We start from the raw sequence: 139,430 nt of genomic DNA on the forward strand, positions 1-139,430 counted from the left end.
AAGGATTCTGCCAAATACATTATTATTATTATTATTATTATTATTATTATTTATTATTATTATTATTATTATTATTATTATTATAATAATAATATGTTGTTGACCAGAGTGAAAATAAAGTAGAAGAAAATGATAGCCTTGGTAATTACAACATTCCCGTCTGAAGTGTTTTATTTGTATTTTTTTTTTTTCAATTAAATTCAGCACATGTTAATCAACATAGCAGCAGCACTTGACCTACTGAATATGGCGTGTGTGTGTGTGTGTGTGTGTGTGTGTGTGTGTGTGTGTGTGTGTCCTGCTTTTGACCTTCTCATCATGGGGGAACTCATGCCACCACACGTTCTACATGACGTCAGGCCGAGTCGAGGTTTTCTCGCCCTTGGTATTTGTGCGCCTGCGCGGATTGCCTGGCGTGTTGCACGAAACTCTGTGAGACTCGAGAGGAGAAGGGAGAGACGGTGCGTCTCGCTGTTTGAAACGTTTCGATCAGTTGGTACAATATATTCACCTAGTTATCGTTTTAAAACCATAACTACAAGACATGACGGAGCCGCAGTCCGCGCTGTTACTGAGGAGACAACTGGCAGGTAAATTTAAGCACTGATAAGACAAACAAAATGTGTTTTTACAGCTAACTATTGCAGTTGGCCCATTTTTGTGACGTAATCTCTCCAATATATATATATATATATATATATATATATATATATATATATATATATATATATATATATATATATATATTTTAAAGTAAAGTTTTTAACGTGTTAACGGAAGAAGGGGTATAGAAATATCCCGCTGTTTCAACTTCTCGTCCGTCCACAGTGTAGTAGCGGATATTTTGACGGGAGTGTTTGGGCCTGTATTAGAACATGCTTTTTTTTTTTTTTTTTTTTTTTTTTTTCTATTTTAGTATCACTATAAACTGTTCTAAGTATTATTCATTTAAAGTGACAGGCTGCTGGTGCTCTCTTATATTATTCTGTTTCTATATTCAGCATGGTAGGGTTATGTAAGACGTTTCTGCAGCAGTTGGTGTAAAATGTTAATATCTGTTTTTTTTTTAAAGTATTTTCATAGCTGTAATTTCGTCCTTTGTTTACTGTCTACAGTGTGTCACCTAAGTTGTAGTGGCCAGCGAGCTGTGCAGTGAGCGGTGCGGGGTGATGCTTCTAGGGGTAATAACACACAAGCGGGTGTCGTTTTTTTTTGTTTAGAGCAGTACTGTCGTGTGCGGTGTGTTCGTGGTGTTATTTCTGCTTTATAGAAAATGTCGTGGGATCTCAGTCCTGGCTTCTTTGTCCCTCTTCTGAGCAGGGCAGCTGAGTGACAGCCAGGAGGATCCGGCTCGGTTTGACGCGGCCCAGCTTCATCGAGCATGCGCACTGTGGTGTTTAAACTCCCATGTGCTGCACTGCTCCAAGTGCGGAGCCCCTCGAAACGGGCTTTGCATTTGCTTTAAAATGTTGTGCATGGCTCATGGCTTCCTAGGACCTTGGCAGACACCTCGGAGAGCCTGCGTTGCTCGTATTCCATTGTGTTTACAGTGGGTTTCGTTTGGACATTAGTGGCTTAGTGAAAACGAAAACCTTTTTTTGTAATTACTGATTCATAATTAACATAGCCATAAGCGCTCTGTCAAGTTGACACCGTTATGTGTGTGGCCAAAAAGTCCCTTTATAAAAATATGAATTCACGATTTCAATATCAGTAGTTCAACCAGTCCACTTTGCTAGATTTACACTGTAATACATAGTAGTACAGTATCAGTATAAAAACGAGATATATATATAAATATGTATATATAATATGTATGTATGTATGACAACTCCTAATCCTAACCACAAAGTGAATCGTGTTATTTTTGCAGTCACAGTGCATATTTTCCATATTATTTTAGGCCATCAGTGCAAGTATAGGCATCTTGAGTTAATCAACAGCCTTGCATGTACTTGAAGTGGCTGAAATTGAACTGACGTTTTATGTTAAGGTACAGGATACAAAGACTATCATTTTGACCTGATAATGAATGACAAGCTGTCCTTTTATTTAATTTATTTTAATATAAAGTGGCACCAAAAATTTGTATTTATTGCAGCTTTCATTGGGTGTTTTTGTTGGCATAAAATCTCTTTTTGCTCAGAAGAGCCAACTGTTCAATATTATAAGGATGTAGAGATAGAGCTAGATATATAAGATTAGTAGGTGTAGTTACAGTGCACGGAAGGTGTTTTGTGTGACACTATGACGTGAGTCTCTTCATTGCTTAGGTTAGCATGAATAGTGACAGTGCCATGGTTACCTAACACTATATGCTGGTCATAGGTAGGTCTGTTTAAAACTGCAAATTAACATTTTTCAGATTGGATAGCAATTTTATTGTAGTGAGGTGCATATATAACTTGCGCTTTGTTACAGCAAATGTTTTGAGTCTAGATTGTCATGGATTTATTGCCACTGTTGTCTGGCTGATGTCCCGTGGTAAACCACAGTGAAACATTCTCTGTTGGAACAAATCGATTGTTACATGGCGCTCGCAGGCTGAATTGTCAAGCTGTGATGAAGTGGCTAATAGGTTAAAATTCTTAAGGACCGTCAAATATTTGAACAATACCGTTTGGCCCTGCATAGACTAGACATATTGCACCCCCGGAGTCTTTCTACATATGTCTAAAAAAGAAATATAAGTGAATACTCCTGTTTTGAGCACCTTTTCTAGTGCCTTATCGAAGTGGTTGAATAATGTGTAGATTATTGCTGAGAGATTATTCGTTAACAAATGCAGTCTGTCTGTATTATTGTGCGGTTATCCATCACATATATCCGATTGCAGTAGGAGCAGTCAAGGCGGATGAATGAATCCTGTTTTAAATTACGTTACACAGCTGTAACAATTACTGTATTCACACACTTATTGTTTTGAGATTCAGGTTTTGTTAGGGAGCTCCCCTAAACCCATTGTTTCGAAAGATCCAGGGTATCAATGCTTGTGACAGAGTAGCCTTCTGCCTTGTGGGTGCGTGCATTCGCTGCTGAGTGACAGGCCGGAGATGGAGACGGAGGTTGAAGTTGATAAGCCCTGCAGGATTTATTTACATATCAACACAATGAACCGCTCACGTGACACTACCAGCAATGGTAGTGCACAGAGCACATACAACACAGTGTACGAAAACTAGTCTTCTCTATTCAATAATAAACTAACATTGCTGAAGAGCTTGATCGTGGTGGATAAATGGTTAGGACGGATGGATACACGACAGATTACTGTATAGTGTTCTGTCTACCCCACAGTGTTTCTTTGTTGTATCTTTGTTTATAGTTCTACTACGACATTATTTACTGGTGACGAGGATTTAGTATACACATTCTATACCTCTGAAACTTGGTGACGACTGTACAATGCTACAGAAAGTGTTGTAGACAAGCATTGAATTTTTTAAAACATTTTATGAAAGGCATATAGTTTCCCAGACAATCTTCTAGAAATGACATTTCTCAAGCCAGCCACCGTACACTTCCTTTCAACAGGTATGGATTTTTGATTTGAAAGGAAGTTTTAAGTTCGGATGAGGCATAAAACCGAGGTCCTATTGTGAGTGTTTCTACGGTAGCAATTGTTGATTCATTGTTCACCCCCTCGTCTCTAAGTTGCTTTGGATAAAAGCGTCTGCTAAATTACTAATTTGTTAAATGTGCTTTTGTACACCAACTTGTGATTGAAGAATTTACATCTTTTTTTAAAATCTGAAATACCATAAATAAACAATTATTTTTTTTTTTGGTCAATCTGAACTTTTCAACTAGCGCTGTGTCAACAAATGAAGATGGGAGAACAATTAAGAGCAGGCAGAGATTTGATTACACTTTAGAAAACCAAACCTCCTAGGTTTGCACTGTATCGGATAGAAAGACACTCAGACACTGCAGTATCATACCCGTCTGTTTGGTCATTTTCCAGTTGTATTGCCTCATTCACTGAAGCAACTGAATTTAAGCTACTTAAAATTTAGCTAATTCAGATAAACTCAATTAAGAGAGAAAAAACGGTAAAACGTTTGCGTTGCATATCCAGTACAGTAGCAGGCCGTTTTAATAGTTGTAGTAGCAACTGGCTGAAATAAATGGCACGCTAGGGATTTCGTTCCATTCCTAACCAGTTGATGCATTCATAGTTGAAATTGGTAATTCATACTTCGGTTATTTTTTGAAGTAGTTTTGTAACTTGCTGAGTTGCATATTGATGAGCAAAGACTTTGCCAATCTGGATGTGTGGTGACATGAGTGGGTTTGAGTTTGCGAATGCTTCAGTGATGCAGTGCTGTGCGTTTCACTGCATTGACACGGAGTGGCTCGCACGGACGTGCTGAATAATGAAACACGGATTGTGTGTCTGAAACTCAGTACTTGGGCATTTTGAGTTCAGTCAGTTTGGCTTTGTTAATTCTAACTCACAAACCAGGCTGCATTTAAAACCCACAAAGCCAGAACTGTTTATTTTATTTAAACTTTTTTTGGGGTACCCGACCCCTAAAAATGTGTGAACCTGGAGTTCTGTTTAGTGATTCTGGGGTTTAAATTGATTAGCCCAATTGGTCCTGTATTTTATTTCGGGTGAATTTAGGTTATTCTTGACCAAGTGATTTAACAATTTTAACTTTAATATTGAGCTGTTGTTTATTCTGATCACCGTTGCTTTCACTACTATGAAGAATTTTTTAAACAGAACTGGAAATTGTGGCAGAATGTAAAAATATGCCTAAATACACAAAAACAGAAGCCTTAGGGATGGGTCATATTCGAGTACACGAAGAAGACTTATTAGCTACTAGTAGAAGCAAACGTGTCTTTTTAAATTTAAATGCTGCCGCTTGACATGTGCTCAGAATCGGTGTTACACCCTGCGCATTCATGTGAATGAGATTGGCATATTAAACGTAAGGACCCTAAATAAACGTGCAATGCTTGGAACAGCAAAATTCTACAGTAAACATATTCTGTTTTAAATAGTTTTCAATTTTGTTGCCTTGTTTTCAGCTAATGTTAACAGACCCCTGTTTGATTTCCCCTGTAATGACTGCACACAGGCGCTGTTGCTAGGCAGATGTGAAGCATGGCTCCGGCTAACTTTAAATTTGTAATCAAATGGATATAGCAAGTGCTGAAAAGGAAGCCTAACTTTAGTAACATTGAATTAGAATGCTAATTTAGCTTTATGTTGAAATATAAAGACATACTAAATGCTAAAAAGAACGAGAAAACAGCATGGAAGTAGTTTTATTTTAACTGGACTTCAGTACAATGTGAAACATCTACTGTTGAATGGATGGAGTAATGTCAACATTTACACTGACCATTAAAAGTACAATCAGGTACGTTCCTTGTTTTGAATTATTTACACGTTCTTGAATAAACCAAGTAAATTGAACAAAGAAATCTCATCTTGGACGTTGTTTGTACACTTCGTGAACCCTGCCGGTTCCTCCGAAGAGTGAACTTAAACTTTATCGGCTTACACTTTGTGTGCTGTCTGCTGTAGTACACATACGTATTTGCCTTTTATTTAAGTTCGTTTTGGAAAATGTATCCTGGTTTAATGAAGGACTCTGCACTCTAACGCTAGCTGAAATTCAAAGCTGATTTTTCTTTTTGTTCCAGCAGTTTGGCCATAAGTAGAGTGCTAATGGGAGCTGTTTGTTTTGTGCAGCAGATTGTGCAGTAGGTTTAAGTGTGGCTTGGAGGGGGGGGGGGGTTGAAAAGTTCAGATGGTGAACATATCTGTGAAGCAAACAGAGACAGCTCCATCTGCCTTGTCAGAGGTTTTTGGGAGGGGTTACTGGGACCAGAAATGAACATAAGAACAGTAAACTGTCATGCTGGCCTTTTCATCGTTTTCATTCTATATTTTAATCAGGAACGATGTCTCCATATGGGAGTCGGTATAAGAAGCAACAGTCCTATTGAATGTGAACATGCTGTTTCTGACTGACACTTTGTGACTCAGCCAAATGCAGATATCCAAGTTGTGGAGCAAACCCGCCTCTTACTGTTTGTACATTAATGGAATTGATTCTGAGTCACTCACTGACTCATGTGCTTTGGGAAGTTGAGATTCCAGGTTTATGAGTCTAAACATTTCAAGACCAATACCTGCTTTCATTTCCTCTGTAGCAGCCCACTCCCTACCCTCCCTATCGCAGCCCTCCAATACAAACTGCATCACGAGCTCTGCATGGTATCCGGTTCTCTTCACCTTTGACCTTACTGTTGGGCAGCACTCTGTTCAGCCTTCCGGGCTCGGATTACAGTTTGGTTATTTATAGTGAAGTGAAAAACACAAAACAAAAGTAAACTGCTCAGTATAATTTTACCTGCTTTAACCCCTTTACTGCTGGAAAATGTGACACGCCCAGTGCTGTAATAGGATGCATCTGTTTCTGATGCTGTTAGATTGTGTGGTACAGACCACACACTTTGTTCAAATATAAGTTTAACTTAATGTAACACATACTTACGCAAACAGAATCTGTTGTGTATGTGTGCGTTTGAGTTAATATCTTTTAACATTTCAAGTTGTGTGTCTTTTTCTTTCCTTTTCATTTCAGAACTGAACAAAAATCCTGTAGAAGGTTTCTCGGCAGGGTTAATAGATGACAACGATCTTTACCGATGGGAAGTTCTCATTATTGGCCCTCCTGACACCCTATAGTGAGTATTTCTATTGCATTGTTACAGGCGAAGATGCTAAGGTGGTGTTATGGCATTACAATGTATTTAGGACAGAAGACTTGCTGCCTTCAAGTGCTTCAGTGTTTGAGTAAATTATAACCTGACTAAACTGGAATATAGTGTTTTACAAACAAGTTTGAAGCTGATCTGTGGTATAGCGAAGGGAATGTGAAGTTGTTGTAATTCCGGTAAGTGGAGATTTAGCAAACTCATTGACAGAAATGATTATAAATAACAGTGTCATTGCTCTTGTTCTGTACTAATAGCCATGGTGTGGGATATGTATTGTACTGAAATACTTGGCTCTCTTACAGTGAAGGTGGTGTGTTCAAGGCTCATCTCACGTTCCCCAAAGACTATCCACTCAGGCCTCCAAAGATGAAATTCATTACAGAGATCTGGCATCCGAACGGTGAGATTGCCTTTAGTTTTGATGACATTTTGAATGATCGGCCTTCTCTTCACTAATGCAGTAAACTGATTGCATTTGTTGCTCATGAAATAAGCTGTTCCTTGTAATGTGGGATGGAATGTGGATGCTTTTTTTTTTTTTTTTTTTTTTTTTAATGGTTCTAAAATATTCCACCTGCAAAACCTGAATCTCAAAAGGGATGGTCCTTACACTTATCCCTGGCAATGAGCAGTGCTAGTCATTTTACTCAGTGACTGGTCACACTCATTTCAGAATTGGTCTTTCCTCCTGCAGCTACTGTAGTAGGGAAGGTAGCACTGTTAATGTCACTACAAGTAACTGCATTGTCTTTTATATGTGTTGTGTTTTTTTTTTTTTTTTCAGTTGACAAGAACGGCGATGTATGTATTTCCATTCTGCACGAACCCGGTGAAGATAAATATGGTTACGAGAAGCCAGAAGAACGCTGGCTTCCTATTCACACAGTGGAAACCATCATGATTAGTGTCATTTCTATGCTGGCAGATCCCAATGGAGACTCCCCTGCAAATGTAGATGCAGCGGTAAGAACCTAATCTGTGTTTACTGACTAGACCCATGCAAGCTGAGTGAAAGCAACAGCTTTTTAAAGACACATCTTTAAAATGATTGAACAGGGTGTCTGTTTTAAAATACATTGTTATGTATTTATTCATGTTATTGAAAGCGAAACATTTTGTGTTCATAATAAATCTATTTGTCAACTCAAATTTTATTGGATATATATATATATATATATATATATATATATATATATATATATATATATATATATATATATATATATATATAGTTGAATGATGTACAGTACCAGTCCAAAGTTTGAGTACACTTGCTGGAAACAAGGTTTTTTTCATAACTGACAATGATTTATGTCGTATACGTTTCTGTAAATACTTGAAAATGTAAACACATGTTACAATATACAAAACGTAAGGAGTATCAAAGCAATGTTCAAGAAAATTGAAAATTGTCTCTAAATCTTGGATTTCTCAAAATAGCCACCCTTTGCCTTAATAACAGCCTCACAAACACAAGGCATTCAGTTAGCAAGTTTCAGCAGGAAATCACCCGACATGCGTTCCCAGCTCTTCTGCAGCAATTCCCAGAGATGCAGGGCACTTGTGGGTAGCTTTGCTTTGACTCTTCTGTCCAGTTTGTCCCATACAGGTTTTATGGGATTGAGGTCTGGAGACTGGGCAGGCCAGGTCATTAGATTTAGTTGTACTTCACTTTCCTTCTTCGCCAGATAGTTCTTGCACAACTTTGAGGTGTGTTTTGGGTCATTATCTTACTGAAGATTGAAGGACTGCCCAACTAGCCGTAATCCTGATGGAATGGCATGCCTCTGAAGTATGCTATGATAGCCATGCTGGTTGAGCTTGCCATGGACTAGCAAAGCACCCCCAGACCATGACACTGCCTCCTCCATGCTTGACAGTGGGAACTACACATGCAGAACTCATGCGCTCACAAATACTCGGCAGTTCGACCCAAATATTTCCAATTTTGACTCATCGGTCCATAAGACCGACTTCCACTCCTCAAACGTCCATTTTCTGTGTTTTTCGGCCCAGGCAAGTCTCTTCCTCTTATTCTGCACTCTTAACAATGGTTTCTTTGCAGCAACTCTTCTAGTTAGGCCAGCTTCACGCAATCTCCTCTGAACAGTTGATGTTGAAACATCTAGACTTCTAGTAGCATTTAGCTGAGCTTGTATTTCAGGTGCAGTTAATTTCTGGTTTTGCAGACTTGTGAATCAAATGAACGTGTTCTCTGATTCTGAGGTCACCCTTGGCCTGGTTGACCTTGTTCGGTCCTCATGAGTGCCAGTTTTTTCAAATCATTTGATGGTCTTGGCCACTGCAGTTACAGACACTTGCAAAGTTCTTGCGATTTGTCTTCAAGATTGACCTTCATTTCTTAAAGTAATTACAGACTGTCTCGTCTCTTTGTTTAGCTGAGCGTATTTTGCCATTTTTTGCTCCCTTACATTCAGGAATGACAAACTTGTGCCTATGCTACCTATATTTATAGTAATCATGGACCCTCACCTGTTAACAATAATTGGTGACAAAAGGTTATTTAGGTAACATGCTAGTTAATTCAGTGAACATCTAACCAAGACACTTTTATACTTAGACCAGTGTTCTAACACCGTGTTATACACATTTCAGACTTTTAACTGACGGGCTTCAGACTGAAATCCTCTTGCTTTGGGTGACCATTCCATTGACAAGATTTACAATTTAATTTAAAAATTTAAATTTTTGAATGCAGTTCACTTATGATTAGCTTAGTGTTTAATATAATTAAATATTAAGTGTTTATAGACAATTTGTGTTTTATAGTTAAAAGCATAGATAATCATGAAAAACCTGATTTCAAGCAGGTGTACTCAAACTTTTGACTGGTACTGTACATTGCAGTTCTTCCAGAGTACTGAATTAATATTAGTAAACTGTTACCAAGTACTGTACATTGTGTGATTGAGTTTTTAAAGCTCTAGATTAATTGTAATTATTTGAAATTGATCTTGCAGAAGGAATGGAGGGAAGACCGCAATGGAGAATTCAAAAGGAAAGTTGCTCGCTGTGTAAGAAAAAGCCAAGAGACTGCCTTTGAGTGACATTTACCCAACAGCTAGTAGCTTCACTTTTTTCAGGGTAGGTAAAAATAGACGGTGACCCCTATAATCCTGGGTCTTGTGACTGGGACCAGGCCTCCACTGAAAAGATTATGCAGCCTAGTGGACATTGAGAAGGGCTCTTGTACTTCAGGAAGCCTAAGAAGCTTGGCTCTAATTTGACTGGAGGTTTGTAATCTAATTGAGAGTGTCTTTATTTGCATAGTGGTTTTTGTATAGTTAGTGGATAATATGATTTATAGATCTATTATAGGAAACATTCAGTATGCTTACAGGAACTCGGTGTTCTGCATACTACAGCATGCCTTGTATTGAATAAGTGTTCTGCATATTTTGTTTGTGATGTGGAACATTCTATCTTCGTAGAATTCTGAGCACTAGTAATTTATGTGCATTGGCGTAAACCCCACGTAAACAAATGAAGTTTGGTGTGGATGTCTGGATGGCCTGGTAGTATTCCACCAGTATGCTTCATACTGCAAAAGTGACTTTTAGAATTCTGCATGCTGCTGGTATGAGGAACACCATTTAATCACAATTTAAAATGCATGTAAAGCTGCTGATTTGTGCACTTGTACAGTATTTGCTAGTAATGTAACTGGATCATGATGTTAAATGTATTGAGATTGTTTTTACCTAAGAACTTAATAGCTTGGCTCATATACTGTATGTATGTGTTTCTTCATCACAAACTTGGGGTCTCTTTTTGATGCAGGTCTCCAATTGAGAAGCAACGTGGCACTGTTTTCCTGCACTCTACCCACCTATTGCCAGGCTTGTCCTTACTAAAAGTTGGCAAACACAGACTGGCTGCAATAGAACGCAAAGCCAGTCACCAATGATGTCAAGAGCCTAGCAAGTGCCAACTTAAAGATTTTCCAATTTTTTGATGTTCTATGAACTGCTTCAACCTTCAGGAAGAATTGTAAAGACCTGTACATAGCACAAACGTGAACCGGATAATATATAAACTGTGCATAGACATCCAGAGACACACATAGTAGCAAATGAAAAGGCGCTTCTGTATAGAATAAGAATCATGTAAATTCCAAGATTTTAGTCAAATTGTTTCCCTCCTTTTTTGTGCGTTTGGTTCTATTAAAGGTTACTTTAAAAGCAAGCCTTGTAAGAGGATGTTAGCTGAAAATTGACAGAATCCATCTAAGCATACAATTGTATTAAGGCAATGAAAAAAAAGATTCACCTGGCTTGAACTATGATTTTTAAAATTGCCTTTGTGGGTAGAGATATAAGCTTATATATAAGCTTGCCGTAGTTAAGCCTCCCAAATTTAAATGTAAAAGTCAATAAGAAAGCTTTTTAGTGTTTGTGTTTTAAGCGCACGGTGCTCATGTTATGACATAGGGTTTACCAACTCCATACTCTGGATTACGCCTCGAGTAGCCGCTGGGAGAATTCAGAGCTGCTCTTTGGGGATCAGATCAGTGGTGCTGCTGCGTAAGAGCTGTGTTTTTTTTTTAATATTTTCAGAAGTGCCTCCTGTTGAATTGCATGGTAATTCACTCTGCATAAAACAAAAATGGACATACAAAAGCCCATAGAAATTGCTACACATCCTTTTTTTTTTTTTTCCTCACAAGAAAACAGGTAATTAAAGATGTTGGATGTAGCAATAATGTTATTTTTCTTTCTTATTTTTTTTCCTTCCTGCGATGCATCATTTGCATCTGTTAATTTTAATTGTCTGTGAATTAAGGGCTCTCGGGAGCCCATCCAGCTGCTGAAGCAAAATGATTTCTCCGAGCTTGTTTTTGTGGTGTTCTAGGTAGGGTTGTAAAGCATGCTCTAACTAGGTTTTCATTTGGGTTATTTCTGGGTTTGGGATTGCAAATGCTGGGTGTGTGTGTGTGTGTGTGTGTGTGTGTGTGTGTGTGTGTGTGTGTTTTTTTTCCCCCTTTTTTTTTTTTTGGCTCTGATGGACTACTGCAGTTTTCTTGCCTAATGTACAAAGACAAAATACTGATGTATATTTTTCATGTAATGGAAATTGTCACCTTCTGTAGTGAGTTCTTCCAAAATACATTTTTTTTTCCAATAATTGCTTGGTGTACTCCTGTAAGATGGTGTGTGTCACAAAGTTCAGTGTTACTGCTCCCAAGAACTGGACAGTGCATGGAATTGTCACAGCCTGGTCATTTTAAATGCTACAAAAAAACGCGTGTGATGGTGGGTCCAAAGTATGCCAATTAAACTGTTCCTCTGGCCCAACATGAATCAACAAATTATAAAACAATGAGGAAGCACTGTCCTTATTTAATGATCATCTTTAAAATCTGGTACGGACTGTTACCCACCCCTGCCTTAACACAATCAATCAGTTCCACGTTACACTAGAGACAAGCTGTAGCAAAGCTTCCCAAGGCTTGGTTAGTCTCTGTGGCACCCAGGTGTTTTTCATTGACTTAAACATGTAAAACTTTGGTCCATCTCTTCTTTCTCTTGTCCCTTCAAATCTCTTGTGGACTGGGCAGAGGGAACTGTTTACTGCTTACTTTAATGTCAAGTTGAAGCAAGGATAAAACCTTTACCTGTTTCAGGTACCAGGGGAAGTTTTACCTGGGTTCTTCAGTGATACACCTAGCTCTGAAGTTTTGCTACCGCTCCAGTATCCAGTCAACTGATATAAAACATAACCCGCCACCCATTCTAAATTGGTGTTAAAATAAAAAAATAAAAAAGGAAAAGGCTGCAATTATATAGTGTATTTATGATTTAAAAGACAAATGACATATGGAAGACATTCCTTCTTGGTGAATTACTCCCCAGTGTCAGTGAGTAATACTGTGCTTTTGAGCTGTCTCTTGAGTAGATTGGGTGCATCTTATGTACATCTGAATGAGCTGCTACACCTCCTGCAAAGTATGTGACGTTCCTGTTGCTGCTCCTGGGAAAAGCAAGCACAAAGAGGCTTTTTGGATGGATCAATTTCATAGAAGCAATGATAAAGGAAAAGCAATTGCAACTACATGTGAGACAGACCTCCATCAGCACTACTGCTTGGTGTTCTGTTTCAATCTGGAGCATCCTTCTGCTTTCTGGAGGAGCTGGTGTACGGGGAGGATCAACTGATCATTTAAAAGTCAAACCTACAGGCATCGGTTCTCAATCTATTGCACAGCGAAGGGGAGCCATGTGATCTCATAAACAGCTGCGCTGTCCTGTTTTCCTTCGCTCCTACAATTTCCATACTCTGAGACTTGACCACATGTCTGCTTTGTCTTTAATGCGTTCAAGTACAATCTTAACGATGAAAGAAAACAGCCCCTGTGCCAGTTGCACCACTTTTATAGGCATACGAGTGTGTTCAGTTATACCTGTACCTAACGGTCTGTTTATCAACTTTTTTTGTTATACACAAATTAATTTTTGGGGGAGTTAAGAAGTGATATTGTTCTGGTTATTGAATTATCTTCTGTACAATAAAACCAGACATTTCTGAGTAGTTCCAGTCCTTGGGGACCTGTAACAGGTTTTTATTTATATATGTGCCCTTCAGTACTCAGATACCCTGTGACTTTGGAATAACTAGTTCCAGACTATTATATGTGTACAGTTGAAAAGCTGAAATAAAAAACAAGACTGGCCCCAAGGACTGGAGGTGAACCCTTTCCCCTCTGAAATGTATGATATTTATGTAATGATAATGGTTGTTTACTGCTAAATGTTTTAAGATCACACTATAAAATACTTTTATAACCCTACTCCCCAGTCGTGCCGGATGATAGGTTATTGCTGTTCTTCTGTGTTTTCCCAAGATTCCACTGTTTAATGTGACAATAACATCGATGAAACGCAAAGCATGGTACAACATACTTTATGAAACTGATCTTTTCCAATTTTAACCAACATTGGGGCTGCCAAGCCACAGACGCCTGCAATGTATCTGAAAAGTATTTGGTCCAGATAAGGCAGTTGATTTTTTACACAAAAACTAAAATCATTGGCGCCTGAACGTTAACTTCACCTGCTCCCATTAAATGCGTTCCTGCAGCATTACAAATTGCGTGTTCAACCAACTTTTTATGGCCAAGAATTCATATTTTCATTATGCTGCTATTTTTTAAATGGTTGGGTTCACAGCACACATCAATTAAGCAGTGCATTATACGGATTACATACAAAGTTGTCGACTCTAGTGGAACCATCTAGTTGTGGGATAGGGCAATGACAGGACACTGGATAAACTGCTCAGGCAGGAGATTGTGGCGTGTGTACTCAGTTCCAACTCAGAATTCATTACGTCTGATAGGTCGAATATGTACGTAAGGCGATCTCTATGACAATAGTGGAAAAGTTCATTTTTAAGTGCATGAAATGAAAATGAAGGAACAAGACATCCGTCCAGTATTATTGCTTGTAACAACATGAAGCACCAGGGGGCGCAATAACCCCGCCTCCCACTGCTGTGTGCACAAACCGAGAGTAGAGCAGGTTTCTGTTTATCATACCCAAGAATGACACAATGTGGGAAAGCTGAAGTCTCTTTTACGTATAGAGCACTATTCCGAAATGATGTCTTAAAAAAGGAAAAACAATTATTCAAAACGTGCATGATTTTTTCCTTCTGAAACTGAAAAGAAAATACAGTAATATTGTAACTATGCACAACAGGGTTGAATTCATTAACTTTGTGAAATTGTTTTGGGGAAAAAAAAAAACTGATTCTCTTGCGCATTTCTTTTTTTTTTTACAATAAAACATATCCTGCTGACGAATGACAATGTACATCAATGCTGATGATTGCTGTCTGATGCAATATACAACTAGGGACAGTGAGGACGCGTTTGTACTGTTGCCAGGCTGTGGGTGTTGTGCCAGCCCCGGTTATCCGGCAGTCAGCACCCCGCTGGCGCCGCCCTGCCTCTCCCCCTCCCTCGCCTCATCGTCCCCGCCGGTGCGCAGCTCCGGCTCTCGCGATAGAGATAGCGAACAGGCTGGTCCCGACATGGCGGAAGGTACAGTAGACGTTCCCTTGGAAATTCACAGCCGTCTGTTTTCTGCAGCGCCGTTGCGAGCGATACTCTTTTAGGGGAATGTATAAAGCTCCACCTGTAAAGTGGACAGTTTGTGTGTGTTTTGTAAGGGAGTCGGGCGAGTGTCGGGTCTGTTATTTTCGTGTTTAGGGGGCTGGGTGCTCCTGGAGAGAATGGTGAGGGAATAACCTGTTTGTGCCTTTTTTTTTTTTTTTTTTTTTTTCTGGTAGCGCAATACCGAACATATTGCTAATTATTTAATGCAAACGAGGCGTGGTTTATGTAAGCAAGTCTTTTGTAATGTCGCCTTCAAAAATATTATGTTTAACAGTAGGGCGGGGTCTGTTTAAATTGAAGTTCACAATGGGAGTATTTCTGAATGGAAGAATAAATACACGCACTGTGCGTACGGTTTGTCGTTGTTGTGGTGTGTGTGTGTTTTTTTTTTAACTCTGTAGTTGTCAAAATGCAGAAGTTAATTATAAGGAGAATTCCAAACGGTTTCGGTTAAGTCGTGATGTTGAGCAGGGGCGGATTTAACCCCACAGTAAACCGGTTCAGAAATTGCCCCCGAATGCCCTCGGTATGAAGCGCTCCAGTCTCTCCCCAGCTTTTACTTATGATTTTAGTCATGGTACGCATTGAATGTTAGTGGGATGGGGCGTGCTTGTAAAACAGGCAGCTGATGACACATTGACAGTGAAAGTAAGGCGACCCCCCTGCAAACTGAGAAGATCAGGTTGAAAATAACTGTTTACGAGCCACATTGGCAGGTTTCATAGTACTAATCTTGTTATCGGTGTGGGGTTTGCGAAACTAGTGCCCAGTGCAGGAAATGTTTGGCAAGCTACAGAGTTAGCTTGTTGGCACTTGTGAACTGTTGTTCTGTAGTCTGGTTTAAGCAGCAGTGAAGACTAACATGGGATAACTGTCTTTGTTTCACCATAAGTCTGTGCAGAGATTGCACCTGGTTAGAAAAAACAACTCCTGGTTACTTATTTATCCCCGTTTGCGGCTGATCTTAGCCAGCTGCACTTGTGAAACAGTGTCCCTAAATATATAAGTAGCCACACAGTTACTGTATACTGCATGGCTGTTGTAAATCTGATGACACAAGGGTGGAAATAAGACTCCCATTGCATAGCAGTTTAATCCATTCCTGGTTTTACTGTGAGTTTAATAAAACTCACCTGAGCTTGTTACCAGTACACTGATGCTAATTAAGCATGTAGTAAAACATTTGTGAAACTGCTATGCAATAGGGAGTCTGATTTCCGTCCCTGCTTGCACTCCTTTGGAATGGCTGTCACGTGACCTGAGTAATGGTCCCGTGACTCTTGTGGCTTTCTTACCACCTGTTGGTCAAAGCAAGGTGTTGAATTTTGCATGCATGTTGGGGAGGACAAAGTTCAAACCTTTTGTTAAACTACAGCTATGGCCAAAAGTTTAGCATCACCTAGAATTTTCACATTGTAAACTACAAAATGATGTCACAAAAGTCTGCCAGAAGCCATATAAGTAGTACAGTATTTCAGGTTAGAATTTCAAAATTTTTCAATTTGTCTGTTTTTCGTTAACAAAGCAGTATGTAATTCAATATGTTAACTTCAGCAGGTTTCATTTGACTTTATGAAGGAAAAATAGTTCATTTTATAGGGTGATGCAAAACCTTTGGCCATAGCTGTATCTTACCCATAACTAAAAAAAACTGTCAGTGGTGGTACACAGTATATGTTACAATACAAAGATATTATGACAAAACTTTCTCAATGTATTGAGGACATTCAGAATAACTTGCATCTTGTTTTTACATATTTAAGAAAGTTGTTTACCAGGAGAAAGGTAATGGGGGTCGAGGGAACAGCATTTCTAGGCCTTTTAAACATTTTAAAAAGCCTGTTGGTTTCAGTCAGTGTTTATTTTCGCTGTGCTGTGGATTTTCTGGGCAGGGTGAATGGTTTCCCGCTGTGTTGAAAAAGCTGCAGGAACTGTTTTCTACCGGTATGGTCTTTGCTGAGTAACTGCTGCTTCAGCATTTTACTGTATATAGAAAATGAAACTCCGGCCAGCCAAGAAAGGGAAACAGGGAAATCTGTCTCGACCACGTGCAAATTAGTATTGTCTGGTGTGAAAGCTTAGTGTCCCATCCTCCAGTTTTTGAAGCCTTGCTTTTACTAGGTCAGGAAACATGTCATCAGTAAGCAAGACTAGATCTGCAAGTATTGTGTGTGATTTGACTTGAGTAGTCCTTTATAGAGATACAAAGTGTATTTTTTTTTTTTTTGGTACCTTTTATTGAATAGGCATATCTGTGCCACAGCTGTATTTCTGTGTTTTATGTTTGTTTTTTCATAGCTGCAATCTTAATAGTCCCTGTACACTGGAACAGTTTTTTTTTATATATTTGGGTGTTTGTTCCCCGTTGAATGGTTTAAAGTCATTGCTTCTGGACGACACACACACATTTTTATTGGAATAGAGAATTCTAATGGCAAAATGATCCACTAATTGTATTCTCATTCAATGCAAGCAAAATCATGGTTTTCCTTTTCCAAAAAAATACATTTATAAACAGATGGAGACCCCAAATGATGGGTGAGAATATTCTACAACTGCCACTGTAGTTCTTTCAAAATTAAAATAAATATTCAAATATGTATCATTTTGAAATACCAGGAAAACAATTTGTACCATATTACAGTAAAAAAAAAAAAAAAACTTCCTACAGTAGACTGTGTGTTAATTGACTTCATTTATTTATTGATTTCCCCTGCACAATGTCTTTGTGATACAGTTATTTATAAATCCTGTTAGTAAGAAAGTGTTTTGTGCCACAAAGTCCAGCTTGAGGGTGCAATATGAGTCTAGGGGTGCCATATTAAAGCAGCACAGACATAGCAAGCGGTGGCTATGGTACTAAGAGCAGACGAGGGGTTGAAAATGGATTTTAAAACACAGACCACTTCCCTGTAAAGTGGATTGCTGGCGTGGTCCTTCAGGCTTTAGCTGTAGTGCTGTAGCAAGGACGTTTTGGAGTGATTTCAAATGGAAAGTGACCATCGGGTGTTCTTGTGTGCAGCCTGCACTGCGTTCTTTGTGTGGGGTACGGATATGCAGAGATTAGATGTTCTGTTTACAAGACTTTTCTGTGTGCATTCATTAAACTAGTTCCTTCAGACTTCCTGGTGGATGATAATATGAGCTTGGCTTAGAATGGTTCCAGATGATGTGTGTTTCTGGGCTACTATAGTCTGAGGACTAGTACGAAGACCCTGAGGACCACAGTTCTGACTCGCTGATTAGTGATGAGTCACCATGCCACATCCTGTAAACTTGTAATGGTAAATATATGAACTAAGTTACCTATTAATGATGTCTGTTTAAGAAACGTGACACACTTTAAACAAGGTCCAGTATGATACTTGTGTTGCTTCGGCCCTATAAGAATGAATGGTTTCACCAGTTGTCTTCATATTTCATTCAAAGCAGTCGTGTGGTTACAAAACTGAGTAGTCAACCAATGAAAGCCCTGGTCATATATCTGTATAATTGTGCAGTTAACTTGGTTATAGCTGCCAATATAATTCCAAATAACACATCTGTTGTTATTTAGAATTATATAATTCTAGTCACTGTAAAAAATGTTAAAAAAACATGCAGTTTGGAAGGAAACGTGATATTTCAACATGTATTTTCATTTTAAACATGAGGCTCTCCTCTTGTTAAAGAAAGCTATCGGTTTACTTGCCTTATTTGCAGGAAATATGTTATTGTTTCACTTCCCGGGTCGTTCCACCTCAGCAGTGTCTCTGAGGTGCAAACATGGTACTGGCTGCAAAGAATGTCGGCTAATGACAGGAAAGAAAGTGTCGAAGGATTGGAGATAGTTCCACTTTCCAGGTTAATGGACTGCTGGGTCAGCCTTGCAAACAGAGACTACTTTAATCTAGTGTAATAGCAGATATGCTGTTTTAAAAGGAAAATACAATTTCGCTTCAACATGTGTGCCGCAACGACACTGCACCTTTCAGACATATGTAGAGAACAGATGTGCAAGATTTCTGGCATTATTCTATTAGCGGCAACCACTTTAAGGACATGTTGTACACCAGGGCTTCCCAAACCTGGTCCTGGGGACCCCGTGCCTGGATTTTATTCCAACTGAGCTCTCAATTACTTAACCAAAGCCTTAATTGAACTGATAATTTGCTTAATCAGACCCTTTTAATTGTTCTCAGCTTCTAAAAAGTTGTAGATTTCAAGTTCATGTTATAGTTAACTTGAAATCTCCCAAGTGTTTAATAAGAAATGTAAAAGGTCTAATTAACCAAATTATTAGTTCAACAAAGGTTTCAGTGGGGACAAAAATCAGAAGACACTGTGGTCCCTGAGGACTGGGTTCGGGAAGCCCTGCTGTACATGTTTGTGAACAGCGTGCAACAAACGCTTAGTTACCAGTGCAATGAGCCCTGTGTGTTTCCCTGCAAGCTTACAGACGGGTTGTTCTTGTCGCTCTGCAGAGGAGGTGGCCAAGCTGCAGAAGCACCTGGCTCTGCTGCGGCAGGAGTACGTGAAAATGCAACAGAGGCTGGTGGAGACGGAGAGGAAGTGCGCCATGCTGGCAGTGCAGGCCAAACAAGAGAACGCCAGCGAGTCCTTCATCAGCCGCCTGCTCGCCATCGTGGCAGATCTGTACCAGCAGGACCAGTACAGGTAAGAGCACACCAAGGCTGCCTCCAGTACCTGGGTTACCATTCGCTTTGAGAGCCACACAAATGAATGGCTTCTTACATGGCATAAATAAGACTACTAGCAAAACCAAGAGTTTTTGATGATCGCACATCAGGACAGTCGCCACAAAGACTTTCAGGTAATTATTAATGATAACATTTTCAGTAGTAAAGCTTCCGGTTTATTGGTCTTGATGAGAAGTGATTTTATGTTGTGTAAAGTGTTCCCTCTCATTTAATCGTTCTTTCTTTATTTCTTTGTCAGTGACTTGAAGGTTAAGGTGGGGGATGAACAGCTCAGCGCTCACAAGTTTGTCTTGGCAGCACACACTGAGAGCTGGAGCCTGGCTAATCTGGCAGCCACCACAGAACTAGACCTTTCAGGTGAAGCACCATGCACTTTTATATCACATTTATACAGTGCCTGTATCGAAAACAATACAAAGCACATTTTATCCTCGCTCAGTGTAACTGTATTTCTCTCTTTCTCTCTCTCTCTCTCTACCAGATGCCAAGCCGGAGGTTGCCATGGCGATGCTGCGCTGGGTGTACACAGACAACTTGGAGCTGAAAGAAGATGATGTGTTCCTGACTGATCTCATGAAGCTGGCCAATCGCTTTCAGCTGCATCTCCTCAGGGAAAGGTGAGCTCCATTAGGGACACTGAACTAAAGTTCTGCACTGGCTAGGGTAGTTCTGTAGGGTAATTGATGCTTTAAAAAAACACTCCACCCACATGAAGGCAAATAATGGTGAAGCATTAAAAGGGGTTTAAGGGTGCCCAGCTTTTGTACTGCGAACACGACACCTACCCTGGAACTATGTTCTTCATCGCAACGGGTTCGTGCATCATCAGAATGATCCAGGTATATTTTAAAGTGCATCCTGTAGTTCATTTATCATTTTCAGTGAAGGTGTAGATCTTGGTGCCCTTCAGTTTTATTTGTGAACACTTTGATTTATTTGTTTGTTTCTGTCTTGACGACTGTAATGAAGTGCCCCTCATTGGCAGGTGTGAGAAAGGGGTGATGTCGCTGGTCAATGTCCGGAACTGCATTCGCTTCTACCAGACAGCCGAGGAGCTCTGTGCCAGCACTCTGCTGAATTACTGTGCGGAGATCATTGCCAGTCACTGGGTATGTAGCCTGACTCGGCGAACAAAAAAAAACAACACCTGTGGCAAGATAGAAGACGAGGGCCAGTTGAAGGTGTAGGACCCAATATATTTAAAAAACACTCTGCGTGCTGGTACTATTTGACAGGTGCAAAATGCTGTAAAGTGTAGGATGTCAATCATAACTGTTAAATGGAATGGTGCAAAATTTAGAAGAATTGCAAACAGCAGCTAATACTATAAGACTCTCTTCACCCTCTCTGTCCCCTCGACAGGACGACCTTCGCAAGGATGATTTCAGCAGCATGAGTGCCCAGCTGCTGTACAAGATGATCAAATCCAAGACGGAATTCCCACTGCACAAAGCTATCAGACTGGAGAGGGAAGACGTGGTGTTCCTCTACCTCATTGAGATGGATTCCCAGGTGTGAGAGCAGTGCTGCGTCATCTAGTGTGGGAGCATTGGGGGTACAGAATACCAACAGTTAGCTTAGCGGCTGGTGACCAGTGTAGTCATTGGTGTAAAAAAGCAATTCTTGGTATTGTAGTTGTGAGAGAGAAATATCATGTCCCTGGTGGTACTGTCCCAAGTGCCCTTAACCCTTTGCAGGCGTGCCGTTATAATTTAAATCAGGTGAGTGTGTTGTTTTTTAGCATGAAGTCAAGTCATGTCAGTGGGACCTCAGAAAGGTAGAATTTTTACAGTTTAGAGAGTTAGGAAATAAGTGCTGAAAATGCTCATGAAAGGAGAAGTAAACTAGAGAGTAGCAAGGGACGAGTCTAGCTTATAACTAGAAAAAAAACATGGAGAAATTAATTATGTTTCTTTTAGTATTTCTAAATTTACCACTAGTGAGTATTTTCCTAGCTTTTAAGAGTATCCCCCCCTGTCTAGTTACCTGGGAAAGTGAATGAACTGGACAGCAATGGAGATCTAGCCCTGGACCTGGCTCTCTCGCGCCGGCTGGACAGCATTGCCTCCACCCTCGTCAATAGCAAAGCTGACGTGGACATGGTTGACCAGCATGGCTGTAGTCTGCTTCACAAGGCTATCCAGAGAGGTAAGAAGGCCTTCCAACACCCGCGGAATTTGCAGTTATTTTCTGGGCTCCAATCTCAATGCTTACGACAAGAATAAAATACAGTTTGATATTCAAGACAACTGTTGAGTTCATTAACAACAGACTCACTCCATTAATAAATTAAACTACAGCCTCTTACAGTGCTCTGAAAATCCAGTGTTAATTAACCCTGAAGACATTCAGACTTCTGTTCGGAAGTGATTTTGTTAGGTTTCCTTTGGTATTCATATCTTTAAATAACTCACAAGTGAAAGCTGTCAGTATTGGGTCCCTGTATGTAAAGCAGGGAGTTTTCTTCAGTGGCATCACAGAAATCCACTAATAGCCAGGTCTCGGAGACTGAAGTGCCCTCTTCCTCTTTGTTCACGTGCTGTTCCAGGGGATGAGTTTGCCTCCACATTCCTGATCCGCCACTCTGCCCAGGTGAACGCGGCGACCGTGCCCGCTGTGGAGACCCCTCTGCACCTCGTCTGCTCCTACAGCCCCAAGAAGCACTCCGCCGAGGTGATGGCAGGTGTGGCCCGCATCGCAGAGGCCCTGCTGAAGGCCGGCGCCAACCCCAACATGCAGGACAGCAAAGGGAGGCGAGTACCCAGCCAGCGAGACAGAGCTTGGAGCACAGGTGTCCCTGGAGCTCCTTTTACAGCGTGATTGCTTTACAGAACACAACTGTTAAGCCCATTCCATCAATATGGTATTAAAATGGTAACCCGTCCATACTAGTCTAATCGTAACTGAATGTTTTTCTGGAGGGGGGTGGTCTGTCCTGATACACATATGTTTTATCATCAAAAAGTGAGAGTGCCACTAGTCTGAAATTGAGGACTTGCCCAATGTAACAAATGTTATCTTTTCATGACATTTTCATAGCTTCTGTAATAATCTTTAACCTTCACTCTGGAAGGAAGTCAGGATGCCAGCCTATCAACATAATCATGATTTGGGAAATAGACTTTGAGAAGCCAAATACTTTGTCAACAGTGGGAATCAAACCGTTCTATACAGTTCTGTCATATTTTTTTCAGTTTTGTTAGTTGAATAATATATTGCCTCTCTTTTTTTGTGTGGTTTTGACCTTGTGTTTCTCTTCTTCCACAGGACGCCTCTACATGCAGCAGTGCTTTCAGGAAATGAACCTGTGTTTAACCAGCTACTGCAGTGCAAACAGTAAGTGCAGCAGATTAGCTACAACCGTCCTTTTTTCATGGGGAGTGGGGGTCAGGCGCTGCTGAGAGGGCAGTAGTGGTGCAATCTGCACTGAATAGTATTGATAAAAACCTGGAGCAACGGAGTTAAGTGTTAACAAAGTACCAGAGCCAGAAATCATTGCTTTGTCAGGTGCAGTATACAGCTAATGGTTTTAGACTTTTGGCTTGCATGGAAAGCAGAATCAATGCTCGTCTATGTAATGACAAATTCGGTCTGACTGGCTTTGCCTAAAGTTAATAAGTGACCTGTTGCACAAACGGCACTCTTGTTATAAAAGGCCGTGGCGCTAACTCTAGCCACTCGATCGTTACAGACCTTTTAAAAGTGAGGGAGACAATTAGTTGACAATGAAATTTAAGCCTGGCGTGTGTAGTGTATGTATAATGCAGGGTTCACAATAGAAAAGGATTTGTAAAATGGAATTTTAGCAGGTGGTGGATGAAGATCATGCTTTTTTGTTTGTGTTTTCAAGTCATGAAAAATAGTCTTTATGATGATCCTGTTGTTTGGCAACAAATGGCACTAATACTGGTTACTGATAGTAGTTGCCTAAATAAAAAATGAATTGGCTAATCTCCTCCGGGCTTCAGAAATGCTTCAGTTGCCAGTTTCACTGTAAACCAGCTGATACTGTATGTGACATTTTTTTCATTGTTTTAATATAATGATTTTTGGCCACGTTTAACAAAATGTAACTCATTATGCTCTTGGAAATGTCCCATTGAAGTCCCATGAAAGGGATATTGATGACCTTATGACCCGTCTTGCGGTGGGTAGAAGTGTCCTCATTGAACCTGGAACCATCTGACCAGGAAATGTGCACCCCACCCCTACCCCCCCAATAGAAGAGGAGTCCAACAGTGATTATTGCGGATCTTGTTTCCAGGCTAGATCTGGAGCTGAGAGACCAGGAGGGGAGCACAGCGCTGTGGCTGACCCTGCAGTACATCACTGTCTCCTCGGACCAGTCTGTGAACCCCTTCCATGACGTCCCGGTGGAAAACGGCACCTCCTTCGATGAGAACAGCTTTGCAGCCAGGCTGATCCAGAGAGGCAGCAACCCGGATGCTCCAGACACCTCCACAGGTAAAACAGTGCCAAGGTGGAAAGAGCTTGGGGGCCTTGCTCTGGAGCAAAGTGTAGCTTAGAAAGTAGTCTTAGAGCAGCGATGTAGCTGCTCCTTCCTGGTATACTGTTACAGTAACGCTGGCCAGTCACTGTAATGAATACTCTGTGTTCTCTGTCGCTTTAAATCAAGGGATACTAAAATGCGTGTGTGTTTTTTTTTGTTTTTTTTAAATTTTAAAGGAAAACCTAAGAAAATAAATAATAATATTATTACTGGCTATTTATGTGTGTGCTGAGAATCTTTAGTTTCACTTGTTTAAGTTAATTCAGGAAATTCAAATATCTCATACAAAGTGTGATTTGTTCCGATGCTTTGTTTCAGGAAACTGCCTCCTGCAAAGAGCAGCCATGGCAGGGAACGAGGCTGCCACCCTCTTCCTAGCCACACACGGGGCGAAAGTCAACCACACCAACAAATGGGTATGTTTCTACCAGAGCAACTGGACTTGGCTTAACAATCACAGTGATTGCTATTGCTGTGCTTAACTGGTGCTCCTTCTCTGCTTGTTTTTGTAAGGGTGAGACCCCTCTCCACACGGCTTGTCGAAACGGGCTGGCGAACCTCACAGCAGAGTTACTGCAGCAGGGGGCCAACCCCAACCTCCAGACCGAGCAGCCACTGCCAGGGGACAGCGGGGCGTCTCCAGAGCAAGGGCAGGGTGTCTACCTGCAGAGCCCTCTGCACATGGCCATTGTTTACAACCACCCCGACGTCGTGTCAGTCATACTGGAACAAAAAGGTCAGGGCTGCAGCCTGTTCACATTAACCCGTTGTGGGTGTTCTGTAAGCCCTGTCCTACCCAACTCAGCTCTTGGAGCTGTATCTACTTGTTAAGAAATCCTGGAACAGCTAAAATGTATGGGCTTGCATGTGCTTATCAGTATTGTTACAGGTGGAACACATTCTTAGCAATAACTTTAAAACTTGTTCTATTGAATAGAATGGATTTTGTTTCTTTTTTTGCAGCTAATGCACTTCATGCCACTAATAACCTGCAGATCATCCCAGACTTCAGTCTGAAAGACTCCATGGACCAGACTGTCTTGGGCCTTGCACTCTGGACAGGTATGGAAACAGAGTCCTCCATGGATTTCTCTTCACCTCTTTATTTCAGTTCAGGACTTACTGTTTCAGGAGTGAGCTGTTACAGATGAAGAAATGCAGATGATAAAATAAATATTTAAAAATGTCACCCATGGTGGCTCGCCTGGTAAAAGCACGTCTGCGTGGTGTGCAGGGTGAGCCATACAGTCGGGAGAACCGGTGGGAGTGTCGCGTTGGCAACTCAGTTTCTCTATTGGCTTGTATTGCAATGAAACAGGCAGCTGAAGAACACATTTCTAAAGCAGTAGTGAAGAAGTTTTTCAAAATCGTTTTAGCCTCTATCCTAAGCAATCGTCTATTTTTCCCAAGTAACTACCACACCAAGTTAAAAACATACATGACCGCTGCCTGAGTAATGCTATTCCAGGTAAATAAGTGTAATATTGGTCATTTTATAACGGGTATAATTCAAATTCACAGTATAGAAAATTAACTTTGAATTATTATTTTTTTCTTTAAGGGATGCACACAATTGCAGCTCAGCTGCTCGGCTCTGGCGCTTCCATCAATGACACCATGTCTAATGGACAGACTCTGCTGCACATGGCTATCCAGAGGCAGGACAGCAAGAGTGCTCTCTTCCTGCTGGAGCACCAGGCTGACATCAATGTCAGGTGAGTCCCAGGACGGCAGGACGCACCAGAGAGGAAGGGTGCAGTGTTTCGTTTAAACGCTATTTCAAGTAGGGGTGTTTTCATATCCTAACCATTTTAAACTTTAATATACACTTTGAAAATTTCAAGTACAATGCAGAATTCAGATTTACAACTGAAGTAACCAACAATCAATGTGTTTTTAATCTAATATGATGAATATAAGAATTGGTAATTGCCAAATCCCAAGTTCAGACTCATTTGGTCACCAATATACAATAGTTAATTGTGCTATAAACACTGATTCATAATAAACAACCACTGAACAGTTTATTATTTATTTATTTTAGTCAGGTGCTTGGTTTATTTTTAAAGGAGGGGACAGATTTAGGATTACCTCAGAACACCCACTGGAAACACAACCTTTTCATCATTGCTAATTAAAAGTAAATTAAGATTTTACACGGGCTGCATAGCTTAAAATTGTCATTTTCAATTTAACAAAATCAGCTGTGAATTAGTGAAGTACCCATGTAAAGCATCGTCTGTTCCTGCGTCTGCACTCACAGGACCAGCGACAGGGAGACGGCCCTGCAGCTGGCCATCAGTAACCAGCTCCCCCTAGTGGTGGATGCGATCTGTACACGGGGCGCTGACATGTCTGTGCTGGATGAGAAAGGGAACCCTGCCCTCTGGCTAGCTCTGGAGAAGGGGCTGGAGGACATTGCATCTACTCTGGTAAGGAAGGAAGCGTGCTGAGAGGTGGCAGAGTGCAAACCTTCATAAAGAATAAAACCTGCTGAACAATGTTCCGTTAACATGTTGAATTAAATACCTCTTTGTAGTTTTCCATATACTTACCGAAAAACTGACAAAAAACATTTAATTATATATAACGAGAGAGAAGTGAAATTCCTGAAATTGTGTGATGAGCAAGATAAACCTACTTTTGGTTAACTAAAATACATATTTAAATTCTTATTACTAGAACAAGCTGTTGAGTGTACTTTAATTGTGTGTGTCTAATGTCTAAAGCTATTTTTTCATTTGTTAAAAAAAAAAAAAAATCTCCATGCAAATAAGAACCCAACTGCCGTAGCCACTGTAAAAAATCCCCCATAGCCTAGGGAGAAAGCTTTCAGTATAAACCCATAGGCTGTATAATTGTCTTCTCTATAAGGTGAGGCATGGCTGTGACGCCACCTGCTGGAGTCCTGGCCCTGGTGGGTGTCTGCAGACTCTCTTGCATCGAGCCATTGATGAAAACAACGAGAGCATGGCCTGCTTCCTCATTCGCAGGTAAAAAGCGCCAACTAAGGGTTTCAGATCCATCTGCTTACCTCTTATTAGCTCAAGCGATATTGTCAGCGCCCCCCTTTTTCTTCCCTCAGTGTCCATACCATTTACAGTGGTGCTGCAGTTGCTTTTTTAAGGATTTGATCCTAATCAATTCATGTCATGCATCTTACCCCATCAGCACTGTGGGATCGGTGTTATGTTTCATATCAATGGTAGAAATAGCTAGGACCAAATCAACTGGGGTCTTCCGTTTACTGTGAACCAGCTAGATATATATATATATATATATATATATATATATATATATATATATATATATATATATATATATATATATATATATAAAACCTGTGTGCCTCTTTCTGGAGAGAAAAAGCGTGCCACCACTGCAAAGCATCCATCCTGCTTTTGAGATTGTGAGTTACTGCGTGTACCTAAGCTGACCTGTTTGTAACCCATGCTCTCTTACCCCTGCTCAGTGGCTGTGATGTGAACAGCCCCAGGAGGCCTGGTCCCAATGGAGAGGGGGACGAGGAGGCCCATGATGGGCAGACCCCGCTGCACCTGGCTGGGAGCTGGGGCCTGGAGGAGGTGGTGCAGTGCCTCCTGGAGTTCGGAGCCAACGTCAATGCACAGGTGAGCCTTCTTAACAGGGGAGCCACCTCCAGCACACTGGTATCATTTCAATTGACCTTCATACAGGGATGCTGAGATGAGAGTTAAATAACAGCATGCTTTTTATAGTTTGAATAGATCTTACACGCTTGTATATAATATACTGTACATTAACATGAAAAAAGGAAGTGTCCTTTTTGTTGCAAGGCACTGGATGTAATTGTGACGTTGAGGTTTATCTCTGTAGGATGCTGAAGGCAGAGCCCCAGTCCATGTTGCCATTAGCAACCAACACAATGTGATCATCCAGCTCCTGATCTCTCACCCGGATATCAGGCTCAACATGCGGGACCGGCAGGGAATGACCCCCTTTGCCTGCGCCATGACCTTCAAGAACAATAAGGCTGCAGAGGCCATTCTCAAACGAGAGGCTGGAGCGGCAGAGCAGGTACTGGAATCCAGGGGCTCCCAGCCCCTGAGGTATGAGACATCCTGACTGAGGATCCCCACCCAGATATGGGCAATGTCCTTACAAGCATGCCCTTTATTGCTGTATGATAGTTTATACTGTTATCACAGGCATTGGAAATCAATATTGTACGGTAGAGCAGATGTCAAGGGTAGTACATGCACTTGATATAACCACAAACAGCGTCTCTTCATGTAAATAAATGGATCCCCCCAGCCTGGGGAACATTGCTGTGTCAGGATCTTATGGGAAACCATCTCTGAGCCCACAGCTTGGGAACCACTGCTGTAAACCTTACGCATTCACTGGTGTACAGAGCAGGGGGCTTGCTGCCTGGGTATAATCTAAATGGCACCCTGAAGGTCCAGGCAGGGTAGTAAATGATCGGTTGGTCTTTCCACAGGTGGACAATAAGGGGCGGAACTTCCTCCACGTGGCGGTGCAGAACTCTGACATCGAGAGCGTGCTTTTCCTGATAAGCGTCCAGGCCAACGTGAACTCCCGAGTGCAGGACGCTGCAAAGCAGACCCCCCTCCACCTGGCAGTTCAGGCCGGCTCGGAGATCATCGTCAGAAACCTGGTAGGGCCTGACTGCGACACACTGAGGGGAGGAGTGCGGTTCAGTCAGACAGGAAGAGCATCACCCAAGGGTTTTCAAAGTACATTAGAATAGCGAGATTTTTATACTATGGCTAAAGGTTTTGCATCACCTAGAATTTTAGGATTTAGACATTTTTAAAAAAAAAAAAAAAAACAAAAAAAAAAAAAACAGTATTTCCTGTTAATTTCAAAATGTCAAATTTTTCAATTGGCAGTTTTTTGTTAAGTACTATGGAAAATTGCAAAGCGGTATCTAATTCAATATGTTAACGCAACATTATTCAACAGGTTTCGTTAAATTTTGTGAAGCAAAATGTGTTAATTTTATAGGAAAATGCAAAACTTTTGGCCATAGTTGTAGATTATTTGAGGTGGTTGAGATTGGATGATAAGCATTTTACTTTCCTGTCCTGAAAGAAAAACTGTAAGAAACCAAAGTTTCAACTAAATTGTCTTTTTCAAATCGCTCATGAAAAATATGTGCTTACTTGGTGGTAACCTGTAAGAGTGTGGTTGGTAAAGCAGGAGGTGGGAGTAAGCGATCCTCTGTTTAAAAGCTATGTGGCTACAGTGATCGCCTGTGAATAGTGCGAATGGATCGCGGTGCAGTTAGTACCTGTCTGCTGTTGCAGCTCCTGGCCGGTGCCAAGGTGACGGAGTTGACGAAGCACCGGCAGACAGCACTGCACCTGGCAGCCCAGCAGGACCTGCCCACCATCTGCTCCGTGCTGCTGGAGAACGCAGTCGACTTTGCAGCGGTGGACGAGAACGGAAACAACGGTACGAACGATTGTGACACTACAGCTGCCTGGAAATGGGTCGACAGTTTAGGTCGGCCAGGGTGTCCTCGGCTCACCAGGCACCAGCGACCCCTGTAGTCTGGCTGGGCGCCTGCGGGCTTGCCTGTAAGCTGCCCAGAGCTGCGTGGTCTTCCGACACTGTAGCTACGAGGTGGCTGCATGGTGGGCCTGCAGTGTGTAAAAGAAGCAGTCGGCTGACGGCACACGCTACGGAGGACGGCGTGTGTTCGCCTTTGCCGCTCCCGAGTCAGCGTGGGGGTGGTAGCAGTGAGCTGAGCCTAAAAATAATTGGCTATTCCAAATTGGGGAGAAAATGGTAAAAACAATTGCTGACTACTAACAAGTAAATAAATAATAATACGTGAATTATTACTGTTAAAAACAAAAAACACATCCTTAACTATCGTAAAACATTGAGTGGACTGTATTTTCTCTCTTCAGCCCTGCACCTGGCAGTGATGCATGGCCGTCTGAACAACGTGAGGTCACTCCTGACAGAGTCCAACATCAACGCAGAGGCTTTCAATCTCAGGTACGCTCTTAAAGGGACTTCATAATGTGTGTGCTGTTATTAAGCAGTGGGCCCCAAAGAGAAGGGATTTACCGTCTGGTAAGGCTCTGGCATTTCACATAACGAGAAGAACTTCAACTTCTGAAGGGTCTATTGTAATAAACAACGACAGGCGGTTTTTGTGGTTGTTTTTTGTGGTTTTTATGCAGTTTTTGTTGGTAATGAATACAAACGTTTCGCTCAATATTCCCTCAGTAATGTGGTTTGCTCAGAATTCCATATGTGGTCTGGAAGCCTTTAGGCTTCAGTATCCCAGTAATGGACGATGTTGCTTTGTGGGTATTTCCAAAAGCCTAAATAAAAACTCTGTACTAAAAAAAATCTTCAGATCAGGAACCTGGTACACAAAAGAGAACAGTTTTTTTTTTTTTTTTTTTTTTTTTTTTAATTCAGATTTCAGTTCAGTCTGTATCTAGTTGTTTGATTTCTACATCTTTTCATTCAAACCTGCTATTGCCTTTGTGGTTACTGTTTTGCTGCTGACATCTAACACCTTAAAGATAAACACTCTTAGAAAAGACATGTAGTTTTAATACGTTATTTTATTCGGATGTTTGCTTCTGTGAAAGCTTGTAGCTCTTGTAATTGGAGAATGACTTGTTGTATTCATTTGAAAATGTGTACATGGCTTCACAGTGGGGAAATGTAGATTTGTTATTTAAAAAAAAGGGTTCCCCAAAACCTTCAAAAACACAGCGGAAACACCCGTCTAGATTTCAAATAAAAACAATGTTGTTCTTTAGTAATTGCTGCACTGCAAATACAGTAGTTTGTTAGTTTGTTTCGCTGCCCTCAAACAAACTATCTTGATGGTATAGAAATTCCACCACTGCGTGATTTCTGATAGCAGCACAGAGCCTGTTGATTTTTCTGATTTGGAAACGTGTTCTGCTGCAGGGGTCAGTCACCGATGCACATCCTGGGACAGTACGGGAAGGAGAATGCAGCTGCCATATTCGAGCTGTTCCTGGAATGCATGCAGGAGTACCCCCTGGATAAACAGGACAACGAGGGGAACACAGGTACAGGGACACTGATACCTACTCACTTTACACTGTGCTAGCAGGATTACCTTGACTAGATGGGACTGGCTCCTTAGTGTTATTCAATGGGGTCTAAGCAATCCAATCAGGAGATGTGACTGTGCTGGGAAACGCTTACAGTAGTGACTTTAAGGTTCAGTTTGTTTTCTTGCCCTTGTTTTTAAATTACCTATTTTGAAGTGGTTTCTTTCTTAATAGGCTACAGTTGTTAGCACTGTAACAAAAAACACATTTGGTTGTGGTGAACTAAAAAGCAAACCGCATTTTAGTCTTTATTTAAAATATTTATTTTAAATCTGCACATGCCTTTCAGCACTGCTGTTTGTTGGCTAGCGATTTAATAAGTTTCATGGATGCTTTTCTTAGTGCTAGTTTCCTGTAAGGCGGCACCTCTGTGTATTGGCTGCTCACTGCCTCTTGCCTCATCTCGTGCAGTGCTCTTGCTGGCGTACATGAAAGGAAACGCTAACCTGTGCCGTGCCATTGTGAGGGCCGGGGCTCGACTTGGCATCAACAATAACCAGGGAATCAACATCTTCAACTACCAGGTGGCCACCAAGCAGCTGCTTTTCAGACTCCTGGGTAAGAGGTCTCTGGCAGGCTAGTGCTCAGTGGTGGTGGGCGATCAGTCCTTTGTGCAGGGATGCTTGATTTCTTCCGTTTCTCTTGGTAGATATGCTGTCTAAAGAACCCCCATGGTGTGACGGGTCCTACTGTTATGAGTGTCTCGCAAAGTTTGGAGTTACCACAAGGAAACATCACTGGTAAGTGTTTCTCCCTCGGTAATGGTGTGACTCAGCTTCCATAGGAATGAGCCACAGCTCTGAGCCTCTTCAAAACTGACACACATTTTAATAGACTGGTAGGCCACATAACAAGACTTCAAACCTGTATTGAAGTCGTTATTAAGAAGTCTGATAGAGACGACTCCAAAATGTGCTTGTATGTGTTGTAGACGTTAAGGTTTCAGTGAGTATGCCTGTCATGTTGGGGTAGTCTCTATGTTCTTTCTGGTTTAGCAAACAGTTTCATTTATGTATCTTTGTTGCAATGGACCAGTTCACAAGCTAGTCAGTGTGCAAGGTAAACCCGTGTGTATTTGCAATATAAAATGTAACCCACCCTGTGTTACATTGCAATTGTTATACTGGACATTTGATAGGGGCTGCAAATGGGGTACAGTTTATAATAAGGTGCAGTTATTTCATTTTCATTTTCATCACCTTTTTTTCCCCTTTCAGTACAGTAATAATTCATTTATTTTGCCCAATATGTATACAGAAGGTGCTGAAAATGTAGTTCCTTATTTTGCTTGTTCTTCTGGTTTTGCAGTGATTAACATGCATGTTCTTTCTCCCTCAGCCGGCACTGCGGTCGTCTGCTCTGTCACAAGTGCTCCGTGAAGGAGATTCCCATCATCAAGTTCGATCTGAACAAGCCGGTGCGGGTGTGTGACATCTGCTTCGACGTGCTGACCCTGGGGGGGGTGTCGTAGTGCCGGCCCCTTCGCCGTGGAGCACTGGCCAGCGAGCGCCCTTCCAACATCCTTCCAACACCCAGGCAAAAACTAGGACCACATTTCAATGGTATTCCAGTCTAGACTTTATAATTAAACTACATTATAAATGTGTTAGCGGACTTCCAGTAGAATTGAAATAGCGATTAATTCATTAAAAGACAAAAAAGGGTCAGGGCCCTTGGAAGCCCAGAACAGGGTTGTCAGGGTGGAGTTAATTGGCACCCGATCTTATTAATTAACAGTAATTAGCAATCATGAAATCTGTAAGTAATCGTAACCCTGGTGGCATGACCTGGCTAAAGCCTTAAAGCATTCCTGCTGACGATTCTTGGGTAACTCTCGCCAATACAAATCTGTAGTTCCATTGAGGAGCTGATTTCCTAGACTGTAGAATCAAAAGCTGGGACTGCTGGTCTGCTTTAATAATTTACACAAGAAGTAGCTGCCGATGCAAGGGAATGGGAATGTTTGAGCTACCGGTTTAGAGATCCTTACCTTACTCTGTGCGTGTTTTTACAAGGTATTCTGCTCATTGCTTACACATGTATAAGATCTATGTTAATTAGCCTACGCCAATTTGCGATGTGGCTTGCCCAGTGTATCCATGCAACTGTTTTAATTGCCAAAATTATGAATAACTATAGTTACAAAACTTTCTTTCCATTGCTAACTATAGGTGTTTCAGGCAAATTCATGGTTCAGCATGGTATACTTACAAAAGGGATTTTAATGCTAAGTTGCCTTTTTACAAGGGGGTTTTACAGGTTTTAAGGAGAGACACAGGTATGCCAGGGGAAAATGACCCTTTGGGGGGAGGGATGTCATGGTTTGCACCTTGCATTACAGAGAGTGCCACAGAGTGCATTTCTGATCACATTGAACACCTATAGGCTTGCTGTGACTGTGCCCATTACACTGCATGGCTCCAGCCACGCCGCCCTCTTCTACGGGGTCTACTGGAGCCAAGTTGTTTAAATGCGGATCTGTTTCCCGTCATATCCAGGAACAAGTCAAGCAAGTTAACTGACTTACTTTTGCAGTAATAATACTATAATAATTATACAATTAACTTAGCTGACGTAGGAAAATGTGTCTCTGGTGTTTTTCTCATCTGATCGTCCTGTACAACTTTGTTTTCCAAATTGTGTCCAACTTGGCTGAAGTGACATTCGTAGCAGGGACCGTGTTTTATAGGCAGCATGCACTCTTGTATTGTATCTGGTACCACTGCACAGAGCTGTCCTAAGCTTTAAGTACAAGAGACTCTCTCTGCTCAGTGCTGATGGAAGAGTGTTTCCCCTATAGCAATTCAGCAGTTGTAACAATTGTAAGATCTATGGAGATTGGGCTTCAGATTTTAGTTACAGCACAACCCTATACAGCTAACTTTAATCTACTGACGGTATATTGTGTAAACTGTTATGGATTTCTCACTTTATAGGACTAATTAACAAGGGCACTGTAGTAATTATGGATATGACACTAGGTGCTCTGTAGATTGTTTTATGGGGGGGGGGGGGGGGGTTGGCACTAGATATTGTTAAATTGTACAGATAAATGTAAAATATTTTTTCGACCACTACAGCTGTTTTGTACTTTTAATGCAGTTTGTGTCTGATATTATTTTTTTTTTTGCAACTGTGACAAACCTTAATCTTGCATCTGTTGCTCTTTTATGCACATTGTAACGCCTGCTGCTTCCATTAAAAGGCATAATGGATACGATTTTTGAAATGTAGCTTCCTTGTTGATGGAACCCATAACTTTACATAAAGAAAGATTTAAAAAAAAAAAAAAAACTGTTCCTAGTCCTTTTGTTTATAGGTTCAAAAAACCAAAAGAAAAGGTGTATGCGACCTGCACACAGTACAATAGCTAATACAGTCCAGCTGGGAAACGGACACGGTTTACATTGCAGTAGTAGTACTACCACACTGTAAATGTGTTGTCTAAACTTTTGATGTTTCAGATACTCTCCCAACTATTTGTTCACAAATCCTTAATCCTTAAGAAGTTTGGCTTTTGGCTATTGGAGTCTGCTGTCCAGTATGTGGACCAGACACACTCACACACACACACCCACATGCACATGCATGCACACAGACAGACAGACACACACACACTCATTTCAGTACTTTTGTGTATGATGGTCTGAATAAATGTGATGTTTGCTAAATTTGCATTAGCTGATGGGCAGATTAATGTTTCAGAAGTTCAGTTGTTTGTTTGTTTGTTTGTTTATTATTATTATTTTTAACATTTCCCCCTGGCTTCAAACACTTTGGCAATACTGAATTTACAACATTTTATCAATGAACACTAAAAAAAAAAAAAAAAGGGTTGGGCTGATTGAAATGTAAGAAACAGAAACCGTTTTCACTGCTCACTAGAAACTTGACATTCATTATTACTTTGTAATTTTTTGCTCTTCTGCACATTAGTATTTAAGGAACTCACTTGTTTTTTTAGTGTGGATAGACAGCATTTTGCTTATGAGCAACAGTCAAAAACAAGTTGAGTCATTTGTAGGTCCACAGAAGGTTAATATATTTGATGGTGTTGGTATTAAGATCTGCTCTTTAGAGAACAGACCCCATTGTTGTGATTTTGGGGGCTTTCAGGTACAGCAGCTAGAAACCGGGGTAATGTAGATATATACTGTACGTACAAGAATTACACAAACATGTTTTTAAAAGGAAATACATGTGGGGCTCTGCAATTGCTGCATTTTATTTTAAAATATATATGTTGATCAATAAAGGGAAAGGGAATGTTTGAGATTTTCTGCAAAGCCCTCGTGAGCCAGTTGTTTGAGGGGAAGCTCTCATGATGCCTGCTGACACTGTGCCAGCTCCCTCTCATCATGGGAAGGGCTAATTATACAGCGGGAGATGATGACGCACTGTATTTCTCGAGACATGAAACAGAAACTTAAGGAATAGAAACCATTCTGACTGTGCGCTGCTGAAGTGAAATGATTGCAAAACCAGAAACATGACAACCTTTTTTTTTTTTTTTTTAATTCTGAAAAAGTAATATTTGTGTTCCACAATCAAGTTTACATTTGCATTTAGAGACTGGTCGCTACATTCTTCCCTAATTGTTGACTGACCACTTTAATTCGATTTCCCAATAGTTTGTTTTAGGGACACAAACTTTCTTTATAATTTAAATTTACTTGCCACTATGTCACCCTCCCAAGGCTGCAAGTCATATTTTAAACGTAATGATTTCCTCTAGTAGCATGATGGTAAAATAACCCTTAATCAACCATCGCGTCTTGGTAATATCTAATATAAGAACATAAGAACATAAGAAAGTTTACAAACGAGAGGAGGCCATTCGGCCCATCTTGCTCGTTTGGTTGTTAGTAGCTTATTGATCCCAAAATCTCATCAAGCAGCTTCTTGAAGGATCCCAGGGTGTCAGCTTCAACAACATTTGTCAGCTTCAACAACATTATGTTCATGATACATTCTTTTTAATAGATCTTTCAACTAAAATAAACATGTAAATAGCAAATTTTAATAAAATGTAAAATGTTTTAGAAAAAAAAGCATGTTTTTAATATTTAGCACATATATGCATCTGCATAATATGAATTTCTAAAGCAAAAATGAGAGCCACAGTGAGTACTAAAAAGTCCTCAGAAATCATATTGACTGATGTTGTGTAGCACACCCTTGACAAGTTCCTCTTTTGAAGGTTGGCCATCAAGCGTGTTGTTCTCTCCAACCAAGTAGGACAAAAGCACCTCCCTCGTTATAGATCTTCGTTGCAGAAGCCATTCCATGGAGGGCAGAGACTTCACAATGTCGTCTTGTAGGCTGCGAGTCATGGTCTTTTCATGGTTTGTCTTAAGCTTTTTCCAGATTTCCACAATAGTAGATTCCTCTAGATGTAGAAGTATTTTTCTGCATTCCCTCTGTTCGTGGTCTCTAAGCCTGTAACCTGGCAGACCCTGTGTATTCCAATACTTCAATATTTCCTCAGCGATTTTAGCTCTGGTTTGTGAAAAGTTAACACTCATAGCTCTGCCACGTGCAAACTTGTAGAGGATGTTTTTGGTGAGCGCTGTGCGTGACAACAGTTCCTTAGAGCTGAGCGTGTTCTTCACCACACTGCTGATCATTATGGATCTGTTAGGACATCTTTTAGAATCTGGTTTAGTGACTTTAAATATTTTTTTCAAGACTTCTGTCTCAAGTCTTTCCAGGAGTTCCTTCCATAAGTGATCGTAGGTTTCCATACTCCTGGCGTCTCTGGTTTTGTTTTTCTTCCCCTTTACAAACAGGTGATAATAAAGTGTCAGGCTGGCTGGATCCTGAAAGTGGTGGGAATCTGTGTTGCTGCAGTTCTGGATATTGAAAGAATGAGCTCATGTTCGTCACTTTGTAAAGCTCCACCACGTAGGCGGATCTTAATTCAGTGATTCACAGGAACTGTGTGTGCCAGAGGAGTAACCAAATCGAAGCTCTGCTACCTCTCCCAGTTCTACTTGAATATTTACATGCTACTTTTGATAACAAACATGCTTTATTATTCTTATTGACACAAGCTGTCAGAAAAGAAACATGCCTGTGTTACATTGATTATATATTGTTTATTATATTTGATGCTGATTTTGGATATGTAGTGTGATGTTACTTCTAATCAGGTTAGCATGCAAGTACCTCTGTTGGGACTTGTTTTCGTTGTAGGAGGCATTCCTACAATTTGTTCAATAACATCTGACGTCAGACGTACAAGTATCTTTGCGCACTCCGTCTGGAAACATCTCAGTCTTGTCACGTAGTGTAAACCACAGGCTAAGCAAACATTGTTGTAATGCTTAAGGAGGGTTACCCTCCCATAAAAAGGAGAATACAGAACTATTAACTGGTTTTTACAATGAATATAGAATGGTGCTCCACAAAAGTTAGTTTGATAAAGACAGGCAGTGCCTGGTTGCTGTTGTCAGTCTGTGAGCAGACAGGACTCTGCCAATGAGGGGCAGCCCTGGTACTCCTGCAGGTTGGGGTTGTCCAGGTCTCCCCGGTCACTGAGCTGCTGGCTAGCCTGGGCCTGGCTGGAAGTGGGCCTGCTGCTCTGCACACACACACAGCGCTGGCTGCTGGAGCCTGGCTTGAACAGCTTCCTGGGCACGCCAACCCAGTCCCTCTGAACACCTCCACTGCAGAGACAAACTGTGGATCAGTGACACTGTACCAGGACAGCAAGAGTGCTGAGCGAAGAACCCTCTTCAGAGAGGTCTGCTGGTGAAATATATACCTACTTAATTGCATTGCCAAAGTACAGTCTGCAACAGCTCTGTGTCATTACTGTGAAAAAGTAGGTAACCTTGACCAGCTCACTCTGTATGCTGAATAATCTGTTACAAACGCCCATGGAACGATTATTCAAACCAGGACAAGCAGTTTCTATACCGCTGTGAAATGGTAGCTAAATTTATAAGATATTGCAATAAATTCCCATGCAAAGTTTCTTTGGGTGTGCAGTCCTGAAGATCAAGCCTTTATTGCCAAATCAAACTGGAGGATCAGTTCTCAAAATAAAAAACAGGTAAAAATGTACTTGTGACAAACATACAGTACGTGATTACAGATGCAGGGGTATATATGCATTGCAGTATAATAGGAATAAGGCCCTTCATAGTGGGAATTACTAGCAATCATTCTGCAAGGCCTGGTGGCGCCCTGCTTTGTTGTACGGTGCAGGTCCTGTGTGTGTGAATGTCAGGAGCATGTTACTGTACCTCTGTGTGGAGCACCACACCCTGCCCCCCTTGCCTGCGCTCCACTCAGAGTTGCAGGGAGGGAAGCGCTGCTTGTCAGCTTCAGCCTGCGCCCTGAGCTCCAGTCCCTCCACCATGGCAGACTCAACCTGCTTCAGAGCCTCTGTGGGCTCCCCCGTCTCACTGTAGTACCTCCCCACCAGCCTGCCTTCAAAACAAAGCCATTGACTTTGAGTTAGTCCACTGACCAGGGAATGTTAACTCCTGCCAAACGCTTCAGCTAATGCACATTATCCAGGAATGCCTTACTAGTGTGTGTCTACTTGGTGTACTAGTACCGAGTTTAGTGGCTCATATACTGTTTTTTTACTCGGTTCTCAATTGGTTTCCCTGAATTCTTGCCTTTACTCTTAATAACCTGTATTGTAAAGACTTGAGAACCAGTTCAAATAATGGGGTTCAGTCTGTGCCCTCTAGTACTTTGCATAGCCTGTTTCAAGATAAAGTATTAGACAGTAAATGCTGCATTTGAAAACACCTTTCATATGTTTGTTTACTGGTCCGTCGCCGAGTTTCAATGCACTCTAAAGAGAGGGTATGTGCTGTACCTACCAACAAGTACATAATCTTTATTGTAGAAGGAAAGCCATTCAGAGAGGGACAGGATTTGACCAGGTGAGAGCCCTGAGACGTCATCCACAAGGCCGGCTTCTGTGAAATCCCCCGTCACGAAGGCTCGGGACGCATCTCTGCCTAAAACGAAAATTCACTGGAAATAACACGCTTTGTATGCCTCTATTTAAACACACTCCTTTCTGCCTCATATTATGCTATTGCCTTTTAACACTGAACCCCCAATTAATTCAGGTCAACAACTCCGTTTTTATTCTGAAATGCACAGTGCCGTAGTACCAGAAAAAAATAGTTTACAGGTTTTGTGTTCCATTAAAAAGCAGAGACTACAGCACCTGATGAGTGTGTGCCTCTATCACGTGTATGTGACATCGCAATGTACTGCCCAAATACTAGACCACAAATTTACCTGCAAAGAAATGGTAGGACCCCCCGGGTCCATAATGTTTGTGTCCCTTCCCCACATCAAACACCTGTCCCAGAATGGAAAGGTACACGCCGGGGCTGCCTTGCTGTCCATTATACCGGGATAGCTCCTGCAAATCAAGCAGCCGAACCGTGTCCCGAGCGGCGTCACTCTGCCCTGTGTCTGTGATGATGCACGATTTCACCATGTCCCACCCGGGGATCAAATCCAATACATTACCAATCTCGGGACCGATTAGGACCGCCACTGCAAGGCATAGTACCAAGAGCAGATGCCTAATCATCGCAGAAAAGGTCAGGTGTCTTTCATGAAGTTACTTGGAGGGTAAACCAAGTGTTTTGTTTTGCAAAAGGTGTTACAGCCATTTCCGTGTTTTTATGGCCTGTGCACAAAGCGCATGCGTCAATTCCTATTGTAATACTAGAAGACAAAACATAATAATAATCCTGGTTTGGTTTAGCACCAGCAGCTGAAACGTACACAGTATGACAGACTGAAAGCTATAGCGATGTCACAAAAGACTCAGATGCACAAAAAATCCGCAGTTCCCCGCATGATCAACGTGCCTTATTTTTGCGCAGTTATAAAACACAATATAATCGGTAGTATAATCCTAAATGTAAAAATGAGTAGGCTAGGAACCCTGCTCCTGTTCCGGAGGACTGAATTTGCAGTGACACCGGAGATCCAATTTCCTGAATTGATGACCTAGTTTTTTAAAGGGTAGACCTTTGAAATAGATTTAAATTAAAACAACATATTTATTTGGAATATGAGTTTACTTTTTTTTTTTTTTTTTTTTTAACCAATTATGCAATGGCAAAAGAAATTCTTGCATAGTAAATTACAGATTTAATTAACTATAAAATCAGTTATGGGGGCAAATCCAAAATGTACAAATTATTAGATACGTGTATTTGATAAATATCAATTTAAATACATAATAACCCCCTTTCGGATTGTGTACCCCATGTAAAAATGAAATTACACTGTTTTTCCTGTATTATCGGTTCTGCTCCAATTGTGATGGACGGAATAAGATTTGACTCTAGGAACATACAATATAAATATATATTTTTGAATTTTTTATTATTATTATTTTGCATTCTCAATTCTTTTTCATATTTAGATCTTCAATTTCCCAATTAGACCGTTTTATCTTGATTGGGGATTGCATAATATTCTGCTGTTTTAAAAAGTGATTTGATATCAAGAGTGCTTAGTAATGTATTGAATAAGATCATTCGAATGCATTTAGGTCAGACGGTACTGGTAATCCATAGTTTAACTGTAAATGAACACACAACGATACACTGTAAACTGCCTCTGTTCTTATTTCTGCTTTCATTACCGTTTGATTTTTATTTCCAGCAGAAGAAACACCTGCCGGGGCTGCTTGAAGAAGTTCAGCTCAAGTTTCACCCTTCCAAGTTTCCAGCCAATTACAATGACGACGTGGTGACGTTTTGTAGCACGTCGATGCGGTAGTGAGAGCAGACTCATGAAGCGGAGTTGGGGGGAGCGAAACAGAGGTTCCAGCAGCCGAGTATTTCACAAAACACCCCCGTTCCCCTCGCAATCCGGGCTGCTGGACTGTGGGATAGCCCGAGGCCGCTGACCAACATGGGGAACGCAGATAGCGGCTGCGCAGGGGCGAGCGGCGATGAGGAGGAGATGGAGGCCGGCAGTTCCAGCTTTGTGGGAGCCAGCCCGGCCTCTGGGAGCCCCGGTGCTGGCAGTGGCTCCGGGGGAGTGGGAGTGGGAGTGGGAGGGAGAACGCATTCTTACCTGGGACCAGGTAGTGGGCTCCCTCCCCCCGAGGCCCTGCTCGAGCAGGTGAAGCTGAGGGACGCGGCAGTCCGTATGAGAGACTCCGGGGCCGCCGTGTCCGAGTCGGTGCTTGCCCGGAACGAGAGCGCCCTGGTGCGCTGGCTGGAGGAGAGGCTGAGCCGCGGTGAGGAGTCCGTCACACTGGAGCAGTTTTGCGAGATGCTGGAAGGCCGACCTGCGGCTAGAGACGAGTGCGAGGAGGTATGCAGTCCAATAAGTCGTTTGATTTGACAGTTGTCTCAAACTCCATTAACAGCGGTGATAGGAATGGCTGTTGTACTTCGTGATGTGACAGTTCCGAGTGTGCAAGCTGGACGACTGTCACTATTTTCTGGCTGATGGAAGGTACACATGCATAGGCGTTTGGTGTGTCTTGGCTTCTAATGAATATGGATATCGAATTTACAGGTGAATAAGCCACAGTTTAAAAGGAATTAGTTAGAGTTTTGAAGACGTGTAGCAGTAGTGTGTGGGCTTGTGTCGGGCAAAGTTCCTTAGCAGACACTGTAGTACTTTTGCACTGCCTTTGGTGTAACCTGCAGTGAGATGGGAGTGGCTTACAATATGTTGTGTACATTTTAAACAAACAGATCTTAGTATCCAATGAAAATAACCATTTATTAAAACACACACACACACACACACACTAAGTTATTTTTAGTGGAGCCCCGCAATTTCAGTAGTGACATGAATACCAAAAAAAGCCTTCATTTTCTTTTTCATTTTTAAGTCTCTCTTTTGCACATTTAAAGTTGCATGATTTGTTTTGTCAGGTGCCTTTTTTGCTATAGTTCAATGGCTGTTTGAAATGTGCTTTCTTTCTTTGTAGTGAAACCAGAAAAAGCAAATGGGCATCAGGCAGGCAGGCTTTACAATGCCATTGTAACTGTAGTTGAACCTTGGCACACCTGTGTAATTGCATTTGTAATTGTAGTAGCCATACAGTTCAATTACACAAGCTTAATCATGCACAGTTCCATGTTGTGTTTTACACAGAGCGAAGATTCTTGTATTTTCAACCACTTTTAGTGATCCCCCCCCTTTTGTTTGAAAAATCGTTAGAGTATGTTTCTGTATTTGTTCCAGTGATTACTGCTTGGTAGTATAAATGAAGTAAATGTGTTCATGTGTGGTTGTTTGTCACGTTTTAGTGTAATTGTAAAATTGCAATTACTGCAGCATCATTGTAGCTGTGATTGAACTAAACAGTAATTCTAAGTTTGAGCAAACAGTTATGCTGCAATTGTTGTTATAGCTATAATTGATGCCAGGTCTGCCCAGAAATGTAAAACAATGTTGCTGTTTAATTGAGGCTTGCCCTTCTGCTTTTTCAGGCGTTTGGCCAGTTTGACGCTGAGGGTGATGGTGTTGCTGATGTTGAGAACATGCTGATGGCGCTCAAGAACTCCAATGGAGCCAATCTGCAGGGGGAGCTCAGCCATGTAATCAGGCAGCTGCAGGCCTGTTCGCTCACTCCAGGTAAAGCCGTAGGCGAAACCGTTTAAATGGGCGCGATAGTTAGAACGTTAAACCTAGATTTACAACTTTAGGTTGTTCAATAGGGCTTACAGAGATGATTGTTGTGTACCTGTCTTTCAGGGTTTGTTGATATATTTTCCAAGTCAAAAGATCGCCTGGCGTTGCACAACACTAAAATCCTGAGGTTTCTCCATCGGAACAGAATCCCCAGCAATGCCATCCCATTCCCAGTGCTGGAAGGCTACAATAATATTTGCACAATGAGATCATCAGTAGTGCAGGACTTCTTGGATTTCCTTCTGCAAAAAGAAAACGGTACAGCACCTCCTCTGTTTCCTTTGCATGCAAGTCAAGTAAAATATGTTTTATATAATTGTCTTTACCTGTTGATCCTAAGTGCTGCTCATGTCAGATCTAGAATATAAAAACAGAAATAATTGATCATATTCGTAATTTTTTTTTTTCAATCTCTGTAGATTTGAATATTGAGAACACAGGGGAGCTGATCTGCGACCCTGAGCTGGACAAAGTGAAAATTGTCACAAAGTGTTACAGCGTCATAGAAACGTCATCCAACTCTGCTGATATTGACAAAATGACCAATGGGGAGACTGTGTCTTTCTGGCAGTCGGATGGTAATGCCCGCTCACACTGGTTAAGGTAAGGCCAACACAAAACCACAACAAAGAATTAAGAAAAGAACCGCTATGGAACACATGGCATTGCTGTCTAGTATAAAAAAATAAAACAAAACATACTGCAGGAAAATACATTTTAAGACCTATATGATTGTGAAATGGAGGTTTGGAGATCGCTTTCACAGTATTTTATATTTGGTTGACCATATGTAGGATCTTGATGCTAGTTTTATTTTTTTAAGCGATGCTAAAGATCGGTTTAAGTGGTAGCCTGATCATCTCTGAAATCTGTTGTAAAGCAGGTGAATGTTGTGACACTGCATGAAACTTCTGGTCCTTACTCTTATTGAATTCTCTTCTCTTACTTGTTTTTTCAGGTTAAGGTTGAAACCTGATGTGGTTTTGAGACGCTTAATGATTGCAGTGGCAGCTAATGACCAGAGTTACATGCCCCAGCAGGTGACTGTAGCTGTTGGGAGAAATCCTAGAAGCCTACAGGAAATCCGGGATGTCCACATTCCCAGCAACGTCACAGGATATGTAACTCTCCTGGAAAACGCTAACGTTAGCGCCCCCTGTTCGTAAAACTTAAGAATTCTCTTTTCTGTCATTTAATATTTAATTGTTCCAGCTTAGTATTCCATGCATAATTAATAAAGTAAATAATAACAATTTTAAAATGATTAATATAAGGGTGTCTTGAGGCACTGACTCAAGCCGTGTCAGTTAAAATTTGTCACGCATACCAATAATAGTACAAAGAAAAATCTTACTGTGACGTTTTATAGAACCAGCAGGACTTCATGATAAATGTATGGTATTGCCATAGCAGTTTTATTTCCTGTGGCTGCACAGAGATGATAGTTACACCAAGAACCTGTTCTGTTTTAACTACTGGCACAGTCCATCACGCTGCAAATGTTTTTCTTGATTTCAACAAAGTGGAAGTTGAACTGATGCTTGATTTTTATTCATTCCTTATAATTCGTGCCTCTCCTCCTCTTTCCCTCCCAGTTGTTCAGATTAACATCAAGCGTTGCCTCAGCGATGGATGTGATACCAGGATCCATGGGCTCAGGACTGTGGGGTATCAGATAATGAAAAACAAGGGCGTGTCTGTGTCTGATGCCTCTGCTATCTGGTACCTGTCTTTACTGACCTCGCTGGTGACTGTATCCATGGAGTCCAACCCTGTGCTGGTACAGACTGTGCTGCAGAACACGCAGTAAGAATCGCTGCTCCCTACTTGTCATTGTGTTAAATGTGCTGCTCTTGTTACAGCTGAATGTGAAGGTCTGCTTCACTGGGCACAATCCTCCCATTCATGCTGTTCAGTTAGGCCTGTGTGCATGTATGCTACTACGCGCTGGCTCTGTACGTGCTACACATGTACTTGCTCTTTCAGTTTGGATCGTAGAGTATTGCATAACATCAGACTCTGAATTTGCTGAATCTGCTTGCTCAGGTCAAGGGTTCTGCTATAAATGTGCTGGCTATAGAAAAGTAAACCAAGTTAAGTAATTGGTGTAGGATTGCTGAGGATTATCTATCTACCTCTCAGTCCCCAAAACAGTGATTTGCCTAGTGGTGTAGCTTATGGGTTCCAACCACAGCATAAATTAGTTAATTGAACCAGTTAAAGAGGAAGTACGAGGTTCTGAAAAAGACAGCGTTATACGTCCCCACGTGTTGCTACAACTGTTTAAATAACATACCTGTATATTGTTATTTTCATTGTTGGCAAAGTCTGTTTCAAAGCTCTTTAAACAATGTCTGCTCTAGTGCACTGGGGTTTGAGATTGTCCTCAATCACTGCAGGAAGAGCGATTTAAAAATATATATAGTAGTGCTCTGGCTTTTCTGTTCTGTACTGCAGCATGAATCGTTATTGCTGTGTTACCTGTTTGACAGTGTGGGCAATAATCCTTATGCTGTCTGTGCACTAGAGCAGACATTTTGAAAAGAGCTTTGAAACAGAATATAAAGTTATAAGTGTAAAAAGTTGTCGTCATGTTGACAGTGAAAAGTTACAGGTACGTTATTTTAACAGTTGTAGCAATTCTTGGGGATGTGTAAGTATATTTTTCAGAACCCTGCTACGTACTCTTTAACCCTTTGTATTGTATTGTATAGTTCATTATTTAATGATCACCAGTTAAAATTTGGAATAGATTACCACACAAGAGCCTTAGTTGTGCACACCTGGTCGTAAAAAGCAACAGACTTGTGTCTGTTTTTTATATAAATAAACATAGCTTGTTAATGATAGTTTGTTTAATCCCAGAAATATATATGTGGTATGTTTTTTGGTGTCATTTTCTGCTCCTGGTAATAATCCCCCATTTCGGGTGCCTAATCATAAAAGCCAAATAAAATGCATCAGGCTGTAGTGAGTCCTGGACATTCTATGATGTGTCTTTCCTTTTGAATCTTCCAGGAAGGCTTTGCAGCACATGCCCCCGCTCTCCTTGACTCCAGGATCTACGGAGTTTCCCAAATTCCTTTCACCTAACGTTCTGGAGGAAGTGGATGCGTTTCTTATGAGGATTGCAGAGTAAAAAAAAAAAATAATAATAATTTTTTTTTTTTGAATACAAGAATTTGATGAACAAACAATTTTGCATGAGAGGAATTGCATTTGAATTGCGTTAAAACGTGCAGCTTCTTTTGAGTGGCACTTTATTAGTGGCAAATTCAGAAATTTCCCTGCGTTTGTACAACTGGCTATAAATGTATAATGTTGTTTTTTTTTTTTTTTCTATCAGCTGCTGTGTCACTCCTGAAGCAGAGCTGACGTTGCTGGCCTTTTCCCTGGCCAGAGGGAGCGTTGCCAAAGTAATAACATCCCTGTCCAGCATCACTGACCACCTTGATACGGAGTACAAGGCCTCCACTCTGCTTGCTTCAATGGCATTAGTGAGACTCAAACTTCTGTATAAATACGGTGAATAGTCTTACTTTTTTCTTATGGCAAATATCCCCACTTGTTTTGCAGCATTTTTAATAAAAATATGTGAGAAACCATTTAAATGCACAAATGCACATCTCGGTCAGTCTGGCCTCCATACCCGACTACTAGAATTTACCAGTGGAAAATTTCCCAGTGGCACTGTCCAAACACTGTACAGCTAAGTGAAAAACCGATGCATGTTCCAATTCAATTTGTCATTATTTTTCTCCCACAGGAAAGGCCATACAACTGCAGCTGCAAGCATGTGATGTGAAGGGGAAGGAGGAGAAATCAGGGCCTGAAAACATACTGGTGGAGCCCTGCACTGGGGACGGTAGGGGCATCAGACACAGACAGAGGGGTTAACAGTGATGTGAAAACTTCTTCAAATGATACCTGGCAGGGGAGGCACCAGATGAAGGGAAATGAGTTTCAAACTATTTAATGGTTTAAAAAAAGGATTGAAGCCCTCCTTGAGTAGTGGCCTTAGCTTACACAATTCATCATAGTGGTAGTCCTAGACTCTCAAATATTCATTTTGTGTGATCCTGCTACATGCCAGCAGTGGTTTTCAAATTCTTCGTAACAGGTATAATTCTAACGAGAGACTGAATAAACGCACTTGAGGTACTGTCAAAGGGAAGTTAATGTAGTCATGGGTGAAAATTCATCCCTCTTCATTAAATCTTACTGAATTGAGTTCTATTTGTGTTTTTCTGTCTAGGTTTTCTTACTGAAACTGGAAAGACAAGAGCCAGCATTATCTTGTCAACGGGAAATGAAATGAGCTTACAGGTCACCCAGATTAGGATCAAAGTGAGTTACTGTCTTATTACTATACTGGAGTTGAGTGACTGTCATGGGCAAGGACTGCCAACCCCTGGGCTAAAAATGATCTGTGTTTCTGTCTTGCTGAAGTTGTTCCTCTGTTTCCCCTCCAGGTCCGTAAAGGACCAATTGGTGCCAAGTGCGGGCTAGTGTTTGCATATAACGATAGAGCTGGAAAATTTGATGCAGAACAGCACTTTAAGAGATTTGAAAAGTATGACACCTGGGGTCTTCATGAGTATAGACAATTTTTAAAAAACAGGTAAGAAGTGATGTATTCTGTACAGAACTGGAAAGAGTTTCGTTCCTTCAATTTAAAATTGCATTGTTGGTCCATTTCTAAAAAGCATTTTTAAAGCCAGTGAATGGATACAGTGAAGCACCTCAACCTGTACATTTACCTGCTTGAAAATGCTTTATGAATGCAGCTAGCGTAATTTACAGCCTTTAAACTATGTTTAAAAATGGTGTTGCATTTGCAGTTCATCATGTAAGCAGTTCGGTGGCTTCTGATGCACATTTTGTCATTAGTTGTGACAAAAGTAGAAGAAAAACTTTGCTGGATGACATAGTTTGACAATAATAAACTGACAACTTTTTATTTCTGTTTGCTCCCAAAGCAGTGGCCAGAGCTCAGAACTGGGTGAGGATGACCCTGTTAGTTGGTTTGAGTTAGATGACGAATGCAATGATGTGGAGATCAAACTGCATCAGTGTCGTACCACGAAGGTAATACACATCTTTATCTTGCACATATCACAGGTTGGTTCCCTTGCCATGCAGAGGTCTGCTTGCTGGCTATGCACAACACTAACCTGGAACACATTCTGCAAGTTAAGTAGCTGGAGAAGACTTTATGCAAACCATCGATATCCTTGCTTTTCTATGGCTTTCTCTATTCTCCTAGAGATTGCTATGAGCACTGGGGAACAGACTTGTGTGGAAGCAAGGTTAACAGTCCCTGAACATCAGGCTGGTCAATCCAGACATGACTGGAACTCTTGGCTTTTCTTTAATTCAGTTAAAACTCCTGCAACAGGAAGTCAAAGGGTCACACTTTATGTTAAGGGCCACCTATTAACTGTTGACAGCCAGCTTATAAACATGTTAATATTCATGATTCATTTTTCTGTTAATTGTTAGTTAATATATAAAAGATCAGCTAAATCTGCAGACCTCAGAGCCCTGTGGATTAGCAATTCTGCAATCGATCATATATTTGAAATCGGTTCAAATTGTTACTGTAGTAATGTTTAGCAAATTAAATCAGGTTTTTATTAGCTGGTGTCTTCACCACAATGCAGAAGAGCCAGGCTGCTCTGCATTCATGGTTTCAAAGTTTTTAACATCATCTCACCGACGAGGAACAGAATCCGTGACGCAGTGCATCACACAACACTGCCCGTTACATTAGTTTAGAAAGATCTTAATGTATGAACTTAGCTCAAAATGAACAGCGTTTGTTAACAGTTAAACTAAAATTGGCCTTTAAAATAAAGCGTGACTGGATCTAGTAGCAGCTCTCAGAATTAGAAAAAATAAAATAAAATACAATGCATCCAAAATCTCTTCTGTACCCAACACAAATGAGCATAATGTGCTGTGGTGAACTAAATATGCTTTGGCACTATCTATACTGACTTCCCAAGGGCTTCTCTCTTCTCTACAGTACGTGATGGTGAAGTTTTTATGCGCCAGGCAAGATACAGCAGAGCGTCTGGGGGTCCAGCAGCTGAGTGCCAGTGGCTACTTGCGGGAAGTTGCAGACAGTGAAGACAGCGAGGCTCTGACCCTGATGGGGGATAAGGCAGAGGGGGTCCTCGTGAGTGGGGTGACACTCCTCCAGAAGACACTCTACTTCATTCAGCAGCTTGCGCAGGACATGGTGTGTGAAGCTGTTTTAAGTAATAAATAGTTCTGCTGTGTTAGTGTATTGTTTGCAAGGGGCTTTGACTGGTAGGAGAGGTTCAAACCAGTGAAGACGCATATGGGGAGATCCTCATAATGTAAAAATGTGTATAGAATCAACTATTCCTTGGAATAAACCCAAATGCAATCTGAAAACTCATGCTGGGAGCTATGATATAAGTTAAGATTCAAGGTAGTTATTGTGCTTCTCATTTGGAATGTGCCTGATGGATAGACAGACAGACAGGATTGTTGCATAAGGTTCCACATTTCGAATGTTGTCATTGGGTGTTCTACTATAATCGCCTATTCCCAAGTATTTAAAATTTTTTTTTTTTTTTTGCATTTCATTTTTTACCACGCTAACCATTCAGCAGTCATAAATGCTTCTCTCGTCAAAGGCACAGAAGAGGTTAAGCACAAGGAACCCACTACAGCGTTGACCTTGTTTAAATTCAGATACCATACCAGATGTTTCAGTATGATATAATTTTTTCCACTTGCTCCAGGACAATTCCATTCCAATTCTTGGTAATGTGGCTGGTATTGAAATGAACTGAATGTGTTTATGAATCTCTAGGCACTGCAGAAAGAGACCATGTTTAAGCAGAGGCTACTTCTGGATTTCAGTGACCTCAACCTGCAGCTGTTCTGGAGCTTTTACAATAAACTAAGAAAGAAGTAAGTAGCATGGATAGGAGAAGACGACGTTCAGTTTTACATATGAATTCCTTTTGTGTCTTTTTACTATATCCTTCCATAAAACATACTTGGTTGACAGCCCAGTTTGTGTGCATTAAAACATAGTAACTCTTGCCTGCCTGTGAGCCAATAAGACCTTCTGCAATTTATAATGTGTCTGTATAAGACAATCGGAATTGTACAGGAGTCTAGATAGAGAGGATACTATGTGATTGTTCGTGGTATTCGGTTTTATTCACCGCTGGAGGATTTCCCGGTAAATCATGAGCCCCAACAGGGTTTATGTAAGGATATCTCCTAAGGGCAATATAACCGTATACCACAATCATTCAGTATTCTCATGCCACAAGTATATATTTAAAATAACTAGCAATAAAATATCTACATTTTCTATATTAAATCAATTAATTCTGGGATTATTAATTATAAGTCAGACGCAGGCAGATAGGTAACTGGCATTTCTTGTCTAAACTCGTTCTTAAGGAAATGGGAGTCCAAATCAAAACAACAGAAATTTGAAGTTATTTCAGACATTTTAAAGTTGTTATAAAACACATATAGTTGTCAGTGTAGTTTGAATACCGACACGCAGCGCCGTCCTGAATTTCAGCAGCACACCGCTGGATTGGATTGTAAACAAAGACGCATTCTAAACTAGTCCTGGTAAGCATGTTACTCCACTCAAGTGAGATAACAAAAATATATCCCATGCTAGATATATTCACTCTTGTGAGATGTATAATCTCACAACTTGAAGCACGTTTTTACATGACCTCATTGCATTGGTTTGATTATGATGTGTTTATTTCTGTTTGTCTTTGTTTGTTTAGCTTGGGGGAAGAGGCTGTTAAGGCACAGGTGTTACTGCTGCAGCTCCTGCAGAACTGTTTCCCAGTGCTGTCAACTTCTGAATTGCATGTGAAACAGCAAAACTCAAACAACAAGGGGACTGGCCAAATGGAGGCAGTGCAGGAACTCTACAGACACCTCTGCGAGGGTAAAGATCTGTGTCACAAAGGAGAGAACGTTGCATCTGTACCATTCCACGGCTCCAGCGGTCTGACCAAAAATTCCTATTGAACAAACCAAAGCAGTCATCATCTATAATACAGATTAAACAGTATTACAATGTCATGATGGAGTGTAGCAATGTGACTTCATGTCATCAGTAAGTTGCAGCTTGCAAGGATAATGCAGTTTATTAATTTGTTTTAGAAAATCATCTTGGAGCTCCTGTTACAAGTCTATACTTTAACCCATCAGTCTACATATAAAGCAGCTCTCTGTTTCTACTGCACTCATTTTAACTTGCTACTGATTTCTATTTTTTCCTTTCCCTGGAGCAGTAGTGGATGGTCCAGAAGGGGACTCCGCTGTTATGAAATATCTAAAGAAAGAAGCCATTACTACAGTCCTGAACGGAGCAGCCATCTTCTTCCCAGACCGGCAGACCAGGAGGAATCAGCTCTTTGCTATGATGGTAAAGTCTTTAACAATCAACAATGTAAATGGGATTATGAGATTTTGCACTTTTGCAGATTGTAAGAGGAACATATTCCCTTTTTTTTTTTTTTTTTTTTCTCCTTTTAGAAAAATATCACCGAGCAGGATCAGCCAGAGTCTGTCACGCTGACTTTTGAGTCCCTGTGCAATTACTTCAGGTGAGTGTGTCAACCAGTAATTTAGACAGATGCAGAGAAACTCGGTGCTGAGGGATGTTAAGGGTGTGAAGTTATTAAACACATACGGGCTATAGAGTACAGGAACATTTTAAATGTGTAAATATTGCCCTGTGTTTTGTTCTCACAGTGATCAAGACCCCACTGGGTTGTTGCTGTTGCCTCCCAAGGGCGCTCCTTCTGGTTTTGAGATCTCTCAGATTCTGACAGTCATGGACACCTTGCTATTGGTAGCAACTCGAGAGGTAAGAGGAAAGAGTGCTGAGCGCGACCGCAATCTGGACTTGTGGGAACAAACGCTGTTTTGGTAACTATTATTTGTTCTAAGCTGTAGATCAGGAGGGCATAAATAGAAGCTGAGTAAAAGAAAGTTTAGGACAAAAGGCAGATTCTGTCTAATTTTTTAGATAAATAAATAAATACATAATACATTGCCTTAGTAAGGGCAAATGGTGTGCTGAGACAGGACAAAATTTGATGTGATTTACACCATCGCTGTCCAGTGTGTTCTGATATTGGTCTGTATTCTGCGATGTTGTTTCAGTGTGAGATGATGATGATGGTGGAAGTCTCCCGGGGGGAGAGTCGAAAGGTCCTGTTCTCCCTGTTCTGGGCTCTGCAGGGCAGTCTTCTCTCCTGGTGCTACCTGCAGCTCAAAGGAGGGTTTCCTACCTCAGCGTCTCTCGCCAATGAAATCCTTGTGAAATGTAGGTTCAGGTCAGCTAGGCGGTGCTATTGGCTGTTTTATTCAGTGTCTCTGCCCAGTTTCCCCTTGTGTTGACATTAACAGTATTTGTAAAGCACTTCTTATTGTACATGATATCTGCTTTAATCTTCCCTATAGCTCCCACTGGGGATGCATATCATTGCATCTGTATGTCACACTTTTACATTTGTACACATTAATACGGTTGACGTAGGTTATATTGATCTGTTTTTTCATGATACTGACGGCCCTTGGTTTGTGTTTACAGATGTGGAGGGGGATTTATGTTAACTTTTTTGTATGTGTTTTTTAAAAACATTGTAATTGCAAAGATGTTTTGAATAGATTTAGTTGCAAAGTGTTTGTATATATTTGCAGCATTTAATAATGTTTTAATTTTCTTCCCCTAGATGTCGAGCAGTTCCTGTCCAGCTCCCACTCCACCTTGGCTTCCCTGCTAGCGAAGCACAGTGGGAAGGAGATCGTGGAGAGACTGAACAACTCTGTTCTGGCCATGGCGACAAGGCAGCTGGTACTGGAGATAATCAAATATGTCACATTGAAGTTCTTTTTAGAAAAGGATTTCAATAAAGACAACTGCTGACAATTTAGTTGTAAAAAACATGTTTGTTATAAATCGTGATCATATGTTTACTGCAGTTTTTTTTCACCTTGTTCCAGGTAATCTTTCTGCTGGAGTTTTGTTCCTTAGATATCCCTCACTGCAACCTCCTGAGAACATCTGCCTCCTTCATAGAATTATTCAAGCGCCTGTGCAGTGAAACTGAAGACAGTTTTACCAAGGTACAAGCAACTACTCTATTATCTACTCTATACTCATGTGTTCTTATTTATTGTGTTCTTGTTATTAATTCATATAAATGTAGAGGTAAAAAAAAAACATTTTAAGTGTCTGGTGGCAAATCTTGTCACAGTTCCCTGGAACAAGTAAACGTTAGAGATCAGTGTAGGGGAATCATTTGAAAGTTGGGAACAATAGCTCAGGTGTCTGTTCTGCTTGTTGCCTGGCCAGTGGCAGGTCTTGAATCAGTCTCTTCCTGATTCTTCAGTCATATATTTTACCCTTCCCTGAAACGCTAAGTTGTTGAAATTATTAGTTTTAAGGCGTAGAGGATTTAATTGTTAGGAGTGGCAGATTTCTGCCTCAAACCATCTAAAACACCCTAGCTTTGGCTACTGATTTTAAAATGTGTTGTCTTTTTCTGTTCAGATGAATTGTAGAGAATTGTCAGCAATCTCTGCAGCCTGATTTTAAAATCTGTTGTCTTTTCTGTTCAGATGGATGTGGAGAATTGCCAGCAGCCTCAGAAGCCTGTGCTGCTCCGTACCTGGAATCTGGAATCTCCTCACAACTATGAGAACAACAGACACGAAACCACCACTTTCCTGTGTCCTGGAGCTACCTCTTTCGAGGTGGAGTTTGATGAAAGATGTGAAACAGAAAAGAGGTAATGTGAAGCAGCCTTTATTTTTTACCATATATTTGTTTCTGTTTACCATAATATTCTTTCTGGTGTTTGGAGATGGGGCATGTGCAGTGGTAAGTTAATATAAATTCATGTTAATTTATGGCATTGAATAAATATTTATTTTGCTGGTTACAGTTGTAGTTTAAAAAATATATATATATACAATAAGGAAAAAAGGAACACGTTGTAATTTTAAATACTTAACCTGAATTGTAAATCAAATAGATTTTCTTGCTGCATATAATAATTGTGTTTGTTGCTTTCAGGTATGACTACTTGGAGTTCACAGATTCCAGAGGAGGAAAAATCCGCTATGACATGAAGGTTGGCACAGAGAAGTGGCCCAAGGTAGGGTGATCCTATATACCGTGTGCTGGGCTACAGGAGTCTGATATCAACTGTTATACGCGTTAATTGTTAGAAACCTTGTGCTTCTAAGCAACTTTAAACTACTTTTTGGTCATCACAGTGTACAGCAGGGTTTACTTTTCCATATATGCTTTAAAGTCTTGACAAATATGTATTTTGATGTTTCTTGCTGTATTTCTGAAAACTACCCGGAAAGCCAGCAAATCAGGTAGAATTCGTATCTGTGGGTTAGCAATGCCCAGATGCCACATGAATGAAGGTCCTGTCTCAAATCAATCCCCTGTATAACGAAATGTAATACAACCTGGTTTAAAGATATACTTCTAATAAAGATTTGAATCTGGGCACAGATATAGAAGTGTCCCACTGCAGTCTAGCTTACTCAATTTTCCAAAGCATTGGTGATATCTGGAACCATCATAAAAAAGCACCTAGCAAACTGTTTCTCATGTTTTTGTGGTTTGTTTTAACCCACAGAAAGTGACCTACAAGGCAGGTCCTCGCCTGCAGTTTCTGTTCCACTCTGATAGCAGTAACAATGAGTGGGGCTACAAGTTCACAGTGACTGCTTACGGCCTGCCTGACATCACGATGTCCTGGGCCTCCGATTTACAGCTGCTTGTTTCCAGGCTCATGGGTCGCCTGGCTTCTCGCACAATGGCCCTGAAATCCCCTTATGGTAAGACTGTGTGTGCATTGCTCATCCTGATGCACTGCAAGCTATCATGAAGGGAAAATATACACTGTTAATCCACAATGATGCACTAGTTCTTCTTTTGTGTCTTGCATTATACATATAATTACATTTACGTAAAATAATTGAAAGGGTTAAAACAGGATATATATATATATATATATAATAAATAAATAAAATAAATCTGGCTGGCAAATTATATTCCTATTGGAATATCTGAATAGTTTGTAAGTTGCTAGTCCAGTTGTAAAGTTTACATGTAAGGAATACTAAATGATGGTGTGATTGTCTTGTTTTTTTTTCCAGAGATCAGGTGTGTCAAAGAGCTACCCCCTGGAAAATCTGCCCTTGTTCTGAACTCCCCACTGTGGAAAACTGTCTTTAAGCACGGGCTGTGCACAGATGTCAGCGCCTCAGAAGCTGTGATAAATGACAAGATCTCACAAACAGTAGACACAGCAAAGGTACTTCTACTCAAATGTATGAAATGATGCAGCCATGTACTAAAGCAGTGATTCGTTTTTACCTGTACATTCAGTTACTACAGATGCTTAGCTTGTGCAGTAATGTGCTACTGATAGTATTAAAAGAGCAATGTTAAAAAAAAATTTAAAAAATCTGTAATCCTCTTTCTGTTTTTAGGTGCATGCCTCTCCTGGTGACGAGCTCAAATGTTTTCTTATCGAATTTGCCAGATGGGATCCTTCCCAGGATGCCTCTGATCCCAGGACAGAGCTCATGAAATGGCTCATGCAAGCCTGCAAGAAGCAGCCGCCCAGGAATGAGATAGCTGGAGGGTTAAAGGTCGACCAGGCTGTCAATGCCATCTTTGCCTCAATGGTGTATCACACCCCTGCCCTGCACAGAGCACTGATGAACTATGGTAAGGTCCTGACCCAGTGTTTCTAACCTGCCTAAACCAACGCTGATGCATACAGTGCGGTAAACATCTTTATTGAAGGAGCACTGAATATATTCTAAGGTCTGTCTGTTTTTTCCTTTTCAGTGCCTTTTGTTTTATATGGTCTGATTGAATGAGCTGCAAAGCTAACTGCTCATTCTAGGACCTTTTTAAAACTCACCCCTTTTGGGGGCGGTGGGTGTGGTTCCGGTGATATTAATACAGAGTTGAAGGGTGGCAGTATTAATGTCCCTCACTATTTTTAGATCATTAAAATTGAGCCACGCATGTGTTTTTTTTTTTTTTGCAGTTTCTTGCGGGGGTCAGGCTGCTCTCAGTGAGGAGTTTGTACAGGTGTATGCGCTGGCTGAGGGCTTCAGAACCTGGATGGTGAGTTGTTGTTGCTGTGTTGTTTTTATTTTAGATTATCCTGCACTTTTATATTGCTGTATTGTGATAGCAATTTGGGATAAATTGTAAACTCCTACCAAAATTGTTCAAAACAGATCCTAAACTTTTTGCACTTGGCGTTCCTTATTTTCTCTATCCTTATGCTAGGCACTGGAGAATGGAGTTGCCTGTTCCATAGCATAGCTATTAATGCATGCAAGCAAAGTGCTCTATTGTTTTTCCAATGTGTTTTACTCCCTGCACTGATTTTAAATCTATATCTATGTTTTAATGTAGGAATAGTGTTTCTGTGCATTATTCATTATACTGTGGTATTTTCTACCTGCCCTACAATACCCCAGCTGATGCATTTGCTGTACTCATTGTAAGTACAGAATTGTGTGCCTGATATTTCAGATTTTAAATGCATCTACATTTTTTTTTTCTGTAGCTTGAAATGAAGCAAAAGTACCTGGTTGGAAAAATTAATAAAACTGATAAGCAAGAGGTAGATCCCAGCGAGGTGAACATGGAATCCCTTGGTAAGTGAATTGCAGCGTTCTTTACTTGGCTGCTAGTTATTATTTTGTGTACTGCTTGCATGTAACCTCCCACACCTGAGTAATTGCATTTTCTTTTCTGCTTCTCTTTCATTTTGTAGCTCTCACTTGCATTGAAAAGAGCCTTCTCCTTTTTAAATTCAACCACAGTGGAACTCTGAAACAACATGACAAAGTCAAGAATGAAGCCCTGGACTCCAGAGATGAAAGAAACGGAAGAGCTGTGCTTACGCGCCAGAGATCAGTCTCCATATCCGAGGGGGATTTCCAGGCTAGCCCTTCTGCATCATCACTTCCAGCTGAGGCAGCTGTCAGGGACCCTGAAGCAAGACAGCAAAGCCAATCGAAAGAGCCCAGCGCCACGTCAAAGCCTCTGACTGCAGATCCCAGCCAAGGAGTGGCATCTGCAGTCCCTCTCATCACAGCCTCCTCAGACAGCGCTCTGCCTCAGCAAGGGGATCCATCCTCTCCTTCCACGCCAACCCGCAAATTACCTTTCAGCAGGGGGCGCCTGAGACTGCTGTCCTTCAGATCCATGGAGGAGGCGAGGGTAGTCCCTTCCATCAAGGAGAAGTACCCCATCTTGAAGCACATCAGTGACTTTATGAAGGATCAAGCAATCTGCCAGTCAAAGTAAGCCCACAGTGCTTGGTGGAACAGAAAGCTATAAGCACACAACATGTGGACTGGTCTGAGAGATTTTATATATGACAACAGGTGTCAGATCCTGCTGCAAAGTTTGAACTGTCAAAAAATGACCCCTTATGGGAAACTTGTATATCCATAAGAATTTATTTTACAGGTTTCCTGTCTAGACCCTTATAAAAGTTTACCATAGTAATAAAGCATAGTGAAAGCATTGGTAACCATTGTAATATATAGCAAGCTATGGTAAAGCATATTAATAAACCTAGCAAACCTGGCTAAACTAGGTAAATGCATTGCATAACAAAGGGGAAATCATGGTAAAAGCACAAAAATGATATGCAAAAATACAGCGATAAACTTTTTCTTTTAAAAGGGGAGCCTGGGTAAATCATTACTGATTAGAAGACTGGTGTGACCTGATTGCTTCACAGGCATTTGGTAAAAATGACCTGTCTGTTATTTATTCATGAGTGTCCAGCAGAGTGAGGAGGGTCAGGAGATTTGGTTGTGCATGTTCTACTGAAGAGGGGAAGTTGTATTTAAACCTGTAGACCTATATAAAGCTTTTTAACAGATGCATTAAATTTTTGTTTGCAGTGTTCTACAAGTTCTTGAGCTGAAGAAAACGCAGGCACAGAGTGTGTGTGAGGTGCTGAGGATGGTGTGCCAGTGTTTGGATTCCCTTGGAAGACCTCACCTTTTTCAGGCCCCCTGCATTCTATTCTTGCAGGAGCTCCTAGCATGTCAGAAGGACTTCACGAGGTATGAGAAAGTACGATAATATATAAAGATAACCCAATTAATGTGCAATGGTTTTCTTTGATTAGCACTCTTAATTCTCTCAGATGAGTTCAAGATCATATAGATGATAATTGGCAATAAAATATGAAACACTGTTAATCTCTTAATGAATTTGATCAGGTATACTGTACAAAAATAGAAAAGGAAATTAGTACCAATATTAGCACTAGTCAGTATATTAATCTCAGCAAGCAGTAATATTCAGATAATATCTCCAGCTTCAGTGTAAAGATCAATTACGTTTAAAAGCAAGCATTCTAGTTGTCTATAATTTGCCTTTTATATAAAAGCTAAATACTGTTGTCAATGAATGCAGGCAGGATAGCTGTTTGAGTGAGTATGAGTCCGTAAATATCACAATAAAATCCAAATGAATTGTAATTAATAGGATATTACAAAATCATAATTTAATTGGTTATAAATAAATATATATATATAATATATCCTTCAATTAGAATTCATAGCTACAACACCCGTTCATTTATTCTTAAAAACAACTCCAGCACCTGTTATTCAATTCCGTGGATCACTTTAATTCTTCAAACTGTTTATCTGGTAAATTACTTTCATGAAATATTAAAATTAGCCCTTTTGTTATGGAGCAATGTATGAAACACCCATTTTACATTTCACAACATCAGGCTTTCTGCAAATGCACATTCGTTGCATCTTCCCAGTGTAGTTTACTGTAATTCTCTATTCTTTAGTTCAGTTAGAGCAATACTTTACTTGTGTCCACAGTGTTGATACAGCGTGTGACTCGGCAGGGTGTGTCCTTTCAGGATTTTATTAATAAAAGCCAGTATTCTTCCAGTGAAACTGACCGCTCTGGTAGGATAGCAGAGACTCTTAATTCATTAATTGTTAACTTTCCCTTTCTTCAGTGGTGATTCCAGGTAATGGAGATCATTTTTAAGCCATTTAAACAATATTTAAGTTCTCTTCCAAGTTTATTTGTTTTGGGGTGTTTTTCTGGATATTCTTACAGCTGGCTGTTCCAGTTGTTGTTCTCTGCTCATCATTTCTCTGGCTGGCTAGACAAAAAAAAAAAAAAAAAAAAAAAAATCAGAACAAAGAAAAGCACTTTTTACCTTGTACCCTTGACTTGTTTTCCTTGAACTTGCAACTCGTTACTAGAGTTACCAAATTGAGCTTCAGCAGTTAGCAGAAAAGACAGTGGTTTTATCATTGGTTGCTATGGAGATGAGGCCAGCTCTTCTTCTAATTTCTTTGTCACAAATTGCAGGTGCTGGAGTTTTTTTTTTTTTTTTTAATTATAAAGATGACCCTTCACTAACTTTTATAGTTCTACAAAAGCATCCTACACATTTTGCACAAAAAAGAACATGCAGAAAAAAATATAACTCAAGTGCTTGGAGAAAAAGCGTATTAAAATTGTACAGCAGTTTCATTCTTCTATTTCTTTTGTTTCTGCAGTTATTTTAGACACCTGGATGGTTGTGGAAAGCAGTTGCGGGAGGAGGTGAGGCAGTCCTTCTACCAGCTTGTGCTGCTGCTGTTGAATGCGGTGCAGACCTTCAACAACCTGCATGACAAGTAAGAACCTGTTTGCAGTATTTAAATCATCCGTAAGTCCTGTTTGTTAAATTTAGACCCATTGGGACAAAACAGAAAAAGCCATGAGGGCTTAAGAGCCCTTGAATTATATAATTGGATGTTTTGATTCTTAGTTCAGTGAAAGTAACAGTTAAGGCTTTGAAAATACTCCCAGTTGTGTTGAGACAGTCTAATGCTCTTTTGTTGCTTCTCCACCTGCAGGACTTTGCTTCCTGCTCTGTCCTGTGTGCAAACCTGCCTGCTGCACCTCTTAGATATGAGTTGGGAAGTGCAGGATCTCTCCTTGTTCATTGATATTAAACTGCCAGACCTCCTCCTGACCATGTCCCAGGAGAACATCAGCGTCCACGACATTGCAATCAGGTACAAATCAAAGCCTTATTGGTGAATTACTGTTTTAACATTGCACTGTGTCGTTTAATATGCAGGATGCTGCCCTGTTCATGACACACATTGTACACTGATGTGTGGAGACTAGTTGGAGATTAAGGGTTAGTAAACTGCTAATAACACTAGTATTCTGCTTCACTGGTGACTATGCCATTCCTTTTGGAGGCTGTGTGGTCCAGTGGTTAAAGAAACAGGCTTGTAACCAGGAGGTACCCGGTTCAAATCCCAGCTCAGCCACTGACTCATTGTGTGGCCCGAGCAAGTCACTTTGTGTTCCATTTTTTGGGTGAGACGTTCTTGTAAGTGACTCTGCAATTGATGGATAGTTCACACACCCTAGTCTTGTATCTTGTAAAGCACTTTGTGATGATGGTTCACTATGAAAGGCACTATATAAAAATAAAGATGATGATTATTATTATTGTTGTTTCCCAGCCAGTGGACGGAAGATGATGAGATTGCGGACTATGAGCGCAACATGGAGTGGATGGAGGAATGTCAGGATGGGATGTTTGAGAGGTGGTACGACAAGATTACTCAGGCAGCCCCAGAAGACAAAAGAAAGGTAGGTAGTATTCAAATACAATTTCAGTAACTGTGCTGTCAACCTTTGTGTACACAGCCTATATACTTTTTATGTTCTTGGTAATACTGTATGTGAAAAAGTAGCAGAAAAGAAAACTAAAGTTAACAAGCGATACACAGCTCTCCATTCAACCCAGTCTGCCAGTCCCTGTCAATATGAAGCACTGCTTTCTGGTCCCTAGTTGTAGGAGAGGGCTCTCACTGTACTTCTGTATTTTGATCCCGTTTCTTTCCGTGTTTCCTGGCTTCAGATGCACATGTTTATTGCACGATACTGTGACCTGTTGAATGTTGAGATCTCGTGTGACGGATGTGACAAGATCGCTCCCTGGCATCGCTTCCGCTGTCTGCAGTGTATGGACATGGACCTGTGCAAAACCTGCTTTTTAAGTATGTGACTTACTTCTAGTCTTACTTTCTAGTCATTGGCTAGAGAAATAGCAAGTGCTGGTAGGGAAAACTGAATTAACAAAGCATTACTGAATACTGGATTTAAAAAAATGTAATAAAAAAAAAAAATAGTATATTAGATATAGGCACTAATATCTATGTTTTGATATGATATCGATAGTAACTTTTTTTTAATTTTGCGTGATCAATAACTTTGACAGAACTTGGGAGCGTTTGGTGAGATAAACATGTTGTATCTAACTACTGAGCTAAACATCAATTTTCATTTCACACTGTGGAAATTACTGAAAATTCTCATATGGAAAGCTTGCAGAGACATGCTTTTTGCTTTGTGAAAATACTACTGTAAGTATCAAACAATCAAATGAATTTTATATTGATACAATAAACCCTGTACACACCTTGTTTTATGAAACAAAGGACTGACTTTGTATCAAAATACAAAGTATCAAATTACAAAAAATCACATTACAAAATCTAAAAACACATGCACAATATCCACCAATATATAGATTATTTTTAATTTTTTTTTCTGTTCTTTTCAAAAAGCACAAGGTATTGTTTGGGAATCCCGTTTCATTTTAGCATCTTAAAAGAAAGCATTGCATTAAGAGACATCCAAAGCAGTCATTGTTTAGCATAATGATGTGAATTTCCTTTTATTCTTCTTATGCTAGGTGGTGCCAAACCTGAAGGGCATGAGGATGACCATGAAATGGTTAACATGGAATATGCGTGCGACCATTGCCAGGGGCTGATTGTGGGCAGTAGGATCAACTGTAATGTCTGTGATGATTTCGATCTTTGCTTTGGGTGCTATAATGCAAAGAAATACCCAGACTGGTAAGTAATACCCTGCCTGGTTTGTTTAACAGTGTTTTATGTATTATTATTATTCATTTTATTTATTTTGCAGTATTTTACTCTTTGTTTACACTCTTCTTACCACAGCCATTTGCCAACCCACCGAATCAAAGTGTTTCCAATGGTTACTATTCGGATCAGTGACCGTCACAGACTCATTCAGCCCTACATCCATAACTACTCCTGGCTGCTGTTTTCTGCCCTGGCCCTTTACACATCAGACCTAGCCAGCGAGGGAGAAGTGGAAGGAGAAAGGCTGGACTCCAGTACTCTTGCTAGTGCCACAAACCTGCAAACCCGCTGCACGGAGCTCATTGCAGACTGCCTGCTTAAAGGGCAAAATGGAAAAAGTAAGTCCTATTTTTCAGACACTGGAACTGTTTGATTTACTGGGCTAGCTTCCATTTGCTTATCTTATCTATGGCTGAAAAGGATTTGCCTGTAATGTGTCAATATCCTCTGTTTGTCTGTTGTTTTTTTTAAAGCTATCCCTTTTAATCTGTCAAAGCACATGTTTAAAAATCCGGTAGAGACACAATGCAGCTGTTTTTTTTTTTCCTTTGAAATAGGAACCTGATTATTGACCATTGCATGTGTTCCAGGTCTGAGGGCCTCGGCACTCCTGTCTCTGCTCTCTCCCAACGAGCCGGTGTCCAAGAGTGATGTGTGTCCTGTGAGCACCACCATAGTGGAGAGCAGTCAGGAGCTGAGCACCAGCGACACCTCCGCTCCTCCAGGGGGCAGCAGTACTCCTGTGAATTCACTACCACTGTCAAAAGAGGTATGTTCAGCAGTATTTGTTTGTAATTTGGAAGTTAGGATAGATTTATCCTGAGTGTTTCTGGATATAAATTGTATCAGGAATGATCCCGAAATAGCTGAATTTGACAAAGACAAATGTATGAAAAACAAATAAACACACTTTTTTTGTATTTAGAATGGCTACATGTCATTTTGGAAGCATTTGCTTTCTTCCAAGTTCTACATGCCCCCTGTGTGTTCTCAGAATTTACTGCATGCACATCTCTCTGTTCAATCTATCTGTTATATGTAGTGTATAGTAGAAATACATTATGTATTAAGTAACTCGCAGTTTTAATGTTTTATTAAATGTGTAATGATCCCACAAGCTTTAGTTTAACATTGCATTATATTTATGTCTTCTAACTAAAATATTTTCCTTAAGGAGACATGCAGAGTCGGTGCTCGTGTCCTGAAGGCAGGTTCAGGGTCTGAGGGCTCCAGCAATGACATCATCAAGCAGAAAGCACTGGTTCCACAGGATACTCTGGATTCCAAGAGCTTCAGTCAAACCCCCTCTGTGTCTAATGAAGAGGCAGCATCCCCAACCATGAGAGGTACAGTATGCTTGGAAAAGAACATCTGAAAGGGACCGCATGGCTGTGCGCATGGACACTAGATTATGAAGACTTGGGGTCCCTGATTAAAATGTATTGTGCAGGTTAGCCTTATTTAGGCTGGCTGGATGCAACTGTAGAATGAATTAAAATAGAAAATGATGCAGTTCATTAACTGATATAATTCATTCTTCAACTTGCTTGTTGGATCCAGTTCCAAACAAAATTGGAAAAGCATTTTTCAAGTGATTTGAGTGAAATTTTCTTGGAAATCTCTGACTTTAAAAATGGCGGTGGTTAAACCTTTGCTTAAGAAACCAAACCTAGACCATACTGCTTTTAAACATTTATAGCCCTATTTCAAATCTGCCATTTCTAGCTAAGGTTCTAGCAAAAGTAATAGCAAACTAGCTGAATTCATTTGTTGAGAATAACAAAGTGCTTGAATTTCAGCTGGGTTTCTGTTCTGCCACAGTACAGAGGCTGCGCTCGTCAGAGTGGTGAATGATCTGCTGTTAAGTGCAGACTCTAGTTGTGTATCTATTCTTGTTCTTTTAGATTTAAGTGCTGCTTTTGATACAGTGGACCACTCTGCTTTATTTGATGGATGAATTGTCTGGTAGTCTGAAAATGGTTCAAGTCATATCTCGACAGCAATTTGTTTCTTTAGGAACCTGTGTCTGGATTTTCATCAGTTGCCTGTGGCAACCTTGCTAACGTTAGGTCGCATTTCTCTCTTTGTCTGATGCTGAGAAACAGATTCATGCTTTTGTGTCTTCCTGACTTGACTATTGCAATGCTCTATTCACTGGGCTTCTGGGTCCCGTCATAAATCACCTGCAGCTGATCCAGAATGCAGCTGCAAGGCTTCTCAGCAGAATGGAAGAGAGACTATATAACACCTGTACTGGCTGCACTGCACTGGCTCCCAGTGAAGTTTAGAGTTGATTTTAAAATGGTACTTCTAGCTTATAAAGCACTTAAAGGTCTGGCACCAGATTATATCAAGGAGTTTCTAGTCACGTATGTACATTCTGGTGATTTAAGATCAGCTGGTGAAGGCCTTCTGTGCCTCCCACAAGTGTGCATAAAAAGGAAGGGAGAGATCTTTGTCACTGAGCTCCCAGATTGTGAAATGCACAGTGCCCTCTCATATCAGAAGTGCTACACAGTTGACGATGAAGTAAAAAAAAAAAAAATCTTTTTTTTTTAGATTATCTTTTAAACTGAATTCTAAACTTAGTTTCTGTACACATGCATTGTATTTTCTTGTGTTTTGTCCTGTACAGCACTTTGATATACTTTTTGTATGAAAGGTGCTATATAAATAAAATAGTGATTGATTGATTGATAATGAACTGTGTGTGTTTTCTTTTTCCCCTCTAGTTTCTGATTCTAGCCCTGAAGAAGCTGCTACAGATTCATCCCAGGGCATTTCCCTAAAGCAGGAGGACAGGGCGACCAGGGTCCCTCTTCAGGAACATGTGTTTGCGGAGTGCTCAAGAGAGAGGATCCTGGGTCTGCTGGCTGCTATGTTACCTCCAGCTAAACCGGTATGAGTTATACAGGGTCTTTAAATCTTGCAGGGTTTACATTAGAAATTTATTTTTATGGAAGTTCAGAAGGCGACTTTTCTGTATTCATTGAGATGCAGCAGTAACAGGCTGTGAAGTTGTTGCCTTGGTTTGTCTTGTGCTGTCTTCACTCGCATTAATCCTGTAGCGTTGGAGCTGTTGTTCCCTGTTTTTTTATCAGTTTTATTAAGTGACCTGAACTCGGTCAAAATGCATATCTGATGACTCTAGGATTAAAAAAAAAAAATAGTGATTAAGACTGGCCAGTGTTAATCACTAGAACTGTTTTTTTGTTTTCTTTTATGTTAAAATTTGAAAACGAATACATCTGAACAATTAGGTTGATATGTATTTTGTTTTCAGGCATTTGCCATGGGTGAATCGCATCAACTGCTGATCATTTGAAGCATTGATTTTATTTTATTTTTTTCTTTCTTTCTTGTTTCAGGGCTCCACCATCTCTGTGTTCAACCTGAGGCAGACCCTCCCCTTGCTGTTTCAGGTGGTGATCTCCAACGCAGGCTGCCTGAACGAGACCTATCACCTGACCCTGGGGCTGCTGGGCCAGCTTCTGCTGCGGATCACGCCTGCAGATGCAGACCGCGCCGTCACCGAGGCGCTTGCTGACAAATACTCGCTGCTGGCCCTGGGAGAGGGGACTCCTGACACACAGGGCTGGAAGACCACGCAGCTCCTATTCAGTCTGGGGGCAGTGTGCCTCGATAGGTGGGTCTCTGTACTTCTAATAACCTAATCACAGCCTCTGTAATGAGAGTTGCCAAGCAGGTTTTCTTTAGACTGACAACGAGAAGACAGATCTTTTAAAGATTCAGGGTACCCTCTTTTCAAATCCTGAAGTTGTTTTTTAAGAAATAAGGCATCCATGCATTAAAAGTACTAGTTACATTAAGATAAAACATCAAAACTAGTGCATTCATCAGTGTGGTTTCTTTTAATTTTGACCCTTTTAGGAAGTGATGCTTGTACTGTATCTCTTAGTCTTTGCCACTGCCTGTGTGCAATATTGTAACACCAACAGTGTTTATTCCTCTGGGTTTCAGCCGGATTGGTTTGGACTGGGCATGCTCTGTGGCTGATATTCTCCGGGATTTGAATGCCTGCCCTCAGTGGTGCAACGTGATTTCAGCCTTCACTGATCACTGTGTGAAGCAGTTACCCCTTCAGCTCAAACGCACCAACCTCTTCACTCTGCTGGTTCTCGTTGGATTCCCAGAGGTCAGCCCCTATGTCTTACTACATAGTTTTCAATTTGTCGAGAGAACCGCTTGTCATATTGTGATTAAAACTTGGTTAGGACATTCTTTAGCACAAGTAATTAGAAGAATCTGACCCTGGGCTACAAAGAGGTGGCTGTCTTTTTTAATGTCTGTACCCTACTGAAACAGAATGCTAAATATATCACCAAATCAGAAAATATCAATATCTGAACTTTTTCTTAATTCAAGCCGTCTGTTGCTGTTTCTGTGGTTTGATTCGTTCATCTTATTGATCTGCAGGTGTTGTGCATGGGAACACACTCCGTCTTCATTGATAACGCCAATGAGCCTCACAACATGACCATACTCAAGCACTTTACTGAGAAAAACCGGGCTGCAGTGGTGGACGTCAAAACTCGCAAGAGGAGGACAGGTCAGTGAATCCATAGCCATTCAGCTGCAGTTTATGGAGGGCTGCTAGATGTGCTTTCCTTGATCTGTAGTGTCTCCCTGTATCCTTCCACAGTGAAGGACTACCAGCTAGTACAACTCCATGGGCATGGACAGCCAGAGCCTCAGTCCCTGCAGCAAGCTCCAGCCCAGTCTCACGTCAACCACTACTTCCAGAACTTTGTGTCCATCACCAGCCAGCTCCTGCAGACCAGCCTGGACAGCAGTAGCACGGAGGCTGTGGAGGCAAGCTGGGTCCTGGCCCTGGCCCTGAAGGGCCTCTACAACACATTGAAGGTTAGTTTTATTATTTAGAATTCGTTTGTCTGGGACTGCCTGATTTACGGTGCGGCATCTTCTCTCTACTGAGGTCTGTTTTCAGGTTAACCTTAGGTTTCGAACTTGGGATATAATGGTAGTCACATTAAACTTTTTATTATGGCCACCTATACTGTCATCTTTTACGACCAACTGTGTTACAGCAATACTTTTTTTTTTTTTCTTCTTTTCCGCAGTTCAGACACAAAAGACTTTGAGAAAGATTTCTAGTCAATGTTTTTTTAGTTACATTTTAAAAACATTAATTAAATTATAAAATAAATTAAAAAAAAACAGGCTGGAACTTGGTAGAAAGTTATGTCAAAGAAAGTTGGGTGCAAGATTTAGTTTTAAAAATGTGACGATTTTCCAGTTTTTGTACTTTGACCCCATGTGTCATGTTTTAGAATGATTTCTTTCTCTTCCCCTCATAACAGAAGCATGGTGTACAGGAAGCCCAGGCAGCTGTACTGCGGTCCGGACTGATTAAACTTCTGGTGCGAAAATGCAGCAAAGGCACAGGCTTCAGTAAGATGTGGCTTCTGCGGGACCTGGAAGTGAGTCTGAGTCGCCTACCAGCACAGCAGCACCAGTCGGTTCTGGTATTAGCTTTATTGTAATGTTTATCCTTGTTTGGTTTTTTGTAGATTCTGTCTATAATGCTGTACTCCTCCAAGAAAGAAATCAACTCGATGGTGGAGGAGGACACAGAGAATGAGGAGAAGGAGCGGGAGCTGGACTCGGATCACTCCAGCAGCTGTATGGATGAGCAGGACCAGAACAAGCCTGATCCCCTGGAGGGACTGGATGAAGAAACCAAAATCTGCTTCCAGGTGCAGCCTTTAAGAAAGATCAGCTGGCAAGGGTGTAATGTGTCGGTGTATATTTATAACCTCATGAAATAGTGTCAAAGAATGGTTAGTGTCAAAAACATCCGAGCGAGATTATAAAAGCAGTTTTCTGTTCTGTTATTTATTTTTTTTTTTTTAAATGATCAGGCTTTTTGTAGTTGGCCAAAAATCAGTGTTTTGTTTTGGGACTTTTCATTTTTTATATTGTCCGATAAGTGAATTGACTTTTTTTCAGCTATTGACAAAAGCTATTTGGTTTCTTAGTTTTATAAATATATTATGAATGAATGTTTGGACAACAATTTGTTATACAGCATCCCAGTCACGGCAAAATTCTGTTATGGTATTCATAATTAAAAGGCCTGTTTTATCCTATTTTCTTATATCTAGGTGGATGATGTATTGTCTAGGCTGGGTAAGCAACCTCCTCACAATGAAATGTGCTCACGGTGCAACACAATTACTGTAGCTTGGATGAGCAATGCAGATAAAAGCCTCTCTTTTCAGAGACCCCTTTGTTTCATTTCAGATCACTCACGATGCCCTCAATGCCCCTCTGCACATCCTGCGCGCCATGTACGAGCTGCAGATGAAGAGAACAGACTCCTTCTTCCTGGAAGTGCAGAAGCGGTATGTGAGGTTCAGTAAAACGTGATTTAATCATTATCCCTGGCTGTACTCAGTACTGCCTGCAGAACTAGCATGGCAAGCCAGCAAGTTCTGGGGTTCGGAAATGTAATTATAAACACTAACCACGGTAAAGTGATACAAAGGGTGTAAGAATCAAAATAACATTGTTTTTGTTAAATGTAAACGTCATGTGTACAATGCATTCTGTTCCGTCTTCATTTTACCTATTGATATAAAAAATGAAAGGCAGTTTAATCCCATCAGATTATATAGAGAGGCCCCAACCTTCACCCCAGAAAGCTTTTCATAATCATACAGAAGCGCCTCGCTAAATCTGACATGTTTGTCCAACATAAGGAGGTGTTGGGTGTAGGTAGGTGTTTTCATATAAATAAATAAATAAAACGTGTGTTTTTGTTACTGTGAATTTATCTGTTGGAATATTTTTGGGTGAAATGTCCCGTCTCTTCATGCACAGGAAATGAATGAAAGCGTACTGTTGAATTGTACCGTGCTGAAGCTGAGCATGATGAGACACGGCTGTGATCACTGCAGTCTCCTTCTCCTCGTTCATGTTTACATGCTTTTGTAGTTGTGCCAGTAAAATAAAAAAAAGATTTTGTAATCGTCCAATACAGCAAAGGAAAAGGTGTGAACAGGATTTCAAATAAATGGCTCGTTCACCTGAAATTGAGACTCCGCTGTCCTGAAATGAGACGTCACTCGGTGCAAGTAGCAAGTGTAGTGGTTAAATAATGCTTTAGTGTGTGGTGTTTGCCTATGAGACTGATCATGATTGGTATGTATAGGGTTTGTTGTATAGTAATATAAAATAAACTTGATTTATACTGAGTTTGTATTTTTAGTAGTATTAGCAACAAAAAGTCTCTGAGATTTACTTTTTTTTTTTTTTTTTTTTTTAAATCCCACAATATTTGCGATATGGAAATTATTATCGATATCTATCAACATCATAACAAAATATCAGCCCCTGTGCCCATCCCGACTATAAACTGTCTGCTGTCGTCCATCTGTTCCATAAATATTTTTTGAATTTTGGGGAGGGTATCTCGGTTTCAAAGAATATGAATGTTTGTGATTGCTTTTGCATAAATTAGGGGTGTCAATTCTGTCTGATTTATATATGCGTATATTTGGTTTTGATTGAAATGCTTGTATTTCCCTTCAAACTGTTGCTGATGAGTTTAATTCTGCCTTTAATATTCTAACTGCAACACATGAAGATGAATGTAATGAATTAAATGTAACAGGCAGACAGTATTGTCCGGTTCTGATCACCTGCATTTCTTGCCTGTTTTTAAGATTTGACGGGGATGTGATTACAACAGACGAGACAATCCGTAACCTGGCGCAGAAGTGGCAGCCAGGCAAGTGCCCCCGCTCAGAGGAGAGGAGCACCAAGGCTGTGGACACTGACATGATTGTTGTCCCTTGTCAGGTAGGAATTGGTTTCTTCACAATTCTAATTAACTTAAAGTATAATTAAGATCACTGTTAAAGATATAGAAAAATTAATGAATTTTGTATTCTTGTTATTAGTTGTTACATTTCGATAATGTATTTACTCAATGCATTTGAAGCATAATGCAGTACTAGGTTATATCTTATATTTGATAAAACTCACAAACTTCATGCTCTCCGATCTTTCTTGCAAAACAGTCCAAACCAAGCCGCTGTGAAAACGCTACTGAAGAGACCAACCTTCTGAGCCAGAAGCTGATCACCAGCACAGAGAGTGACCTGCAGCTCAGCTATGCCAAGCAGCGACGCACCAAGAGCTCCACGCTGCTACACAAGGAACTGGACGCCCGCAGCAACAAGTCTGTGCGGCAGTACCTGTTCAAGGTGAATGAGGCCATCGGCATCCTGTACGCACGCCACGTGCTGGCTTCCCTGCTGTCAGAGTGGCCGAGCGACGTGGCCGTCACAGAGGACGTCCTGGAGCTCAGCGGAGCCTCGCACATGGCTTACATCCTGGACATGCTGATGCAGCTGGAGGAGAAGCAGCTCTGGGAGAAGGTAAGGGCTTTAAACAGTAACACTAGAGATGCACGGACCCATGATTCCTTTATTCGTTTTGAGCTCTCCACAGAAACCAGGTGCTGACATTCAGGTGAGGGTCACTGGTCTAATTTACCATTCAAAGTGAAACCACTGAAGAAGCAGCTGTGTGGATCGCTGTTCTCCACACAATCTAAGAAAAGCAGCAATGATCACAAATCCAAGTAGCTGTTTCTTCACTCGTTTCACTTTGAATAGTGAATCGACACCAATGAACATCAGTGACTCGCACCTGATTTCTGATTTAGAGCTAAATTCAAATAATCGGCTTGCGCTGCTCTAATGGTAAGGGATTTAAACATTGCCACATCTCACCCCAGCTTTCCCTGTACATGTGTTCCGCCCTATAAACAAACATCAGACTTGTTATCAAGATAAACTTCATTACACATTGCCATCAAAAGCTGTGGCCATAAAACGTTGAGAGTTTTCTTTTAAAACAGCCCTGTAATATGCGTAGATGCATATACAGAATGAACACCTTAGGCATTGCAATGAATTAATACATTTTAAACAAGAAAACATTTAACGATTACCTACTGGCCTGCAAGTGATGGATGGATCTTTAAAAATCTGTATTTATAAAGTTTACAAACATAGATATGAAGGTTTAGATTTGTTATGAAGTCGAGTAAGTGATTGCCGTAGGGATATTGATGTTTCTGTGCTGTCATGTGTTACTAGATCTTGCAGAAGGTGCTGCAGGGCTGCAGTGAGAGTATGCTGGACAGCCTGTCTCTCACAGCCTGTCAGTTCATGGAGGAGCCTGGGATGGCTGTGCAGGTCAGGGAGTCCAAACACCCATATGACAACAACACCACCTTTGAGGTAGGCATCTCATTTAGGCAATTGGGCATGCCCCTATTTGGTCCTATTGTTTTGCGCTACTTATATTACTGTGGCCAGATAGAAAGCATATACTAACAAAGTAAAGCTGAAACTGGATCATTATTTGTATTTTATTTCTTTTTTACCAGAAGTTGGCAGCATTTGTGTGATTTAATACAGCAATACCATCTCTTAAACTAAATATCATTTGGGTAGCAAGAAAGCATTTAATTCACAAAAAAAAACAAATTCCAAATGAAATGCTAGCCACCATTGTGTGCCAACTGATAATGACAGATTTCTGGTAGTCTAAACACTCTCATTGTCTTTTAATTAGGACAAGGTCCACATCCCCAGTGCAGTTTACCTGTCCATAAAGTTTGACTCTCGGAGTCACACAGAGGAGGGCTGCGATGAGCTGCTGATGTCCAGTAGCAGTGATTTCCTACAAGATCATCACAACTTCAGCGGATCCTCCCAAAAATGGACAGATTTTGAAATCCCAGGTAAATAAAAAGGGCTTCAGCATCGTAAGTACTGATACAAAGTTTTAAACTGGCAAGGAGATGTTTTAGTCAATGTCTTCAGTAATCTCTGTCCGTTTGGAACTCTGGGTTTCCAGTGATCAGCTTTGACTTATTTACTGCACACTTCAAGATTTAAAAAGACTCTTCTAGTTGGTTTTCATCCAGTGTTTTGCTTTGATCAATAAAGCTCATACAAGCCAGACCTGTTTTATCATTTAACAGATTGAAATGCAAATGCTATTTGTATTTTGGTTTTGTGTTCATACAGGAGACACGCTGTATTACAAATTTACCTCAGACATGAGCAATACAGAGTGGGGATACAAGTTTACCGTAACAGGGGGTCATCGAGGAAGATTTCAGACAGGTGAGTTCACATTTCTAATCGACTGGGAGAAATGCTCACACTGGTATAACGTAACATCCATTACTGTGAAACACTCATTCAGTTGCTTTGGTAGCATAGCTGCAAATTCAGTTCCCATCTGTTGTACAAAGTGAATAGTTTTAACACATTTTGCTTCATGGAGTTGAATGAAACCTACTGAATAATGTTATGTTAACATGCTTAATTACTTGCTGCTTTGTATAATATTTGTATTTATTTTAGTTGTACATTAATCAACTCAGTTTCCCAGAGAATGAATGCACCTCTAAGTGTGCCTGCTTACCCCTCGTTAACGCACCCTTTTTTCTTGTGTCCAGGGTTTGAGATTTTGAAACTGATGTTAGCGGATGAGCGAGCAGTCCTCCACCTGCCTTTGGCTGACATCTGGGAGTGGCAGGTGGGCGTGGCCTGCAGGCAGACCGGAAACCTGCGACTGAAAGCCATTCATTTACTGCTGAGAATACTGATGTGCAAATCTGATGGGTATGCATGCACTGGACGTTATAAAACAGATATTACATGGTGGTTTTGTTCATGAGTGATTTTTAAAAAAAATAAAAAATATTATTATTATTATAGAGAACTCCCTGAATAAACATTTTAAAAACCTTTTAAAGTGCTGCACCTTTCTAAGAGCTGATTCTTGTGCAGATGAAGTATAATGCTATTACTGCTTTAAAGATAAAGTTGCCACTCACTCACCCACCCAAAACTGATAGCACAAGACACATCCAATACATCCAATCTGAAACCAAATGGTACAGTGAAGCTTCGCTCTCCTGTCAATTATTGAAGCACGTCCAAATGCAGTACTTATGTTTTTATCTTGTGCAGTAACTTGTTGTCTGCTGTAAGGCGTGCCCTATCTAAACAGAACACGCTTGTTCTATTTATCTCCAGAGTAAATTGTTTTAGAAAGAGGTACACCAGACTTTTGTTTGTACTGAATTGGAGTGCATACGCAAATCCAGCTTTAAGGTCCAGGCTGTTGGCATATTTTACATTGCAGCATTTGCATGTTTTCCAGCTGATGTGTGTGTGTGTTTTTTTTTCCTCATTTGTTTAGTGGCTGTGACCTGACCTTGCTGAGGCCGTTGTGGCAGCTCTTTACCACCATGGAGAGCAGCCTGTGCCAGGATCCCACCAGTATTGGCGTTCTCCTTCCTCTGCACCGGGCACTGACGGAGCTCTTCTTCACTGCAGAGAGCAGGGCCATGGTGAGTGCAGCATGCAAGGGGGCGTGTATAGATTAGTGTATTATCTGCTCTGTGCACACCACCTTTTAATAACCTGTTTAAGACACTGCAGTGCTGTAGGTAGCTGCCACACTGATTGCTTTAACCTATCCTACCAATCCTTTTAACTCTTGCACAAACACTTTTAGCTTTTTCTAAGCGCCATTTTCTAGTATACTGCAGGCCAAGTAACATTACCTTGAGGAGCCTATATAAATTGTAACTAAAACGTTATGAATGCCAATTCCAAACCACCCCTCCATGTAACATATTGTCTAGAGATTCCAAGAAACGAGCTTTGTAGTATACCAATCAAGAAATACTTCAATCAAAATCCAATCGAGAAAAGCATGGTCTGCTTGATAATTGACTGTGGTGTGCAAGACAGCAATACTTGACAGAAGTGCCCCAGATCAATCATCTAGCCTGAAAGTGCTGCTGCTCTGGTGTATAATAGCTGGACTATAACACAGTGATATAATGGTTTGCTTTAACCTGTCCTACCAGTCAGTTTAACTCTTGCACAAATACTTCTGATTTTTGTTAATGTGTTTTTCATTACAATTAAAGAAATCGTGTGCAGGCAGTTTCTCCAGTGTAGTTTCAGTACTTGCACCAGAAAGAGAAAGCAGATGTGATAATATCCATACCAGTAACTCTTACTGAATGGTAGCAAGGAGAAAAAAAAAAAAAAACTTCTACCTGGTTTTCTTTAGAAAGCAAGGTTGACCAACAATTTGTTAAGCCTTATTTATTTTTTTAACAATACTGTGTATGAGTGATTATTTTAAATGACATATTTTGTCAAGTAGGACCAACCCCCACGTGTTTCCCTGATTGCTTATTGCTCATTGCAGAAACCAGGCATCTGTGAGTACAGTGAGCTGCTTGAGTATTACAATTAGCTGGTTGATTCATATTTTAGTGGGTGTGTGTCTGGCCACCCACTTTATGTCTTCATAAAAAACGGTTTAATGAATGAGTAGGGAAAAGCATTAAAGTGAAACAGTGAAAAGATAAAAGCTGGGTAAGAGCTGTGTTAGGTCGTTCTCACTGGGTCGTTACAGGGAAGTTTGTCAAAGCCACGCTCTTCCTACATCCTTTTTACTCATGAAACGTGAAGCATCGTAGGAAGCTGTGCAGCTGGAGGTGTTTCGAATTTCTTGGCCCACACTTAATTGATTTCTGCTCTTCAGTTTAGGAATTCCTGTGGTGGTCCTTCAGTCAGTGCTTGGCTGTGTCAGTGGTGTTTGTGGACACAGGCTATGTCAGTGGTGTTAGGGGGCACAATCGGGCAGCAGACAAACTAGTCAGTACATTGATGAAAGGGTTAGCCCACATGTTTATCTACTTCACTTTCTGATTGTGTGTGAAGCTTGTGAACACAGTTATGATTGAGAGCAGGCTACTGCAAATGCACTGAAAATCAGCCACTTTATTTAATGAAGTCAGTACTGTTTGTAGATGTTGCATTGTAGTATATACACACAATTGAAATCAAGCTGGATACATTTTAAGATATAGTTTGATAATGTTTGTAGTATTTTTTTTTTTATTTTTATTATGGCTCTTTACAGCCTGTCCTGTACTGGAATGCTGTAAAGAAATGAATGACCTTGGTTTGCCGGTGTTACTATTCTTACTGATGTAATAATAAGAACACAAATTAGAATACATAAGCAATGCATTAAAATTGCACTGTAGTTTTCCTAAGGTTCACATAAAGAGGAATCCTTTTTTTATATTTAAGTATTAACAGAAGTACTGACATAGCTTTGAGCAACAGCACATGCTTAGTACACTAGCTATGAATATCTTGCTTTTTTACTAGGGAACAGAAGGTGGCGCTGTAATTCCATTAGGGAGCACACTGGGGGTACGGCATACACACACTGCAGCAGATAATCATCTTTCAAAGCCTGGTAATGTGCATAGACCATGTCTGCTATGGACAGTGGCATGCTACATGCACTGTAGTTCTTGCCATATTTTTATTCTAAAGCACTGGAGTATTGCTTTTCAGGGGATGCAGGCATCACAAAGTGATGGGGGTTAGAAAAAGTGATTTTGATGTGTATGTCTCTTAGATTTGAACTGCCACCACAGCAGCAATTGTTTCTGATGCAGGGACATCACTTCCTCTGTATGCTTCAAAAGTTTCTGCAGTATGTCAGTCTTTTTTGTAATTTTTTTTTCTTCCTGGAAATGTAGAATAGTCACTTATCTGTGCAAGGACTGAGATCTCAAAACTCTAAATCTGATCAATATGGACCCTCAGTTAGTGTAGTGTTACAATATGATCAATTAAATATTAACACACAGCCAGCAGTATCAGGTATTTCTAAGGCAGTATTATTATTGTTAAAAGTGTACAACGGTATTTGAATTTAAGTCTACACATCACACCTCTACTTTTTTAATATATAGACCTATATTGAAACGCTGTCTGCACTTGTAGAACCTGTGGAATTAGCCTGTTCCAATTCTGCAGTATTAAATATTTTCCCTGATGGAGTGCAGGATGCGCTCTGTCGCCTGCAGCTTGCCAGTTCGGGTCCAGGATATTCCATTGCTGACCGTGGACTGGAGCTCCCAGGGAGCGGCGCACCATTTTTCCCTGAGCAAAAAAATTAAATACAGTTTTTAAAATTGCAGTTGGCTGTTTGTGCTACTAATGCTGTCATACTGATGATACTTTTTAAGGTTCAAATAAAACATTTCTCAGTGTTATATAAAATGTTACCTATTTTGAGATTGTTTCCCAAGCATTAAGTTCTAGTTTGGTTTTCAAACTAAACAGCTGTGAACAGGAAGCCAGGCTGCAGGTGTGCATGTTCATGTGTTTGTAACAACCGTTTGAGGTGTTGCCTTCAAATGGGCTTCCCCCCTTTTTCAGAGTCTCTCTCTCTCTCTCTCTTCGAATTTTATACTTTGTTTTCAGGATGTGGTTTTGACTCTTATTCGTGTAATCTCTGAAAACAGCCATCGATTTTATAACCAGCTAACCAAGGCACTGTCATCCGCTTTGGGCAGTGCGCTTGCTGGTGTGGGTTTTTAGTATCCAGTACAAAGTCGTCAATGTTGGTAAACCAAAAGATACAAATATAAAATGTGAGGGCTTGTCCTGTGCTGAAGAATTTCTTCCAGCACATTTCAAATCCTTGTTATCTGTAGCATTGTTCCAATTACGAATACTGCAGGAGATAAAAACGTTTAGGCATCCTGGTGATTTAATTCAACAACTATTGGTTTCCCCATTCTCCATTTTGAGGGAATCCGGACGTTCTCAACTCTGTATTTCTGCTGCAGACATTTTCAGTTCACCATATTATGAAATTAAACGGGCTCTGCGTTTTCTTGCTGTTCATTTTAGCTTGTTCTGTTGGTTTTCGATTTGACACGTAGCTGGATTAATTTATTTTATATTTATTTCCTGTAATTTGTAAAGTACTGCTATTTAGAACATGCAGGTATCTCAAAGACAAATCAAAAGTTCCCTCTGTTTCCTGGTAACTAACCACTTTCATTTTTTGTTTTGTTTAGTTCAGACTCACTACAACCAGAGCATGTGCCCTTAACATTTAAACCTTTCATGCCAAAGCCTTTGTGTTTATATTTTCTTGCACTTGTGAAGTACTGCTCTGTTGAGGAGTGCTTTTACATTTATAAAGCATGGCTGGTATGCTGGAATCCCATTAAGTGGCAGCCTGGGGAACTCTTTTGAGAATATGTGCAGAGGATGCATCTTGTCAAGGTGACACACAGAGTTAGCTGAGCGTTTCTTGCCAGTGTGTAAATGTTGATAAATACAGCCATACCTACCTCTGATTTAAAAAGAAAATGGGTGCTGTGCTGTAAGAAATGTGGAGACCCTTGATTGATGGCAGTGTTGTATGTCAAAGCTGGAAGTCATATCTCTTTGCCCCTATCTGAGGAACAAAAAAGCAGAGCGACCCAGCATTAGGAATCACCAGGAATTTATTCTGTCATTATTTCAATGATGTACTAATCATTCCCTGAACTTGGCTATTAACACCCACCACAAGGCTTAATGATTTTGATTTACTGTGACGAATCTCCAGTTGTTTCCTGCAGTATCTAATGGAGATTGAAAAAAAAAAAAAAAAAAAAAAAATGATGTCACATTCAGACAGAGTTGCCTCCAGCTGGAAGGGTCTTATCTTTAACCACCCACTGTACTTTGTCATTTCATTGTGTGGGTTGTGTATATTTAATTGTTTTAAATAAACCAAATTAATAACCGATAGTATGTAGCAGTTAACAGAAGCATCTCAAGGCAATTTAACTAGTAAAGCATTTTTTGTATTAATAAATGTGCGTAGAATAAGGAGATTAATGTTCCTGTCTGATATTAAACTCTGCTCTAAAGTGCTACAGTTACAATACCTGGATTACACATTGTGCATTTTAGATGTCTATAGATATGCACACAGCAAGTTCAAATCAATAGTAATATATATTTAAAATGCTTATCTGTGTTTGCAGTTTGTGAAGGTGTCATAGGTAGATCATGCTTAACAAACTAATAGGTATAACAACTATCTAGATTAGGTTAAATGAGTAAAGGTGACTTCTTAAAGGAGGGTGTTTCTCCAGTGATGGAAGTAAGACTCCCATTACATAGCAGTTTGATCCATTTCTGGTTTTACTAGGAGTTTAATATGACACACCTAAACTTGTTATCTATACACTGTGGCTAATCAAGCTTGTATTAAAACCTGGAGTGGATGAAACTGCTATGCACTAGGAGTCTTACTTCCACCCCTGGTCTCTGTAAAATGGTCTGCAGAAACACCGGCAGTAGGGAGTTGAGCCGCCATGGGCAGTCAAGGCTCTAGTAATCCGTCACCTGAGTGAAGGCCAGTTTACACAAAAGCATGTGCTTCACGTCAAAGGTGTTCTTATAGTGTTTGGTTCAAACCGGTTTAATATCTGTGCGAGTTCGACCCAAGCTCTGACTAACATGTGTTCTTGTTGTCTGAGCAGCAGCAGGGCATCCTCCAGGAGTACCTGGTAGCGTTGACCACGGATCAGCAACTCCATGTCCACACAGTGCAGGTATGGACTCCACATCAAATGAACTGCTGCCTCTCAGTCAGGCTGTATTTTTTTAATGGATTTTTCTGCAGATCTCTGGAAAATCCTGATGTAAATTCTAGCAAATCCCTCCAAGGGGGAAACAAAATGTTTTGCATGTTTTTAAATATGCAGTTTGTGAGGATTTGTGTATTTAAGTCCTGCTTCCCTATGTCACATGACTCGGTGTCTCTCTTTTTTTTCCTAGCCATTTGCCTTTGTTTGCAACTGCTTGTTTATGGAACAAATACTAACCGCAGCACAGGGACAGGAAATATGGAAATGATTCAGATCTGCCGCTGTCAGAGCACGCTCCGAGCGCTTGGATTTCTTTTATTATAATAGATTTTTTATTTAGATTTTTGTTATGCTGGCAGATAATTCTGTTTTAGGAGCTGCTGGTCAATATGTAATTCAGTGTAGTCATTGTAATCATTTGCACTAGTTTCGCTTGTGTTTAATGATTAGGATGAGCAATAAGTGATCCTATATAATAAGACTACAGTACTTCCAATCATCCCCTAGGCTTTTACTTGATAAAGATCCCTTACTATTCTCTGTTGGGTTTCTGGTCATTATAACTCCTTCTTTATCTGTGCTATTTAAAGACTTCTCAAGCATCCGGTGACTTTTATAGCATTCTCCTTTCTTATTTCTGCATGTGTGCAATGTATAGGTGCACTTCTCTTTTTACACAATTGCAGTTTAACTCCACTGTGCCCACCACTTGTACCATGTCCAGAGAACACACTGAAACCTTTTTAAACCTACTGAAATGTTGCTAAAACAGTCCAGCTGTGCACCTTCAGACCGTCTGCCTGAGTGCACCCTCACTTGGCAGTAAATACATTAAACTGATGAAGTTTAAAAAAAGGAAATTGCTTTATGGAGAAGGCAAGCTTATATAATCCTTTGCACCTTTTCTTACATTGACATTGAAGTTCACGTCGTACAGCAGATTTACATTATTATCTTTTGACCTAAATAAAGAATGATAGATTCTGCTCCTTGGTTCTAGTTGCACCAGAGTACTCTCTTGTGGCATTACGGTGTCAGCTGTGATACAGTATACTAAAAATAGAAATCTACCAGGGCTTATTTCAAATTCACTAGCTTAACACCTCCCACTCCCAAACTGTGGGCCTGTTTTTTTATGTCACGACTTGCCAGCATATATTTTTCAATGTGCGATGAAACTGATGTGATGGATAGATAAGATGCCTGCTATCCATAATACCAACGTAAAAACCTCTTTTACTTTTCAGGCACTGAAGAACATCGCTGCCATTAGCCTCGCCATCAATTACCCAAATAAATCAACAAAACTGTTGAGTGTGTCACCTTAACTTGAGAACATCTGCAGAGCTTCGTGGAGGACTCAAAGGGCCTGGGAAATGATGCACCCTTGACTGTCTGTCTTCCAGCAAAGCTGACCTTGAAAGAGGGAGACAGTGTCCTGTCTGTGTGGAGCGGTGCATTTCATGCTGAAATGAATCAGCAACGTACTCCTGGAAAACGGGATTAAAACAGAAGAGCTCTAGAATTGAAATCATTTCCTTTCTTTTCATACTTGAAGAAGGTGTTTTGTTTTTTTTAACCCTTTTGCAGAGCCAGAACCATAATGTGGCTTATTAATCATTTGCAGTTCCTCAATAATCCAACTTTATATGCCAAATATAATTTTATCATGATTTTCCTTTTCATTTTAGGTCATTTTATTAAGTAGATCAGGTTAAATCTTTTTTTCTCTCTTTTTTTTTTTTTTTTTTTTTTTTTACACCCTGAAGATAGTCTAATCACCTGAACAACAATTATAGCACAGACCAGAAAAAAAAAAAAAAAAAAAAAAAAATATATATATATATATATATATATATATATATATATATATATTTTTTTTTTTTTAATTTTTTTTTTTTAATGTTTTAACAGTGTTTGTGTTGGACGTTTTCTGTTGGGGATATGAAGATAGTTTTAATCTTGAAGTAAATTCCAACTTACTAGTTATTGCCTAGCCATTTAAGATTCTTGTTATTATTGCTTGCAAATGCAGAAATATTCTGTTTATGTAATGTAAAAAAAGCGCTCTGAATGGTTTTGGATTGTAGCCCAAGCGTGGTCAGTCCCCTGCAGACTCGTTCAGCTTGCCTAGTCTAACAGCCATGGTATGCTTCTGGTGAATGAACCCACAGCCAAAAGAACAGCAGTTTTCCTGGCATGTCTTGGTTTCCACCTTGGAGTAGTTGCTGTGATAGTTCTGCGAGGGATCTTTAGTGGATTAGAACATGTTTTCCTGAAGTGGTAGCACTGAGTATGCTCGCTACAGTGTGTTTGTACTGTTCTGGGTATGGTATAACGGTAACACGAACTACACTCTTTTTCTTGTAGATTTGGTAATAACAAATAACGATAGTGTTCTATAACAATACATCACATGAGATTTCTACATTATTGAAAAGTAGAGATCAAACCCACCCCACCCACTACAGGAATGTTATTTGGTTTATTTAAAATTGGCTATTTCTGAAGCAATCTTGAGGGCAATTCCTTCTGTAAGCTGCGTTGCCAGTTTAAATAAAACCATCTTTTTAGAGGATTCCAACTTTTATAAACACAGGGACTGATCTAAAGAAATGCTTCAGGCGCACACCGGGCTGTACTTGAAAGAAGATTTAGAGGCACTTCCATGTTAACCAAAAATGTGTTTTTGTTTGTTTGAACTATGGTGGAAGGTGGGGTTTCTCAAAACTGCTATGAAGTACACCGCCAAGGAAGCCATTCCAACCACACTTTGTTTATATAGATGTATATTCTGTTGAGGATTCCTGTCTTTTCCCCAGAGCGCCTGAAGATATTATGCTCTGCATCGCTGTCAGAACAAGTATCAGCACCTCAATCATTTAAAATGTGCCTATCGCTATACCAAGCAATCCCAATTACATTTTCATATCATACTTTATAAAAGAATTAGCGTTTATCCAGATTTTCTTTTTTTTAATGAAGTGTAATACTGTTTTGGGTTCTAATGGTTTTTTTATTTTTTGTTTTAATAAGTTTATACGGCTAGTTTTTGTTTGAAAATCGCCATAAGGTTTTGAGTGTATGTTATATAGCTGTAAATTATTGTGCAATGCAGGAATGAATTATGCAGATTTAAAAAAAGATAAATATTATGTCTTCTCATACTTCAGGATAGAACACCATATTGTAATAATGATATTCATTTTTTTTTTTTTTTTTTTTAAATGGACCTGTTAAACAATATACTTGTATGACCTGTAATAATCTTTGCTTTTGTATGTGAAAGAGTCACATTAAAAAGAAATGCTGCAAATGTGGTCGATAGTTGTTTCAGTTTAATTTGCTTCAAAACGCTGTTTGTTTTTAAATCTGTTCTTCGGCAGACCATCTAACATCTTAGAGGCTGTGGTTAGTCTTCTTGGGACGAGAACCTGGGTAAAACAAGAACCTGTTTATGGCGTTCAGTTCTGATCCTGTCCGATACTGGGATCTAACCCTAGCTGAGCCTGCTGTGCTTTGATGGGAGTCCTCAAATGAACATCAGATGCTCTGTGAAGTGCTGTCTCTTCTAGATTGCCCTGGTCCTGCTTTATCAGACAGTAGATTGCCAACAAAATAATTCCATAAATCTTACCTGCACTGCACTTCTGTTTTCATGTATAAACTGCTCCGGTATCCAGCACCTTATCGGTTATAGAAGCCGCTCAGTTTTCATGCCACGCTTCCAGGTGAAGTCTGTGACATTTGTGTTTCTTTGGTCATTTCACCTGGAGAGTAAAATTATCTCCACCCCATTAAAGCATTCTTTCCTGTCATTAACTAACCAGCTGCTTCCCTCTAAAGACTGACGTGCTTTGCATAGTACAGTAACATGCCATTATTGTAAATAATGATGCACTTAAAACTGCACAGTGAGGGAAAAACAGCAAATGCAAGAGCATGACTTGTAAGATTTGAATTATTTCACTACAGGACATTAATGGGTTCCTGTACAGTCTCCCGTAACCTGGGCTAAATTCACAAAAAATAATGTTTGAAATTTTCTGCTGTTCTGTTTCATGCGGTTCAAGCTACAGATATGAAAAAAAAGATCTATAACTGATGACTCAATTTAGCCCCCTCATCTAGCTGACTCAGCCTGCCTTTTTTGCAAAGTAACCAGCCAAACTGAAGGATTTTAAATGCTGTGAAAAAAAAAAATTGTAGGTGCGGGGTTATGACTTTAGTTTAACTCTCCTGCATACTGGATTTGTTAGTCCTACCTGTCCAGCCCCCACAGATGAAAAATTAAAGTAAAATCAGATTTACAGATGTGTCATTCGGTAAATGAATCAATATCCCCAAAAATTGCTATAAAAATGTAACATTTATAATTTTAATAATTGAAAATACGAATACAGCGCTCCCCCTTCATATCGCTGTAGTCGGGAGCCATAGTTGAGAGGCTGTGCATATTTGTGTTCCACCTTCTAACCAAAATGAAAGTCCTAATGAGGTGTCTTTAGGGGGAACTAGGAGCCATGACCATGTCTCCTTCAAACTGGTTCTTCAAGGGTCCATCTTATAAAAGGGAGCATTGTATGTAGGTAATCTATTCCTGTTTCTGTTCTATAACTGTTCCTTCACGCCCATAAGTATTGTCACTCTCTGTTGACGTCATTATCATTCCCCTGAACAGCAAGCAATTCATGCTGATTGTGATCGAATGTTCTAACGCTGGGGTTCTTGGTCCTTAGCCCAGATTCTTTCCAGTTCCTAATACAGTTGATCGTTCGCTGAATCGTGTTGAAGGTCATATGCATTTTTTATTGTGTGCAGGACGAGTGGATTTTACTGTCCTTGAAATAGACAAATAGTGTTCTTGTTCTAAGCTCCCAGTGGAATCCTCAGTGAAGGTCAGCAACCTGTACTCCCTGACTGCATGACTCTCCTGCTCACCATGCCGCTGTCCCTTTACCAGGTCGGCACCTGCAGACCAGCAGCGTCTAGTTTAGACAATTCAAAGTGTTGTCTGTGGACACTCCTGCATGGTGCAAGCTGATGAAATAACATGGGTCACATGCTCTAGCTGGGATCAGGAACTGTTTGGAGCAAAACTAGAGGGCATTCTGTTGCAGAAACTCTCAGCATTGCATCACTGCAAGTCAGCACTCCTCACTATATAACCTTTTTCATAACCTTACATAAGCTATATAACAATTTCCAGCACTCCTCGTTACACGATAGCACAAGCCAAACGTTTGTCTACTTGACTTTCTTAATGTTTTGAAGTTATGGATGATCATTGGAACCTAGAATGAGTGACGCCTCCACTTTAAGTGTATTGTAGACTTAAATTGAGAAATACTAAAAGTAACTTCATAAATTCAATGACAAACATTTTAGACTAGAAGTCTTTCTCTGTGTCAATTTCTTTTAGGGTTTCCAAATTTAGTACTGTTGAGTATTTAATAGTTATTGATGAACTGAAATATGTAAAAATATATATATTTAACAGAGATACGTAAAGTTGTTATACCACTTATTATTTTGCATTACGTTGAGGTTTTTTTTTCTTTTGTTTGTTAATTATTGAGCAGGTGAATGCTCAGGGGGCAAACAACATGAAAAGAATCTCAATGCTGTTTTACTGTCAGCTACAGAAGGCTGCTGATGCTGTTAATGTAAGCAACTTGAAAAACAACCTCCCATTTCTACAATTTCCCACTAACACTTTCTCATGAACCCTCCCTACCCCGAGCCAGGAAAGAGACCTGGCAAACAAGGCACCTCCAAGGCACACAGCAGGGGGGCCAGCAGGAAGCTTGTACCTGCGGACAGTGTCTCCACCTGTCAGCAGGATTCCCCTGCCATTGGGAGCCCTGCTTAGTCATGTCAGATAAAGAATGAATTATCACTCCAGGGGGGTTCCGTGCAGGGAGATCCGGTTCATCTCGGGCTCCGATAGTGAAAGAAATCTTTTGAAGCAACCCCAGCATTAAAACCCTCCAGAAGGATGTTCTCTTTCATTGCCTGAAAAGTAACAGATGGATGAGGGAGGGAGGAGGGGATCAGGGGTGGTGTTCACATTTGATAAAGACGCTGCTGTTGAGAGTGCATTTGCTTGATTGTTGATCTGAAGCTCAGCCTCCCTACCTCTCTCTGGCTGAGACCTTGTGTATTTGGAAGAGCTCCACACACACACACACCCCCCGTTACTGCCAGGCGGCAGCAGATCAGCTAACGACTCACTGAATTCTCAAACGCAATTGAAAACCCAAACAGCCCATCTATAGTCATCATATTAACATGAGCTGACTGCAGATCTTGGGTGTTTAATACAGGGTGTTTAAACATCAGATCCCAGGCTGGGTTTAATACAGTGTGTAACTGAATAAGGTTGGTAAGGGTATCCACAGCCAATTTTTGTGTAACGTCACTTGGGCAGCAGACATAGAACTGTGGTGTTAGGGTATTAGACTACTCCAAGCTGGATTTGGGGCACCTGCCTAGTTAGACTCTTAATGCCATCATATGAAAGGAGTTTTTAAAAAGCAGTACTTACACTGGAGGATTAAATTATCTTCAGCCTGTGCTACACTTGACCCGGTCTCCCAGCCCAGTACATTGTGGGCAGGAGATTTGTGAAATTGGTTCTATTAGCAATTTGACAAGTGCAGCAGCAGTTTAATGTGTAAAGGCGTCTTGCATATTCAGCAGAGCTGGTGTTCTGCATCTCAATCGCGTCCTTCAAAATTGCAGGCAGGCACTGAGGCTGCAGCAGTTTCATAAAGAGTGAAGGGCTGAGTCACGCAGCCCGCTCTGAGTCACCGCTCTGCGAGAGAGAGGGCATGCCATGCCATCATCGGAGAAAAAGAAATTGAAGAGCTCCAGCGAGTGGGATTACAGCTGAATGTTCAAAATGACAGTGAAGTCAGTCGCTGTTCTATCACAACCTGCCAGGTAACCCCCAGAGCCCAGTCGAAACCCCCAGTGCGTGGGCGCCTCGGAGCCCCAGGGATTGAAACGCAGAGACGCACATGCAAATCTTCTGTGCCTGCAGTAGAAGGTTTCGAAAGATAGCAGGGCTGCTGGAAGCAGCTACATGGTATTCAGATGGGTGCATTTCATCAGCATTGCGGTATTTGGAAGCACACATTTCCTGCTTGATCCACAAATACATACAAATAAATCCGGCAAAGAGCTGGCTTTGCTTCCTTATTACATCCATTCCCAAGACAGAAACCACCTTTCTGTCACAGGATTCACTCACAGACCGTTTACACAAAGATACAGTGAGAAACACTTTATAGAATCACCGCATATTGTCATGAAAAATCAGCCTTTATAAGACTAGCCCTTAATATGTTGTTTTTTTGTATTTATTAATTCACATTTTATCTTGGTGTGGTTTGGGGGTGGTGCATTGACTATGGAAGTCTGTTACAGATGTAAGTCGTAGCACTGGGGTTCACAGCCCTTGCTTGTATTAATACTGTTCTCATAATGTTTGTGCAGAGGTACTGTGAACATATACAATGATTAACTTTTCTAATGATCTTTCTGCTGGTTTATCAGATTCAAAGCAAGGCTGTGTTACCGGGTAGACGAAGGACGTATTGCCGTAATTAGATCAGATTCCTGCATAGGGACCCTGGGGCACAGCCTATAGAGGATACCAATAATTGCATGGCTATAATTATCGAGATGAGTCGGTGCTGTTAACCCCACTATTTTTATGCAATTCCACCGAGTGCAGTGCGGGCAATTGGTCTCTGTTTTAAAGATTCAGCTCAGCAGGGCGATTCTATTGAATAAAAATGATATGCAATGGACTACCAGTGTAGAATGGATCATCCCATTGGTTTGTTAAAATAGGTTAGCTGGCCTTATTCTACAATTGCCCCTAAGAGCAAGGGGATGATGAATGCCACTACTCATATCATATCCAAACTATCAGCTAACTGCTCTGGTCCTTGTATATGGTACAGTCTGCAGTCATTCTATACATTTTTTAACAGATTTGTAATGTATCCTCTGTAAGAATCTACACTGAACAAAAATATAAACGCAACATGCAACAATTTCTAAGATTTTACTGAGTTACAGTTCATATAAGGAAATCAGTCAATTTTGAAATAAATTCATTAGGTCCTAATCTATGGATTTCACATGACTGGGAATACAGATATGCATCTGTTGGTCACAGATACCTTAAAAAAAAAAAGGGTAGGGGCGTGGATCAGAAAACCAGTCAGTATCTGGTGTGACCACCATTTGCCTCATGCAGCGCGACACATCTCCTTCGCATAGAGTTGATCAGGCTGTTGATTGTGGCCTGTGGAATGTTGTCCCACTCCTCTTCAATGGCTGTGCGAAATTGCTGGATATTGGCGGGAACTGGAACATGTTGTCGTACACGTCGTTCCACAGCATCTCAGACATGCTCAATGGGTGACATGTCTGGTGAGTATGCAGGCCATGGAAGAACTGGGACATTTTCAGCTTCCAGGAATTGTGTACAGATCCTTGTGACATGGGGCCGTGCATTATCATGCTGAAACATGAGGTGATGGCGGCAGATGAATGGCACGACAATGGGCCTCAGGATCTCGTCACGGTATCTCTGCATTCAAATTGCCATCGATAAAATGCAATTGTGTTCGTTGTCTGTAGCTTATGCCTGCCCATACCATAACCCCACCGCCACCATGGGGCATTCTGTTCACAACGTTGACATCAGCAAACCACTCGCCCACACGACACCATACATGCTGTCTGCCATCTGCCTGGTACAGTTGAAACCGGGATTCATCCATGAAGAGCACACTTCTCCAGAGTGCCAGTGGCCATCGAGGGTGAGCATTTGCCCACTGAAGTCGGTTACGATGCCGAACTGCAGTCAGGTCAAGACCCTGGTGAGGACGACGAGCACGCAGATGAGCTTCCCTGAGATGGTTTCTGACAGTTTGTGCAGAAATTCTTCAGTTGTGCAAACCCACAGTTTCATCAGCTGTCCAGGTGGCTGGTCTCAGACGATCTCGCATGTAAAGAAGCCGGGTGTGGAGGTCCTGGGCTGGCATGGTTATACGTGGTCTGCGGTTGTGAGGCTGTTTGGACGTACTGCCAAATTCACTAAAACGACGATGGAGGCGGCTTATGGTAGAGAAATGAACATTCAATTCTCTGGCAACAGCTCTGGTGGACATTCCTGCAGTCAGCATGCCAATTGCACGCTCCCTCAAAACTTGAGACATCTGTGGCATTGTGTTGTGTGACAAAACTGCACATTTTAGAGTGGCCTTTTACTGTCCCCAGCACAAGGTGCACCTGTGTAATGATCATGCTGTTTAATCAGCTTCTTGATATGCCACACCTGTCAGGTGGATGGATTAGCTTGGCAAAGGAGAAATGCTCACTAACAGGGATGTAAACAAATTTGTGCACAAAATTTGAGAGAAATAAGCTTCTTGTGCGTATGGAAAATTTCTAAGATCTTTTATTTCAGCTCATGTAACATGGGACCAACACTTTACATGTTACGCTTATATAATAGACTATTTAAAACAGAATGCAAAATACATTTACCACTAATATTACACACACACACACACACACACACACACACACACACACACACAGAGTTCTTTTTGTTTAAAGTAAGAGGGTGATGAAAAAAGAACAAGAACTTTTTCAAGTGTTGTTTTACTTCCTGCTCTGTTGTTTCACTAAGATCTTAGTCTTATCGTTGAGCTCCATGGGGGACGACACACAGTGATCGTCTGTGCTGCTGGCATGGGAAACACTCTCCCGAACGCAGCACCTACATGCATATTCCTTCATAAACCACCTAGCATTGTTCACCCATGGGAGCGCTCTATAAAACTGATTTAGAATGGCATTCATGGATCACAAAAGCCAGCTAATTAAAGTGGGGAAAAAAATCTAGTTTAATGGTCACTATAGCTCTTGAAATACAACCAGTCATCAAAATAGCCTTTGATGAAGCAGAGGGTGTTGCCCTTATGAACTGCATTGAAATGTTCTGTAAAGTAATGTAATAACTAAGAGTGAATCGACAGTTCCATGATCCTGGTTCAGCAAGGCATGAATGAGAGAATAACGACAACTGAGCTGCTGCAATATTGAGCATTAATCATGTATCCCCTTCGCTGTCTCCTATAACTAGCTTTCAGCTGAATGCACTGCTGGCTTTGAGATGCTGGCTGCCTGAAAACTTTGTTTTCCCTCTTAATTCCAAAAGATCAAGAGATGATGCAACCATACCAGTAGCATTGCAACCCTGATCCCTGTACCAACAGTCCAGTTTTTTTTTTCCTACCAGCAACTCAATATTGTTTTAAACATGCATTGTTTGCAATATGGTCGTAGACTATCGATCTGTAATTTAATTGTAAAAAACAGACTTTGCATGACCTCAGGCCCTACATTTTAGAGTGACTGTGGTAGAAAATGAAAGCTGCTGCAATGTGTCGCCACAGTCTAGCTGTAGTATAAGCATCTTCCCAGTGCCTCCATGATGCAGTGCCCAGCGGACTCCGCTGCAAGGTGAACACAGGGGAGCTCAGCTGGGAATCAGATCTGCACAGTCCAGAGCAATGGATCAGACAGTGTGAGAACTTGAGTGAAAACCTCGACTGCAACAGCACATCAACACCATTTACTCTAGTACCGGTGCAGTTACCTGGGTGTCCAAAGAGCTTGGGAGCGGTAGTTGATTTTAAAACTTGCTAATCCAATAGAACTATTAATGACTGTATTATTATTATTGTCATTACTATATTTTGCTGGGGTCAGGTGTCCATACACACATTTTCAAAAGCGCTTGTCCAAGTTTCATAAGAAGAGTACCTGAAGGAAGGTTTTAATGGAAAACCTGCTGAACGCTACCAATCGAAACGCAATGGAGAAACACATCTTTGGGGGATGAAACTAACGGCTCATCGCGTACTCAATGATTGCATAGCGTATAAACACAATACGTGGGCAGGCTGTATTGGTGCACAATGTATTCAGTCGTGTGCAAAGTTATTAGAACACCCCATTGCCTCTGTAGTTTTGATTTGTTGTGCAGATGAAATCAAACCACTGGAACTGAAAATCTTGGAAAATTGTCAAAATATGCAAATTATTGATTGTCTGATTTAATTGATGGCTATAGTAGGCCACGTGCAATTCATTTAAAATAGTAAGAGAAAAGGAACACATTGACGCAAGTGGTAAAATGCATGAGACTTTTTAGAAGTTGTTTAAAAGTCTAATTAAAGCACAAAGTGGGCTAGCATTTACACACATAATAATTTTTATATAGCACCTTTCATAGTGGACCACAATCACAGCACTTTACAAGATGCAAGACTAGGGTGTATGAACAGTGCATCGGCTGCAAAGTCACTTACCACAGCATCTCACCCCAAAGATGAAGCACAAGGAAGTTAAATGACTTGCTCAGGGTCACACAATGAGTCAATGACTCAGCTGTAATTTGAACCAGGTACCTACTGGCTACAAGCCTGTTTCTTTAACCACTGGACCACACATGAGTGCCTATTGTTTTGCTGATAATTGACCAAAAATTGAATTTTTCAAAGGATTTCAAAGGATATAATGACACATCTTGAGGTGTTCTGATAAACTTGCACACTGCTGTGTAAGTGGATCTTCAATAAAGAGAAGCAGAACCATTTTGGATATCTGTAGTTACAGTATTAACTTAACCTTGATATTCCATGCAGTCCCTTCCTTGGAGTCCTGACAGATCTGGAGTTGTGACCCTGGAGCTCCTGTTGAAGGGCAGGCTGCCAAAGCCAGCTGGCCTGCCTTGTGGTGAAGGGGCCCCTCTCTGCCACTCCCACCTGTGCGCAGCTCCACTCGCGCTCTCTATAGCTGGCAGAGGGTCCTTCAAGAATGCTGCTCCTGTTTCTCTTCCTGCTGACTGATCACAAATAAGGCTTGGTTTCTGATAAACAATTTAGCAAATAAAGTCAAGTATAGACTCTGTCCATACAGAGGAAGGCAAGAACCCGAACATGGCTGACTGATTTAGTTTGTCGACCTCTGGGAGGCGAACGTATGTCAACAATTTTCTTTTTTTAATTCATTCCCTTTTTGGGACATCCTTGTCGATGGGGAAATAATGGAGCTGGCCACACTAGATTTTTAAAGATAACCGATTGTGATGAAAGTCTGTCTGTGCGTCCGCCTGTACGTATGTTATGTCTACGTTTTACATTATTATTTGTTTAATTAGCAGACGCCAGATGCAGGTCAGAGGGATTATACATTTCCATGTCACTGATCACTCCAAACTGTATCTTAAGCTGTGACGGGGGGGGGGTGAATGTCACTAACAAACATGTTATTACTTGTATTATGTGGCTAATAACAACTGCTAGTCCTGTTGAGAGTCGACTGCTGCCCTTTTATTTATCGCACTTGCTCTCGTGCTGTATGTCTTTTTATTACATCCCAGTGATTCAGCATTAACAAAGTGGCGAGGTAACCCATTCTATACCCTCTGGGGCTCCTAAAAAAAATCAACAAACAGAAGAGTTGTCATCACTTCTTGTAAAAGAACAACACAGTGACTGTGCAAGTCGCACCTGTTTGTGTTCTTTCAGGAAAACAAGAAGGACCGCCATTCGTTATCTCTTCAAAAAAAAACAAAACATGCAACCTGCAAATAACCAACTGGCAGCAGGGCATTGCATAGCTGGTCTGGATTTTAAAATCCTTCAGATTTAAAAAGTCTATTTTGGATTTTCATCGAGAATGGCTGCAGAGAGTCGCTTGCTGATTGAGATGCTGGTTCTTCACACGGACGGGTGATAGCGAAGCAGCCGTCAAGTCATTTCTTCAGATATTGAGAGAATTGACAGCCACTGAAAAGGCAGTTTGTGGGTTGCATCTCAGAGGTGATGTGTCTAAATGAAGGGATGATCAAACCATTACCTCACACTCTCGAGTTGAACTGAACTAAACAACTATGCACCAAACTTAATATAAACCAGACAGATGAAATATACAAGATACTACACTTTTGCTAACGCATAGAGGGCCATTGCTAGAGTGTGCAGCTTATAGAACTCCCCTCAATTATCATACACGTGTGTCGTGAAGTCAGCACCACCTAAAATAACTTAACACCTGATTGATCTAAACTGTGGTATTTGGATACAAAAACAATTAACAGGACTATTTCTAATCCTTTTTGCACCAGTGAAGCTCTCTAGAGTTTACTGCTAAACTTTACCTAAAAGTTTGGGAAGGAGAGAAAAGGCCATTCGGCCCATCAAGGATCGTCTCCTTGTTAGCACAGCATTCACCCCTTCAGTGATGTTTCAAAGTTAAGAAAGTTGAATAGAAATTAAAAAAAAGGTGAGCAGAGCTGTGAAAAGGGTAAATGTCAACTGCGCTTCTAAAAGGTATACTAATGCAAAATTGATTCTGCTCGGTCTGAAATCCACACGACTGATTTCCTTGTATTGAATTTGATGGCTCAGAGAGCCCAAAACTCAATAAAATCTCCAGTTGTGTGAGACTTAAGTTGCAGTGTGCTGTGATTGCATTTCTGTTTAGATGTGTAATTTCTCCATAGGGATGGGAGAATACTTGACCTGGTTTTGTATCGCTTTATCGGTTTATAGTGTTTGAAGAGGCAGCAGGTGAGTATTTTACAGTACATTGCTAGCTACCACACTCGCCTTCCTTTTCAAGCAAGCAGTCCTTCGTGTTTCAAAAGCACACTTGCAAATGTTTGTTTCAAACCCCCACTATTATTAGCTTTGACATTTTCCATACGCAGGTGGATCCTCTGGGAGCCCCAGGTAGTTTAATGGTCCATGAAGCAAGCCTGAAACGGCAGAGGACTATAGAGCGCACATATTGTTCCCTGACTGCATTAATCAGTGGGATCACTATGCAAAGGCGCACCCATTGTCTATTGCACCCCTTGCCTTATTTTTAAAGCTGACCTAAAACGGGCACAAATATCATGGTGTGCCCATGGTGTTCCATAGAGATACATAAATATTCATTTATGTAGTGATTTAGTTTTTTTTTAAATAACTATGCGCAAACCCTTATCATTTTGTATATTTGAATGCACGGTACAGGAGAATGCCGCATGTTAAATACTGCACTGAAGCATGGATGAAACACACGTCACAATGAAGGCGGATGGGGTTTTTGTCTCTCTCTAACCCTTTTTGTTTGTCATTCCATTATCATTTTTAGGAATTCTATGCGTCACTGAACCACATTACTCACAGAGACAGTGATTAATCCTAGAGCTCTCTGCAAGCAACAAGTCTTAAAGCTGATCCAAGCAAACCAGAAACGCAGCCTCTGTTATCCAATAGACCAATGGTTTAGCTCCAATCAACTCCCCAGTAATTCTTTAACTTGGTTATCTTTCTCTACTGTGAGTATAGTGTTTGTGTAAGAATGAGCTTTAAAAAGGCAGTACCCCCCCTTCCACCCAGGAGTAAATTCAGAAAGGAGCTTCATCATGCTGTGCTAATACTCTAGACTAGTGGTACTCAACTCTGGCCCTTGAAATCCAATCAAATCCAGGTTTTTACTCCAAGCAGGTTCTAATGTTGGTAATTGAAGCTGCTAAGAGGCAATTAACTAATTTAGGACCTGCTTGGAATACAGACCAGGACTAGAATGGATTTTGAGGGCCAGAGTTGAGCAACACTGCTCTAGACTAATTCAAACCTTCTGGGATTATCGATTTCTTTGGGGCACTGATGGTAATCTGTGCTGTAATAAAACATTTTTAATGTTTTTGATGCGGCTATATCTTTTTGCACACCTATCATAGAATTACGCTATTGAAGTTTGCTCTCAGCATGCATTTCATTAGGATAACCTGGTTTCCAGGGCAGTTAAAATGACCTGGGTTAGGATTAACAACCAGCGTAGAGCTATGGCCAAAAGGTTTTGCATCACTGAGACATATAATTAAAAAAAAGACAACTGTATGAACATCATTTAGATCTTTTATTTAACATCATGTAATCAAAGAAACCACCAAATGATATCGCAAAAGTCTACCAGAAGCCTTGATAGTAGTACAGCATTTCATGTTACGTTTCGAAATGCCACATTATTAAATTTGTCATATGGAAAACTACAAAGCGGTAATTCAATATGTTAACATAACATTATTCAGCAGCTTTCATTTGACTTTAGGATGCAAAATGAGTTAATTCTATAGGATGAGGCAAAACTTGTACCCCCGGCTGTACACAGCACTCAATAACGAGACTTTGAAACAAAAGAACAAAAGAAAACCAGTGGGGGGAAATGAGATGCATTGAAGTGGCAGGCGGGCAGGTTTCAGGAAGGGTCTCTACGCTTGAGTCTCGAGCACCTGTACACCTGAATCTACCCCAGTGCAATGTGCACAGGAGAGAGACTGTGGCTTTACATTTCACTGCGTCTCTGTAATGGGGAACAGGTTCTGTTTCTCATGCTTCCATTGAGCAATTCATGATCACAGTTAAATACTTTGAAATGATGGTCGTATAGTGGATACTCTACTACATTGCAGTAGATCTATAGTAATAACAAAAAGAACAGTGTTGAAATCCTTCTTGAATTGCAGCTGTAGGGTACCTAATTTTATTTAAACCCTGCACTTCGGAAATCAACTGAAATTATGGCCTGCAAGTGCTGATTCTTGCAATTTTAAACAAAGTAAAAGATGGAATGTGCATTGTATTACTCATTTAGTTTTTGATGCATTTAATTTTTTTTTAAGGTTCTAATTAAGAGAACGGGGACCCTTCTGTGCCTGTCTGTCACTGTCTACACGGCAAACTGATTTGATTTTGCAACTCTTTTACAAACAGAGCTACCCTTCTATTGACCTGTCAGGTTGCATTTGACTATAAACAAATAAACTCTTGTTTTCATACAAATATTTGACCCTTTCAGGTACTGTGCCATTAGCACGCGATTGATCGGCACCCTCTGTATGTGTGTGCACTGGTTTTATTAGTAGTTCCTTAAATAAAAGTTGTATTTTAACTTTTTTTCCCCCTGCGGTGTGCAGGGATATAAAACTTGCAGTGTTTTTAAGCTTGTCTGCTTAAGAGTGAGAAGGTCATTCCCATATGGTATTTTATGACTGTTTAATAGAGGCACTGTCGTTGCAATGATTCTATACTAAGGGACCTGCAATGCAGTGGTGTAGTGGAGCCGGAACACGGGTCTGGTATGATTTTCTGTAGGCAGCAGTTGTGTAATCAAGCATAGGCAAACTAAGTTACATGACATCTTCCACACAACTGTTTGATTCAGCCAGTGATCCTTGATGCAATGCAAACTTCCTCTATCACAAACTACTACTTTAAGAAGGGTAAAAATGCTGACGAAGATGACTGTGTGGAAATTAGATAAACGCCTTACCTGTTATGTGTGACTAGTTCAGCATACTAATAAAATGTGAATTTGTATAATAATTCAAGAAAATCTATATTTTGGTGGTGTTCCAGTACCTTCAGATTTAGGACCACACCTCTGCTGCAATTCGAGCCACTGGTGCTATTGGTAATGCTAGTGTACTCGATTGGTGACACATAGCAATAGTACTTTCCTTAGGGAGATTACTTAGGGAATCTTGTAGGATTTCATAATGTTTTTGCTGTAATGGTGTTAGACAGGCTGGCTTCCTTCCTTGCTTGCTTGCTGGCTAGTGCTCAACAACCTGTACCCCAGTTGGTAAACCGATTGGATGTATATGCAGTGTGTATCCAGTCAGTAAGTTCTGAAATCGGTCTAGGTTACCGGGAGACCCTGCCAGTGAGAAGGCTGCTCATTAAGCAAATGACACAGAGGACCCTGGGTAGCAGCACAATGTATAATTCACCCTCACTCAAGGACAGGGGTTGTACAGCTAGTCAGGTAATGAGGTTCAAAGAATAATTCGAGAGACTGTTAGGCTAGAGAGAGTTCTAATGAGGGGGTAGAGTCTACGATCGACCTGGATATGAAAGCTGTTTTATTCAGAGAGGCAGTGCTGTTTTGTGAGGCTCATAGTATCCTGGAAATTGTGGTAGTAGTTAACAAAATAACGAATCCATTAACTGTAAAAGTTTTTCATTTAGCAACCCTGTATTTTAATAAAGCATCATATCTACACTACACTCGCAGGCCTTGCTTTTTGACTAGTCTTGCACTTGTATATCTATTTCAACTGGGGTGTGAAACTCTCCCCACCCCTTCAGGGTGTCAGTAACCAATCAGCTACTCCCCTTGATGACTGGCATGCTTTCAGCCAGTAAGATGCTTTGACCCTGAAGAAACGGCTGAGGTGAAATGATCTGGGACGTGAAGCAGTCACAGATGTCCTGAAAGGCGAGCAGACTGAAAACCCGCGTGTTGCACCTTCAACAGCTGTTGTATGCTGCTAATGGAAGCACATGACAGATTCATGTTAGCTTCACCCATTTTTAAGAAAGCAATTATAAAGTTTGCATGCTCGTTCATGCACAATGTGAAGTGTGTGCCATCTTTTTCAGCTTTTCTTGTTTGCCAACAATGATAGCAGCAAGACCACAATTAAAATGTGGTCTTGCCTGTACACACTTACTGCTTTGGGTCACAACTGTCATGCATTTTCAGTCCAGGTTTGTTAGACGTCAAATCTGTAATGTAAAAAAAAACAACAACAACACAGCGTACAAACAAACAAGAACACCATGAAGCATCGGGCCCTGTGCTGCTAAGCCTGGAATCAACACTTCAAAGTTCTGAAAAAAAAGACTCAAAGACGATGCCTGGGTTACTCCAGTTCAGTGTGGTGTGTGCATGTAGGAAAAGATACACGTCTGTGCTTTAGCTGTCTGTGTAGGCGTTTGTGAGGGAAATCTATTTAATTTTAAAATAGATTGCAGGGCTGAGAGCGCGGCACGGCAGGTCTTGACTCAGTGAGTGAGTGAGGCTGTGAATAATGCATGAGGATTAGAAATGAGCTGGATAGAGCGTCTGCTAATGTAACCATTTCAAGCTTCGTAGCGCAATATAAATCAGAAAGAATTTGAGAAACGCTCTGAAATGGTGAGAACTGGTCCACCCTTCTCTTCTTGTGAAGAGGTTTCTGTTATTTGCTTTTATTTCATTTCAGTTTGGAATATGCAGATCTTTCAAAGACAAGGCAAAACAAATAAAGGTTACTCCTACTTCTTGGTATTAAATCACTTCCTGTGCTTTAGCACAGTATCGCACCAATGGTCTAGCTGGCCATATGACCACAGCAAGTGATACCAGGAAGAAACAGATTGTTCTTGGAAAATGTATTTATACAGATATTTCAAAGACAAACACTATAGGTGGAAATGCATTCCTGCTTCCTGGAACCTCATTTATTCATGGGCACTAGTTCAGACTGACTGACAAAGACACTGGCTGAAACGTTTGTCTTCTTCACTTTGATTCGAATGTTTATGGATGGTGCAGTTCAAACTCACTCCAATGCTCTTAGTGCTGTCAGACCATGTGGCCTAGAGCAGAGGAACCAGGATGCAGCAGCTTATTTATAGAGTTTTACTTGATGCAATTAATGTAAAAGTGAAGACCCACAAGGGTCTCTACCCAGTAAAAGGGAAACCAGTGTGTAATAACATTTACTGCCCACATGGAAACTCATATGGGGAAACCTGCAACAGTTTTATCTCATCGTGACACTGGAGTTTTACCACATTGTTGCAATATGTTACATGATAACAGTAAAGGATCAAACAGAAACGTGTGGACGATGAAAATAATGTCTTATAGTTTATCAATTACAAAAGTACAAGCAGACTAAAGCCATAAACAAGCAAACACATCCCTTTGTGGGTGGTTATTTTCAAATGCAGCGCAAGTCAAATATTTACTGAAAAATACTATTTTATTAGCTAAATATATTGGTATTTGTGAAAGAGGTGCGTGTACAACAAGACAAACTAGAGCTTGTCAGCCTGGATCGGTATGTTTATGCTTGAGCAATGCTTCTTTGCACAATAACGTGAATGATTCTTCAATGGACAGCAATGCACATTCTTTCTAAACACATCTAGGCAGGACACAGGATGCTGAAAACACTTGCAGCATTGGAAGACTGCAGATTACAGTAAACGACTGCAGCTAACTATCTGGAATGTCAGATATTTTTCGCCGAACGGTCATGATAAGACGTAAATTGTTTCCTTAGTTAGGTGTGACACAACAATTTCTGTAGTCTGTCAGATTTATTTATTTATTCTAAAACAGAATTTACCTAAATCTCATGTCCCTTACACTCGGCTGTTAACCTGAAACACAGAGCCGGTTTTCCCAGCGCTTTACAATGATAATCCAGTGCATTGTGCTGCATTATTTTGTGCGTATCTTTATTTAATATGCCTCCTTTGGTTGGTTGGCACGGGTGTTCCACTTTTCATATAGCACATCAGCACATTATCACTTATTCTTGCTCCATTTCCTTTTTGGGGTTTGGTACACTGAAGAAGACACAAGCCAAACCATTTGTTTACTTGATAGAGTGTCTTAAACTTTAGGGATGCAAATGAGACTCCGGTTGCACAGCAGTTTCATTCAGTAGGAGCTTGATTTGCCGCAGTGAAACCAGGAGGGAAGATTTGGATTTTTTTTAATCAAAATTCGTAGCAAATGAGACACAGATAACTTAAACAGCAAATTTGCATGGGTATTAAATATGATTTATCAAGTGAATCTAAACAGCATGATGAATATATTCGTTACAATGACTCTGATATTTCACACCCATACCAAGCTGTTGTTTTTCACAACTATATCTTTTAGTAGTTTTATTTATATAATATATATATATATATATATATATATATATATATATATATATATATATATATATATATATATATTGGTTCTCAATATGTCAGTTAATTAGGTATTAACACTCATTTGTATAGCAATTTGCATGTGCTCCCATGCAATAGATATCCAGTTACCTTTCTAGTGTGTTTTAGCTGGGCTAAGCAGTGGCTGGGAAGGTAGACCCATTGGTAGATACACTGACACCCAGGCAACACTGTGAGTGTTATTACATGTGTGGAATGGTGCATTGCCCTTAAGGAAGCACACTTCTGTCACTGTAAGATAGAAAGACTAATTGAGAGGGACCCAGGGCTTTCCACTCCTTATTGACCAGGAGCTTTCCTTTCCAAGCACTATACACCCCAGAGGACTTTTCCGTTAGATTAATACTTTGTGTTAGGGTTAGCCAGACTCAACTGTCTGTTTGCCTTGACTACAAATCGTGTGTTGACAAGCAGCTGCAGTCTCTTTGTTTCTACTACCTTGTGTTGGCTTGTTTAGGTTTGTCTTCCCCCTTACTAAATGATATTCAGTGGTGGTGCATGACAGTGTAAGGAAATAGTAGCACAAGGGCTGCTACAATGGTATGGGGCTATACCATTATAACATATATCTAATACATTTAAGAGTATGAACTGATACACACATTCATCTATTGCAATCTGTCATTACTATGCAGTTGACCATACCGATATTTTGTCCAAGTCCAACTCCAGTGCCATTGCTTGTAATACCATGTGCCTGCAAAATGCCTTGCCCAATAGGATATTTTTACTGATTCTGTATGAACATGCATTATGCTTCATTCTACCAATTTGATAAGAGGAAGGTTTAACAATGCAAGACCCTGACATATTTGTTCAGGCCCACTCCACCCCCATTGCAGAAAGTAGACCGAGCGGAGTCATTTCAAAGGGTTTTTTTTTTTGCTTCCTGTATTGTGCACTTAAGAAAATGGTGCCTTCAATGATTCATGTAAACAGACTCTAGAGCTCTTTGTGGGAGGATGTGATGAATACCACAGGCCTCAAACATGACACTAGCAGCTGACTAGCAGCTTCTGAATATCTTTGAAATTATAGAATAGAAACAGAATCATTTATGGGTCAGAATTTATTATCACACAACAACATATGTCTGGAGTTGGCTTTGGACAGTAATTGTGTGATAATAATATACTGTAAAGCCATAAATATTTGCATATGGGAAAAAAAACAAACACAAACGTTTTTGGCACGAAATCAAATTCCACTAACAATACATACTTTGTATATTGCACATTTCTGGAGCAAAATAAGTTTTATGGGTGTGATTCCCCAAATATTTTGGTCGCAAACATTTATGGCTTTACAGTATTCTGACCCATGTAATATTTTATATATTCTATCTTTCTAAAAGCATACAAAAGTTTGAGACCGTTCGAATTCTAGACTCTTTCTGACAAAACCTTTACTGTGTGAAATTATCATACGAAACGTTAATGATAGTAAAACAAAAGGGGGGTTATAAACCTCTCATAAACTTGGTAGTGGATATTCTGCCTTGTGTAATTATATTTTCTCTTGTTTTCCCCACTGAATGCAAATACTGCTCTGTAAGGTTTCTATCAGTGTTTGTTCTTGTATTTTCATTTTCACTTTTGCTGGTCACAGCCTTGTTGTTTCCGAGTTCATGTCATTGGGTGGTTGAATGTCTGTGTCTTTATTTTGAATCTATTAGTACCGTCCTTGTGATAGCGAGAGCGATCATAGCGACAGTTTGCTTTTAAACAAAGCTGCTGAACAGGTATATTATAGGAATAGATCTTTTCCATGCACCTAGGTATTTGCATGAAGATTACAAGCAGATATTTTGTTTTCAATACAGTGTTCTGTTTCCTGGCAACATAACATATAAAATGCAGAACACTTTCAAAGCCTGCCCTAGCTTTCCTAACATTATCTGGAATCAGTTTCATGATGTTTGAAATCATTCTAAGATGTGCTTATTGCAGTTACTCGAATGTGTTCTAGTTCTAGTTCTACCTCTATACTGTACGTTCACTTCCTGGGTTATAGGAAGTAAAATCGTAAACAAAACAAAAACAGAGAAATAAGGAACAATCTTTACATTCAGTGCCCATGCACTTCTCCATTTCTGACAGTGGCCTTTGGCAAACAAGAGATTCCTGCTTCAACGCGCGTTGCTATTTATATTATGAACAGCATAACAGAGAGTAAATACATTTCCTTCCTCAGTCGCACTCTTGTTAGACAGGCCCAACCAAACACAGCCATGTGGTCTCCGTTTGCTGTGTATGCAAGCCTTCCCGGAAACCCAGCTCTGATAACATACCCTATCCAGAGCAACAAGCACAGGCTGATTATTTAAACAAATGATGCTACAAAGTCAGCACTTTGCAATGCTGCCATGGAAATAAAAAAAGGGGGGGGGGGAAGCACTCTATTTATTTTCATGCAAAAACACACCCAGTTACCAAACCAGAAACACACATTACATTTAAGGGCTTCATAAATAGCACTGAGTCGCAATTGCTCTTACAATTTGGAATACAATGCTTTGAGGATCTGTCCATGTGACAAGGCTACTGTTTTTAATGTAATCTTGAGTTTTAAGTAGTTCATGCATTCCTGAGGTGTAACTCAGCCTCTTCCAGGTCTTGCTTTCAGGGGTGATACAGCAAATCCAAGGCTGCACAAATTCCAGGTGATTCTAGATCTGACTGCTGCTTCCATAAAGGAACTAGAGGCAGTAATCACGAGGCATGCTCACTGATGCCTCCAGTACCCCTTGCAGACTCGCACCCCCCTGTCCTGGCTGCCCATGATGGGCAGTGTTGTGTCTAATTCTTCCTCCACCCCCTGTGGTATGAACAGGCCAGCGCTGTATGAGTGTTTGCGGGCAGGAGCACAGGATTGGCCACGTGGAACTTGTGAAAGTAAACAGCTCTTGCATCAGCACGGAGAACCAAAAGAAAAAGCCAGAGCCGTTACACTGTGAGAACCTTGTGGTTGATGAGTTTTCTTCAGGAAATATCCTAGCAGAGAAGTGTTTGCAGGCATTTGCTGGTTTGCATGGGCTTCGGCGATGTTAGTTTAAGAAAGCCTGCAAGTCTTGCGTCCTCTTTTCTTAATCAGACAGTACTCTTTACCCAAGCAGAACTTTAAGCAGACCACAGCATTGAACAATGGAACACATATTGCACAGTGGACACAGTAACACATTGTCTTTACTGCAATGAATTACCACATGAGGCTGTAGAAAGTTATAGTCAAAGCAGTTCCAGTGTAGCACTGCACTGGTTCACCTGTAAGCAAAATTACATAATGTGTTCCAGTGCAGCTCTTCATATGCAAACTGCAGTTTAACAGCAGTTGTCTGCATTTACATTAACACTGCAGCTGTGTTCAAAAGTGGTGCACCCCCCTATACAATTAACTAAAGTCAAATGAAACCTGCTGAATAATGTTACACTACCATATTTAATTACATACTGCGTTGTAGTTTTCCATATACATAACGGAAACGTGACATTTCAAATTTAACATGAAACACTGTACTACTGTTATGGCTTCCGGTAGACTTTTGCAACATCATTTTGTAGTTTCTTTGACTACATGATGTTAAATAAAAGATCTAAATTATGCTCGTGTATTTTTAGGTTTTTTTTTTTTTTTTAAATGATGTCTCAATCACAAAATGCTAGGTGATGCTAAACTTTTGGCCATAGCTGTACCATCAAAATGTAGTTGCTTGATTTTAAACTGCATTCTAAATGTAATTCTAGTACTGTTTAACTGCAGTTATAAACACACTTAAGCATTATAAACACACTTAAGCACGAACTAAAATGTGTCTATTTGCTAACGCTGCCATTAAACTGCAGTTGCTCTTCTTGTGCGGTTACTATATCAACAAACAAGTAGATGAGGATCGGAGAGCTTAGGCAAATTGAGCCATCTGTCTCTCTTAGCACTGAGCAGAGTGAGTGATGCCTTTCCATACTGCAGCAGCCTTCAGCCTTATACCTTGTATTCCAGTCTCTCCAGCCATTCACAGACATCGTGCTGCAGCACCGCTGTGCCTTGTGAAAGACTTGGAGGCTGTCGATTTCAATACTAAATACTGGTTAGGGTATACCAGGAGAACATGCCCCACACCTGGGCAATATCAGATCCAATCAGGCAGATAGGTCCTAACAAAGTGGCATGGGAGTGTGTGGTATACAGATCTCCTTAAATGAATAGGAGCCCAGTTTGTACACAAAGTATTTTTACACAGTGTACCTGCTGGTTTTACACAAGAAAAGGGGCTTGTCTCTGACGGCAGCCGTGGACTGTATCTGCTCCACTCAATTAAGGTAGTAGCACCCATTATGCAGATAATCAGACCAAACTAGCAACATTTCTACTGACACAGGAAAGAGGTTCATTTAAACTGGGCTTGTTCATTAACTTTAGACCACAGTGCCCGTCCTGAAATGAATGAATGGATAGCCGATGTGTCACAGTAATTCAATACCCCTGAAGAGTGATCTCTGGCTTATTAATAATTCCCTTGTCTTTATCACCATGCTGAAAGATGTGTCACACATTAAAAGCTGCTCTAATTTACATTTGATGCCTGCAGTACATGCTTCTCTTTTGCTCATTTTCAATAACACTGCTTGTAGTTTGTATTGATCTTTGCTTAACTGCCCTTTTAGTATGATGAAGCACATGTTATTGCATATTTGAAACAGAAGCACCGGTTTCAGCAAGGCAGAGAGTTAGTTAAACTGGTTTCTAGTTGGATACAGATGCTAATTCAATTAAAATTAGTATTTTCAATATTACATAAAAAAAATATATATATATATATGTATATCATTTTCTTTCTGGCTGTGTACAACTTTCTTCAATAGCTTCAGTATTAAAAATGCTTTTCCATATTTCAGAAACATGTTACAATGTCAGGTATTTCTGTAAAATGATCACATATTATGAAGGTATAAAAACAGCATGTATTGAGTTAGAGGAGGAACAGAACCCCCCTGCTGCTGTAGCTAGTGACAGAAACATATCTGTTTCATCCACAGTTTAACAAAGAGATGAGAAAGCTAGAGCATGTAAACAAACTGGATGGTCAACAATGTCTGCTTTTGGTGTTGATTAGAATTGCCGCACAGCATCAATATCATTGGCTGCATGTTAGTGCACATGCTGCTTAATGTATGGCTGTATTCTGGATATTGTAATCGGTCTCCCCCACAAGCCGCTTGTTACTTACGAAAGGTTTTCCTTTTGAGTGAAATCAACACCCTTGGAAATTCTCCTAACTCAACAACGCCTCTATTTCCACAGACCAGCAGCTTGTTAATCGAGTCCATGTAAACCTGTGCAAATGTAGTGTCTGGTTTTCAAACCCGTTTTACTTTAAACCCGATCTGGTGTAGTAACTCTTTCCACAAACATTTTGCAACCACTTCCTGTATTTCTTTTGTATTTTTACATCCAGGTTCTGGTTGTCAGCAGTACCCAGCATACAGTAGAACATGCTTTTCATGTCAGCATAAGGAAGAGATTCATGAGAGTAGTGTTTGTATTAACTCTGAGTGGGGTTCTGGGGTTCAAAGGTCAATTGCCCCCCCTCCCCAAGAAGGATTTTAGGTATTTTCTTAAGGAGTTTCTATTAAATTAAATGCTGTTGATTATATGACCACACTGTCACACTGTGTAAGAGGCAGTTTTAGTACATTAGTTCTAAAATGGTTAAGGGGGTCAAATGAGTTTCAAGTGCTCCTGAGTTGATAAACTGACTCATCTTTCTTGAATTGCATCCACAAATGCACTTCTAAATCACTTACCAATTGATTTTAAAAAATGTGACTGTTCATTCTTACATTTTTCAGGTACAGTATAAAAGCTGTTTTATTTAGGTGTGCTGAAGAGAAATGCAATTTATTGAGTGCTATTTTGTTTTAGATGGCTGAAGAAAAAGTATGATACAGCTGTTCATTTTCTGATACCATTTGAAAGAAATACATTGAATAAAAAGAACAATCAGCTTACTTGCGACTAAGATGATACGATAAACTTGTACTGCTGTGAAAGGAAAGCACCTTCTGAGATAATAATTTTAATTCTGAGATATTGTGAATATTGGGGATACCTTCCAGTTGCTGTCTTACTAAGGTCTTTAGAAGTACCCTCCGCCATTTTTCAAGACTTCTGTTGCACGCATCGTACTTTGATACCGCACTCAGGTAGACAAGATTAATCGATCAGTTCTAATTGTTAATTCAATGAATAGTCTAATTAAGTAACAGAGAGCTCAGTTGGAATGAAAACCAGAAGACACACGGGGTCCCCAGGACCGGGGTTGGGAAGCCCTGCTCTATGTGTTTTGTGTTGAGCAAAAAACACCCCCATCATGCACTGCAATTAAAACCCTGTCTGTCGAGTCCCATTCCAACGTTCTGTACAAACCGACAATGTTCCCACAAAGGAGGATCTGCACAACTATGGTCCTGTATGGAAAATTGCTCCACGGTTTCACGGTACTAAGGCTGCCGTTGGGTTTGACTTGCATGAGTTCTTTTTTTTCCTCTACATATGCTGTCAAAGCTGTGGCTGTGCAGCCAAGTGTGAAATGACTCCGGCTTCCACTCCTGTCACACAAGGCAAACCGAAACGGCCCGACTGGGCGCTACGATTGACAGCTCCCGCGGAGACGACTCTGCCCGGAAGACAGTTAGTCCATCAGGCACAGCTGTTGAAAGACACAGCGCCGCTCCTTCGAACTCTAATTAGAAATCAGTCGCGGCAAGTGTTTATAAGAGATCACTAATCCTGCTATAAATATACACTGCACTGTTCATACAGGGAAAGATTAGGAAGCCAGCTGGCCAGTTTGCAATATTGCTGTGTAGGGAGAGAGATGGGGGACGTGACAAAATGATACAAAGGATACTATCTGCCTCCACAGTTTTAAACACACAATCATAAGATCTTTCATAAGTCATTTAAACATATATGCCACTAATAGAGGATAATAGTCTGCAAAAACTGTTCAAAATACTATGCGCAAAAAAAGCCTGTATAACAATGGACAGCCAAAACACTATCTTTCCAAGGATATATTTCATGTATTTACCCTGGGTTTGAAATGAACTGGCCAAGTTGGTAGTACTAGATAAAATCATAGAACACCATTTTTAATGCAAGACGTCAACCATCAGCATTGTCAACAGCTTGCCTCGACCTCCCTCACACCTACATTTATAAAAGCAGGTTTTAAATCTGAAATAATTAAGCAGGAATGGTATTTAAATGCACAGGGAATTGACACCACGCTGAGGAATCAATGACTCCAGACCTTTTAAAACTCTAGCTTGAATTATACGTGAGGCAAGTTGATTATCAACACTGATTATCAGCCTGCCTTAATTCCTTCATTTATATCACTTTATGCACAAAAAGTTTGAAAATTTTGTTTTACATTTATTTACTTTTTGGTATTATCTTCCTGTAATCTACAATAATGTTCAAATTCAAAGTCGTGAATGTCCTTGCTAGTTGCTCACTTCACATTTTAACCAAAGCCTTCTCTCATAATGCACTGGGGTCTCTGTATTATTCCTTATAAAAGTTTACCCTGGTATTTTGACACAGTATTTTTTTCCATGGTTATACAATGCATTTACCAGAGTTTAGCCTGGTTTGCCATACTTTAACATACCTCGCCGTTCTTCACCATGCTTTCACTATGCTTTATAACTCTTGACTGTGCTTTTACTATGGTAAACCTTTATGAGGGATCCTATAAAGAGGGTATACATTAGCCTGCTGATATGTGTGCTCTGGATTACTGTTGCTGGATCATGACTTTGTGATACCATTGCATTGAGCTTGTATGCAGAATCCTAACTGCCAGCCCAGACCCTCTCTCCCTCTCTCTCTCTCTCTCTCTCTCTCTCTCTCTCTCTCTCTCTCTCTCTCTCTCTCTCTCTCTGTGTGTAGAGTAGGTGGGGCTAGCAGCATTGAAATGTCATGTTGTCACTTGATTTGAATTGAACGAGGAAGGCTGCCACATAGGATTCTCCAGGCAAGCTGCCCAAAGTCAGGTGAAGGTAGATTGAGATGAAATAATAACAACTCAGTATTGAAGCAACACCACCTGGTTATTGCAAACACCATATATTACAATGTAAATGTGAAATAAATAAATAAAAGGAAATTTAAAGCTACTCTTTACATTGTCATTCCTATGAGAATATGCAAAATCCTCTTAACCAAACATGCCCTGCTAGCTCGAAATAAACCCCTAGAGAGGTTTTAGATCTGTTTGTTCTCTGTTTTTTTTTTTCGTTTGTGAGCCAATATAAATAAAAGTGTTCACATCCCTTAATGTTGGATTACAATATAAAACTCTGACAAGCCGTGGAAAAATCTTAAATCTGTTTGTTTTTCCTATAGTAAACATAAATAAACAAAAGTAAAGCTTAATCTCAGCCATCTAAAGGTTAAACTGAAAAGCACACAGAAAAGGATAAGCAAATACAGGAGGGAATTGCACAGACTAATTTAACACAGTAAAGAATGGACTGCCCCCTGTTTACATAACCTACTGCCTTGTTGCGCTGTGCTATATTGTACAGGGTGTGTGAACATCTAATAATGGTCGTCTTCACATCCAGCTGCAAGAATTTGTATCTTCCATTTTCTTACCCCTAAAAATTGTTTTTTTAAACTCAATATATAGGTTTAAATAAATACATTTTTGTCTGCTAGACAATTACGTTTCTGTAGTTGTAATCATGAATTATTTTACAGCTGCCCTCTCTTGCTCTGGAATGAATTCATTCACGCTATAGTGTTACGATATCAGAACCGCTGTGCAATATTTGTTGCAAATCAATGCAATTGCCGCTAATGAGTCTGCTAGGGTTTCTTCAGGGTGATACACAATGGGCTCATTTCATTGTTCTATTTATCTTGTTTTTTTCTCTGATTTTACAATGAAAGTGTATTACATAATTTTTTTGGATTTGAACCAGGTCCCAGTGGTCAATGACGGCTGGCGTCTGATACGCGCCCCGCTGCACCACCCTGGCTCTCACTGTGGATTCCCACAGCCTGTTTTGACTGCCCACCTCTTGTCCTGTCAAGTCGGACAAGTCTTTCCAGGTGGTGCTGACTGCTCTCAGATCTCACTGTTTTCCATTTCCGTGCTCATCATGCAAATAATTAGAAGTCTAGAACCAAAACCGAATGCAAATTAGACACACCTAGAAAAGCCAGAGACAGATGACAGCCAGAGCACTCCGTTAAGGTGATCTAATATAACCCTGAATTATTTTCTGTACAGTAAAGGCCACCTTGGTACAACGGCCAGCCTGCTATTAAGGCCGTATTTATACAGTCCAAATTCCATTGGCTTCAATGTTATTAGATTTTCCATATCAATGCCAGTTTGATGGTCCCTTGGCATTAAGAGGTTTCCCTCTATATGCAATGTAGTGATCATCATGATATGGCTAGCTTTGGCTTGACTACTTGTATAATATACAATGTTAAAAGCCAACCATTGCTTATCTTGAACAGTTTGACAGCCCCTTTGTGTTTTTCACTGCGTTCAAGGCCTGTGTATTTTGACACTGTGTTAGTGTGAACGCAGTTTCCTGAGGGAGGAAAGGGGGAGACCCCTGTCGCAGCGTTGCAGCATCTCTGCGGTTCGATTCTGCCTGTCTCTCTGTTGTGCTCGTCAGCGGTGCGGCTTGACACGGTGCAGTGTGTCTGTGTTTGCTGGTTTGTTTGTTTGTTTGTTTGTTTAAATCCCAGTCGAGCCTGGCAGGCAGTTGGATAGCAGCGAGCGATACGCTCTGCAACCTGACATCTCTGTCAGTCAGCTCCTCAACACTTTCCAAGTTTCTGTTTAACAAGGACAACGAAGGTCGTTTCTTGATAAACAGGCTTGCTGTCACTCTGTGTGGATTTTTTACATTAAAGGGGAAGCTCTATGAAATCTTCCCAGGTATTACCAAAATCGTTAAATTAAATTGTCAGAATATTGTATATTTTCATTTCTGACTGTATCTGTATATTCTCCACATTTCCTTCCCACCTTGCTACTAGACACAAGACAGTCCTCAAAAAGCAAGCCAGTGTATTTGCAGGCTCTTCTATATTTTCAGCACATCTAAGCACATCTATATATATATATATATATATATATATATATATATATATATATATATATATATATATATATATATATATAATCAAAAGTATGGGGACACTTGTAAATCTTATTGGAATACAACTAAGATTTATATGAACATTTATTAATCTTCTTAAAAGAAAATGCAGCCAAGGTTGTTTTGCTGGAATTTTACTGCAAACTTTTCTCATCAAAATTTCCCCCCCCTTGGACATACTTTAGACATTCTTTAGTATCGCATCGCTGTCTATTTTTTGTCCATTGAGTCCTAATCGTCTCCCAGAGCGTGTTTGTGATGGCTGTACTTCTTCTTTTTCACTCTCTTGTCAAGCTCATCCCATAACATTTCAATGGGGTTAAGGTCAGGCAACAGGGGAGGCCAGCCCATCAATTTCAAAAAGTGTTGTTCTTGTTTCTGATTTAAGTAATTGAGGTGTTAGTCTGGCTGTGTTTAGTGTCAATATCATATTGATAAACAAACCCTTCAAGTTGCCTTCCTGAGGGTATTGCATGACACTGAAGAAGGAATGATATTGTTCCTTTACAAGTGTACCTTCTATTTTTACTACATCTCCTGTTTGTGCACCAGCAAAACAACCCCAAACCTTCACGTTGTTTTACCGTAGGCACTACACAACATCCTGACAATCTCTTGCCTGTTTTTCTTCTCACAAACAGTTTCCTCTTGGAGCCGAAGAGTTCATACATTGATTCATCTGTCCAGAACACTGCTCTCCATTGCTCTTGTGACCAATATTATGGTTTAGTGCCCATTCTAGGTGTTTGTGACGGTTTCCTCGTCTCAACAAAGGTTTTTGAGCTTCAGCTCTTCCCATGATAGCAGCTTCTCGAAGACGTCTCTTTGCTGTTTCCTGTGATACGGTGGCATTTGATGTGGAATTGAACTCTGCAGCAAGCTGAGTGCTGGTTAGGAAATGATAAGCCTCGGCCTTTCAAACAATCCATCTGTCTGCTCTTTTAGTTGTTTTCCTCTTTCTCCCTCGGCCACTTTTATTTTCATAACTAGCAGTTTTTCTGGATCTGTTGATTGTGGTTTGCCGTCTATTATGAGAAACATTGACTTTTTTTTTGCAATTTCCCTCACAGAATACCCTTTCTTGTGAAGGTTAATTTTGGGTAGACGATCATCATATTTGATCTCCTTCCTTGGAGTCATAGTGACTCACTTACCTTAACTGCTCCTCTACCATCTTTCAGGCTCCCCATTTAAAAGAACCAGGAGCTGACTGCCCAGCCAATCAGCTGCTGGCTTGTCCCAGATTTTCACATGGCTTTCTTGTCTCAAATAGTTCAGGATCTGAAAGCTGTCTGCAGCCTTCTGAGAGGAGAATCATTTCAAGGGGTAATAGTTTCATAGGAGTAATTATGGTAAAATGCCAGTAAAACATGTTTGTTATATTTTCTTCTGAAATGGATAACAAACTTTTGCAAAAGCCAATGGTTTATATATAATATGCTGTATACATTGGCTGGACAATTTATTAGGACCTGTCTACTTGACTGGATTCAGCATTGCCCTGTTGTTGCAATGTGTGAGCATGCAGGAGTACTGGATTCAGCATTGCCCTGTTGTTGCAGTGTGTGAGCGTGCAGGAGTACTGGATTGTCTATTTTCCTAGGGGCTTGGCCAACAAAAACTCCAGTGTTGCATGTGCACTAGCATCCAGCTGCATTATTAGTTCCTAACTGATTAACGCAGTGCATTGATCCTTTTATAGGCTTACTGTTCAGAATGTGAATCCCAGAGTGATTATCATAGGAAATACTTAGGAAACCTGTGCATGCAATACATGGATTTGATATATCATCAATTCTATGTTTTTTTAAATACAATCAGCTTCATCTATGTTAAGGTATCTTCATTTGAGCTACAGCCCACTGCTTGAAGAAGCTCTTTTCAATGCTAGCACCAATGAGAACAATAGCCTGGGGAATACTGTGGGCTTGGGGCTAACTCAAAAGTCACTTGACCAGTTTGCAGATTCACAAACAAAAATACAAAGCAATGCAATCTTCTACGGCATGCAGGGCTGGTTCATTGAGCTCCAGGTTTTGAATGGGTTGAAAAGGACGGTGAGGATAATCTGTAGTGTTAGGGAGAAGCGAGTACAGTCAAAATGCAGCACATTGATGCTGTGTTTAAACACGCAACCGGAAAACTATTGAAGCTGAGTCTGGGTGCAGTTTTTTTGTTTTTAAAGTGCTGCTTCCAAAGAACGCCCTGGTAATCTTTTATCTTAAAAAAACTGGAAAGCTCTGATGTACTGTATCATGGACTGCAAGGCAATTTACAAAATAATTCCAAACTACTGCAGCAATACAAGCCCTGTTAAATAAGTGTTACACCTATAGAGTATTAGAATGTGTGAACAGAGCCTGTGCCCTTAAGGCATCTTGCAAGGAGTTGCACAGGCAAGGTCTATCTAGGCTTAAGGCTTCACCACCACAAGATTCCAGACAGCAGCAAGTAAACCCGTATCCCCAAACGTTAAAGAGATTCTATAAATATTCGGATGATATAAAATAAATATTTTTCATCACCAAACAATTAGAATAACCTCCATGGAAATAACGTTGATTTAAAAAAAAAAAAGAAAGAAAAAAGATAAATTGTACAAAAGGATATCCTTTGCTTTGATATTTAAAAAAAAAAAAAAAAAAAACTTTTCAACGAATATTGCAACTTTAAAAAAAAAAAAAAAAAAACAGTTAGCTTACTAACTCCATTGCTTCGTTGGCGGCCTCAAAACAAAACTAAACAAGTCTAAACTAAAGACGCCTTGCTTCCGAGGAAGTGTTGCACAAGATCTATGATTCTGTATTTGCAAATATGAAAAATACACAACAGCCAATAAGGGCTGATCAAGAGGGTGGCTGTGCGTGTGTGCGCGCTCGCTCTCTGCTCGCTGCTGAAACTTGGGCTGACAGACACTTACGAAGCAACAGGTATACAGCGAGCACAACATTTAACTATTTAGCTTCCCCAACAGACGCGCAAACAACACCGGCTGTCGAGAGGAACCGGTGTTACCAGCATAGGAGTGTCCTCAACTAATAAATGCCGTGTTATATGCATGCCCATTGACAATAGTGAGGCTTTGGCACGGACGAGGAAGCCCAGACGCGCGCAGGAGTTCACGCTTTACTATACAAATCGCAGGTAACACGAGCCAATAGAAAAATAAGGGCAGTGCTAAAAAAAAAGGAGGCGGACCCTCGAGTCAAACATACCTTCTGATTAAGTAGAGCAAAAGATCTTATCGGTTGGGGAAGACGATACCAACCTGCACACGGCGCACGGATTTCGGAGGCTGATTTTGAAGCTGCTGGCTTCTGGGGCAGGTGGCAGTTGCTCGCAGTATCCTCCGCTGGACTGTTGCGATACAGGGTGCAGATAGAGAGAGGGGGTTTAAATCAGTTCGAGTAATAATCACCCTTTCTTTGCGGAGATGGAGAACGCACACATTAAATCGGCATCTGAAGTTGTAGCTAATTTCGGGGTAAATGAAAATACCGGGCTGACAACTGAGCAAGTGAAAAGGAATTTTGAGAAATTTGGGCCAAACGGTGAGTGCTTGTTAGTTGGTGTGTCTGTGTGTGTGTGTTAACACACACACATATTACCTTTCATGAATGGAAAGTACGTTGTCCCACGGGGGTTCTACACTTATGTGAACTGTTCCGACGACGCGAGCGGCTTTGCAAAACGTTTTGCTTGAACCAGGTCTATTATATATATATATATATATATATATATATATTATATATATATATAATATATATATATATACCCACACACCACACACCACAAAGAAAATGTCAAGCAAACTTCATACATCAAAATTTTGCATATACTCGTTTTATAAAAGACATGTATATATTTTCTGTACTTAATTCGTTTTGCTTTAATAAGCACAATATATACTGAATATTATATATATATATATATATATATATATATATATATATATATATATATATATATATATATATATATATATATATATAATGTTTGTGTGTTCTAATTTGCATGACACGGAAAGGAACCTTGTGGCAAATTTAACATTTGCGAGGGGCCAGTAAAAGTGATCTTGCTGTGGTTCTAAGCGTCCACCTGGCGGTAGGAATTAATACCTACGCTCTTAAGTGTGTCCTATCAGTTAAGGTTCAACCCTAAATGTACCTGTGAGCTGTCGTTTACTTTACATAGGCAACACTTATTTTAACTCATCAAAGCCTAGCTGCTACCAGTTTTGCTAAATTACCGCAGAAACACGGGTGAACAATGCATAGCGCTCTACAACCTAGGGAGTTGTTTGAGTCAAGGATTGTTAAAATTGACTGTCTGAAACACAATGCAATGGCTTGCATCTCTAATGCCCTGCAGTTTTCGCGTGGTTTGCATCCCACCCGCCCTACATGTACGAGGAAGGGGCGTAGTGCATCAGGTACTGTAATATAAGTAATTCGCAGACCAAAAATAAAATATGAAGCTAGTGACAGCACTCTGTGTGTAGGCTCTATATTGCAGTGAACATTTCATCTTTTTTGCTCACTGATTTTGTTTGGAGATAATTTTTTATAATTGCACAATACAGCATCGGCAGCAGAGCTGTTGCTTTCTTTTTTTGGGCAGTTGACAGCGTGTAAGCGACTAGAACACAAACAATATATTTGATTTACATAAGTACGGTCAGTGATACAGAAGTGAGATGATTTTATAGCCCTGAGCTGTTCAGCTTGAACTTGTCATTAGTGTGTGTGTGTGTGTGCATTCAAACATCGCATTTATAGCACAACTCTATAAAATTTAGTTTTGAATCATTTTGAAAAGGATGCAGCATTCTGAGGGTTAAGGAGATGTCTTAATCATTGGATCGTCCAAAGCTGCACTGTACAAGTTTTACGAGGGTGCTGTGACACTAAGAACTACTCTGGAAACCCGCCATGCTATGTGGGGAGTATCTCGGATGCTGTGTATGTTGTATACTAACAGCGTAGTGTATTTCGTACACCTTGAATAATTAAACAATGTGAATGCATTTGCCCTGGTGTTTACATTTTAATTCAACTTTATATAACACAAATTCTTATGGTGGCATTTCAAATCAACTCCCAGGCGTAGATTAATCCCTTTTAAAAGAAAAATTAAAGATTAAAATAACAAAAAAAACAAAAAAACAAAAAAAAAAAACACACATTTCCTCCAGTCCAACCTACCACCGATAGACAAAGGGAGTGATGAGTTAGCAACACGTGTGTATACCATTACAAAGACAAGCATGCGCTGTTTGTTATATGAGTTGTCGTTTGTAGTATGTATATACCCCAGGAAACCTTCACCACAGTATGTTTGCATGGCATTTCTATTTGTTGCAATTTTATCATGTTTTTACCACGGTTACTATGCATTTACCATAATTTACCATGTTTATTAATATGATTTACCATACCTCGCTCTTCTTGGTTACCTATGCTTTATTAATCTTTGCTATACTTTTACTATGGTACGCTTTTATAAGGGTAAACTTGCAAGAGCAATATGTTGGGTATTGTTGTAAATGATGCTAAATGTTATAGGTTACAATTGACCGTTTTCTTTAAACCCAACTGTAAGCCCACATTTTATTCCATACTGTACATGCCTGACATGTTGCGTTAAATGGCCAAACAGTTACAGCTCATTCTAACCAGATGTGGAAATGCTGCTGTTTTATGTCATGGCTTCTGGACTTGAAATAGACAACTACAGACAGCTTCATCCACAGTCATTTCTTTTAGTTTATAGTGATATATATATATATATATATATATATAATATATATATATATCTATATATATATATATATATAGACGAGTTCCCTTTATTCAGTCACCTACATTGGAGCCATGCAGTAATGCATTTATTGATAAAACTGCCACTGCAGAATGTTACCATTCTGTATCCTCTTAGTTTTAAATCCTTTAAGCTGCCAAATGTGTTTTTGTGGTTTGTGTGTTGTGGCACGCATTGCTTGTTAAAATGTTTTGGCATCCCTGAACAGACTGAGTGACTTTCACAGCTAATTTGCCACTTTGGTGGACAGATATTACCATTAAAGCACGCGTGCAAGCGTTTTACTACTGACACAGACAGCTGTGGCCGAAGTGCTGTAAAACGCAACACAGAGAAGATTTGTACTTGCTTCTGATGCTGTGTGGCGAAGTACCTCTATAAAACCCATTGGTACAAAGACACCCTTTGTATCGTTTGTTTAACTTAAGAAAAGCACTGGCTTAAGAAAAGTACTACTGTTGCATTAAAAAAAAAAAAGAAAAACTAGAGAATTAAAGTTAAAAAAATTAAAAAATAATATTCAAATATCAATTTCAACACAGTTTTTGTTACGCTTAACTGTTAATCTTTGTAAGATACATGGCTGCCCGAATACTTCATCGTGCCTCCACATGACTCCAGTTTTTAGAGGTTTACATTGGTTGCCAGTGAAGTAAAGTATTGGTTATTGATCGCTGATAGCTGATTTGTACGCTGTGTACAAGAGTGGCCAATTCTTTCCTTTTCAGAACTGTTGCAAAGTTAATTCTAGTGGAGCTGGTTATGATAATGGGGTACCTTCCCCCACTAACATTTGAACCTGGATACCAATATTATAGTTTCTACAAATGTGTACTTGTAATACACAATGCATGCATTAGTCACTGCATCACTGTTTGGCTCCGTGCAGCAAGTCAGGCAGAGAATATGGAGTGTGTACACACAGGCAAAAATGGGGCTGGTTAAATACAGTTAAATGCAATTTTGCTAATACATGGGAGGAAATTATGATTGATTAGTGTAGCTACCCATTTCCGATTAAAAAGAAAACCTATCATTGGATGACAGCAGTACTGAAGTGAAACTTTGTAATAAAATACAGCATTGTTTTATGGGGCACCCATGAAATGTTTAATTTTCCATAGCAGTAATTTAAAAGCAGTTTGTAACTAACCACATTGTCTCACATGGTTTAATATTAATTTGCACGCCTAAATCTTGGTTTGAAAGTTCAGTAAGAGAACAGTTGGTGCCTTCACTCCCGTTGGAGTGGAGGTCTAGTTTGGAGACCTCTCTACGCATAACCGCAGTGGAAGGAAGCTTTATCTGAGATATTGTAAGGGAATTGATTTGGGTCTTTTCCAGCACCCCGATAAGGAAAGCGAGTATAGGTTTGGTGCAGTAATTTGCAAACTCATGACTAGGCTCTGAGATATAATGGACTCACTCCTACAAGGAGTTTTAAAATGTATAAGACAACACGTGTATAACACTTATGTTTATAATTGACTGTGAATAAATACTGAATATTAAATACATATCCAAACACTGCAGGGGTGGAAATAACTCCTCTTGCATAGCAGTTTCACACATACCTGGTTTTACTACAAGCCTGATTAGCTTCTAACAAACAGGTGTGTCTTGTTAAACTCATAGCAAAACCAGAAATGGATCAAACTGCTTTGCAATTGGAGTCTTGCTTTCATCCCTGTACTGTTTAGTTACTCTACTGTATTAACAGTAAGCACAGGATCAGTTTTTCTGAAAAGACGTTTCAACTCTGTACTATCAACACCTGCTACCTGCTCCGTTCTTCTTGATGCTGTGCAGTGAGTGACATGTTAAGCAGTGCCTTGTCTCCTTGATGCGCATCATGTGACATGCCTCTGCTGCATGACTGAGGAGCTATCACTTTTAGACTGAGCACTCTGAACATTGGGGCGTGGGGTTGATGAGTCTGTTAAGCTGTAGAATGACACGCTGTCTAAGTGGAATTCAAATTAAATCGTGTTAAAGCCATCATGGGGTGTGATGTAGAGGGGCAGAGTTACTCTTAAAAAAAAAAAAAAAAAAAAAAAAGAAGTACGAGTGACTTGAATTGGAATGAATCAAATGTGCAGCTGGCTATTTGAACCCACTGCTGCATTGTAAAACGTGACAGCCTCACTTCTCTAAAAATAAAAGTAACACGTGGCGAACTTTAGTGCCAGTACAGATAAGATTGAAATATTTTGTTAACCACCAAACATTTAGCACTGTAACTATACTGTTAAAATCAAACAAAACATAACTGCTTAAAATAGCACAAGGACAAAGTGAAAAAAAAACAAACACACATATTACTGTGAAGCAAGAAACTCAATAATACTGTCACTAAAGATAACAGAATCCCAGGGCACTGTGGGGAGAAGGGATCAGTAAAGATAACAGAATCCCAGGGTACTGTGGGGAGAAGGGATCGGTAAAGATGGCTTGTACATTATTTTGTAACTACCTTGCCTTTAGACAGGACTGGGATAAAGCCGCTTGGCTTGGGTGGAGTGCTGTATTTTGGTACTGGCACAGAGCAAGCCGAGAGAGGGCCACAGGGGCTGCTTTTGAAGCCCATATGTGACGATCACATGGGTAATTAACTATGGGTAACTGTAAAGCTGTGTGCTTGAGGCCTCAGCTCATTCAGCATTGTGGTGCCATCACAGGGACCCGCTCCCCATCGCTTGTCCTGTGCCAATCCCACAATCCAGCACTCTGCATTGGCTGACCACGCCACAGCAGGAGTGTAAACTGACAAAAGTGGCAAACGGGAGTCATTTAAAACTCCTTTTGGGGAATGTAAGCAAACAAGGTCTGTTCACCTATTATTTGTTAATTTTCATGTGATTTGCTGGAAATAAGTGAAGTAATGTTGGTGCCAGATATCTGAAAGAAGCTGTCTAGAGACTGTGCAAGTCAGAGAGGAAGGAGAAACCAATGCAACGCTTGTTAAAGTTGTGTGCAGTATACCATGGTAATATAGGCACAAGTGTAGTAAAACATAATGAAGGCAGTGTAGTATAATGATATGGAACACATTTGGAAAACTGTAAAGTACTACATTTCCTATGGTAAATATAGGGAAGCTCAGATACATTTAAAAAACTGACCAGAGATAAAAACTGAATACCTTTGTTTGTCTTAGCCTCCACATGCATTCAAAAGCTTCAGAGGCGGCTCTTGATCTTTTGGCTGTTCAGCTCCTTATGATACTTGTGGTTAATCTGATTGTGGTGAAATAAAGATATGCCTGCATTGAGCTTGCTGTGAGGACAAAAGCACATTTGAAGTTATTTGCAGTTTGTGGTGACTTGTGTGAGTGTAATTACAGCTTGCAGAGATGAACTGAGAGCCTGAAGGGCTTTTGTGTTGGAGACATCCGTGTACAGCACTAGGGAAAGGAGCTGTACGTATACAGAACGACAACAAAACAAAAGCACTGACGTTCTTGTATTTTATAAAGACTACGAGAAACGTCACTCTTGAAATCTGTTTATTTATTTTAACATCTGTATGAAAATTGGGTGTAGTGTGCATTGAGAGAGCCTACAAGATGGTGGATGACCAGAAAAGTGCACTTCTCTTAGTGAGTGGATGACCATTACAACAAAACAATAGACTGCAGATGTCTATTTGTTCTATAAGTACAGATTATAGCGCAGAATACATTTAATATATAGTACAAGTACAGTTACTTACAGAAAAGTCCCATTGAGATACCATTATAATCCCAGTGTATTACCCAAAGATACCCCAGCAAAACCATTAGCAGACCACAGCATTGTCAGCACCATGGATTCAGAGCAGCATTGCATAGTGGTTCTGAGACGGTAGAAAACAGGTCCTGATAGGGTATCGTGGTACTGCCACTGTGCATTGGTGCAAAATACCAAATACCAAAATACCATGACCATTTAAGGTAACCCCTTTGACCTGTTGACTGTAGTCTCTGGCGCTCTGATTTTGTCTTTCTGATCTCATTAGATCTAGTGTAGGACAGCGGTATATTTTCCCCTATAAAAACTATAGACCAACTTGTTTTACTCTATGCATTTTTTTGTTGTTGTAAAACCACACATATCTGTGATTTACTATGCTTAGATGTGCTTCACCATGCTATTGATAGTCTTTACTTCTGTTTCCTATGCATTTACAGTGCTGTACCGCTGCAGTGCATCTTGTCTAAAGAGATGTCTTGCAGGGATACAGTGATATATTGTAGAAGCTGAAATTGTCCCTGCTTTGTTCAGATTGGTGGGTCTGTGTGTTCAGATGCCCACAGAGCAGCAGTGCGCAGCATGCCTTAGGATTTGCAATTCTAATAGCAGCTGGTAAAAGCCGTGCATTTGCTTGCATCAGAAAAACACGGTTCCATTAATTCCGTAAGTTGCCCTGGAGTCACTTCAGTGACGTTGTCTCTTTGCAGATCTGCATATTGGAAAATAACAAGTTTAGTGAAAGTGACAAGCGGATCATTGCAGAGAATGCCAGCAGTGCTGATCGCAGAACATGAAATTCAACATTTTTGGAAATTGTTAAACGTCAAAAGACATAAATATTGTCATGCTGTCTACCTTACGACAAGTGCGCAAATGTGCCTGTGACCGTTGTTCTGTACTATACCGTGAAGCAGAAAAAACAACGACGGAGAAAAATGATGAGAAAATCCAGCGTCATGGAACCATTCCATCACAAAAACCAACCAAAAAAAAAATAAAATAGCATGCAGAAAGAGAAACAGTCTACTTTTGAATCAGAACATTCTTTTTAAATGAATGCTTTATGCAAAAAAAAAGGTTTTTAAAATACATCTGAAAAGTGACACCCAAATGAATGCAAAAAGTATTTTTTATTAAGTTTCGATCCATTTGTGTACGAGACTAAAGCGTTTATTTTACTAGGCTCCATTGACAGCAGCTTCACTGAGTGGTTGTCATTCATTCACTGATACAGTCCAGTCAATAACTGGTTAATGCTATATCCCCTTAGAAGTCTTACATTCATTAGTTGCGTCCTACACTTCATTTGATTATGGGTTGAGTCAGGCCTGTTTATTATGGCAGGCAAAAAGGCTGATCATTTCCCTAACGTTTTTTATTTAAGCGAGACTGGGCAATGACTGGAAGCAGTACAAACCCAGCGAGACTCGTAGCTCAGCCTTGGAGTGGCAATGTTGTGAGATCCCGAAGCCAAGAATCTGCTCGGGGAAATGAATGCAGATAAAAGATTACATGTATAATTAGTTAATTCCAGTGCCCTTGCTCCTAACCTTTCATGGGAGAATGGAGAAGCCATTTATCTTGTGCACTATGTAATTAGGTGCTGTTTAACAAAATAATAATAGAAGTAGTAGTGCTGGAAAAATGCTGGAAAAAAGTATCTATTGCATATTATAAGATACGATTAACCCTTGAGAAATAGTCTGGCTGGGTCAGACTGACTGTCTTTCTGACTGACTAGACAGGTACTGTGATACTTGGCGTAAAAAAACATTGCCATGGTAACAGACTAGTCATCCACTGGGTTCCATAGCCGCTGCTGTATTGCAAAAGAGCATCGCCAACAACAGAGGTCTTGAAGCTCAGAATGGAAGGCGGATGAAACCCAATGCAGGGAAAGCATGGAGAGAGACAGAGAGATCCAAACCTCCCCCACTGCCCTCCTATTGTACCACCAGCGGGGTAATGTGCTTTATAATTCACTAAATCATTGTAGCTTTTCCCTTTCTAAATCCAGGGCTTGAACCTAATCCAGTGTTGTTGGGAACCTTTTCCATGGCTTGTGCACCTTTGTTGGTGTGTAAACAGGCTGGCTCTTGTTTTGCAGTGTGCGTGCGTGTGTGTGAGTATGCAGTGGAAGAAGGCGTGTTGAAGTCTGTATTCTGGAATGTGCCCTGGCAGGCCCGACTGACACAATCCAGAAGAGGGAATCCTTGGCTCCAGTCTGAGAAGGGAACCCCAACCCCACCCTGCTTTCCTCCCTTTCCTTACCAGCAGGCCTCTGTCATTAAAAAAAAAAAAAAACTCCAGGAAGCAGTTAGCAATGCAGCAATAAAAACATTACAGAGCAGGGAATTTAAGCTGTAGGGAAAAGGCTTACGTGTGAAAGAAGACGTGGTTCTGGGCCTATGATGCTCCAGTGACAGAAATAAAACCACGCAATTCTCTGTAGTGTCAGAATATTTGGATCTTTCCTCGAGTAAAGGTTTGCCAATGTCCTGCTGTTTTAACTGATTTACCTGCAAGACTATTTCAACAATACATTATATACTTTGGTTTTTAAGAATTGAATTACTTAAAATACAGTGCATTGCTAAAACAAATTTTAACTGTTAGGAATACAGCCCTACTCTAATAAGAAGGTACTACTGAAATACTGCTTAGTTACTTTGTTTCCAAAGAACCACTTAAAAGTACTTTAAGTATTTAAATAAAGTAGACTTGTGTAGTTGTACTCTGTATTGTTCGTGACCATTGCTGGTAATTGTTTGGTCTGCTAATGGTTTGTGGTTTCATCTGGGTAATACCTTGGTATTGTAATTGTACTGTATAGTTATAAGAACATGAGAAATGGCCATTGGACCCATCAAGGCTTGTCCCCTTGTTGTCACACCATTTTCCCTACTGGGGGGCTAATTTAAAAGTACAGAATCTAGTGTTTTTTTTAAATGTTCCCAGTGTTTTAAATCCTACTGCTTCACCTGTTAGAGTATTCCATGCATATAAAACTCTGTGTGAAACAGTGCTTCCTATCTTCTGTTCTAAACTTTCTCAGCTTCCATTTATGCCCTATTGTTCTTCTCTGTGCTGCATTTCAAGTCGTGTCTTGGGTTGACTTTATCTAGATGATTTATGGTTTTAAAGACTTCAATCAACTCCCCTCTTTCCCTTCTTTATTCCATGCTGCAGAGACTTCATTCTTTTAACCAGTCCTCACAGCTCATGTCATGAAGTCCTGGGATCAGCCTCGCTGCCCTTCTCTATACCTTCTCCAGTGCAGTGATGTCTTTTTTTTTATAGTGAGGTGACCAGAACTGCACACAGTTGTTTTTTTTTTCCTCCAGAATTTTACTCTTGAGTTACCCGCCTCCCTGAAACGTGTCTCTGTCATTAGGGTTTGTTTTCCAGCACTGCAGGTAGTTACCCGCCTCCCTGAAACGTGTCTCTGTCATTAGGGTTTGTTTTCCAGCACTGCAGGTAGTTACCCGCCTCCCTGAAATGTGTCTGTGTCATTAGGGTTTGTTTTCCAGCACTGCAGTGGTTCCTGACGGTGGAAGAGGGTTGTTTTGGGCACCTGCCTCAACAAGAACTACAGCCTGCCTCAACAAGAACTACAGCGTTCTTTCCATATGGTGTCATTTTTATTCTTTACCTGAAATATTTCCAGGAAAAACCAACTGAGTTGCCGCATGCCGTTTGTATAAAAATAGTCTTGCAGCAACGTAATGGTTTAACAGTGTTGTGCTTATCCATCCTATTATTGGCACGCAGTGATTAGTCTGCACTCAGGGGTATAATCGAATTATGAAAGAACATCCTTGGCTCTCTGAGTCCAAAATCATCTTTCCTTTCACCCTTGTGAGAGGCACAGTAGAGCCGGTAACTCGTCCATTTCCAACCCCCTAGCTGGTCTATTTCTAGACTGCCCCATGTCATTGTTATATATAATCTACAGATTGGGGACGCATACGCGACACTAATATGCTTTCTGACCTCACTACTGATAAAGCAGCATTAAGGAGTCTTTTTAGAAGCCCAGCCCAGTACCCTTTAGTATTAGTATCATTTTCAACACAGTGTGTTTTGTGGAACAAATATTGCAAGAATGCAGTAGCTCACTGCTGGACGATAAATAGCAACTACTGTTAAGAGTTGGGTCAGCTAGCTGCATCTAAGACTTTCTCGCCATGAAGAATAATATAGTTGTTTCTTTAGCCTCAGCACAATCTAGCCATTAAATTCATTCCTTTGTGTTTCATCTACCTTGTTAAATACCTCTTCAAGTACAGCAGTGCACAGACAAATTCCTTTTTAATGACATATTCCTCTTAATGGCTTGACAAATGGATTAAAGTTTTTTTTCTCCCCTGTATACCTTTCTTTCTCTAATAGCCTTGGCGCTTTGTAAAAGCATATACACTAATTGCAGAATTAAAATACAAATTAGCAGCTAGATCGGAATTCAGAACAGGCTCTTCAGATGCCTCTGGTGTTCTGCCTGACCCCCCCCCCCCCCCCCCCCCCCCCTCACACTCGCGGCTGTCTGTGTTAGTCATCCTTTGTCTTTTCGGTGGGCACCATGTTTGTTAAAGTAATTAACAGTAACACATTTAGACAAATATCTTGAGATCCCCATTTTCCTAAAATAAAGCTTGTGCTACATGCTGTTGGTGTTGTGCTAGAGGTACACTACTGACTCGCTATACCAACACACCTAGAGTTCAGACCCTTCTTACACACATGAAAGAAAAGAACAGCTTGGCTATCCTGGATAAATAAATACAATACAAATTGTATATTTTTTTCTTTTTTCCTGCAAGGAGGGAGCTTTCATTTCAAAATGATTGGTCGCATCCTGTGTTGACGGTGCCTGACAACGCTCAACGAAAACAAGAAATACTGCCCGTGGGGAGAACTATTTCAAGCTTATTACATCGTTCTTTGTCAGATAACTATAACGGAATAATCTGCATTGGCAGTTAGAGCTCGTGCTTTTCAAGATTTCTTTGCATTTGCACACTATCTTTGATACCTGGTGTTTATTATCCAATGCTTGTACTTTGTGTTTATCATATTTCACTTATTATCACACATCTTTGCACTTTACCCAAAGTGTAGTAAAACAGAATAATGTGTCAGTTTTCATTTAGTCAAACCTTTTTTTCATCTAGGGTCCCTTAAATGTGTTTACAAGTTCGGAAGGTTTCTAGTATTGAAAACCTTGCCCCTGTTGTTTTACTGAATGTTAAGGGGTATTTTAGTTTCATACAAGACTGTTCAGATATGTGATTAACTGATAAAATCGAACATACACATGTACAATCTAATTATATACAGCAGAACCTCGGTTCCGAAATGACCGGTCTACTGAAGTATGCATTTAGCGCTTTGTGATGGTGGTCCACTATGAAAGGCGCTTTATAAAATAGATTGATTGATTACTCAACGATGCGTGCAATATGGTCAGATAGGCACTCCTACTGTATAAACAGCTTGGTCATAAAGAAGGCAAAATTACTGTACCAACAAATGTATCCATACAGAGGTGAGGCAGATTCCAAATGTATCCAGACAGCTGTGAGGCAGATTTCAAAGTAAGCGTGGGCAGTTTTTCTAGGAACATTTTAGTTTTAAACAAAGCACATGTTTTTTTTTTTTTCAAGCCAAAGGAGGCTGAATGAGCAAGCTACACGAATGCATTGTTTAAAATAAAATAAAAGCAAGCACTGCTTTTAATGCATATTTTCCTGGACATTTAAATGTAGCCTTTTTTTCCGTTATGGTACCATTTTAAAGACTTTCGACTCATAACAATGTGAGTATTTAATTACTGTGGTGTGTCCTTGTGTTATTCGCCAGATTGAACCAGGGTGTAGATAGCAGGTGCACACATTTTATTAAAACCATTGAAAATTCATTTCAGGCTTACGAGCAACCTCCATTCCCAAGGGGTTCGTAACTCTTAGGTTCTGCTGTATTTGTAAAAATGTCAAGATCAAAACCTAAAAGTGTCTTCCCAGTGATCGGCGAATGGCATACTTTTATTGGGTATGAAGCCTAGCATATCTGTTGGACATCCTCCAATCTGATCTTTATTAAATAAATTGAGATGATCAGTTCCCGTTAGATCTGTCACCGCGTTACCATGCACACTACAAGGGAGGAAAAGAAAGCTTTTGATAAAGCCTGGGATATCATATCTGAACTTAGCTGCCAACAAAGACACCCACTGACCTGACAAAGTACCAAGCCATGCCTAAAGTACATTAGAAACACCAAATATAGCACATTACAAAATCTGATATACATCTATTCTGATCTCTCTCTCTCTCTCTCTATATATATATATATATATATATATATATATATATATATATATATATATATATATATATATATATATAATCTTTCAAGCCAGATTCAGTCAAGATAGGCAAGAGTACAAATATGCTTGAGGGATGATAATAGAGGCTCGATTGGCAGGTGCTTCTGGATCCAAAATACTGATGCTTCATGAAGTGAGCTATTGTGGAGAACAGACTTCGCTTGATATTTCCACCCCTGAAGGAACTATTGAGAAACAGTCACACATCCCTCTAGAACCAGTTAAAAGCCTTAGTCGTGTTGCGATGAAGCACTGCAGTCCTGGCGGCCCTACAGCCCTGCTGACAGTGTTATGGCAGGTGTTTCTGATTTTTTTTTTTTCTCAAACCAGGCATATATCTGGTCTCAGATCTTCTGTGAGAATATACAGCTCATGGCCCAAGCTCTATCAATTTTGCTTAAACTAAGTGAATGTTTAATTTCTTGACACATGTTGTGTGGGAACTGAGTGGCACACCGTACTTCATCATCCTGACAAGACATGGTATTTCTGGTTGTCAGGGGCGCGTGAGACATGTTTTCAAAACAATAATCATAGTTGTATATGTAGGCATTATAATGAGAATGAACATGATGTTAATGTAAGCCAAGGTGGCTTTTTCACAGTATTACTGACTGAGCTATTATATTTGATTGAGCTGTTTTTCAGGTCCTGATGAGATGGACATGTGCTATGAGCCGCTGCTCCATATTCTGTGGCTGTCGTCCCGTTGACCTATATAGCTCAGGGATGGAAATAAGGCTCCCATTGCATAGCAGCTCGAACCATTCCTGGTTTTACTATGAGTTTAATACAGCACACCTCAGCTTGTTACCTACATACTGTGGCTAATCAAGCTCATAGTAAAACCTGGAATGGGTGAAACTGCTATGCAATAGGAGTCATCCCTGTAGCTAGATACTAGACTGTGTATGAAGGAGCTCGTGGGTGAAATCTATTGGCAGCATTTTGCAGATCGACAGCTGGTGTTGACACTAATACTGTGTTCCTGCAAAGAATTTTTAAATAGCAAAACCATTGCTGATATTGTACCATCTCCTAATCTCCTAACTGTAGCCATAACGCAGATATGAAAGAAAAACTGTAGCGTGGGAATAGAGCGGCCCCTTTTGTAAGCTCTAAACTCACATCACCAAAACCAAGAAGAAGAAAAATTGATAGAAAAGCTTTGTATCTTTTCAGTGGTAGCAAACCCCAGCAGTCCAGTGTGTTGAAGCAGCACATATGTGTCGTATCAGTGGCGAGCTCCCCTGTGCCCACAAATAGCATTTAATACAGTACACAGAAGGAAAGTTTTAATGGAAAATCTGCTCCTGGGCCTCTGGATGATTAATGGAATTTGCCACTGCAGATAACTTCTGTTCTGGCTATTGACAAGCCCTGGCTGCCTGACCTGTTTATGAAGCAGTCTATAAATGTGCAATGTAATGTTGGCAGTCTCCTGTGGAGTTTCTCTTTTAGAAATTAACTCAAACCTTCCATATTGCAGTTTCTACCACAGTGCGGTCAAACACCAGTGTATTGCCTGTTTTTTGTTGACCCAGGTGGTGAGGTGAGACCTACCTTTTGTTGTGCGGGAGACCTGTGTTGGTTTGAAATGTGCTTTCTGATGCACGCCTGAACCGCGTGGTGTAAAAGGGGCTGTGCAGCCCGGTGGTTTGGTTTGGGGTTGCCGTGTCAGTGAACTCTGGTGCTGATACTGTTGGTATATTCTTCAGACTGGAATCTGTGAAGGGCTGTACCTGTGTGTCAGGCCAGAAAGCAGGAAAGCAGGGCCTCAGTTAATCTCACAACTGACTTCTCTGAAGAACTAAAAAAAGATGATTTAAAAAATCTTTCCTGGTTAAAATGTTCAGGACTTGCCCGTATAAAAGCTGGCAACAGTATTCTTGCACGGTGTTTTTTGCACGGTATATTTGCATGTTAACCATGCTTTTCCCTTTGGTTTATATACCATGCATTTACCATACCTCGCTATTCTTTACACTGCTTACCTATGCATTACCATGCTTTCACTACGACACTTTGATATGCTTTTACTGTCTGGAACTTTTATAAGGGTGCTCTTATGTTTCCATCATTTTCCTGCTTTACTTGTATAAACCACTCAGTAGCATTTGTTACAGCAAGGACCATATCATGCTGAAAAGGGTGTTACCATTGTTAAAAGTTTCAGAGAATCTGCTGTGCTGCTGGCTTGTCTATGGTAAGGGTGCAGCAATACTACAACCTACAAGTCAAATAAAACCACATGATACCACAGTGCTGAGAATAGAAAGATACCCTAACCCTAGCAGCACTGCATTTTCAAAGGCCATTTTTATGAAAAAAATGACACTAGTGTATTGACTATTTTATTCTGAAAACAGAAACAGTAGGCATGGTGCACTGTCTTCTTCAAATTCACAGAATAACCAATGTTTGCATCTCTTCCCCCCCCCCCCCCCCCCCCTTTTTTTTTTCTACATGCTCGTCTGGGATTTGTTTGAAACACCAACAGAGCTGCCGGCAGAAAAAGGTAAATATTGATTTTCCCAGTCTCTTAATTATTTTATTTTCCCATAGGCTTTTCAAAATAGGTCCTGTTGAACTAGACTATAAATCCCATAGGTAAACAAGATTCTACTCTTCCCCGTTGCGTTAGTATTGGAGGGTGCATGCAGGATACAGAGGTGGAGAGGGCGAGTTACATTGAGTAATCCATGAAGTCATGTCTGCTTGATGACAGCTACAGCCCCTCAGTAAGGAACTGGATCATATCTTATATAACCTGGGTATCCTGTTTACTCCACGTAGCTCAGTGGGGTGATACATAAACATCAGACAAGCTTAGTGAAGCTGGTGTCTTTTTTTAACATGAGTTACCAGGTGCAGGCTTGTACAAATATCAAGGGGAAGTCTGTTCATCCCCTCATGAATATACTGTATATAACCTGCTGTGCATGTTTGTATCAGTTGTATAATGTGTCCATATTTTTTTGCGATGGTCCATTATCATAGTCTGACATATTTGCTCATCATTTATCATGTTTTGGAATAGGCACCACAGCCAAACTGTATTCAGGTCATAAAAAAATATCCACTCAGACATAAAAAGGATTCCCCACTGTTTAGATCAATTGATTAGACCTTATGCACACTACCAGTGGCCAATATTTTATTAATGGCATTGCTTTCCTTATTGCGGATTGAAAGATCTTAGTTATTTGGTGATTCTAAAATCCGCCAGGAAGTTTAGATGCAACATCGTTATAATGTACTTCCAGCCTGTGTAAACTTAGTGTAGATTTAGCAGCATGACTACTCCATGCAAATGCCTTTGAATAAACAAGCAAGACATCAGTGTTGAAACCAGTGTATATGCGAAGAGCTAACCAGAATACCCTGGTGTTTCTGTACTCTGCGGGAGCTTGAACGTGCATCCCATTCCTGTGTTGCAGGCAAGTCGCTATGGGAGCTGGTGTTTGAGCAGTTTGAGGATCTTCTGGTGCGGATTCTCCTCCTGGCAGCCTGCGTCTCGTTCGTAAGTAGCGGTCTACGCTTTTCTCTCTGTGGCTGGCAGCTGTCTCTGCCGGTCTAGTGTACCTCACAGGCCTGGCTGGCTTCAAGCTGTTGTAGCACAACTAGGCACAGCTAAGCGCAGCTAGGCACAACTTGGCACGGCTAGGCTCACCCAGGACTCTGGCAGTAAAGAGCCACCCTGCCAGGTCCTGACCTATTTCAAGCTTTTGACTTTTCTGAACATATGAACATCATTAACAACTTTGCCGATGATCTCCACAGCTTGAAAATCGGGGAATTTGTTACAGATCTTAATGAGGTCACGGCGCATTTCTGAGAGACCTTTATCGTTTTTCTGCAGGTGCAGACATTATTTTCCGCTTTTAAATTCAGTGAAGCCAATGGGCAGGATTTTAAAAGGTCGTAAATGATAACTCCAGTGTTAATTAACTTGTAAAGTGTAAATTTTAGCCTTTTCTATACTTGTGGTTATGAATGAGATTTATTCATTTGTTTAAACCATTTGTAACCTTACGGGACATTTGCTGTATTACTAAAATGATATACAGTTATTTGCACCCAGTGTAAAGTTACTACCAGGATATTATCAATGCAGCTGTAGCCTATCTGAACTGTGGATACGTACATTATCTGCCAGCTGACCTCTACTGTAGCTTTTATTTGAATTATACAAATAGAAACCTAAGAGTAAATAATTAAATCTTGGTGTAGAAAACAGCATATTAGATATTACAGTAAAGTTTCCTTAGGTGGTTGCGGATTTGCAATGCATCCTTGGCTTTTAACACCTGTGTCTAATCCACACAAGAACGAAGAACAGGCATACAAGGAAACACAGATCCACTAGGAATGTGATCAGCATCTTTGACATGGATTTTGCCTAAACGTATTTGTAATGTTGTCAGACTCCCACCACACTATGTTTAAATGTTCACCATCAGAGGTTTGTATGCATATAAAATGTTCTTATAATACTGGAAGTGTTCAGTGGCTACTTCTAATCATGCTGAGTTTATTTATAGCAAAGAGTACCAGAGAAATTGCATGATTAGAGGACCTCACCGAGCAATTAATTATAGACATAAATGTGTAGGGTTAGGGAGTTCTATCGTAATTTTAAAAGCATAATATAATGAAGTCTTACATACATGGTATACATGTATAATAACTAACAACTGCAAACACAAATGGGACTTCAATTGTATTTATTTATTGCCTACAATCGTACATACTAAAATACAGACACAAGTAAATTCCAGCCAAGCCTACATAGCCTGCACAGCCAAGATTGCAAAGTGCGCATTGAAAGACTTGTATATAGTAAGCTGGGGCAAAGTATCCACCACAATGAGGATAAATGACAAGTGGGATTTCATTATTTATTTATTTTTAAATTTTAAATCCGTGCTGTTTGATGTATACCCACACGCCAGATAATCGTAAATCAGCATTCTGTATATGAAGTGTTCTAAATAAATGCACGTTCTGGATGAGAAAATGCACAAATTTAAATGAAGTTTACAAATTCTACACAAAATAGATATTCCCGTTATTTTTTTATTTCCATTTGGCTGCTGCTCACAGGTGGGAGAGCCGTCTCCCTGTACGCTCGTAGTTTCCATAACAGCGAATTACGCTTCCATTCATTTCTCTTCATCTCGTTAATATGCATTTTGATTAACGCGTTCCCCTTATCTAGTCGATGAGACAGGAAGTGATGTACGTGACCTGCGACAATTAAGCTTTTTAACGAGAAATGCGCTCATTAACGACCTCATCAACTCAATTTCAAAGCCTGAACTGATTCATTTTATTAACAAATTTCATTTGAAAATCACTTGCTACTGGAGCTGTCATTACTATACTGCAAGTTCAATACAATAACCTGTTTTTTAAAATCCTGCCCCACCACACTGGAGCTCCACTCTCTGTGCAGAAGGTACTGTATTAGGACCCCACTTGAATGTGCAGCAAAGTAGGAGTAAAACTGAGTCAGGGTAGTGTAGTAATACCTGCAGTAAGAGGACCACAACTGAACAGTAATATCAAAATCACTTCAGCAGTTTTATTTTAATGCAAACTGACCATATATAGCGCCTTTCATAGTGGACCACTTACAGTGGTAGGCTGTGAACTGTGAGTAATATGCAGAGTCACTTACAATAGGACATTAATTTAGCATCTCATCCGCAGGATGGAGCACAAGGATAAGCAATTTGCTCAGGGTCACATAGTGAGTCAGTCAGAGGCAGAGGTGGGATTTGAACCAGTGACCTTCTGGTTACAGCCCTGGACTTTAACCACTGGACCGCACTGCCTCCAGAAAGAAATGCAATTTTATATGAGTGCACATTCTGTAAATGCATTTGACATTCAGTATATTTAACATGCAATACTTTTTTAAATCGGGTATTTCCTAACATGGCATACTCTGTACAATTACATACAGCAATAAAGCCAATACTAGTGCCGATATTTTAGCTTTTTAACCAGTTGTAAGATGGCTTGGGTAAGGAAGCGACGGGATCAGTCTGCAATGATTCAACTGTGTTGATGCCTCCCTCCCCTTTTATGGTACAAACGCCTTATATGGCAAAACAGCTTTGTGAAAGAGGGGGATGAAATGAATTAGCAGAACAGCGTGTTTTACTGCTTCTACACACACTGTTATTAAATGCAAATAAGTCTCTCTCTTGGTTTGAGTTTGCTTTAAACAGGGTGTGTTCGTCACTTAGTTTCTGTATACAGTTGCTCTCCCCAAAGACTCTTAACCCTAGCCGACCTTTATAGGGGTGGTAAGCCATCACCCTGTCCGTTCAGAAGCTCTCCTGCCCCCACAGTGTCCTGCAGCTGAATAAATGGTTTTAACTTTGACCATGTTTTCAAAAGGTAGACAGCAGGGCTAAAGCTGAGGGAACACAAAGCCGCTTTATAGCTTGGAACTTGGTTTCAAGAGACTAGGTTTCAGGCCACTGCATGGCACACCAGAGGAAACTCAGGGTTTGATGCTGCAAAGTTGCCTTAAACTTGGTCTCCTGGAAGCAGGTTTCAAGCCACTGTTCTTGAAAAAGTGGCTTTGTGTTCCCTCAGCTTTATATATAAAACCAGTACCTGAACCCCTTGAGTTTGTCCTTAAATAACAGTATCCTAATTCATTGTTAACAAAAGGTTAACATCTGAAGAGCTGCTTGGAAAGATGACTGGCTTCATTACGCAGCCAGCTTGAGCTCTCCTGAAATATGACCTTGTTCTACTCACAAGGCTTGAGGCAACACAGCAGTATCAAACTGCTGCAGCGACAGGGGATTGTGTGCATCCACAGGAGTTAGAGTGATTACTGCATTATTGCATTAGTCATTTGTCAGCTGTGGTATCGCTCTGTGTTTCCACTTTTCTGTTGTTTTTACCACCACAGTGTGTGTGCAATGAGTGAGGAGAACAAGTACAGGGGCTGATTAATCTCAACTGTGCCAGATCTAAACACTGCAGTTGTTAAATCATTACAAAAATAGTAATGTACCAACCAAAGTACATTAAGTAAAATGCCAGTTTGACCCAATTTGTAATGCTTAAGTTGTATCTGTACTTCACTCTGCCACGGTTTAGATCAGTTGACTAGACCCCATTTTGTATTGAAAACAGGAGCTACAGCTAGTTGTTTTGCATCACCTAGAATTTTTTAGGATTGAGATATAATACAAATAAACTTTATAAACGTAATTTTGATCTTTTATTTAACATCATGTAATCATTTTTCCGTTAAGTACAGTATATGGAAAACTACAAAGTGGTGTGCAATTCAAAAAGGTAACATAACATTATTCGTCAGGTTTCATTCGACTTTATGAAGCAAAAAATGTTAATCCTGCAGGGTGATGCAAAACCATGGCTGTAGACCTCTATACAGAAGACAAGTCCAGTGGATAGGCAGACTTCTGAAATGTTTGTCATTTGATTGTATAGGTTTCTTATTGCTGTGCAGTAAGGAAGTGTGATTATACCTCACTAGTTTTATTGAGTTTTGTATCGGGGATCTCAAATTGTTTTTACAAAGTAATGTACTGTAAAGTGAAACCTGTCTGAAGCCTCAGTGCTTTTAGTGCTTGTGCATCACAACTCTATTATAAACTACTTCTTGGCAGTGTTACAGATTGAAGTTAATACCAAACAATGAAAGAATAGCCTCTTGTAATTACAGGTGCGTGTCTGTGATGTCATCAGGCAGGTTCATGCAAATTGTCAGACTTGTTATTCACTTACGGAAATGTGTTTTTACAGCATAGTGTCTGGTACCTACTGTAGTGTTATTTGCTACAAAAAGATTGTAGATTTCAGTGATACTTTTAAAAATGTTGCATGCACCAGCAGATATAGTCCTATTGAAGAGATTTCATAGACCTTATTGCCTGTGACCAGATTTCAAATTAAAACCCAAGGCACTTTTATAACTTTTTTTGTTGCAGGGGTGCTGTTGTTTTTTGAAGTGGTCCTGTTCAGGGCTACTCCCTGATAACCTCTAGCTCAGGGGTCTCCAGCCCTGGTCCTGGAGAGCCCCGATCCAGCAGGTTTTCTAGGTGTCTTTACATCATCAGCGGCTAAAGATCTGGAACACCTGTTAATCTTGACTAATTAAGCCAATAATTGGTTCACTTAAGTAAAAGAGATTGTTTGAAACGAAAACCAGCAGCCACAGTGGCTCTGCAGGAGTTCTAGACTCCTGTTCTAGGCATTTCTTGTAATGTTTTCGATCTGTACAAAAGAGGCCAAAGCCCTTCAATAAAACATTTGATGCAACGTATGGAGCATGTAAAGTACAGGAAGCAATTTCAGGCTGAAGATGGCAGAAGAAGATATCAGCTTCAAACTGCAGAGAGGAACTCAGGGTTGTGAGAGCCAGCTGCATTGTCATCTACAGGAGTTCAGTCTAGTTGTAACCCTCACAAGATGTCTTCTGGTCGGAGATTATTGGAATACTCCTGCCATGCAAGCTTCAAAAACTCTGGCAGAAGCCCATTAAGGATACTTAACAAAATTCAAATGAAATCAATAAATACAAATGATAATGAATTGTGCTGTAACATTGTAGCATAAAAGCAATAACACTCTCCACACCAGGCATTATGGACCGTTTGATTGTAAAGGGGTACAAAAATGGAAAAAAAAAAAGTGTACAAAAGGTTTAAATGAGCTGAAGAAGGGCTTTAGTCCGAAACGTCCTGAAATAAATCAGTTTGTATTGCAAGACACATCACCTGTCCTGGCATTGAAGTGCGTTGTCTATCAGTGCGTTCCAAAATGTATCGGATTGTGATACAGGACCAAAAATACGACTTGTAGCCCACCAAGCTTTCTGCAGGACTGAAGATGAACGAGAGACCTCCCACCGTCCTCCTTCCATTTCGCAATGTTAACAAATGTTTGGATCTTTCTAGAAAAATGTTGCCAATGGGAGTGAAGTGGTTCTTGAATTTCCCCCATGCTCTATTAAAAAGTGTATTTTGGACCCTGTCTGTTTTTAAACCACCCTGAATGTTCTAGCAGGCAGACGGCTTCATTCAGCTTTCTTGTTACCAAGACAACGGGGCACTGTCAGAGCTGTTACTGGTGTGTTTGGCAATGGCCTCACTGTAGCAGCTTGTTTAAGATGACAGTGGAAGGAAGCCTCTGCAGGACAGAGCTTTTTAAACACACGACTACCCCTTTGTTAAGGAGGGCACTGCAGTGTCACAGACAGCTGGTATCTCAGGAGGGTAGGGTTTTGTTCTGTAAAGCAGAGATTTGCATTAGGATATGGGGGCTAAGTAAAATACATATAGATTTCCATCACTGAGGATTTTTGTTTATCTTTATTCTGACGCAAGGGAGCCACGGCTCATTAGTAAAGGAGCAAGAACTTATGGGAGATGGTCCACATTTCCTTCTGGAAACACATGGGGGCGGGTGGGATTTCACATTCCTCTGTGCTTACCGCATGGTTTCATAGCTTGTTGTAATTACAATTAGATCATTGTTTTCAAACTGATGTGAAAATGAAGCTTTTTTTTGGTAAATATTAACATTGTACTGCTTTCTAGCTATATAGAGAGCAGATTTGTGATTTTTTTTTTGTTTTGTTTTGAGGATTTCATCAGTCCTCTCGGAGACAGCCAGGAACATACAAAAAGTGCAGGCCACAGGAAAGATATGACAACACTTACTCAGGGCAGTCTTACCATCAGAACAGTCGTTTTTGGAATGTGACTCATTCTCTGTGTTTTGCATGCATAGCTGAGCTGCCATGGGTTACTTCTTATATGCAACTCATGAATCATGTGCATTTATTGTATACTATCCTTTTCAAAACACCACAGCACATTACTGGACTAGCCAAGTTATTTCCCAATAATCTTGCATGTATATAATGCACAAAAGCTTTTTGTTACCGTTCTAAAATTACAGTAGTGAGTTTATTTAAGAGACGCAGTGTCCTGTGTGGCTTTTTTGAAATGCCACCTTCATGTTGGATTGAGAGGCTGTTGAATGGGAAGCTGTGGTCTTGCTTGCTCTTGGAGGTTTGAGAACTGTGCGGCACACTGGCAGCCAGACACATTGCCCAGAGTGGCTGAAGCTGACAAACACACAAAGGCTGTTCACACAAAGGGAGGAAGAAGAACGGGCACACATGCTGTAAAGGTCACTTAAGTAGATTAGCTGAAACAATTGAGAGGGTTTCCTAAGTTGGAGACAGGTGTGGTGCAGAGGTTGATTTATGAAGGAACGGAAGGGAATTGCAAGTGGCTATTGAATCTGCATGTAAACTAGTTTCTGCTGAGATCAGTTTGGAGTTCTAAATCACAGGGACCCAGGAACCCATGTGGAACAGCACGGTATAGCACTGTACACTCACCACTTCAGTGGAACTCATACAGTGTAAATAGCTTTTGTAGCACCCTCTGCCAGACAATTCTCAAGTTAGTCAGATCTGCTTGCCATAATGGCAGGGAGATGCAGCTTTTAAATATTGCGTAGAAGAACAGCCTGTTTACCGACAAGTATGTGCTGCAGATGGCAGGTGTTTGTACCTTTTTGTCTGCATTATTATTAGTGGTGGAGTGAGATTATAAGAATCTGCTAAGAGTTAGAGAACCAAGTTGGTTTAAAAAAAGACGCCCTGTGCTGTATAGATCTGCTTCCTGTGGTGAACCACTGCAGAAAAAACATTTTCCAGTATTCATAGCACTCAATGAACAGGACATTTATAAAATGTTTGATGTGAAAGTTATCTGTAATTAACCGATACAAGCACTGGGTAGACACACGCTATCCATAACAATCATGCAGTGGTTCACTGCTGGTTTTTGATACTTGGGAGCATTTGCTGCCCCTCTTGGACCGCTTGTTTACTAAATATATATCTTGGTACCCCTGAATCGATAACCCCATCTTGAATACGCATTTTCATAAGCTAGATGCCACACAAATGCAGCGGCACCCCGAATCTAATGCATTTACTCCCAGTGAATTCAGAATGAACTGGGGCTGATATTTGATCTTCATTGTGCTGTACACCAAGAATGGGTTTCTGCAATGGTCTCTGTCAAGATAGGAATCACTGAAGCAAAAAAAACATTAGAAACAAAACCAGAGCATCTGAAATCTTCCTCCTCCCTGTCAATCTCTTATGTTTCTGTCTGCATCTGTATGTGTCCAGGGATGGCCCAGTAACTCTTAACTCTGTGTTTGGACAGTATGGGTTTTACCCAGGTGAGTTCTTTCTTTGAGGTTAAAGTCAAAGCACACTATTTTGAACATATAAACCTGTAGACCCATTAAGAATTATCAATGATAATCTTGCATGGAAATCCCTAACCCTTTCAAGTTCAGGCCCCCAGTATTGGTTACGGACCTATGCTAGTACAGAAATAGTGAAGTCGGAATCAAATACATTGTTTAAGCTCGTAGTTAAAAGTTTTAATACAGTATCTTGTTTGTAATGATTTGTAATGAGGCTTATTAATGAAAGCATCTCTTTGGGAGCTGTTCAGTACAAGTATGCCTACACAACTGAAGAAGGATTTTTTTTATGGGAAGCAGATTTTGATTGATTCCTAAATCCAGAGCAGTAGAGGAATGCTGCTGCTACACATAGTGCACCAGCTGTGCAGATAAATAGGGCACCCCTGTCTCCAGCGCCACTAGCAATGAAACGAGAGAATAGAAAACCATGATCTAAAGACACATGGCTAAAAGGCCATTTTACAGATTACAACAGAGTTTTCAGACAGATACTAACAGAAGGATCCATAGGTGTCCTGTATTGACAAACTGTCTGGCACATCTCAACAGGGAAATAAAGTGGCCCTTCAAAGTAAAACCGGAGTTTAAGGAGGAACCTATCGACTGCTGTCGACAGGGTGAAAACTAAATGAAGAAATTGTGACTGAGTTGCAGGCTTTTGTCCTTTTCACCTTTTTAAATAGCATGACCTTTTTTATTGAGAATCTTGACAAGAGCTGTTCTGAATCAACTGCAAACAGCACTAGTGTTCCAGTTGGGTTTAAACTTGGTACAGGCATTTCTGAAGGGTATCGGAATCTAGGGGACCTGCTTCTGCATCTGGCTCCTGATTGATTGGACTAGTGAAATCTTTGCAGTCAGAACTGCCCATCTGAATTTGATGAAACTTGGAATGGGACATATGAAACAGAAGTGACTTATACAGTGCCTTTATCATTATGCAGCTTTAGCTGTTGGTCCAGGCTTATACACAGCTAGGTGGGTTTAAGAGCAGCACTCTAAATGTACCGTTTTACTAGGGCTAACACTAGAGCTTTATTCCCCATCTGGCCTTTGATTTGGATATCTTTAGAATAATTTCCCTGTTTTAAATTTAAATATCCTAAATGAGTGCCCTTGTATTTTTAGAACTGCTCTTTCCGGACCTGTGTCACACCATGCACTGTTCGAATGATAAACAACACAGGCAATCTTTGCAGGACAGGTAATTTCATACCGCTCAGTTTGGGTGATAAGAGGGGTGATAAGAGGTGCACTAGTACAGTATCTCTGTAGCGTGGATTGCTATCGACAGGTAGCTGTTTGCTTTACCAAATGCCTTTTAGTGCTTTTATACTAAAGGATTGGATGGGGTATGGGAACTTTACTGTTTTTAAATCCAGGTATTAATAATAACAGGTCGGGTGGTAGAAAGGGAAACCCTTTTTGACACCCACCCACGTCCGCGTTGTAATGAATCCAAGACTCTCTGAATTAATAGCTCTGTTCTCTGTTTCACTAATGAAGCTTGGCTTTGAAAAGGTCTTTTGAAAAGCATGACAACTTTCACACAAGTCCCTGATCATTTTGTTGCAGTTTGTTTAATTTCCCAGACTTGAAGCTCACTTGAAGCACTTCCATATCCTCCCACAACAATAGAAGTGCACTTCTCGTGAAGAAAGTGTCAGGACCCTACCTGTGCCTCGCACTCTATGGGAGTGAGTGTGACGACGTTACAGTGTGGATGTATAAAGCAGCGTTACGAAAAGCATTGCCTGCCATCAGGTTACAGTTTAAAATCCCAGTAAAGCCTGCAGAATCAATAAATATAAAGAGGCTGATGAAATATGTATACTGATGACTCTTTAGGTGACATTTCAGGTGAGCAAGGCTTTGCATCATTTAGCATGATCAGTTCCATCCCTGGTCAGAAGTACGTCCTCTTGAAGTTGTATTTGACTCAGTGTTTGCTTTTTCTTGCAGGTCTTAGCCTTGTTTGAAGGAGGGGAGGAGAGCACAATGACTGCCTTTGTGGAACCCATTGTCATTCTCATGATCCTTGTAGCCAATGCTGTCATTGGGGTGTGGCAGGTAAGAGACGACCATTCGCTTCAGTCTTAATACTGTGTGATGACAAAGTGGATTGTTAAATTGAGCCTCATCCCTGCCTGTTGCATCATTTCCCAGAGCGCAGTATGCTTGTGCTTCTTAAAACCCATCTGTGTCCATGTCCTCTGCTCAGAGTATAAGCCGTTCCTTCTCTGTGTTAGACTTGCCTTTGAGTATAGTATCGGATATAAGGCTGTTTATCTTCCCTTAAAAGAAGTTTAATGCATATGTATAGAAACAGAAGAGATATATTTTCAGATTGTTTGCAATTACCTCTTTAATTATCTTTAATGAACTTTAATTATACAAAACGAACTACTAAGTAATATAATTAAAGGTTATTTTCAGCAGTTGTTCACAGAATGTCACTGTGATTGTCTGGCAGAGGGGAGTCTAGCCATTCGTAAGCACGATACTGTAACTGTCATTACAGAGACTTCTGATACTGTGTGATTTCCACTGCTGCCCTGGGGTGTTCTTTCTCACAGTGGTGAGGGTGCAGATAAGGGTTTCCTGAGGGAGTGAGGGGGGGGGGGGGGATCTTCTCTGCTGAGCCTTCATTGTGATGTCACCAACTGTGCAAGAGAAGCATGATCTTTCAGCTGTCCATGGAGACTGTATTGCCTTTTTGAAGACAAATGATGCATCCAAATGCATGTGGTCAGGTTTCAAGTGATCCACTAGACCTATTATAAACGGTTTAGCTAGTTGTGTGCAACTATTCAGCAACAACTATGTGAAAGCTTCTCAAAGGGCATGAGGGTGGCTGCAGTGGTGGATTTTGCAGTTTGAAGCAAACCACCATCAGAGAGCTCTGACTAGAGACTGGAAATACAGCTTGGAGAGGTTTAAGACATCTTGTGACACCTGTTACTTAGACTTGCACTGATGGCATGCATTGTCACTTACACAGGGAGATGAAGAACAGGGCAGCCGTTGAAGCAGCTAATTGTAAATTACATTTCACTGGGGTTGATTATGCAGTAATTACACAGCATTGCACCTACATGTGGAAGTGTAGGGACAATGCAATTAGAGGCACTTCACATGACCTATTAGCACTTTTGTCCTGCATACTGGATCTTCAGGTGGAATTATTTCTTTGTTTGTTTTGGTTCTGGTTCTACCAGCCTTGTTTTTTATTTCTGTGATTGATTCCTCTCTTTCTCTGGAGTTTCACTTCTATAAAATGGTCACACGCAACAATCTCTGAGGGTGCCAGGAAGAAAAGCAGAGCTGGAAATCCTATTTGCAAAGCAGTTTGAGCCATTCTGGGTTTTTACTGTAAGCTTAATTAGACATAGCTGAACTTGGTACTTTTTACAAAGCCAGCTTGTAATAAAACATGGTCAAATGAGTCTCCTAGCGGCTGAAGAGTTCATAGTACTGTCATCAGTATAAGGCATGCACTTACCTCTTGATTACAGAGCTTGCTCTATAGCTGAAAGGTAAGTCATTTGTCTTTGGATGGTTTGTGGTTTGCGTTCAGCCCTTACCTTTCCATTCAATTCAGTGGGATGAGATGCCAGTTTATTACAACGGGTTAACCTT

At 40.4% G+C, this 139,430-nt stretch overlaps 5 protein-coding genes and 1 long non-coding RNA gene across 7 annotated transcripts; 4 read left to right on the forward strand and 2 right to left on the reverse strand.

The window, feature by feature from the left end:
• The first annotated feature begins 409 nt into the window (after positions 1 to 409).
• On the forward strand, positions 410 to 11,889 carry ube2g1a (ubiquitin-conjugating enzyme E2G 1a (UBC7 homolog, yeast)). The gene is made up of 6 exons (XM_041240986.1): positions 410 to 590; positions 6,609 to 6,711; positions 7,047 to 7,144; positions 7,529 to 7,707; positions 9,726 to 9,849; positions 10,546 to 11,889. Exons 1-5 carry the CDS (start codon positions 545 to 547, stop codon positions 9,810 to 9,812), a joined length of 513 nt encoding a protein of 170 aa, XP_041096920.1. The 5' UTR covers positions 410 to 544; the 3' UTR covers positions 9,813 to 9,849; positions 10,546 to 11,889.
• A 2,703-nt stretch (positions 11,890 to 14,592) lies between these two features.
• On the forward strand, positions 14,593 to 34,423 carry ankfy1 (ankyrin repeat and FYVE domain containing 1). The gene is made up of 25 exons (XM_041241001.1): positions 14,593 to 14,806; positions 19,345 to 19,537; positions 19,820 to 19,938; positions 20,063 to 20,198; positions 20,567 to 20,690; positions 20,944 to 21,093; positions 21,564 to 21,729; positions 22,130 to 22,334; positions 22,849 to 22,917; positions 23,846 to 24,045; positions 24,410 to 24,507; positions 24,605 to 24,827; positions 25,055 to 25,153; positions 25,653 to 25,806; positions 26,355 to 26,523; positions 26,966 to 27,084; positions 27,564 to 27,720; positions 27,947 to 28,147; positions 28,572 to 28,748; positions 29,401 to 29,548; positions 30,010 to 30,100; positions 31,037 to 31,161; positions 31,618 to 31,764; positions 31,856 to 31,946; positions 32,545 to 34,423. Exons 1-25 carry the CDS (start codon positions 14,602 to 14,604, stop codon positions 32,675 to 32,677), a joined length of 3,699 nt encoding a protein of 1,232 aa, XP_041096935.1. The 5' UTR covers positions 14,593 to 14,601; the 3' UTR covers positions 32,678 to 34,423.
• A 1,919-nt stretch (positions 34,424 to 36,342) lies between these two features.
• Positions 36,343 to 40,154, reverse strand: LOC121308544 (neuferricin). Its single transcript, XM_041241002.1, has 4 exons — positions 39,478 to 40,154; positions 39,048 to 39,188; positions 38,457 to 38,643; positions 36,343 to 37,874 (listed from the first exon to the last, which is right to left on the reverse strand). The coding sequence occupies exons 1-4, from the start codon at positions 39,776 to 39,778 to the stop codon at positions 37,658 to 37,660; spliced, it is 846 nt and encodes a 281-aa protein (XP_041096936.1). The 5' UTR covers positions 39,779 to 40,154; the 3' UTR covers positions 36,343 to 37,657.
• Positions 40,155 to 40,938: 784 nt separating this feature from the next.
• zzef1 (zinc finger, ZZ-type with EF hand domain 1) lies at positions 40,939 to 80,143 on the forward strand. 2 transcript variants are annotated; one of them, XM_041240980.1, is made up of 55 exons: positions 40,939 to 41,526; positions 42,660 to 42,804; positions 42,925 to 43,119; positions 43,281 to 43,464; positions 43,820 to 44,019; positions 44,457 to 44,667; positions 45,880 to 45,996; positions 46,208 to 46,386; positions 46,628 to 46,726; positions 47,117 to 47,208; positions 47,334 to 47,482; positions 47,841 to 47,949; positions 48,890 to 49,105; positions 49,709 to 49,809; positions 50,661 to 50,827; positions 51,177 to 51,310; positions 51,421 to 51,491; positions 51,640 to 51,754; positions 52,054 to 52,216; positions 52,626 to 52,747; positions 52,897 to 53,019; positions 53,515 to 53,684; positions 53,972 to 54,053; positions 54,552 to 54,753; positions 55,075 to 55,232; positions 55,411 to 55,651; positions 55,980 to 56,059; positions 56,511 to 56,601; positions 56,721 to 57,252; positions 57,865 to 58,029; positions 59,506 to 59,625; positions 59,848 to 60,009; positions 60,472 to 60,601; positions 60,873 to 61,011; positions 61,710 to 61,875; positions 61,984 to 62,246; positions 62,499 to 62,677; positions 63,083 to 63,254; positions 64,641 to 64,807; positions 65,277 to 65,554; positions 65,890 to 66,064; positions 66,346 to 66,478; positions 66,572 to 66,792; positions 67,251 to 67,370; positions 67,461 to 67,646; positions 68,194 to 68,294; positions 69,618 to 69,753; positions 69,975 to 70,334; positions 71,061 to 71,204; positions 71,542 to 71,710; positions 72,000 to 72,098; positions 72,437 to 72,602; positions 73,186 to 73,336; positions 78,362 to 78,433; positions 79,717 to 80,143. In XM_041240980.1, the coding sequence occupies exons 1-55, from the start codon at positions 41,119 to 41,121 to the stop codon at positions 79,795 to 79,797; spliced, it is 9,111 nt and encodes a 3,036-aa protein (XP_041096914.1). In that variant the 5' UTR covers positions 40,939 to 41,118; the 3' UTR covers positions 79,798 to 80,143. The 2 variants fall into 2 exon arrangements, with proteins under 2 accessions (XP_041096914.1, XP_041096915.1); XM_041240981.1 differs by having other exon boundaries at positions 47,844 to 47,949.
• Positions 75,686 to 78,035, reverse strand: LOC121308530. Its single transcript, XR_005948519.1, has 2 exons — positions 77,177 to 78,035; positions 75,686 to 75,971 (listed from the first exon to the last, which is right to left on the reverse strand). It is a non-coding gene; the product is annotated as an uncharacterized LOC121308530 (long non-coding RNA).
• A 31,301-nt stretch (positions 80,144 to 111,444) lies between the features above and the next one.
• LOC121308534 (sarcoplasmic/endoplasmic reticulum calcium ATPase 1-like) lies at positions 111,445 to 137,891 on the forward strand. The gene is made up of 4 exons (XM_041240984.1): positions 111,445 to 112,108; positions 126,994 to 127,011; positions 127,934 to 128,016; positions 137,754 to 137,891. Exons 1-4 carry the CDS (start codon positions 111,991 to 111,993, stop codon positions 137,889 to 137,891), a joined length of 357 nt encoding a protein of 118 aa, XP_041096918.1. The 5' UTR covers positions 111,445 to 111,990.
• The last annotated feature ends 1,539 nt before the right edge of the window (positions 137,892 to 139,430 follow it).

The sequence above is a fragment of the Polyodon spathula genome, unplaced genomic scaffold (genome assembly GCF_017654505.1).
Source record: "Polyodon spathula isolate WHYD16114869_AA unplaced genomic scaffold, ASM1765450v1 scaffolds_732, whole genome shotgun sequence".
Lineage (NCBI taxonomy): Eukaryota > Metazoa > Chordata > Actinopteri > Acipenseriformes > Polyodontidae > Polyodon > Polyodon spathula.

Excerpts from the sequence above, each read along its gene's own strand:
- ube2g1a (XM_041240986.1), top strand. The coding sequence starts at position 545 with ATGACGGAGCCGCAGTCCGCGCTGTTACTGAGGAGACAACTGGCAG. Across the intron at positions 6,712-7,046 it reads GGCCCTCCTGACACCCTATA|TGAAGGTGGTGTGTTCAAGG; the intron begins GTGAGTATTTCT and ends GCTCTCTTACAG. Across the intron at positions 7,145-7,528 it reads AGAGATCTGGCATCCGAACG|TTGACAAGAACGGCGATGTA; the intron begins GTGAGATTGCCT and ends TTTTTTTTTCAG.
- LOC121308544 (XM_041241002.1), bottom strand. The coding sequence starts at position 39,778 with ATGATTAGGCATCTGCTCTTGGTACTATGCCTTGCAGTGGCGGTCCTA. Across the intron at positions 39,189-39,477 it reads GTCCTACCATTTCTTTGCAG|GCAGAGATGCGTCCCGAGCC; the intron begins GTAAATTTGTGG and ends TTTTCGTTTTAG. Across the intron at positions 38,644-39,047 it reads TAAAGATTATGTACTTGTTG|GCAGGCTGGTGGGGAGGTAC; the intron begins GTAGGTACAGCA and ends TTTGTTTTGAAG.
- LOC121308534 (XM_041240984.1), top strand. The coding sequence starts at position 111,991 with ATGGAGAACGCACACATTAAATCGGCATCTGAAGTTGTAGCTAATTTC. Across the intron at positions 128,017-137,753 it reads TGGCAGCCTGCGTCTCGTTC|GTCTTAGCCTTGTTTGAAGG; the intron begins GTAAGTAGCGGT and ends TTTTTCTTGCAG.
- zzef1 (XM_041240980.1), top strand. The coding sequence starts at position 41,119 with ATGGGGAACGCAGATAGCGGCTGCGCAGGGGCGAGCGGCGATGAGGAG. Across the intron at positions 42,805-42,924 it reads GGCCTGTTCGCTCACTCCAG|GGTTTGTTGATATATTTTCC; the intron begins GTAAAGCCGTAG and ends CCTGTCTTTCAG. Across the intron at positions 64,808-65,276 it reads TGTTACCTCCAGCTAAACCG|GGCTCCACCATCTCTGTGTT; the intron begins GTATGAGTTATA and ends TTCTTGTTTCAG.
- ankfy1 (XM_041241001.1), top strand. The coding sequence starts at position 14,602 with ATGCAATATACAACTAGGGACAGTGAGGACGCGTTTGTACTGTTGCCA. Across the intron at positions 20,691-20,943 it reads AGATCATTGCCAGTCACTGG|GACGACCTTCGCAAGGATGA; the intron begins GTATGTAGCCTG and ends TCCCCTCGACAG. Across the intron at positions 22,335-22,848 it reads ATGCAGGACAGCAAAGGGAG|GACGCCTCTACATGCAGCAG; the intron begins GCGAGTACCCAG and ends CTTCTTCCACAG.